This window comes from Vulpes lagopus, chromosome 5, assembly GCF_018345385.1.
Source record: "Vulpes lagopus strain Blue_001 chromosome 5, ASM1834538v1, whole genome shotgun sequence".
Lineage (NCBI taxonomy): Eukaryota > Metazoa > Chordata > Mammalia > Carnivora > Canidae > Vulpes > Vulpes lagopus.
In genome coordinates, this window is record NC_054828.1 from 10,865,885 (window position 1) to 10,966,840 (window position 100,956).

General features: G+C 54.0%; 2 protein-coding genes and 1 long non-coding RNA gene across 4 annotated transcripts; all 3 read left to right on the forward strand.

Annotated features, from left to right (window-relative positions):
- The first annotated feature begins 24,768 nt into the window (after positions 1–24,768).
- On the forward strand, positions 24,769–50,010 carry CARD10 (caspase recruitment domain family member 10). 2 transcript variants are annotated; one of them, XM_041755911.1, is made up of 21 exons: positions 24,769–24,934; positions 25,110–25,361; positions 26,193–26,330; positions 28,408–28,733; positions 32,458–32,655; positions 33,586–33,741; positions 34,298–34,423; positions 35,464–35,655; positions 36,825–36,959; positions 37,274–37,389; positions 38,295–38,323; positions 38,802–38,925; positions 43,810–43,969; positions 44,372–44,483; positions 44,958–45,201; positions 45,388–45,457; positions 46,492–46,594; positions 47,871–48,029; positions 48,123–48,238; positions 48,691–48,803; positions 49,002–50,010. In XM_041755911.1, the coding sequence occupies exons 1-21, from the start codon at positions 24,796–24,798 to the stop codon at positions 49,240–49,242; spliced, it is 3,249 nt and encodes a 1,082-aa protein (XP_041611845.1). In that variant the 5' UTR covers positions 24,769–24,795; the 3' UTR covers positions 49,243–50,010. The 2 variants fall into 2 exon arrangements, with proteins under 2 accessions (XP_041611845.1, XP_041611848.1); XM_041755914.1 differs by having other exon boundaries at positions 49,005–50,010.
- Positions 50,011–52,748: 2,738 nt separating this feature from the next.
- On the forward strand, positions 52,749–69,306 carry MFNG (MFNG O-fucosylpeptide 3-beta-N-acetylglucosaminyltransferase). The gene is made up of 8 exons (XM_041756194.1): positions 52,749–53,321; positions 58,730–58,778; positions 59,176–59,278; positions 59,668–59,821; positions 63,005–63,090; positions 64,869–65,034; positions 66,759–66,844; positions 68,377–69,306. Exons 1-8 carry the CDS (start codon positions 53,073–53,075, stop codon positions 68,429–68,431), a joined length of 948 nt encoding a protein of 315 aa, XP_041612128.1. The 5' UTR covers positions 52,749–53,072; the 3' UTR covers positions 68,432–69,306.
- Positions 69,307–80,045: 10,739 nt separating this feature from the next.
- Positions 80,046–81,274, forward strand: LOC121490659. Its single transcript, XR_005987738.1, has 3 exons — positions 80,046–80,099; positions 80,480–80,555; positions 81,049–81,274. It is a non-coding gene; the product is annotated as an uncharacterized LOC121490659 (long non-coding RNA).
- Positions 81,275–100,956: the final 19,682 nt, after the last annotated feature.

A 100,956-nucleotide genomic window follows, 5' to 3' on the forward strand; every position in this document is an offset into this window, starting at 1 on the left:
AGGCAAAGCATCCTTGAAGGCTGCCTTGAAATGTCACCTCCTCCTGGAAGTCCCCCTTTGGGGCCAGCCTCTCCCTTGCACCCTGTCTTCCATATTGGTATCTGTTGCCTGTGAGGTCTCCCATGAGATGGTGATGTCTGTACTTCTGGCACATTTGGGGGATGCGTGGTCACAGCCAGCGTAAGCAGGGGGTCCTTGCCTCCCAAGCTGGACAGCCACCACCATAAGGGGCAGCTACCCTCCTCCGGGACCACTCTGGGGAGAGTCTCTATGGGCCAGACTCCTGGCAGGGGCTCAGACATACAAACGCATTGCAGGGGAAGGGGACAACGTTGGGTCCCTGGGGAAGTTTGTGAGGCAGATTACATTGTCAGCTAGGGGACACTGGCAATGGGGCCCAGGGGGGCACCCCCATGCTCTCATCCGTACAACCCAGCGTGTGTTTGCAAGTTAGACAAACCCAAGTCCAAATCTCGGCTTTGCCTCTCACTAGCAGAGTGACCCTGGACAAGCCACTTCCTTGCCTGGGCCTCATTTGCTTTGTCTGCGATGAACCAAAACGTTCACTGACTGACCTGTAGTTACTGGTCGAGGAAGGATAGCTACTATTATTCCTATTGTTATCATTTTTCTTTACCCCCTGGAGATGATTTCATTTAACACATTTTAAGTAAGCTCCTGCTGTGAGTCAGGCCCCAGGGCTGGGGTACCTTGTGAGGGAGCAGTGAGTAAGGAGTGTAGTTCCTACTCTACAGAGACTTCTCGGCTGGTAGGGAAGACACAGGCCAGGATATTGATGGGGATGAAAGGCTAAAACAGTGGTAGAAGGGACCAAGGAACCAGAGGACTGACTGAGGAGGTCCAGGAGGCTTCCTGGAGGAGGTGGTATTTGAGCTGGGCCTTGTATCTTGGGGAAAGAGTGCCCACAGGTGAACCGGGGAGAGAACAGGGCTCAGGAGGGTAGAGGATGAGCTGGGAAGGGTCTACGATGGAGAATGGGAGTGAGGCCTTGAATGCCGGGCCCTCTGTGGCCTGGGCTAGCCTGGCCCACTGCTCTGCCCCCGGTGACGGCTGCCCTTGGGAGTGGGATGCCTTGGGATCCTGGTTGGGGTTTCCTTGTTAACAGACCAGAAGACAGCAGCCTAGCCCTAAGTTTTTCTCCCCTGGCTGATCTTGAGGACAGGAATGTGCTCTGAGGGAGCCAGAGGATAGAGACCCTTCTGGAAGGAGACTTTGGCCCTCTCATTCCTTCCTCTTTACAGCAGAGCCCCAAGGGTGGACACTGGTGGTGGAGGAGCAGGGCCTCAGAGGGCTGTGGAGACACTGGGCCCAGAGAGGGGAGGACCTCTGGTCCGCAGCAGAGCTGGGTGTCCCCAGCAGCCACACTTCCCACGGCTGCCTTCGGTGTGGGTGAGCATCTGTTGAGTGCCTACTGTGTGCCAGCTCCCAGCTCAATATGGTGAAACAGACAGGCTCACAGACAGTTAAAGCTGACAGAGCACAGACTTGGCAGGGCTCCCAGGAAGGCTCCCCGGAGGAGGTGGGATGGGGTTCTATACAGACGTGTGAAGCTGTACAAACCAGAAGGCGTGCTAGCCAGGCTGAGTGCACTAAGTGTGTGTGTCTGGCACGAGTGTGTGCCCCATGGGGAATCGGCTGGGGTGATGATTGAGTGCTGAGGAACATCAGGGCCCTGCTGGGGGCTGGTGGGTGGCCGGAGGCCCAGGTGATGGCAGATTAGTCCCTGGCTGTCCTGTCCAGCTGTTTCTGGAGGTGATGCCTAGGTGTGAGTGGGTTTTTTGGAGCAGCGGGGTCAGGATGGGAGTTAATCCCAAGGGTATTTTGAAAGGCGTGGCCATGAGGCCCGGAGGGAGAGCCTGGATCCCCGAGGCAGGCAGCTGTCAGGGCCGGAAACGCCTCTGGAATTCTAGGCTCTGGGAAAAGTGCTGGCCATGTGGAAGAGTTTTCTCAGCTGGACCCTTCCAGGCCAGCTCAGCTCTGATTCCTTGTTCGCTGCTCGGCAGGGAAATGGGGGCGGGGAATGCCCCCCCATCCCCCACCCCGCCCGGCTCCCTTTCTCTTGGAGAACAGGACAAGAAGTTGGACGGGGGCTAGGAAGGATGTAGGGTCAGTTCCTCCAGCCCCACCCCTGATGAGGACAGTCAGATGGATGGAGGGAGGCGGGAGAGGGAGTCTGAGGCGCCTGGAGCTGCAGGAGGTGGGGAGGTGCAGCAGAAAGGTCAGGGCCAGGTGACCCTGTTGTCCCAGGGGTGATGGAGCTGGGTTCTCCAGAGGTAGGCCAGGCGTCCAGGAGCCTGGATGGAAGGGCAGTGAGGAGGGGTCCTCCAGGAGATCTTTGTTCTCAACGTGGGGGAGCCGGTGAAGAGAGGAGGGGCGAGGGGGACAGGAAAAGTATTTGAGGAGCAGAAACAATGGCCCATTCTCTGCCGTTCAGCCTGGTCTGAGAGATAGGCCCATAGGCCGGAGGCCAGCGCTGCAGTGGCCTGACCATCTCCACCTCCCCCCACCTCTCCCAGCCCTTGGGGCTTCACGTGCCCCCATCTAGATGGGGTTGGGGGTTCCTTTCTCACCCTACAGGTTCATTCCTAGACACGTGGGTCCATCTGTTTTCATCCACCCAAAGCTTGGGTTGTCCAAGGGCTTTCACGTACATGGTCTCTTACAGAGGAGGGAAAGGCACGTACCCATGGCACCTACCCACTCCTGGGGGAGCGGAGGGTTGCACCCAGCGCCCTGGCTCCAAGCCTTGGGTTTACCCAATGATCCTCCCGCCATTACTTCTTAGCCCCTGGTTTCTTCCTCCCTCTCCGGACTATGTCAAGAGGAATATTATCAGCAGCCAGGGGAGCATTAATTAAGCACCTTCTAAGTGTCAGACTTGAGCATGAGCTCTGGGCTTGGTGCTCTACTCAGGTTTGCTCTAATCCTCACAACACCATTATACAGATGGGAAACTGAGACCAAGGAGGTAACTTTACTTCTTCAACCTCTCACAGCTCGAAAGTGGTCCCATGGGATTCAAGATTCAAACCTGTGCCTGTGGTGTCCCCAGTGCCCTGCTGCCTTGAGGGCAAAGGCTCCGAGGCCACCAGGGGACCCCGGTTCATCAGTCTCACTTGCCATGCACGCATCCCCCTGGGGCCGGACTTGCTCAGGAGCATGCCTCACTGCTGGGGGTTGCCTCTACCTTTTTGGTGACGGGGAGCTCACCCCCAAGAGGTCAGGCTCTGCCAGTCGAGGATTTCTCTCTGAAATGGAGCCAAAATCAACTCCCTAAAACCCCTGCTCACTGTTCCTCCTTCTGTGTCCTGGTGCTGCACACAGATGCCCCCAGGAGTCCCCCGTCTCCAGATATCTGCTCAGGAGTCAGAAGACCTGTCTTCCATTAGTCCCCCGTGTGGATCTTGCGCCAGTTCCTTCGTGTCCCGGTACCTCCTTTTTCTCACCCGTAGAATGGGAGTAATAATGCCTGTGATCAAAAAAGGTGGCTGGTGGGATCCCTGGGTGGCGCAGCGGTTTGGCGCCGGCCTTTGGCCCAGGGCGCGATCCTGGAGACCCCGGATCGAATCCCACATCAGGCTCCCGGTGCATGGAGCCTGCCTTCTCCCTCTGCCTGTGTCTCTGCCCCTCTCTCTCTCTCTCTCTCTGTGACTATCATAAATAAATAAAAAAATTAAAAAAAAAAAAAAAAAAAGGTGGCTGGAAAAGGGGCTTTGCAAGCACAGGCTGGGGGCGTGGGTCATGATGATTGCAGGTGTTTGGCTTCTTATACTTTTCTGGGTCGTTCCATAAGCTCAGTTGTCACCTTACAGCAAGCACTCATGAAGCACCTACTTGGCACTGGTGACAGGGCACAGCTCTTGTCTTGGGCTTAGGAACGCTCCCTCCAGCCCGCAATGGGGAGAGACACAGTGCCTTGCACGGTCTTAGGGGCAGAATAACCTTTATCAATTCATAATGAGCCCACAATGTCCTCAAGGGATCTCACAGGTGAGAAAACTGACCCAGAGAGGTGGAGCAACCTGCCTGAAGTCTCACAGCACCTGTCTGCAGGGTGATTGACCCATTGATTCAACCCAGGCCACTCCCCAGTCAGGCCTGCAGAGGTGAGCTGGGCTGGCTGGTGCCCAGACCAGGAGGAGGCCGGGTGGCTCAGAGCGTGAGGGGTGGGGTACGGGCAGCCCCCTCTAGGTCTCTGACCCCACCCCGGTGGGCAGCTTGAGCCTCTGCCAGCCTCTTGTTGACTCAGCCAGCCTCCCTTCTGCCAAGGCCTGCTGGCCAGAGCTCCCACGGGGAGGGTCAGGCCACATTCTTCTCTGGCTAGAGCCTGGGGGGAGGCTGGTACCTCCTGGTGGAGTCTGTGTGCTGGTTTGCGGGTGCCAGAGTAAATGCTTGGGGAAGATAGGGAAATGATGTTGGGGGGAGGGTGCCCAGGGGGGCGTTCCAAGGGACCACTGAGGGGTGAATGGACGAGCCTGGGAACCAGGCCACTTGGGCACATGGCTCAGGTTTGCCATTCACAAGCTGGGTGATGTCAGCGAGCCCCCACCACCATCGTGTGCCCATCCCAGCTCTCAGTCTCCCTATCCATCAAATGGACACAGTAATACTAGGCCTCGCCCACTCTACCTCATAGTTGGGAGGATCAAAGGAGAGAACGAGTTGGGCCAGAGTGAATGCCCTTTGTAGTCCAAGGACCCACGCACGTCGGCTGGCGGGCCAGCCTGGCATCTCTAGGTGGAGTAAATGAAGGGGAAAGGGTGTAGGGACAGCCCTCAGTCATGGCCAGAGTCTGCTCAACATTCCTGTCTCCTCCCCAGACTTGACATAATGACAATAACAATACCGCTTGGAAGGCCAAGCACAGAGCCCCCTGAGAGTTCACAAAGTCCTTCCCTACCCATTATGGGAGGCTCTCCCCTCTACCGCTGCCTCAGGACCTTTTCACTACTTCTCCTCCCCGGAACACTCTTCCCCACAGTGAGTGAAAATTTGCCTTCTTCTCAGCCCAAACTCACCTCCCCCAAAGCCTGCTAGACCACCCATCTAAATTAACTTCTGCTCCATCCCTGGTCTCTCTGGTACCTTCCCTTCCCTGCTTCTGCTCTATGTCTTTTTTTTTTTTTTTTTTTTTAAGATTTTATTTATTCATGAGAGACACATAGAGAGAGGCAGAGACAGAGGCAGAGGGAGAAGCAGGCTCCCTACGGGGAGCCCGATGCAGGACTTGATCCCAGGACACTGGGATCATGACCTGAGCCGAAGGCAGATGCTCAACCACTGAGCCACCCAGGCGTCCCTCTGCTCTGTGTCTTAAGAGACTGCCATGACCCGGCTCATACGGGGGGCATCTCCCCCGTTAGGACATCAAGCTCCATGAGGGCAGGAGCCATGACTGCCCTGTGCACCGCTGCGTGTGGAGATGGACCACAGCCTTCTGCGGTAGTTCTTTGTCCCATCTCACTGGAGGAACTTGAGTCTCCAAGAGGCTAGATGACTTGCCCAAGGCCACACAGCCTGAGAAGAGCTGCTCCGCAACCGTACCACCTGCATCCTTGCCCGGCCCCACCTGTCACCCCTGTGGGGTCGAGCCTGTTCCTCTTTCTTTACACACTGTGGGTGCTGTGCTCATGTTTGGTGGAACATGGGGAAGACAAAGATATGCTGTAGGAAGAATGTGCCACTGGATTTAACATGCCAGTTTGGTTGCTGCCCCAGGGGCCTCTGGGCTTACACCTTGGGCCTAGGGTGAGGGCATCCCAGGGGCCTCCTTCCCCTGCCCAGCGGGCTGGCTGGCCTAGCCACTCCGTCCTCCCCCGGAATTGTCTCGGCAGCTGCGGGGTGGCCGGATGCCCCACCCCCAGTGCCTCTGGGCCCAGAGCCCAGCCACAGGCAGATCTGTGGCTGGCACTGCTCCTTCGGTTTGGGGTGGGAACACCGCAGGGATTTTAAAAATAAAGGGCCTTGAGACAGTGGCCTGGCCCAGCCAGCCGTGGGATGGGGTGGGGGCCAGACAGGGACAATGGGATGCTGAGTCTTGGGGGCCATCCACCCGCGGGGAGCAGCCAGGCCGGAGGAGCCCCTTTCTCCCACCTCCCCACTCCCACCCAGTAGTGCTGCTCCCCCAGGAACACTCCCTCCTCACCTATCCTGAACTTAGACCTCACATACTTGCTGAGCACCTACTATGTGCTCGGCTTCACTGAGCACAGGGTGGGGAGGCCCAGCCTCTGTCTCCCCTAACTGTCCTGCTCTCCCCAGGGTGGCCCTCTCCCCCCTGCCCGATTGCAGGCCAGGCCACGTTATTTCTCCAGTGCCTACTATGTGCCAGGCTTGCTCTGGCCGCCCCACTTCCCAACCCTCTAGCTTCCTGTGCTTTTCTCCTCTGCTCTCACACTCCCGCAGGCCTCTCCCCATCTCAGGCCATGTCTGTCTCCCTCTCTCCTCTGGCCCAGCTAACAGGAAGCAGCCGGAGAGGTCAAGGGCCGCCCGGCCTCCAGAGTCCAGCGTCTGCACACACAGGGGCCCGTCTGCCATGGTGGGGGGGACTTCCTGTTTATGAGAATCACAAGGACCCCTAGGGCGGTGCCTGGGACAGGCCTGGGGCCGCCCCTCCAGTCCAGACCTCGGTCCTTCCCCTGAGCTCTGCCCCAGGCCTCCCTCCCCCCTACACTGGGGGAGGAGGAGCGAGGAGTCTGTGGAATGGCCAGGAATGTGGGAGTCCAAATGTCCAGAATGTCCGCAGGAAGCATCCCTGGCTCCAGGGCCCAGCCCCCACTCCTCCCCTTGGGGGCCCCGCCCCATTCTCTCCCCCCACACCCCCCACCCTAGGGCCCTCCCGGCTTGGATAGGGGAGAGCTGTGCAAGTCGAGAGGGAGGAGGCCGGACCCTGTGCTGCCCCGCTGGGGCCACAAGACTCAGCTCTTGCTTGGCCGGGCTCTGGCAGCCACAGCCTCCCATCTGTGGGCAAGGGCCCTGCGCCAGCAGCTCTGTCAGCCTCATTCCTGCCCTGGCTCAGGGCTGCCTGCAGGCCTGGGACCACTGGAGAGACCACGGAACAAGACTTCACACCTCGAGGAATCAGTCCCTCCATGTGGGCCCAAGCCCAGGTGGGGGGGGGGGGGTGTGTGCAGGGGGAGGGGCGGGGTGGGCTGGCCAAAGTCGCCCCTCAGGAAGCAAAGAGTTCTGCCCTCCTCCCCCTCCAGCCTGTCCCTGCCAATCTGTCCTGTGGTTGCCCAACAGGTATTGACCGAGGGCCAGGAGGTCACGGCCAGTGGAAGAGGCAGGGCAGGGAGACCGGCCCTGCCCCTCTTCCTCTTCCTAGCCCAGGAGGAGGTGAGTGACAGGGTCTCTGTCCCCCCCACCCCCCACCCCAGCTTAGAGTGCCTGGAAATAGATCCTTAGGTCGCAGCATCATCCATGCCTGAGGCAGTCGTCCCCTAGAGGGTAGTGGGGGCACTGTGGAGCCAGCTCACCCAGAGCAGCAGTCAGGAAGGGCTTCTCAGAGGAGGCTGCCCTCCCAACATGGAAGCCTATAATCAGGAAAGGGTGGGCCTGGCCCGGGAAAACAGCCTGGTCACAGGCACTGCACTTCTAGAGAAGTGCTAGTGACATGATGGGGCTGGAGAAAGGAGCAGGTGAGGGAGTGATGGGAGAGAGGATAGTGTGGGGGATGCCCGCGCTTGCCTTAGCTCTAGGGCACCCTCTTTTGTCCTGGGCCAGGAGGCAGAGTGGCGTCCAGTAAAGGAACCAGTGGGATTTGGTGTGGTTTGGTGGCCACCGTGAAGGGAAGGTCCTCGGGACAGGGACTGGGACCTTGGCCTGTAGCTCTGTGAAGCTGCCTGGAGAAGACTGTGGGCTCCTGAGAGACCTTCCCTGGAGCATCTAGGCACATCCTGCAGGAGCTGGGGCTGCTGGCACAGGCCATAGTGGGGTGGCAAATAGAAACCTGGCTCTGCCAAGTTCCAGCTGTGTGACCATGAGCAAGTTACTAACTTCCCTGGCTTCAGTTTCTGCCTCTATAAAATGGGGTTAAAGACAGAAACTGCCTTAGAGGGCTGTTGATGGATGGAATTAATTTAGCAAAGCACCTGGCACTAGTGAGGGCTTATCCCCGTTTACAAGTAGTAATGTTACTAATTGGGAAGAAGAGAAAGTTGGTTTTCCCCCAGGACCTGTTGACAGGTGGGTGGAATGTGTGTTACCAGAAGAATCTTTAAAAGAAGACTTGAATTCCCAAGTCTTTTGGGATTCCCGAACTTGCCTGATTCAAGGAACCCCTGGGGCCCTTATGAAAAGCATTAGCTTCCCACCCCCAGACTCTGACCTGGCAGGTCTGGGGTGGAACAGGTCTCCGGATTTATAAGGAGGCCCCAGGCCTGAGCCTTATACCAGACAGGTGTGGGGAACATTCCTCTCTGATGACAAGGATTCACTCCAAATGCTTTGTCTTTGGGAAAAGTTTCTTTTAAAATACACTTTAAAAAACAGCCACTGTATAGAGTATGCACTGTCTGTCCTCAGCCCTTTCTACGTCAATTCAGGGTCCTTACAACAATCCTGGGATGTGTACGTACTTAGAGCTGCTCTCATCTTATTGATGGGGAAACTGAGGAGCTAAGAAACTTGCCCAAGGTTGCAAAAACCCCGTGACTTGCCAGAGTCGACTTAGAATTTGAGCCTGGACTTGGGCTCTTAACCACTGGGTTGTGGTTCCCTCATCTCTGCCTCGAGCTCCTGGAACACTTGGTAAGATGCTTCTAGACTCTTGGGGTAGGAGCTGGGAATCCATACTTTTCCCTCCTTTGTCTTTTAAGACTATGACCGAATCAAGAAATGGCTGGTCTTGCTTGTAAACCCCTCTAGGGACGCCTGGGTGGCTCAGTGGTTGAGCATCTGCCTTCGGCTCAGGGCGTGATCCCACCGTCCCGGGGTCGAGTCCCACATCGGGCTCCCTGCATGGAGCCTGCTTCTCCCTCTGCCTATGTCTTGCCTGCCTCTCTCTCTGTGTCTCTCATGAATAAATAAATAAAATATTTAAAAGAAAAAATCTGTATGCTTCAAAAAATTAAGAAAAAAAAACAACCCTCTAGGAGGCAGAAAGCTGCATGCAGGTTCCTGTGTGTGCTACTTTACTTCCAACGGGGGGGGGGGGGGGGGGGTGTCTCCGTTGTCAGAACTCCAGGAGCTGGCTTCCCTGCCTCTAAAATGGGGGTGCTGCACCTCCCTGGGTGTCATCAATGAGTCGCCAGACCAGGGATGGGAGAGGGTTTGCACACTGTTCAGGCTGTGGATTCTTTGGGACCTGGGTGTGGTCGGGTAGGGGGTGTGGGGAGCAGGGATGGTTCTGGAACTGCTCAAAGTTGCCTGCGTCCAGGGCCAGGCCCTTTCTACCTACTGTGGCCAAGACCACGGAGGTCCCCACCCCCCCCAGGAGGTCATATGGTGATGGTGGGGCTGGGGGTGGCAGGGTTCGGGGAGGCAGATGGGGGAGCCTGGTTTCTCCCTTCCTGCCTGACACCTCAACAGGCCCTGGCTGGTGGCTGCTAGTGATTCACCCTGCTTTAAGCTCTAGTTTCGTCTGTAATCAGGAAACGGGCCACTAGAGAGCCTGAGGCATTTTCTGGAGAGCCCAGTGCCCTCCCAGAAACCTGGTGTGTGTGTGTGTGGGGGGGGTGGTGGTGGGGAGGATTGGAGGAGGGACGGTGGGAGAGAGAAGGCAAAAAGTCTGGCTCCCGAGACTTGCATAATTTATTCTTGTTTTTGAGGAGGGTGAGACATTCCCAGGACCTGACATCCCTGGAAACCATCCGGTCATTCAGAATGGTTCACTCATTCATTCTGGTTTACCAAGCCCCTTACGCTGTGCCAGTTACCATGGATAGAGGGAAGTAAAGAGAAGATTTTCAGGTGCTTCCCAGAGGGGAGTCCACCATGTAATCCGGTTGCTCCCGCTCAGCGCAGGGAGGGGGGTGTTTACAAAGTGCCGAATCCACAGAGGAGATAGCAATGAATTTGGGGTTGGAGGCTGCGGTACAGATAAGGGGAGGCTTCAGTGGTTTGTTAGACAGTTCTGAGGCTCCCACAGGAGGAATGACAGTGCAGGCTGGGCTGAGATCCTTCTGTCACTTCTCAAGGGTTCCTCTTCCATCTGGGCCTGTTTCCCCACCTGTGACCTGGACACAGTAATGGGGCCTCTCTCCTAGGGTTGTTATGAGGACTCACAGGGTGAACCCGTGTGAAGCACTCAGAGCAGCACCCTGTGTGTCTAAATATGGCTGGTGTCACTGCAGAAGGGTGGGTCCTGCGGGAGACAGCTCCTGAGACATGGGTCAGAGTGTGCCTGGCACACGGGGAGGGGACACTCCAGGGAAAGGACACTGCCTATGCCAAGACCCAGAGGCATGCAGCATATGGGTACCTTAGATATCACTGGGGTGCAGTGAGAGGTTGGGAGGCACATTTGAGGTACTTCATTCCCTATGGACATCATCCTTAGGGCAGCAGGAGCTATGGAAGGCTTTTGAGCCAAGGAGTGAAAAGATAGATCTCAGCACCAAGAGTATTGATAAACTGGAGGACCCACCTGGGGCAGGGGGACCTGAGGAGGTGGCACAAGGGTCCTGGGAAGAGATGGGGAGGCCTGAGCTAGGGCAGAGGGTGCAGGCTAGGGGGTTGGAGAAGCCAGGAGATGAAGACTAGTTAGGGGACACACAGCTGACCTGACAGTGATAATTCGTGAGTGAGTAGACGCAGTGGCTGAGGGGAACGGAGGAGTCCAGCTGTGCTGGGAGCCAGAATATGTGCATATACTTATGAGAGGATATTTAGGGAGGGCTTTGTAGGGTGTACAGGAGTTGTACAAGGGGACCCATGGTGGGGGCAGGCCACCAAAAGTAAAAGCGTAGAGGTGTGAAAGAGCCCATGTTTGGAAAGCAGTGGGTATGGTGGAGTTTGGATTTGGGGAGCAAACAGTGGGGTCAGGAGTTGGGGGGTCTCAGGTGCCATCCTGGAGGCTCGGGGGCAAGGGGCAGCGGGTTGAGTGGCAGGAAGAGAATTTAAACACCTGTCTGAGTCTCCTGGGGCCGTTATAATGAATGAACACAAACTAGGTGGTTTAGAACAGAAATTTATTCTCTGATGGTTCTGGAGGCCAGGAATCTAAAATCGAGGTGCTGGCTGGCAGGGCTCCCTCAGAAGGCTCTAGGGGAGAATCTGTTCCTGCTTCTTCCACTTTGTCTTCCTTGGTGGCTTCCTTGGCTTGCGGCTGCATCACTTCAACCTCTGCTGCTTCCCCGTGACCTTCTCCAGGTCAGCGTCTTCCCTCATAAGGACACCTGTCATTGGTTTCGGGCCCCTCTGGATCATCCAAGATGATATCATCTCTAGATCCGTATCTTAATTACATCTGCAAAGACTCTTTTTCTAAATAAGGTCCCATTCACAGGTCCAGGCGGACCTGTCTTGGGGGGGGGGGGCACCACTCAACACACAACCTGATCCTAAACAAAATCCAGATGGAACCTGTTTCCCCATTTCCCTCCTTCCTGGGCTGCCAGCCCCTCCAGTCCTGCTTTCTTGGGCAGGGACGCCCCCAGCCCTGCGTCTTCCACCCTCCCGTCCCCAGGGCCCAGAAGTGTGTGTTCTGGGTGCCCAGGCAGCTGCCCCCACCTCTCCCTCCCTCCGGGAGCCGGAGCCGACGCCCTCCGAGGCTGGGACCAGGCGGGACCTGCGGGGGGAGGGCGCCACCGTGTGTCCCTTCTGGGGCAGCGCGCACGGAGGCTCCCGCCGGTCCCCTCCCAGCTGACTGTGGTGGCCCCTCGCGGAGCCCCTGCTGCCCGCCGGACAGCCACCAGCCACGACATCGGTTCTGCAAGCGTCAGTTAGAAGGGGTTGGTTACTGTCCCCACTTTTCAGAGTAGCAGATCGCGGCTCGGCGGTCGCACAACCTTCCACCTCCGTCCTCTCCAAAGCCCCACCCACCATCCGCAGCCCAAGTCCTGCCCCAGGCGGGGCGGGCAGGCCGCAGGCTCGGGCTGCTGTCCGCAGGGATCTCCCATCTACTTTCCTCGTCCGTAAAGGGGACGGGGTGCATGGGAGCCCCCCTCACCCCTCACCCCCCACCCCCAACCCTGTGGCCCCCTGCAGTTCTCTGATCCCGACAGAAACCCAAGCGCGGTATCCTGTGGACCTTGCTGCTTCCCAGTACTTACCAAATACTGATCTTTTATTTTATTTTATTTTTTTTAAAAAGATTTTATTTATTTATTCATAGAGATGCAGAGAGAGAGAGAGAGAGGCAGAGACACAGGCAGAGGGAGAAACAGGCTCCACGCAGGGAGCCCGACGTGGGACTCGATCCCAGGGCTCCAGGATCACGCCTGGGCCAAAGGCAGGCGCTAAACCACTGAGCCACCCAGGGATTCCCTCTCTCTCAAATAAATTAGTAAAACTTTAAAAAATAATAAAAATAAAAAATAATTTAAAAAGACATCGAACACCACCAGCCCTTCATGAACCCTTTTTGTGCTCCCTTCCGACTCTGGGAAACAAAGGGAACCGCTGTCCTGACCTCTTAAATTTTGACCTATTTCTGTTCTCTGTGTAAATAGAATCATATCCTCTTTTGTCTGCAGCTTCCCTTGCCCAATATCGTGTTTGTGGGACCCCTCCATGTTGTCGCCTATAATTGTACATTATTTGCTGACATTGCTGTGTGGTCCTCCAGTGTGTGGAAATACCACACTTTATATGATCTATTCTAATATTTCTCTCTCTCTCTCACTCTCTTTCTCTCTCTCTCTCCAAGTAGGCTCCATGACTAGCATGGAGCCCAACGTGGGGCTTGAACTCACAACCCTGAGATCAAGACCTGAGCTGAGGATCAAGAGTTGGACATTTAACTGACTGAGCCACCCAGTCACTTCTATTTTATCTGTTCTACTATTGATGGAAATTTGGAGAGTTTATAGGTTTTGCCTGTTACAAATAGTGTTGCTTTTAATATTCTAGTGTGGTATGTGTCTTTCAGTGAGCATGTTGGATGTATACCTAGGGATAGACTTGCTGGGTCGAAGGTCTGCCAATGTTCTGTTTTAGCAAAAGCTGCCCAAAGGATTTGGAAGGTGATGGTAGTAATTTACGTTCCCACCAGTTCTGATTACTCAACATCCTCCCTGACTTGCATTTTCAATGAAAAATTGTGGCCATTCTGGTAGATAAACAGTGCTATTGCATTGTGGTTTCAGTTTGCATTTCCCTCATTACTAATGAGGTTGAACCCCCTTTCATGTGCTTACTGGCCATCTAGGTATTCTATTTTATCAGTTTTAGTTTTTTGCCCATATTTCTATTGGAGTGTCTGCCTTTTTCATATTGATTTGTAGGCACTCTTTATATATGTATATAAAGTACAAACTTTAAATATCCTTTTATACTTTGTAGATTGTCTTTTAATTCTTCTAAAGTATACTTTTTGATGAACATATTTCTTTCCTTTTTTAAGATTTTATTTATTTATTCATGAGAGAAACAGAGAGAGGTAGAGACACAGGCAGAGGGAGAAGCAGGCTCCTCGCAGGAAGCCCAGTGTAGGACTTGATCCCTGGACCAGGATCAAGCCCTGAGCTGAAGGCAGATGCTCAACTGCTGAGCCACCCAGGTGTCCTGTCAACATATTTCTTTTTTTAAAAAGTATTTTATTTATTTATTTGTGAGAGAGAGCACATGAGTGGCAGGGAGAGGCAGAAGGAGAGGGAGAAGCAGACTCTCTGGTGGGCATGGAGCCTAATGTAGGGCTGGATGCCAGGACCCCGGGATCATGACCTGAGCTGAAGATAGATGCTTAACTGACTGAGCCACCCAGGCACCTCTATTGAATATATTTCTTGATTTTATTATCACCCATTTACATATATATATATATATATTTTTTTTTAATGGTTAGTGCTTTTATTTTTGGTTTAAGAAAACTTTGCCTGTGCCAAGGTCATGAAGATGTTCTCCTGTATTTTCTTCTAGGACTTTATTGTTTTATTTTTATTTTATTTTTATTTTTTTAAATTTTTATTTATTTATGATAGTCACAGAGAGAGAGAGAGAGAGAGAGAGAGAGAGAAAGAGAGAGAGAGAGAGAGAGAGAGGCAGAGACATAAGCAGGCTCCATGCACCGGGAGCCCGACGTGGGATTCGATCCTGGGTCTCCAGGATCGCACCCTGGGCCAAAGGCAGGCGCCAAACCACTGCACCACCCAGGGATCCCCGGACTTTATTGTTTTAATCTTTCACATCTAGGTATGGAATTTATTTCTGTTCATGGTGTGAGGTAGGGGTTGTGGTAGGCTGAAAAATGGGCTTCCAAAGATGGGTTCATCCTAACCTTTGCAGTGTGTTTGCAGATGTGATTACGTTAAGGATTTTGAGATAGGGAGATTATCCTGGATTATCTAGTTGGGTCCTAAATACAACCACATATATCCTTATAAGAGGAGGTCAGAGGGAGATTTCATACACACACACACATACACACATGTCTTCCCCAATTCTGCACAGTGGACCCAGCACTATTTACTGAAAGGATCATCCTTCTGCACTGCACTGCATTGTCATTTTTTGTCATAGATCAGATGTGTGTGTTTTTGGACTCTATTCTGTTCCATTAGTCTGTTTGTCTGTTCTTTTTTTTTTTTTTTTTTTTTTTTTAAATAGGTGAAGGGATTAGGAGCACACCTTTTGTTTTTTTTTTTTTAAATTATTTATTTATTTATGATAGTCACAGAGAGAGAGAGAGGCAGAGATACAGGCAGAGGGAGAAGCAGGCTCCATGCACCGGGAGCCCGACGTGGGATTCGATCCCGGGTCTCCAGGATCGCGCCCTGGGCCAAAGGCAGGCGCCAAACCGCTGCGCCACCCAGGGATCCCTGTTTGTCTGTTCTTGTATCAACACCACACTGTCTAAATTTCAATACTAACAATAGTTCTTGATATCTGGTACATTATGTTCTCTAGTTTTGTTCTTTATTTTTGCATTTTATATAAATGGCTTTTCTTTTGCATCTCCATGTAAGTTTGGGAATCAGCTTGTTAATTTCAGGGAAAAAAACTTCTGGGATTTTGATTAGGATTCCACTGAATCTGTAATCGGAGAAGAATCGATGTTTTTACAGTGAGTCTTCTAGTCCATAAACATATGTCCTTTGATTTATTTAGGTCTTATTTCGTTTCAGATTGTTTAGATCTTATTGTATCTTGACACAAAAATATTATCTAAAAAGTTGAGATATAATTCACATTCCATAAAATTTGCCAGTTTAAAGCATTCTATTTAGTGGCTTTTTAGTATATTTATAGAGTTGTAAAATCACTACCACTATCTAATTCCTGATTATTACCATCACTCTCCAAAGAAACTCCATACCCGGTAGTAGTCTTTTCTTATTGTCCCCACCCTAAACATTTGAAAACCACTAGTTACCTTCTGTCTTTCTCTATGGATTTGCCTCTTCTGGACATTTCATATCAATGGAATTGAACAGGGGTACTTGGGGTGGCACAGTCAGTTAAGTGTCCATCTCTTGGTTTCAGCTCAGGTCGTGACCTCAGGGTCATAAGATCGAGCCCTGTTTTGGGCTCTGTGCTGAGAGAGGAGTCTGCTTGAGATTTTTTTCCCCCTCTCCTTCTACTCCTCCGCCCCCAACTCTCTAAATAAATAAATAAACTCTTAAAAAAATAAATGGAACCAAACAATGTATGGCTTCCTTTTGTGTCTGGCTTCTTTCACTGCACATGATGTCTCCAAGGTTCATTTGTGTGTAGCAGGTGTCAGGACTTCATTCCTTTTTTGTGGATAGCTAATATTTAATCACAGGGAGACACACATTTTGGCTCTTCATGCATCATTTGATTGACATTTAGGTTGTTTCCATGTTGGGCTATTATGAATAATGCTGCGATGAACACCATGTATAAGTCTTTGTGTGGGGAGATATTTTCAATTCTCTTGGGTACTTTGTACCTAGGAGTGAAAATTTTTGGGTCATCTGGGAACTCCATATTTAACTTTTTGAATACTTGCTAAACACTTTTCTGAAGTGGCTGTACCTTTTTTGCATTCTTATCAGCAATATGAGAGAGTTCTAATTTCTTCACATCTTAGCCAACACTTGTTACCGTTTGTCATTTTGATCAAGTTATCCCAGTGGGTGTGATATGGAATCTTATTGTGGTTTCTATTTGTACTTCCCTGATGCCCAATCATATTTTGCATTTTCAGTGTAGGGGTCTTGTGCACCTTTTTATGATTTTTGGGTATCCCCCAATTTTCCAAAGTTTGTATTTCACCCCTTCATTTTTACAAAAGACCTTCATTAGTACATGTTTTCACTAGGCCAAAGAAATCTGAAGATTTTTGGTTTTACAAAGAAAGGCCAAGCAAAACACCATTCAGCATTGGTTTTGCAAGGAACCATTAGAAGCAGTGCACACTCTGGGCGGTGAGAGTCGCCCTACCAAGCTCATACCTGGGACGACCCTCGGCATCTAGCTGCCAGAGCTTTGAACTTGGTACATCTAGATTTATTTTGTGCATCTGTTAGCAAGATGTGTCCTCGGGTATCAGAAAAGCCTAAGAGAGGTTATTTTTGGGGGTCTGGGGACACTAAAAATGTTTTCATAGAAACGAATGGTAATTGTTCTTCACTTTATAGGATTTCAGCTCAAAAGTTTTCATAGAAATACTCCCCTTTTGCATAGTGGGGGAAACCTATATTCCTAGGAAGTTGATGTTTTTGATGGTCCTATAGGTGGAGCATAGATTTTATTTTTTAGAGCAGTTTTAGTTTCATAACAAAACAGTAGCAAGTTCAGAGGGTTTCCATATATCCCTTGAATACCTGGTCCTGCCCCCACACACTATCAACAGCCTGTTTGATCAATCAACAAAACTACATTGACACATTATTACCTAAAGTCCATAGTTTACATTAGGGCTTACTCTTGGTGTTGTATGTTTCACAGACTTGGATGAATTTGAAATGACATGTATTTACCATTATAGTACCATACAGAATAGTCTCACCATCCTAAAAATCCTGTGTGCTCCCTCTGTTCATCCCTCCAATGCCTGCCCAACCTCTGGAAACCACTGATCTTCTTGTCATCCCCAGAGTTTTGCTTTTTTCCAGAATGTCACAGAGTTAGAATCATACAATATATGTAGTCTCTCCACCTTGGCTTCTTTCACTTACTAATACACATTTGAGGTTCTTCCATGTTTTTCATGGCTTACTAGCCCATTTCTTTCGGTGCTGCATAATATTCCATTGTCCAGATATGCCATAGTTTATCTGTTCACCTGATGAAGGACATTTTGGTTGCTTCCAGGTTTTGGCAATTGTGAATAAAGCTGTCACAAATATCCATGTGTAGGGTTTTCATGTGACTTTCGGTTTTTCAACTCCTCTGGATAAAGACTAAGGAATGTGATTGCTGGATCATATGGTAAAAGTATGTATAATTTTGTTAGAAACTGCCAAACTGTCTTCCAAGGCGGCTGTGTCATCTTCTATCCCCACCAGCCACGAAGGAACATTCAGGTTGCTCCACATCCTCATCAGCGTTTGGTGTTGTCAGTGTTTTGGATTTTGGCCATTCTGATAGGGGTGTAATCTCATGGTTGTTTTAATGTGCAATTCCCTAGTGACCTATGATGAGCATATTTTTTAAAAATAATTTTACTTCTTAAATTTATTTATTTATTTTTAGTAATTGCTACACCCAGTGTGGGGCTCGCAACTCCCAACCCCGAGATCAAGAGTTGCATGTTTTACCAACTGAGCCAGCTGGGAGTCCCAGTTCCATTAAGTTTTGCTTGTATTTTGAAGCTCTGCCACTGGGTGCATACAAATTTGGGGTGATTGACATCTTCCTGACTGAAATGCCCCTTTGGTTTCTAGCAATGCTTCTTATCTTCAAGTCTACTCTAGGATAGCTGTAGTGGACTTTGTTGATTATCGTTTGTATGGTATGTCTTTTTTTTTTTAAGATTTTATTTATTTATTCATGAGAGACACACAGAGAGAGAGAGAGAGGCAGAGACACAGGCAGAGGGAGAAGCAGGCTCCATTCAGGGAGCGCAACGTGGGACTCGATCCTGGGTCTCCAGGATCAGGCCCTGGGCTGAAGGCAGGCGCTAAACCGCTGAGCCACCAGTCCGGGCTGCCTGGTATGTCTTTTTTAAAAAAGCGTTATTTATTAGAGAGAGAGAGAGAGAGAGAGAGAGAGAGAGATGGGAGAGAGAGAAACTCAAGCAGACTCTGTGCTGAGTGTGAAGCCTGATGCAGGGCTCGATCTGAAAAATTTGAGATCATGACCTGAGCCAAAACCAAGAGTCAGGCTGGTGTGCACCTGACTGTGCCACCCAGGTGCCCCATGGGGGATGTCTTTCTATCCTCTTGTTTTCAACCTTTCTGTATTTTAAAAAATATTTTATTATTTATTCATGAGAGACACACAGAGAGAAGCAGAGACACAGGCAGAGGGAGAAGCAGGCTCCCTATGGGGAGCCCAATGCGGGACTCAATCCCATGAGCTGAGCTTGGGATCACGCCCTGAGCCAAAGGCAGACACTCAACTGCTGAGCCACCCAGGCATCCCAACCTTTCTGTATTTTTATATTTAAATCATGTCTCTTGTAAGTAGCACCTAGTTGGGTTGGTCATTTGTATCTAGTTGCACGATTTTATCTTTCACTTGGAATATTTGGAGGAATTAAAAAAAAAAAAACCCTGTATATTTCCATTGAATCAGGATGAACGGACTCTTTGAAGTAGAAAATGGATTAGCTCCTCCACTTTCTCCCACCTCCCCTCCTTCCCACTTCTCTGTTATTATTGCTTATATTGTTTCTGCTTTGTTGGAGTTTATAACATTACATCCTGAGTTTTTTTTTCCCTACCCTAACTTCTTCCCTTGTTTAGTTTTAATTCTAGAGTGAAGTGGATTTCATGCTTGCTGCCGTCCCCATGGCTTCCTCATTTCTGAGATCACTGTTTAGGTGGCTGCATGTCATTACCAAGAGGTTTTTGAAGAAGGGCTCAGATATGCCTTATGCTTATTATTATTAATCTAACCATACGGAACCACCCTGATAAAGGTATCAACACATAACACAGAGCAAAACCAAGTCAAGCAGCGATACCACGTTCCCTAGTGTTCGCTTTTACATCATGTCTCCTTTCACTTGTGTTAGAAACGGTGGCTCGGAGTGAGACTTCACTTGAAAAGTGGTTTCCACTTCACCTCCAAGAGGCTGGCTAAAATTAAACTTAACTCAGCCTGTGTGGGTGAGGATGTGGAACTGACACACCACTGGTGAGCGTGTAAAATGGTGCTGGCGTGGGGCAAGACTACTTGGTGGCTCATCAAGGCCGAACATAGCCTTATCCTGTGACAGAGCAAGCCTGGCTCTTGAGTATGAATCCAGCAGAAATGCCTGGATACGCTGATCTTCTAGAAGTGGCTCTGGATGTTCAGAGCAGGTGTTGTGACAGCTTCCCAACAGGAGCCACACAGATGCCCACTCCACAGCATATTCATATAACAGAGCACTACTCAGGAATGAGAGTGGACAGTTGACCAACCCAACGTGCCCTAGTGGAAGATTCTAACACATGGTGAAGGAGAGACCTCAGAGACAAAAGAGCACACACTGTGCGACTCCATTCATGTGAAGAACCAAATTGGTGAAACTAAATCCCCGGGAATAGAGGACAGAAGAGTAGTTGCCTCTGGGGGGTCTTGACTGGGCATTGGGAGCACTCAGTACCTTGGTTGGGGTGGTGGTTGCCCGGGGGTGCACATAAGTAGAAATTGACTGAACTCTCGCTTAAGATCTGTGCACCTCACTGTGTTTTATACCTGAGTAAAAATGTTTGAAAAGCTTTAAATAGGGGGATCCCTGGGTGGCTCAGCGGTTTAGCTCCTGCCTTTGGCCCAGGGCGTGATCCTGGAGACCGGGGATCGAGTCCCACATCGGGCTCCTTGCATGGAGCCTGCTTCTGTCTCTGCTTCTGTTTCTGCCTCTCTCTCTCTCTGTGTCTCTCATGAATAAATACATAAAATCTTAAAAAAAGAAAAGCTTTAAATAATGGTTGGGGCATAAGGTCCCCTCCACCCAGGACCTGGAGACTGAAGCTGTTGTTCCCGGGCTCCCTGGCTGACGCCTCGATCCGGCCCTGGTCATCTGCTGTGACAAAATGCATTTTCCAAAAATGTTCAGCTGAACGTTGCCACTCCTCCATCCATCCAGAGTGGCCGTCTATGGCCTGTGTCCACCTCCTACCCTCCCAAACCTGGGCGATCTGATGACTGCTTTGACCAGTGGAGTGTGACAAAAGTGACACTGGCTGACTTCCAGGGCTAGATCATAAAGTGGGACTTCTCCTCACTCTCTTTGACATGTGTCCTTGAAACCGCCACATAGGAGGCTGGCTGTTCCGATACCACCATGCCCTGGGGACAGACCACGCAGTGAGCCCACAGAAAGATAGAGGTGCCCGAGGGGCCCAGGCTGTCCAGTCTGCACCACCCTCTTACGTGTCCCAGCTGGTGCCATGTGAACAGAGACTAGCCACCCCACTGCAGAGTCACCAAGTGAAATAAACTGGTGGTGGTTGTTTCCTGCTACTATATTTGGGGTGGGTTGATAGGCACCAACAGGCAACCAGAACACATAGTAACTTTATTCCCCAGGGCTCCCTCCGGGCCCTCTCTGTTCCACTCATGCCAGCTGCACCCAGGTACACTCAGTTCCCTACTGCAGGCTCAGCAGTACTCTCCCAGGCTCAGCCTCTGCCTGGCCTCCTCCGGGAAGCCTTCCTGTTTGCAGTGTTGGGCAGTGTCGATAAGCAAGCTGATGGTGATAATGGCGGGGAGGCAGGGGGTATAAGGGAAATCTCTGGATCTTCCCGTCAGTTTTTTTTTTTTTAAGATTTTATTTATTTATTCATGAGAGACACAAAGGGAGAGAGAGGCAGAGACACAGGCAGAGGAAGAAGCAGGCCCCATGCAGGCAGCCTGATGTGGGATTCGATCCCGGGACTCCAGGATCAACCCTGGACTGAAGGCAGGTGCCAAACCGCTGAGCCACCCAGGGATCCCCTTCCCGTCAGTTTTACTGTAACCTAAAACAACTCTAAAAAATAAAGTCTTAAAAAAAAAATAAAAAAATAAAAAAATAAATAAAAAAATAAAAATAAAGTCTAATGGGCAGCCCTGGTGGCTCACAAGTTTAGGGCCACCTTCAGCCCAGAGCCTGATCCTGGGGACCTAGGATCGAGTCCCACGTCAGGCTCCCTGCATGGACCCTGCTTCTCCCTCTGCCTGTGTCTCTGCTTCTCTCTCTCTCTCTCTGTGTCTCTCATGAATAAATAAATAAAATATTTTTTTAAGATTTATTTATTTATTTATTTATTTATTTATTTATTTATGATAGAGAGAGAGAGAGAGAGAGAGAAAGAGAGAAAGAGAGAGAGAGAGAGGCAGAGACACACGAGGAGGGAGAAGCAGGCTCCATGCTGGGAGCCCGACGTGGGACTGCATCCCGGGTCTCCAGGATCGCGCCCTGGGCTAAAGGCAGGCGCTAAACCGCTGAGCCACCCAGGGATCCCCTAAATAAATAAAATCTTAAAAAAAAAAGTCTATTAAACAACAAAAAAAAGCATGTTGACTCCAAAAGTAGACTGTGTCTATGTTAAATTCCCAGATCTTCCACTTCCCAGCCGCGTGCCCTCGGGCAAGTTACTTAGCTCGCCTCAGTTTCCTCATCCATAACACGGGGTGGTAATAGTGGCTACTTCCCAGGTCCACTGTGAGGATTAATCTATGGAAAGCTCTCCAAGTGTCCCCGGCATACAAGAAGCACTCCATGATGCTGGTGAGTGTTATTATTGCCCTAGGCCCTGGGTGCTATCATTTCTGAGCTCTGGGAGCTTACTCAGTGTGGGGGATACACTGGATCCTAACGTTCATTCGCTCATTCATTTATTCTACCCATATTGCTGCAGTACCAACAGTGTGCCAGGCACTGAGCTAGGCTCTACGGATGCAGGGAAGTGGAGGTGGATGCCACATTTGTCCCTAGGGGGTTATATTCTATTAGGGATGGAAGTGGACAGGTACACTGAGGAATTGACAGATTTCCATGGGAGCCCCAAAGGGCAAAAGTAGGAGGTGGAGACAGAAATAATGGGAGGATCTCCTTTCCACAGGGCAGACAGGGAAACCTCTCTGGGGAGGGAACATGTGAGCTGAGAATTGAAGGGTATGGAGGAGCCAGTTATGAGAAAAAGGGAGGGAGGAACATTCCAGACAGAGGAGGAACATTCCAGATGGACGTGTGCAAAGGTTTCTTCGGGGTCCAAGTGTGCTGGCACAGAAGTCAGGACAAGCATGGAGGTGGGGTGGCCGGGTTGGGCGCAGAATCTGCTAGTCGTGGCCCCTCCCAGCAGACAGCCCTTGTGGTTTGCAATAGCCAGGACTCTACTGAACACCTGTTACGTGCAGGGCGCTGTGTGTGTGAACTCATTTCATCCTCAGAATAGCCCTATCTGATAGCGATTATTGTCCTCCCCATTTTACAGATAAGGAGACTGAGGCACCAGGAAAGGGTTCTGAATGCAGGCAGTCTGGTTCCAGAGCCTGTGCCATACTGCAGTTTCATTTTGTTCAGTCCCAACCCACTGCATGGGTGGGGAAATTAAGTCAAGAAAGGAGATTCCCATTCCCCAAAGTCCAATCACAAATGAAAGGCAGACTGGTTGAAGAACCATTTCAACCTAGTTTCCTTGTCCACACCGAGCAAGGCTGCTCATTCTCCCAAGAACGTGTTGAAGTCAACAGTTTCCTGGTTGGGACTGGGAGGTCTGCCCCTAGGCTTACCTGAGCTTCGGCTTCCTCACCTGTCCTAGGAGAGTGCCAGGCCTCCCCTCTGGGCTTGCGTGACATGTAATGAGTTCACAATCTAGCATAGGGTCAGAACTCTCTCTGTAAAGCCAGTGGGATGATTATTCACCAGTCTTCTGGGCAGGACCGCCCACTCACCTCATCCCTACCCCTGGGGGTTCTGAGTCATGGGGACTTTGGTGAGCGGGACTGATAGCTTGGAATTGGAGCAAGTTTGAGCAGGAGAGAGGAATGAAGGGCCCCTTGGGAACGTAAAGTGAGATTTCCTACCTCCAGGCCTTTGCACTGGCTGTTCCTTCTGCTGGACCGCCCTTCCCTGTCTTGCCTCTTCCTGAGTTTTAGCTTTTGATGCTCCTGGGCAGAGTTGAGGAATCCGTATTCTCACCACTGCGAGCAATTTACTCCAGGGTGGTTAGTCCAGGGCACCAAACAGCAATGCTCTAAGAGACTGGGAAGTGGTGGCGGGTGGTGGTGGTGGTGGGAGGTGTTGTCATACAGGGCAGGGCGGACCCCCACCTCTCCAGGCTTAGCACCCACAATATCGCCCATGCAGCTCCAAGTGTTTTAGCCGTTTCCTCATCTGCAAAATGGGGTTAACGGGAGAAGCTGCCTCACGGGTTTGTTGATTGAAGGAGCTATGTGTTCTGGAAAACGATTGTATATAATAACATTCCATACATAATAAGGGCTCAAGACTGTTATTGTTGTCATGGAGTGCCCACTTTGTGCCAAGCACTTTAACTACATAAAGTCACTTATTTAATCGTTTATTGTCTCCACTTCCCTGTCCCGCCCAGCACGATGACTCTACTGAAGGGGCAGGGCTGGGATTTGGCCCCTCCTGACCCTCCCTCCCAGCAGGCACCAGCGGCAATTTCTAATGGGCAGAGAGAGATAGTATCACATGTACCAGTAGAGACGGGTATAGACTTTATCATGGTAAGTGACCATGAGTTTCCCTGGGGGGAGGGGGGAGTATGGACGCAGCTCTTCTCAATCTTACTTGACCTTGACCACAGAACTACTCCCAACCATTTCTGGGTTCAGCCTCTCCTCCGGAGGAACGCCCTCCGGGCAATGCGGGGCCTCTGGCCCCCATGTTCTTCAATGAGACTTTATGTAGGACGGGAGTTAAGTGTGGTGCCCTTACAGTTCAGACTCCCATCTCTGAGAAGGTAGCCCCGACACCGACGCCGCGGTTCTCTGTTGCCCACCCAGGGGCTGCCCTGAAGCTGGAGGGAAGGTGCCAGGGCTGGCGGCCTATCTGGGGACACCGAGGCCCAAGAGGGCTAGCATCTGCTCACCTGCCCAGAGCAGGAGGTCAGAGGCCGGCCGGGCTCAGGACGGGTGCACCGTGCTGCTCCCAGCAGGGCCGGGGAAGTGCTTCAGACCTGGGAAGCCTCTGGGGGGCCCCTGGGTCCCGTGAGCGGGGGAGCCCTCGCCCCGCACTTCACGGTCACGCGGCCCGCGGGGCCGAGCGGGTGCGCGTGGCGGGGCGGGGCGCCCGCGCGTGGGGGCTCCGCGAGGCGCCGGGGCGCGGGGCGTGCTGCTGGGACGGCCCCGCGCGGCCGGCCTGCGGGCGGGAAGGTGCGCGGCGGCGCGGCCGGGGCAGCGTGCGTGGCCCGCCCCCGCCCCGCCCTCCCGGAGGCCGGGCAGGTGTGGGCGGGCCGCCGGGACCCCGCGGGGCCGGGGCCGGGAGCGCCGGCGGGAAACAGGAAGCGGGGGGAGGCGCGCGGCCGGAGGGCCGGGAGGAGGGCGTGCGGGCGGACGTGCGGGCGGCTGGCGGGGCCGGACGCTGGGCCCGGGCGGCGCGCGATGTGGGGGGGCCCGGGCAGCCCGGGCGGCCGCGGGCACGGGGGCGGAGCCCGGGGCGCCGCGGACACCGCCCCCCTGCGCCGGCGGAGCCGCCGCCCGAGCGCGGACCCGGGAGTCCGAGGCGGCTGCGGCGTGCGGGGTGAGTCCCGGGGAGCCCGGGTGAGCGGGGGCGCGTCCCGGGGCGCGTCCCGGGGCGGCGGCGCGGCGCGGGGGCTCCGGCCACGACGGGCGGCGGGTCCCGCGGCGACGCCCCGGGGGATCGGCGGCGCACCCCGCCCGGGCCCCCGCTGACCCCGCGCGCCCCTGGCCCGCAGACCCCGAGGACGCGGCCATGCCGGGCGGGGCCGAGGCCGCAGAGGCGGAGGAGGAGGCCGGCGCCGGCTCGGGGTCCGAGGCGGAGGAGGACGCGCTGTGGGAGCGGATCGAGGGCGTCCGGCACCGGCTGACCCGCGCGCTCAACCCGGCCAAGCTGACGCCGTATCTGCGCCAGTGCCGGGTCATCGACGAGCAGGACGAGGAGGAGGTGCTGAGCACCTACCGCTTCCCGTGCCGAGTCAACCGCACCGGTGAGCCCGGGGGCGCGGGGTCGGGCGGGCCGGGCTGAGCGCCCCCTCCCCGGATCGGCGCGCGCAGCCCTGGCGCTGGAGGCGGGGTCAGGCGCCACCGCCCTGCCTCCTGCGGGACCCCCGCCGCGACCCAGCGGCCGGCCGCGCGGTGCCCCCTCGGGCATCTGCGCTTTATCGGGCTTGGAGCTTCCTCCCACTTCCTGGGCCCGCTTGAGAGTGGGAGCTGGATGTGGTTGCCAGCGCAGCCTGATCTGGGACCTCCGGGCACCTTTCCTGTGCCTTTGATGTCTTGGGTTCTCTCTGCCCTCTCCCTCTGTGCGCCACACATTGCCCGGAGAGCCGTTTTTCCTTAAGGTCTCAAGATCCGTCAAACTTTGTGAGGGTGCCCTCTCCCACAGGGTGTGTCTTTGAACTAGAGTTAGCAAAGGGATGAAGCTCTAATGGTGGAATTTCAGGCATTGACCCGTTGGAGAAATAAGAGTAGTTTGCTTTTGGGGTAGCGGGGGCTCCTGTGTGCCACTGGAAAGGCCGGGAGTATTTGCTGGCCCTGTATCTGTGTGTTGAGGGGAGGGGGCAGGCTGGGGGTTGCGGATGGGTCAAAGCACAGGTGCCACGGCCGGAGGGTCCTGGCCTTCCTGGCTGTGGCAGACAGGCTCTCCCCACTGATGTGTTGAGACAGGCCCCTGTGTGTGTCACTGGTTCAAAAATCTGGGGAAACAAAAAGTCTGGGGAATGTGGGCCCTGAAGCACAGGGAGAGAAAGGGGGAGGAAGTGGCTAGGCACTGGGGGAAGCCCTGACCTTGACCCTGGGGCATCCCCTGCCACTCCTAGGGCGCCTGATGGATATCTTGCGCTGCCGTGGCAAGAGGGGATACGAGGCCTTCCTGGAAGCCCTGGAGTTCTACTACCCGGAGCACTTCACACTGCTCACAGGCCAGGAACCTGCCCAGCGCTGCTCCATGATCCTTGGTGAGTGAGTCCGCAGCAGCTGCTGGCGCCTCGGACGCCAGTGCAGAGGTTCCTTACCCCATCCCTGTCGGGAAGGCGCTTCCATTATCCCTGTTGAACAGATAGGGAAACTGAGGCACGGAGAGACCTGAAGCAGTTTGCCCAGGTTGATATTCTGATCCATTTAGTCTGAGTTCAGAGCCTGCACGTTTATCATGGCTCTTTCCTCCTAAAATTATTTTCAGACATGTATGTGTCAGGCGTACAGAGTTTGCAGTTTCCTGTGTAAATCAGACACTCTGGGCGACTTTAGAATAAAAAGAAAAGATCTTTACTTTTTCGTTTAGCTCAGTTTGGCTGCTGACAGCCGGGTGAGTCCTCTTTTTTCTTTGCATTTGCACACACACGCACACTCACACACTCATGGGGCCATCCTACATGAGTTGCTCCGGTTTTCACTTTTCCTGAGAACTGATTTTAGTGATTCTTGCACATTTGGTACACTTATTTGAAATGACCGCAAATGTTTATTAGCGATGCTGCGCCATAAGTCATTTAAGAGATCCCCTGTTCATGGACAGCCAGCTTGTTTCTAGTTTTGTAACATTTACCGATGATGCTGGGAACATCTTTGTATGTATGTGTATGTTTGTGCAAATGGAGGAGCTGATCTGGGAAGTAAAATTTTAAGTGTTAAATGAATACTTATCCCACCAACAGTGTATAAGGGCCCATTTTGCTGTACCCTCATGAATCCTGGAGATCACTTAAAAACATTTTTGCCAGTCTGATACATCAAAAATAATATTTTCAGTTTGTACTTCATTGAGAGATGTAGTTCACAGCTTACTAGTTAGTAAACCTTGGGCAAATGACTTCCTGTGCCTTAGGGTTTTTTTGTCTTTCAAGTGGTTATAATAATAATAATACCTACTTTATACTGTTGTCATGAAATTAAATAAGTTATTATACTTACTTGGCAGAAAGAATGAAACCAAATGTTCATGGCTACTATTATCATTATTGTTATATCAGTGATTGATGGTGAGTTGGGGTATATTTTCCTTTGTTTATTTTTTTATTTTTTTATTTTTTTAAATATATTTTTTTTTAAATATATATATATTTTTTTATTATTATTATTTTTTTATTTATTTATGATAGTCACAGATTGAGAGAGAGAGAGGCAGAGACACAGGCGGAGGGAGAAGCAGACTCCATGCACCGGGAGCCTGATGTGGGATTCGATCCCGGGTCTCCAGGATCGCGCCCTGGGCCAAAGGCAGGCGCTAAACCGCTGCGCCACCCAGGGATCCCTTTTCCTTTGTTTATTAACCAATTTTGTTTTGGAACTTACCTATTAGTAGTTTTTGCCCATATTTATTTGGTTTGTTTTTTCTTATTGATTCATAGGAGTTCTTTGTATACTGGAGCTGTGAATCCTTTGTTAATATTTATTATATTTTCTTCTGCTCTGCTCCTTACGTTTTATTTTTTTTTTAATATTTCATTTATTTATTCATGAGAGACACACAGAGAGAGGCAGACACAGGAAGAGGGAGAAGCAGGCTCCCCATAAGGAACTTGATGTGGGACTCAATCTCGGACCCCGGGATCACGCCCTGAGCCAAAGACAGATGTTCAACCACTGAGCCACCCAGGCATCCCTGCTTCTTACGTTTTAACTTTTTTGTTATAGCTTTGATTATTTAGAAGTCTTAAACAGTTTTATATGGATTTGTCCATTTTTTTCTCTTATAGCTCTTATTGACTTGTGGGAACTCTTTATATATTGTGGCTTGGAGTCTTGTTATATTTGTTATATTTTCTCCCGTTTATCTTTTAACTTCTTTTGTTACATTTTTTCCCCTACGTTGTTCATAAGTTAAAAAACTTTTGTATGGATTTGTCCATCTTTCTTCTTACAGGTTCTAAATTTTGTATCTTGATTAGGAAGGTTTCTCTACTCCGGAATTAGAAAACTACATTCCAGAATTGCCATGTAGTGTGTTTAAAGTCTGGGTTTTCCCGTGCAGGCTGCTCTCCCCCAGGATTTTATCTGCTTGGCTTGACCGCTTCTCTCCCCTGTCCCTGGCAGATGAGGAGGGGCCAGAGGGCCTGACCCAGTTCCTGATGACGGAGGTGCGACGGCTGCGGGAGGCTCGCAAGAGCCAGCTGCAGAGGGAGCAGCAGCTGCAGGCTCGGGGTCGGGTGCTAGAGGAGGAGCGGGCAGGCCTGGAGCAGCGGCTGCGGGAACAGCAGCAGGCACAGGAGCGCTGCCAGCGGCTGCGGGAGGACTGGGAGGCGGGCAGCCTGGAGCTGCTGCGGCTCAAGGATGAAAACTACATGATCGCCATGCGTCTGGCACAGCTCAGCGAGGAGAAGAACTCGGCTGTGCTGCGCAGCCGGGACTTGCAGCTGGCGGTAGGTGCTGGGGGCCGAGGGCCGGGTGGGAGGGGATGCGGGCGAGGGGCAACCTCTACCACAACTGCCTGCTGTGTGGTAGCTGGCCTGTGTCCCAGAGCCACCATCTGCTGGCTGCTGTACCCTGGGGCAAGTTCCTTCTCCGGCCTGTGCCTCAGTTTCTCATCTGTAACACAAGGATGTTGGTAGCATTGACTTCATTGAGTTATGATGGTGGTTCTCAACTGGGGGTGACATGGCCCACCGCTGGAAACACTTGGCTGTGTCTGGAAACATGTTTGGTGGTCACAATGAGGAGTGTGCTCTGGGCACCCAGCAGCCCGCAGCGTGCAGGAGAGCCGCCTCAGTCAAGAGTTTTCCAGCCCAAGGTAGCCCATTGCTGAGGTGAAGAAGCAGCCCTGGTTAGTGAGGATTCCAGAAGTTTAAAACCAAGAGTTTGAGATGCATGGAGGCCTGCGCCGCTGGGCTCAGACCTGTATTGTCATGAGCCGCTGTCGTTAAGTGTGACCGTGCGACACCCAGGTTATCCCACCGAGGCACCAGGCACCAGATTTCGTTTTGAAGCACAGACACCGAGGCTTGCGTCACGGAGGCCCTCGCTCAAGGTCACAGAGCCCTTGAGCCGGGGAGCAGCCCAACCTGGCTGCGCACCACATCGGCTAGCCCCGGCGCTGGCCCCTGCCCCACGACGACACTCTTTTGCCTCCTCCCATCCAGGTGCCATCTCCCCTCTTCTGGGTGGCGAGTGTGGCTGCGCCATGTACAGGCCGAGAAACCGAGCCTTGCCTTCTCGGCTCCTTACTGGGACCTTGTTGGGGGGCCGAGCTGGTGTCTCGGTGCTGCAGGGAGTTGTCCAGAGGGCTTAGTGAGCCAGTGCTTGTTGAGGATTTAACGGTGCCAGCAGCACACAGGACGCTCTCTCCACCGATACCGTGCGAGGCCCCCTGGGGGGGTGGTTCTGGCTGTGATTTGCAGCCCCCTCACCCATGAGCCTCCTGTCGCTGTGGTGCAGCAGGTATGCTGGGTACCGCGGACGACGGGGGGCACATGAGAGGCCGTAGGTACCGGTGTTGGGGTGTTTGGGGAAGAGAGTCCTGGTCGGGGGCATTGAGGCCGCTAGTTGAAGGGCTACCAGGCCTGTTTGGGAGTGTAGGTGGCCAATGCAAGGGTACGAGGTGACCGTGAGGCTGTCATCTGAGCATCGGCCTGGTGTTAGGTGTGAGATGGGGCTGTCGGAGGCTTGCAGACTGGCGGCAGCTTGAGCAGAGGGTGGCACTGGCACGGATTCCTCCCTGTGCCTCTGTTGCCTTATCGTCCTCATGGGAGGTGGCGGCTGCGGCTGCTGGAACCACGGTACCTGGTGTCCAGGCTCGGTCCTCAGTGCTTGCCCCGCACCAGCTACTTGACTTCTTTAGCGGCTCCTTTGGGGCGGGTGGGGGCGGGGCACACTGTTAGTGCCCCGTTTCTGGATGAGGAAACAGGCCCTGAGAGGTTGGCTAGAGCATTCTCCCAGTATCCCAAGAGTGAAGGATTTCTGACTCTGCTGTCAGCACTGCTGGGGGTGGCCTAGGGTCCCCCCACTCTTCACCACATCTGCTTTTCCTGAAACATATGTGGGGTTTGCAGTGAGGTTTTCCTGGAAGAAAAGGGTCTGCTACTCAGGATAGTAGGACGGTCACCAGCCCAGGGGAGTCAGGAGGGGCATGGCTTGTTTCACCTTTCGGTTGGGTCCCCTGCAGTGGCAGAAGTGTGTATGTGCCTGGGCGGGGGGTGCGGTGGGGTGTCGTGTGTGTGTGTGTGTGTGTATGTGTGTGTGTTTGTGTACAGTTGTCTGGGGTTTCCTGGGTGTGGTAGGGGCGTGAAGAACAGGAGGGGGAGGTGCCTCTGTGTGTCTGCAGGTCAGCTGCAGGTGCATGTTCTTATGACCATCCTGGGTGAGGTCACCTGCCCCCGGGCAGATAGTAACTGCTTTTCCCTGGTTTAGGGAACACAAGGTAAGGGATGAACTTCAACCAATAGATAAGATTTTCTTTAAACATAGTTAGCAGAAACTTGCCTTACTTTTTTGGAGCTTTTCTGCCAAAAAAGTAACAGAGGTGTTGCAGATGGAAATGAACAGAACGGCTGCTGATTCCTGTCTTGGCCGCTTGGGTCCCCTCTCCCCCACGGGCAGGTGTGCGGTGGCTGTGATTTAATACTGTGTTTTATAAGGTGCAAATTTAATGAGCTGTTATTTCTGAGCAACATAAACTTAAGGACCGAATGCTATAATTTTGTGCTCAGTGAGTTTGTACACCAGGATTAAATGCATCCGTGTTTCCTGGTGTTCGGGGAAGATTCCCAAGTGCCCTGTCTCTGAGCTCGTCGGGGCGCCTGCTGGCCGCGGGTCAGGCCAGAGGCCGTGGTGTGTGGCTGCAGTTCGCCGGAGAGGGTGTGACTACAGCCCTTGTAACTAGCTGTCTTTCTCTGGTGGTTCACAAAGCATGTTTTGTGAGGGGAAAGGAATGTGAGAGTCATGAATTTCTTTTTGAGTCCTTTGTGGAGGAGGAGTGGAGCTGCCTGACCCAGCATCCAGACCCACGGGTGTGTGTGTGCGTATGTGTGTGGTGTGTGTATGTGTGTGGTGTGTGTGTCTGTGTGTATGTGTGTGTATGTGTGTGACCCTGCCTGACTGAGGGGTGTGGGGCTACAGGCCATTTTCAAGAGAGGCCAGGGCACTTGTAGGGCACCAGACGTTGGCACGCCTGTGCAGAGCACCAGAGGTCATTGTGTCCTTATCCCAACAGTGACTTCATTTTGTGGCCTGCCACCTGCAGCTGCTCTTGTCACTGCCCAGCGCCCTTGGACCCCACATGGAAAATAACTCTGGCTGAGAGTGCTTATCATCCAGCAGACTGTGTGTGCGTGTCACTCTGGGCCAGGCCGTCACGCAGCTGCCCACCTACCACCCTGGGCCAGCTTCTGGCTGCATGCACTAAACTGGTGACAGGTTGGGGTTCTGGGATTTTATTTTATTTTTATTTTTTTGTTTTATTATTATTTTTTAAAGATTTTATTTATTTATTCATGAGAGACAGAGAGAGGCAAAGATGTAACCAGAGGGAGAAGCAGGCTCCATGCAGGGAGCCCGATGTGGGACTCGATCCTGGGATCCTGGGATCATGCCCTGGGCCCAAGACAGATGCTCAACTGCTGAGCCAGCCACCCAGGCATCCCAGTTCAGGGATTTTATAGAAAGCTGTGAAAACAGCCACCGTCACACCCACTGGCAGTTCTAAAGTCAGCCTGTGAGAATTTGAAGGCCTCTACCCATCTGTTGTCTTAAAGGGGGGCCCATTTCACTGGTGAGGAGATCGAGGCACAGAGAGGGGCCGGGACTCACTCATGGTCACACTGAGTTGGAGGCAGAGCTGGGCCCAGGCCCCGGCTCTCTCTGTTGCTGGTACGGTCCTCCTCCTGTGTCTCCTTGGCACTGGGCTGCATCACCTGCGCTCAGTGTTGGAGCTATGGGACAGATGAGTCTGTGGGGGTGAAGTACCCCTGCCCACAAGTCCTTGAAGCAGATTCCCCTGGGACTCCCCAGCCTGTCCCTTCTTCATAGACCAGTCCGGGGAGGACTCCTGCTCGGGGAACCCTGGAGGCCACGGGAGACAGCCATGGCCTTGCTGGTGGCCCCTCCCCGGACTGTATCCCTCCTGGGGCTGATCCCTGTGTTGGGCCCCAGGTGGATCAGCTCAAGCTCAAGGTGAGCCGGCTGGAGGAGGAGTGCAGCCTGCTGCGGAGGGCCAGGGGCCCGCTCCCCGGGGCCGAGGACAAGGAGAAAGACAAGGAACCAGACAACGTGGACCTAGTGTCCGAGCTTCGGGCCGAGAACCAGCGGCTGACTGCGTCCCTGCAGGAGCTGCAGGAGGGCCTACAGCAGGTGCGCGGGGCCGTGAGGGGGTGTGTGCAGTGGGGGGTGTCAGACAGCCTGCTGCTCGCTCATCCTCCTGAGGCCTGGAGAGTGAGGTTCTGGAGCTGGAGGCAGAATCCTGGCTGGCTCTTGTCTTAAGCTCAGAGTGGAGGGTCCTTTGTGCTGGGCTCTCCCTGGGTGTTTGGTCTGGGGCCTGTGGGTGGCCCCAAGAAGTCTCTGAACTTCCTGAAACTGCATCTGATTTTTGCATGTGAGCATTTTTTGTGGGGAGAGGCCTGCTGCTTCCCTCAGATTTGTAGGGGAGTCTGCAACCCTGGAAAGGTTCAGACTCCTGAAGTCTGGGTGGCCCTGGGGCTTGCCTGGTGTCCTGTGGCAGGTCAGTGGTGGGTCAGTGGCAGGGTGGGCCTGCTGCCTGGCCAATGCTCTACACAGGGAGTGGGGGATGGGAGTCAGGACTCTGCTGTATTTCATAGGGTTAGGGTGCCTGGCTAGAGTGTGGGTCTCTGGGCTGCATCTCGGGCCTGTGGTCTATCCACTTGGGCCAGGCTCAGCTCCTGTGAAGCCCTTGTTGATGTGGTTGAGGGGAGATAGGCTTTGGAAATAGCACTCATTAGCTGCCCTGGGCGGTGGGTGGGAGCCAGAGCAAGAGCTAGCGGGCCTGGTTTTTGTTTAGGAATAAAATTTGGGCCAATTTGTACAAGCACGCCCTCATCCACTTACTTCATTTCCACCCGAGATGCTCCCTGGAGGGTGCTCAGGGCTGTGGGCCGCACCCACTCTACAGATCGGGAAATGGAGGTCCAGAGAGGTCAAGGCCCTTGGCCAAGGTGGCAGAGCCAGTGGGGCAGGGCTGAGGGCTGTGAGTCCCCCTCCCTCCTGCCACAGTCACTGTGGGCCCCGGGCCTGAGGCTGAGGCAGCCTCTGAACTGTGATCCTTAGGAAGCCAGCAGGCTGGGGTCCCCAGGCTCAGAGCGCATCCTCCTGGACATCTTGGAGCATGACTGGCGGGAGGCCCAAGACAGCAGGCAGGAGCTGTGCCAGAAGCTGCATGCCGTGCAGGGGGAGCTGCAGTGGGCTGAGGAGCTGCGGGACAAGGTAGCAGCCCTCCTGACCCCTACCCTGCCCCCTGCTTTGTCTCTGCTTTGTCCCCACCTTCCTCCTGGCTAACAGCCTGGATCCTGGAGAGGGGAGGGTGCTGGGCATCGCCATGGTGCTTTAACCCACCTGCTCGGGGCATCTGTTGTGTGCCAGGCACCATGCTAAGACATGTGCATCCATTTGTTCTCGAAAACTGAGATACACCAGCAAATAAAACAGAGCTTTCTGCCCCTGTGAAGGGTAAACTCTGGCAGGGGAGACCACAGTACTCTGTGCACATCTTCCTAAGTCAGTTACTTGACGGAGCAGAGGGTCAGCACTGTGCCGGAAGCGGAACAGCATGGTCAGGGAGGCTGAGGTTGGTCGGCAGGGTGTCGTTATTAGTGTTATCCCCATTTTACAGGGTAGGCACCCAGGGAGGTGAAGTCAGTCTGTGGCCCAGGCTACCCAGCTGGGGAGGTTGAAGCTCAGGCTAAGCTGACTGGGTCCCCAGCCCTGTGGTCTGACCTGGGCGCGTCCCGCCCCGCTTCACCCTACCCCGCCCGGCCCACAGTACTTGCAGGAGATGGAGGACCTGCGGCTGAAGCATCGCACACTGCAGAAGGATTGTGACCTGTACAAGCACCGCATGGCCACGGTCCTGGCCCAGCTGGAGGAGATCGAGAAGGAGCGGGACCAGGTGAGTCTGGACGCTGGTTCTCATATGAGGAGAAGTGGACGGGACTAGGATTGTAGCTGGAGGCTTTCATGGTGCAGGACTGATTTGGGAGGGGCAAGTAGGCCTGCAGAAGCACAGACTCAGGCCCTTGAGCACTCAAGATCCATCAGCCTCACCCCCCCTGAGCACACCTGCCTCACTTGAGCCCCCGTTCAGGAAGGCTGGTCCTGGCACCTATTGTTTCTGAATCCCCTGTGCCCTCCACATCAAGGACAAGGCTGACACAGGTTGGTGCTTGCAAATATTTGCCTTTGAAGAAATTCGCCAGAGTTCTGGCTCCCTGGGTACCATGGCCTTCATCTCCTGAGGCCACAGGGCAAGCCATCTCCTGTAGGTCCCCCCCTTCCTTGTGGAGGGCTCTCCACGCAGGGGGATGGGCAGGAGGTTTTGTCCTGGCACCAAGTTCGAATCCCACTGGAGGAGTTGACGTCTACACATTAGAATGAGCCTCAGGGGCCCCTGGTGGGTGTGGGGAAAGTGCAGGTGACCTGGTGGTCTCTGGTGGGCCCAGGAACCTGTGCTGTCTCTGTCCCTACACTCTCACTGAGGCATTGGGTGACAGGTCCTGGCCATGGTCCAGCTCCCAGGGACTCTGGTGTTCATGGTGGGGACAAGCACTTTGGGTGCGGTGTGCTGGGTTTGAATCTCAGCTCCTCCACTAGCTGGGATGCTGTGAGTCAAGCCCGGGGCACATGGTGGGTTGCTCTTGGGAAATAGTATGACCCTGGACTGTGCACCTCCACCGCCCCAGGTTTGAATCCCAGCTCTGTCCCTGCTGGTCAGGCTGTCTATAAAATGAGAATAAAGAGAACTTGGAAAGTTCCACCTTGGAAAGTTCGCGTGAAGATTAAACGAGCTGATGTTTAGCACCGGGCCCGGCACCCAGGAAGTGCTTTGTACCCATTTGCCCATGGTTTTGTTGCCTGCCCCTGTCTGAGAGGGTAGAGGGCAGGACGACTGGGCCAGTGTGGCCCCTTCACCCCACTGCCCGCTCTCCCCAGGCCATCCAGAGCCGTGACCGCATCCAGCTGCAGTATTCACAGAGCCTCATCGAGAAGGACCAGTACCGCAAGCAGGTGCGGGGCCTCGAGGCTGAGCGGGACGAGTTGCTGACCATGCTCACCAGCCTGGAGGGTGCGAAGGCCCTGCTGGAGGCACAGCTACAACGGGTGCAGGGCGGGCCCTGCCTCAAGGTGTGCAGGGTTAGGGGAACAAGGGTGGCAGTGGGAATGCTGGGCTTCTGGCGGGAGCTCCTGGCCAGGCTGGGAATGTGCAGGACCTGGTGGGAGATGTCAGCCCGGCGGTGGGGCTCCACGGGCCCCATGGGGAACCCTTAGCTGGGCATGGGACAATACTGGCCCTGGGAGGAAATCTGGGGGTTCTGATGGGACCCTCACCGTGGGTCAAGAATGTGCTGGTCTGGGGGAGCTCTCAGCTGGGGTGGGCTTGTTGTATCAGGAGGCAGGAAAGAGGTGCATGGGTTTCTGAGTCTGGGGTTTGCTCCTGGGGCACTAGGGGAATAGTTTGATTTTGATTTTGGTTTTTGTGGACACTTGGAGACATCCAGCTGCACAAGGGCCTGAAAGCCCCTCAGAGACCAGCTAGTTCAATCTGCTCATTGTATGATGATAGGCCCCAGAGAGGGTCAGGGGCTGGCACAAGGTCACACAGCCAGCCGGCACCCCTTTCAACCAGATACTAGTCCTTGGACCTCTGTCAGGATCTCTGCCTTTTCCTATCTTGGGTTTGCTTAAAGATGATCCCTTGGCCCCGTGTCTGGTGCATGGAGCCTGGAGGAATAGAACAAAGGAAGCGTGCATCCTTCACTTCTCACTTCTTGAAATTCTCAGTGGCTTTTCTGCTTTTAGGTAAAGACAAAGCCCCTTATTGCCTGCGAGGCCTGAAGGGTGGGCCCCTTCCTCCCTCTAACCTTGTTCTCTGGGTCACAATCTTTTAATTCCTGGACTGTGTCTCAGTCCTGCCCGAGGGCCTTTGTGCATACCATTCCAGCTGCCCAGACCATCCTTCTCAACTTTATCTGCTCAACACCTACTTATCCTCATGTCCTCTGTCCAAACCACACTTTCTCTGGAAAGCACTGTGTTGCCCCCAGTAGGGTGGGCCGTTTGAGTGCCTTCCCCACCCTGGACACCTTCCTTCCCTCCTCCCTTGGTAGTTCGGGGTTGTTTCCTTTATCTGTCTGCTTGTTTACAGTCTGTCTCCTCTGGGCTGTGAGCTCCATGAGGGCAGGGATCCAGCTGTCTGGTTCTCTGCTGTGTCCTTGTTCCTGATATTCAGTAAATGACTGTGGTTGGCGCTTGTCCTGCCCTGCTCACCTCCACCCTCCTCCTTCCTGTTGCAGGCTTGTACCTCCTCCCATTCCCTGTGCTCTAACCTCAGCAGCACCTGGAGCCTCAGCGAGTTCCCCCTGCCACTGGGAGGCCCGGAAGCAGCTGGGGAGGCGGCTGTCATGGGGGGATCTGAGCCCCACACCTCGGTAAGATACCTGCCTTCCCTGAATGTGGCGGGCGCAGGGTGCGGATGCTGCTGGTGCTCACTAACGCGCAGTCCTGTTTCACATGCGAGCACCTGAGGTGCCCAAAGGCTGACTGCCTCATATAAGCTCGCCCAGAGCCAGCTTGGTGCTGGGCCTGGGTACCAGGAGACTTGGGACCCTCACTGCACACCCGCAGAGCCCTCCACCTCCACCCGGGGCCCTAATTGGTACCTATGGAAGGGGCACAAAGTAGGCACATTAAGGTGCAGGGGTCATGGTGGAGGTGACCCAGACCCTACTGTGGCCATTGGCAGGAGGAGGCCACAGACAGTGAGAAGGAGATCAACCGGCTCTCCATCCTGCCCTTTCCCCCAAGCGCTGGCTCCATCCTCCGCCGGCAGCGTGAGGAGGACCCTGCACCCCCTAAGAGGTAAACGGGGTGGGGAGAGAACAGTCAAGGCTCCAGGAGATGCTGCTGCCACGCCTCGAAATGGCCACCTCCCAGAATCCCCAGTGCCAGTGTCAGGGCCAGGCCAGCGCCTCCTTTGACTGCCTTAAATGGCTGGAGCTCTTGGGACCCAGCTTCCCAGGATTCATAATCGTGTCCTGGGTCAGGGGCTAAGCCAAGGCCAATGGGCGGAGTGGGCTGAGCCCCTGCTGAGCACTAGCCAGAGAGCCACTGGGGGGCAAGCCTCAACCATCCTAAACCTGGGGGGAGGCCTAGGTGTTGGGACTGGGGAACGTGGAGGATGTTCCAAGGGGTCCGGGACCTCAGGCTAGAAAGCAGTCCCCGTGTTCAGTTACAAGCGGCAAATACAGTCCAGAAACACCAGGCTGTGTTTACTGGTGGTAAGACCAAGGGCAGGGGGACGGCCTGCGTCCTGGCATATGGTTCCCGTCCCAGCGGTGGCCCAGTACGTTGCCCTTAATGTATTCCCTTACGGGTGCCTATCCCGAGGCTGTGATCAACATGGGCGTGATTGATTGGACCAAAGAGTCCACCAGGACTGGGGTGTATGAGCATGGGAGCAGACATGGGAGTGGTGAATGACAAAGGCAGAAAGTAGGGGTGAGGTGAGGGGGTGAGAGGTCAGGGGAGGCCTCCAGGAGGCGGTGGCATTCCAGGCCAGGCCAGGGGGCATCTGAGGGGGAAGGACGTTAGCTTCTTACCTTGTGAGTTTAGGGGAGCTGGTTGGCACAGCTGCCCTGGGATTGGGCCCCCCCACATGGGCTTGGGGGCTGCAGGACCTCTTGGTGGCCAGGGTGCAGGGGGAGCGGGTAGGGGAGGGCAGAGTATGCTCTGTGCCTCAGCTTCTGTCTCCCCCGCCCCCTCAGGTCCTTCAGCAGCATGTCCGACATCACAGGTAATGGCCCTCAGGGACTCCGTGGGTGGCCTTATCTGGGGTGGGGGATGGCTTTCCAGCCCACCTGAGGCCTACATGGCCAGCTCTGCCCTCGGCCCTCTTTCCTGAGGCCCCACTGTGCCCTGGGCCAGGCAGGGTGACTGTGCTTGGGAGGATCCTGGGGAGTTGGGCCTCACCACTCACCTTGAGCCCAGGCCTGCTCCTTGTTCTCACACCTGGCTGCGCCATATGGGCTCCCCGGTCCCAGCCTGCCCTCCATCCTCTCCTGGGGAACTGAAGGGTCATTCTGGGGCTGGCCCTGGCCCAGCCCTGAGCCCAGTGGGTCTGGTGTGCTTGGGGCCTCAAACCTGCCAAGGTCCTGGGCAGTCCCTGGGCTTGAGGGGCTCACCCCTTCCCACGGGCCCTGGCTTGCCCCGATTTCTTGGTCTGGCACCCCAGAGCCTCAGTCCCCCCTCACCGCACCCCCCCCCCCCCCCAGGGAGTGTGACGCTTAAGCCCTGGTCTCCTGGCCTCTCCTCATCCTCATCCTCCGATAGCGTGTGGCCTTTGGGGAAGCCTGATGGCCTCCTGGCCAGAGGCTGTGGCCTGGATCTCCTCAACAGGTACTGTGGCTGCCTGGGGGGGTGGGGGTGGGGGTGGGGGAGGCAGATGGGGGACTTTGGGGGACAAGTGCGGGGTGGGGGGATCAGCGGCTAAGCCAAAGCCTCATGCAACTGTAAAATATTCAGGTTTTCAGACAGACACCTGGGATTCAAATCCCATCACTGTTTCTCATCTACTTGGTGCCCCGGGCTGGTCACTTCTCTCTCTGGGCCTCAGTTTCCTCTGCTGAAGGTGGCCCGTGATCTCTTCTGCATGGGGGTGTTTGGGGATCTAGGACTTGAGTCAGTAAAGCACCCTGCTCTGCCAGACGTGTCGGTAGGTGCTCAGTGAATGGTCATCGTTACCCGTACCTGAATGGTCATCGTTACCCCTACTGATCCTCTGCTGGCTGTTCCCCGGACTCTGAGCTCCCAGCAGGTCGGGGCCTCCCAGCAAAGTTTTGTGCTGTGGGTGGGGTGGGGCCACTGTGGGAGCCCTGCAGCTGTGCTGGCCACAAGCCCGTGACAGGAGTCATGAAACAGATCAGCTCAGCCGCGCTGCAGGCGAAGTGCTCTGTCATTGTTGATTGATGAGTGACCTCCCTGGTCACTGGAGGGTCTGGGGAGGGCGGGCAATGGAGGAGGCCGTGTTGAGAACGTGGCCTTCGGACTCAGGGAGGGAGGGCAGCTGGGGAAGAGCAGAGGGCAGAGGGTGGCTGTGCCAGGAGGGGGAAGGGGCCGGGGCCGGGGCGGCGCTGAGTCAGGCTGGCTGTGAGTCAGGCGGGAAAGTGTGGACTTTGGCTTGTACACTCCGGGAAACATGGCAAGGTTTGGCTGTGACTGCTGGCTGCCTCACAGCATTCTCCCTGTTTGGGGGAGGTGGGTGTTGTTATGATTACTCCTGTTTTATAGAGGAGATTGAGGCTCAGAGGGGTCAAGCCACTTGCCTGAGGTGGCACAGCTGGAAAGTGCCAGGGTGCCCAGGTCCATGGTGACCCGATCAGATTGGGATTTTGGGAAGGGCAGAGGAAGCACTGAAGGTCAGAGCCAGAATGTGGGGATGCGGGATAGAAATGACAGGTCACACAAGAAATCGGGGCAGAGCAGGATGGGCCCGAAGCAGCCTGGCTGGGCCCCTGCCCCCACCCCTGCCCTCCGGCAGCAGGCCCAGTAGGACATTGTTTCTCCCAGTGCAGGACGTGCTTCTGGGGGAAGGGGCGGAGGCGCCTCCCTTCCTGCCTGCCTCCCTTCCTCCAGCACAGGGGTCCTGGCGGCTGTCCAGGGGGCACCGGAGCTGGAGGTTCTGGCCCAGTCCCTGCTGAGGCCCCGGGATCACAAGAGCCACCTCTGTAGTTCCTGGGGAGGAGGGAGACACGGGGTAGAACGCAGATTGGGGTGGGGGCAGGGATGGTGGACTGAGAGGGAAAGATGCAGATAGATGGGTGGGGAGGTGGGGAGACCTGGACTGGCGGGTGGGGTGCAGCCTGTGTGCGTCCAGGCCGCTGTTCTTGCGCAGAGCACAGTGGGAAGAAAGATATTGGGGCTCTGTCACCTGCTACAGGGAGATATTGGGCAAGTCACTACATTTCCCAGGGCCTCAGTCTCCCGCTCTGTGACATGGAGTTGTCGTGGGTTCCAGTGTCTCCATTGGAGCGCTTGGGACAGTGCCTGGCTCAGAGTGAGTGGTGACGGTAGCTCCTTGTATTGTGATTGCTGCTGCTGCTCAGTTCCCAGGGCTGGTGTTTTTAGCCCCCTCATACAGATGATGAGAAGGAGGCCTGAGGACAGTCAGGAATTTGTCACCAAGGCCGCTCGGTGGAGTCGGAGATTCCAAAGTACCTTCCTTCTCGTGAGCTACTTTCAACTCATGTTCGTGGTTCGTGTTCACTGCGTGCTGGGCCTTTGCAGCCTCCCAGTCTCCTCTGCCCTTCCAGAGTCCTCAGGCCCTGGGGCAGGGCAGGGGTGCGGGACAGTGGGTGTGCTGGGGCAGGCTGGAGGCTGGACAGACAGCCAGGCCGGGCAGGTGGGGAGATAGTGAGGAAGAGCCAGAGAGTGTGCATGGGGGCGCTGAGCAGGGTGAGCACTGGGAGAGGGTTGCTGGGCGAGTGTCAGGGTGGGTCTCCCTGGTAGGTCACATGGACACTGAATCTCTGGCACTGACCACCTTGCCTGGAGAGGTCATTGCTCTACACCACCCACTGGCTGGGCAACCTTCGTCAAGTAATAACTTTGCTGTGCCTCAGTTTCCCTCTTCTCCAACATGGAGGCTTACAGATGGTTCCCAGGGGGCTGTTGGGAGGATTAAATGAGATAATTTATGCGACAGACTTGAACCTGAGCTTCATGGGTCCCTGGCCTGGAGCAGAGCAGTCATGTGCACTGCCTGGGGGTCTTCCCACAGTGCACTGGGGCGGGGGAGAACATATTGAGGCTACACACACTGCTCAGAGTGGGCGGAATGAAGGACTGGCCCCGTCTCCCTCTGTGACCTGCCTCCTGACTAGACACTGAGGGGAGGGGCTGGTAGGTGGGTACCCCTACCGGTCACAGGTTGTGTTGCTAGAGACCCAGGAGTCCAGAGGTTGGGGCAGGCAGCCCCCGCCCCCCACTCTGTTCCTCTTTCCCCCACCCCTGTGCACTTGTCTGAAGCCTGTAGCTGAGAGGGACCCAATTGGACCTGGCCCCAGGGAGCCCCCAGGTGGACTCTTCTCCCTCCCCCGGGGGGGCAGTAGAGGCCCAGAGAAGTCACCCCGTCCCTCAGGGAGTTGGGCCAGGATGTCCTGAAGGAGGTGCTACCGGAGTCGCATGGGTGGGAAGAGCAGGAAAACCTGGGGTTTCAGGGATTGAGAGGCTGGGGGTGGGGATGGTATGCCAGGGGCAAGGGGTGAGGGGCAAGCAGGTGGGACCCCGAAGGGCTGAGTGCAGGCTGCTGTCTGGGCTCTCACCTGGGGTGGCCCTGATGCTCGGTTGTCTGTGGGTTTGAAACAGGTGGGGAAAGTGTGAGCCACAGACAGGTGACTTGTTCTGAATCACACTTGCTAACAGTAGATGTCTGAGTTTTACTGGGCCTCAGTCTTACTCCACGTTCTAAGAGCGCTCCACGTGTCATTCACCCAGCCCTCCGATGCGGGGGGTGGATGCCCCTGGGGCTGCCGAGGAGCAGAGGCTAAGCAACCAGGCCATCTGGCCCCCGAGTCCCAGCCGGTCCCACTTTGTTCAGACGCCCCTGACCGCACCCCACAGACACCCAGGGCACATGCCCGAAGCAAAAGGATCACGAGACAATAGCTGGATTTACTTGAAGGCAGGCTGGCTTACATTTTTTTATTCCATTTTAATCAGAAATCACGCTGACCGTGACCTTGTGTATTTCACAACCAGGGCTCAGGCCTGCAGTTGGACGTTCCCTGGAGCCCCCTGGTTCCCACCTCTACCTGCATTATCTTTACATTTGTCTGACCCTCACACCCACAGTGGGAGACTGACGTCATTGTCCTGGCTTTATGGATGTGGGGACAGAATCAAGCAGTCAGCTCACTTGTCCAGTTAAGCTGGGGTGTGCAGCGGGACTGTTTCTCCAGCCCTGGGGCAGCATAGCCAGGCCCAGCCTCCACCCTCCCATCTCTGGTGGGGCCACATCAATGCACCGGAGCTGGGTGGGGCTGAGGTTGCCTATGAAGGCAGTGCAGATGCCTCTGGCACCCATGTCCAGTCGCAGCCCTTCAGGTTTGGCTCTGTTTTGACTGAGGGAATAGGAGCCTGGAAAGGTTCCAGGAAGGTCAGAGACCCCCCACCCCCCCACCCACCCCCCACCCCACATGGGGGCTGATTGGGTTAGAGCCCTTGTATCCTTGCCCACGCCATGCTGGCAGCAGGGGGCAGTGTGGCTGTGTGGGCTGCAGTTGCCAGGGGGAGTGGGGAGGTGAGAGGACACTCGGGCTCTCCTCTTCGCTGATGCTCTGGCCAGGGGGGTCACAGAAGGGAATTCCAGGCAGTTGTCTCTGAGCTGGCCACAGGGACTCACCAGTTCTGTCCAGGGGCAGGAAGAGCCCTGCTATGATGGGGATCTGGGTGCCACTTTGTTTCCTCTGCCCACAAGAGGAAGGCCAGACGCCTTCATTCTGTGCCCTCCTCAGGCTGGCTCCAGCTAGCCTTTTCTGGGAGCTGTTTCCCATGATGGTAAATTAGTTAATTAGGACAAGGAGCTTAGCATGGCGTCTGGCACATGGGGAGCACTCAGTAAGTGTCCGCTGCTGCTATTATTACTGTTGTCACTCAGTCCTTCCACACATCCTGCGTTCTGCGCTCCACACCTCTGCCTCTGCCAGCCCTTCAGCTTGGAACACCACCTCCTCTGTCTAGTCCCGAGGCGCCTCCGAGGTTCGCCACCACGGCGTCGCCCTGCAGCCCCGTCCTCTGGGAAGCTGCTCCCATGGCCCGCTGTGACCGTCTCTGGTCTGTGTTGTGTTCTAATGGTGACCTTCCTCCCTAAACTGTGAGCAGAATGAGCTTTTATTAGTCAGCTGCCCTGTGCCATGCACGCACTGTGTTTGGTGCTAGGATCCCGGAGCTGACCATGATAGCACGCTGGTTCTGAGGGGGTTTCTCCCGGCGAGGTGCAGATGGTGTGGTCCCGCAGGAGGCCCGACCCCACCACCTGCAGGGGTCTGGGAGGGAGAGGTGGCTTTGGAACTGAGCTTTGAAGGATGAGCAGAATTTGCCAGGCAGAGATGAGGGGGAAGGGCATTTCCAGTGGCACCACAGGTGCGGTGCCCCCCCCTCCCTGGGGTGGGAGTCATGGCACATTCGAGGAGGGGCGGTTTGCTGTGCTGCTTCTCCCAAGAAGGTTGAACTGAGTCAAATCCTGATTGAACTCTGATTCCCATCTCCCTTCTCCCTTCCCAGGTCTCTGGCCATCCGAGTGTCTTGCCGGAGCCCGCCGGGGGGGCCTGAGCCCCATGACAAGGGCCTAGATGGCCTGTCCTTCCTTGGGGACAGCTGGTCTGGGGCCGTGGTGCGGAGGGTGCTCTCCGGGCCGGGGTCTGCCAGGGCGGAGCCGAGAGAGGTGAGGTCCCACTCCTCGGGTTGGGGGTGGAGCCATGCAGTAGCTGGGGCGGGACGCCCTCTGATTGGTGGGTGTAGGTTCCTGGGCGGAGCTTCTAGGGGTTGACCGATGCCGAGGCAGGCTCGGAAATGACTTGTGGGTTGCCCTACCTCAACCAGCAGCGCATTAGATCTGATTGGGCCGGGGTGGGAGGTGGGGCAAGCCCACGTGGCAAAAGCCAGGTGTGCCACCCTGGGCGGGGAGTCCTGTTGATGGGAGAAGGGTCTGATTGGATAGATGCCCTGTGAGACAGGGGCATCGGAATTACGGGACAGATCATCCCCACCCAGTTTTCTGCTAGCCCCAGGGCTGTGTTGCCTGGGAAGCTCACTTCTTTCCATGCCTGCCTGGGTCTTCTCTCAGCCACCGGCAGAGGCTGCTGGCCTGGAGGGGGCAGGCCTGGAAGGTGAGGTCCAGCAGAGAACCTTGCCCTGGAGCCAGGTGTCCACGCTCCCCTTCCTGATGGACTTCAAGGGTAAGTCTGGCCCAGGGCAGGGAGGAACTGGGGACTTCCAGTCCTAGAAGGGTGGAGCTGACAGCCCAAGAGACAGCTCACCCAGCCCATTGTGTAGGCCGGACAGCCGAGGCAGGAGAGAGAGGAAGACAGACAGACAGACAGACACACACACACACACACACACACACACACACACACAGAGCTACCTGACTCTCAGCAGTGCTCTGCCCTCCCGCAATGCTGCCCCCTTGCTGCTTGTCCGTCTTCTAGACAAGGAACACTAGACAGGAGTCCAGAGACCTGGGTTCAAGGTCTGGTTCTGTTCCTAGTAGGCTTGGTGGCCTTGGGCAGGTCCCTGTCCTCTCCGGGCCTCAGACTCTTGCTTTAAGAAGGGGAACATAGCATTTTGGCAGCATAGGCCTTGAAAGGGGCCTGTTCCCTGACTCTGTCCTCCTCTTGCCCTCCCTGCTGCCCTTGCCCTGCCATGTCCAGCCTGTCAGTCCTTCCATGAGGCCCTAGATGCCTGGACAAAGGGGCTGAGCACTGAGCCCTTCTATATTCGAGCCAATCTCACCCTGCCTGAGCGCGCAGACCCTCATGCCCTGTGTGTGAAAGCCCAAGAGATCCTGCGTCTGATGGACCCGGCGTACAAGCGGCGGCAGGAGTGGTTGTGCACGCGGGTTGACCCCCTCACACTGCGAGACCTGGACCGGGGCACTGTGCCCAATTATCAAAGGTGACGCAGAACCAGGAGTCTGGGGACAGGTCACACAGGGAGCCAGGACCAGGATGGGAGATTTTTCCTCTCTTCCTGCATGGTCCCTCACGATTCTCTGCTAAAGCATAAGGGGACTGAGGGTAAGGGCTCCCTTTCTCCCTACAAATGTGTGATATGATCCCTACTCCCCACCCTACCCTGCAGAGCTCAGCAGCTCCTAGAAGTTCAGGAGAAAGGCCTACCCTCCAGCCGCCACCGAGGGTCCCGAAGTAATGTAAGTGGTGCTGGGCGGGCTGGCAACGGCTTGGGATGAGGGGCTGCTGGGAGTGGGGTCCCAAAGGTAGAGGCCAGGTTCCATTCTCTGGCGGCCCCAGGGGGAGGAGAAGAGGGAGGCCCCCACCTCACTCCTTCCTCTGGACATGGTTGATCGTCCTCCACATGCCCGGCACACAGAGCAGTAGCTGGGCTCTCTGGCCAGGGTAGTTCAGAGGACTGAAGGAGGTAGTGGGGGCCCCATGTGCAGGAGCAGGCCTGGCCATAATAAGCACTTGACTGAGTGGCAATCACACCCCCTTTGTCCAGTCCCCTGGATAAGGGCCTGGCTGGGTGAGCCTCCTCATGTCCACATGGGCAAAGTGAAGCCACGGTGCTAGAGGGGATGAGGACTTGGGCTCTGGAGCCAGGTTGCCTGGGCCTGAATCCCAGCTCCACCACATGCCAGCTGGGCAACCTTGGACCAGCACCTGGCCCTCCCTTGCGGCTGTGTTTCCTCCTCTGTAAAACGGGGGGAGGTTATGTGGCCTGCCTTGCGGGCTGCAGTGACTTCATGACATCTGGGGCTTAGTGCCTGTCACATTGTGGCCAGTTGACACCTGGTGGCTGTTGGTGTAATTAGGGCTGTCATTGGGGTTCTGCTTACATGAGGTCACGTTGTTCATTCATTGGAAGAGGTCCCACAGCTTGTCTCTTATGTGACATTAGCTTCCTTGGATTCCTGGGCCTCAGTTTCCCCACCTGTAAAGCGTGGGGTAGACCTCAGGCACCTCTAGCTCTAACTGGCTCTGACAGGGTTGTTTCCCTGGGTTCCCTGGGCCCATAGGGATGTTGCCCTCACCTGCCTCCTGCTGGGGGTGGGGTGGAATGGGGAAGCTGCACTGGGCCATGTAGGGAGGTGGCTCTCCTGCTGACCCAGGCCTTTCCATGGAGCCTGGACAGCAAGGGCAGCCGGGCCCCCTCTGCTGGGGGTCTCCTTCATCCTCTCCTCCCTGAGGTGCTCCTCCTTCAGGTGCTCCTCTTTTCCCCTCCCAGCTGAAGAAGCGAGCCCTGGACCAGCTCAGGCTGGTGAAGCCCAAGCATGTGGGAGGCTCTGCAGGGGATCCTCCAGAGCAGCTGCTGCTGGAGCCCTGCTCAGGTGAGCGTACCAGTGCAGAGGCACGTCCTGTGCTGGTCACGGTGTCCACGAGTGTGCACATTGGGGGTCCTTGGGCCGTGGTAGTTCCTTTGGCCTGAAAGAGCCTGCTATGGGGCTTCCATGGGGAGCAGGGCATCTAGGGGCCTGAGAGACAGGCTCCCCCTAGGGGGAGATGGGCCACCAGGGTTGAGGGAGCCACATGGAGGAGGCAGATGTGTGCACATGTGGGATTGTGGGTCTGTATGACTTTGGGGCGCGCAGTGAGCATGGGTCTGTTCTTGTCTGGAGGAGCAGGTGTAGCTGTGCTTCTCTCGTGTGTGCTGGCGGCTGCCGTGGAGACCCCTGAGTGGGTCTCTGGAGGCAGCAGGGGGAGCCCTTGGGTCAGATCAGGGAGGAGGACCTGGGGGAGCCCAGGTGAAGGAGCAGCAATTCTGAGAGGCAAGAAGATGGCAGTTAGGGAAGACTCCCTGAAAGGGAAATTGTTAGAGGTAGGGTTTTCAGGGATGAAGAGAGGTTGGTTCTGGGCAAAGGCCTGGCTGTGCAAAGGCACAGAGGTACAGCCATGTGTGATGTGTGTGCAGGGCACCAGGACAGCAAGTGTCTTTCACACACCACCTCTGTCATGAATTGTGCTTGGTCCAGGAGACACCGTGGTTCCTCCCCTCAGAGCAAACTGCCTCGTGGGGCTGCTGCCTGCCAGTCAGATAATCCTATCTGTGAACATAAATACAAAGTATGACTCATGTGCTGGAGGAGAACCTGATGCTTTGGGGGTACATGCACGGTGTGGGGCCGGGGAAGGTAGAGCCTGGGCTCTGAAAGGAGAGTTGGGATTATCTGGGCCAGGAGATGCTGGGGTGGGGCTGGGCCTCCCCAAGTCAAGCTGAGGCCCTGTGATTGGAGGCAAGTGTTGGGGCAAAGGCTCACTGCCTCTCTAGGCTCTGGCAGGGCTGGGTCACCATTGTGGAGGGTGTGGGCTTCCTGAGGGTCACAGGAGGTCACTGGCACATTGAAAGCAGAGGAGTTACAGGATCTGACTCTGGCTGCTAAGAGGAGAATGGTCTGGAGTGGGCAAGGGCGAGGTGGGGGATGGGGCCTGAGACTTCTGTAGTGGTGCCAGCCAGGAGGGGGCAGCTCTGCCTCGTGTGTGTGGGTGTGCGTGCGCGTGTGTGCGTGGACTTAGGAAGGGAGAAGAGATGGGGCGCCTGAGAAGATGGAAGAGGAGCTGGGGACCCTGTCTGCACCCTCATCTCTTCTGTACCCCACCCTGCTGTAGAGCCAGAGCGGAGCCTCAAACCTTATAGCCTGGTGCGGCCACTGCTGGTGTCCGCCCTGCGGCCTGTGGTGCTCTTGCCTGAGTGCCTGGCGCCCCGGCTCATCCGCAACCTGCTAGACCTGCCCAACTCCCGGCTGGACTTCCAAGTGTGCCCAGCAGGTGAGTCTGTGCCCATGGAGGGGAGGGCTGGGTGACACCTCGTGGACAGCCAGGCCCACTGGCCCTTCCTCCCTGCCTCTCACTGCTCTGCAGAAAGCCTGTCTGGGGAGGAACAGTGCTCATCATCAGCACCTGGAGCCCCCAAGGCCCAGCCTGCCACCCCTGGGCTGGGCAGCAGGCTCCGTGCCATCCAGGAGTCTGTTGGGAAGGTAGGTGCTGGGGTGGGGGGCTGCCTCTGGGCCGAGAGCCAGAGTCTGAGTGCAGGCCTGTGCTGCTCACTTGCAGAGGTGCTGGGCTAGTCCCTACATGTCCGTGGGCCTGTTTCCTCACCTGTGAATGGGAGGCTGGGCCAGTCATACATGGGTCACCTTTGCGGTGATTGGCTGGTCCATCCCATCTCAGATCCACTGCTACTTTGGGGGCTGGCTAGGGGCTGCCAGAGATGGGGGTGGTGGTGGGGTTAGCTCCATCCTATTGATGGCAAGCCTGAGGTTCAGAGTGGGATGTGACTGACTTCCCCATGCCTCCTGCCCCTCCCTGTCGCCAAGGCTCTTGTGGAGGGGGACACAGGCCCCGTAGAGGGCTGTGCCTGGGGCCCTGGGGGGCAGGGAGGTTCGTGTCTCTGGGCCCGAGTAAAATATAGCCTCAATCTCCTGAGAAGAAGCACTGCCTGCTGGAGCTGGGCGCACGGGGTGTGCGGGAGCTAGTCCAGAACGAGATCTACCCCATTGTCATCCACGTGGAGGTGACAGAGAAGAATGTCCGGGAAGTCAGGTAAGGAAGAGGTGGGGGGTGGGACCAGCCTTTCCTCTTCTTTGGATATCTCTGTCTCTCTGTCTCTGTCTCTGCCATCTCCTCTTGTCTCTCTGCATCTGTCCTGTTCTCTCTCTGGCTCTCCAGATCCTGGCCTGTCTCTGTGTCCCTGTCTGTCCTTGCCCAATGCTCTGACCACTGCCCATCCGCTCTCTCCAGCAGGGGTCTGCTGGGCCGGCCGGGCTGCCGGGACTCAGAGCTGCTGCGGCAGTGCCACCGCTCGGAGCAGGTGCTCTGGGGGCTGCCCTGTTCCTGGGTACAGGTGCCAGCGCATGCATGGGGCCACTCTGAGGAGCTGGCCAAGGTGGTGCGTGGCCGCATCCTGCAGGAGCAGGCCCGCCTCGTGTGGGTGGAGCGTGGCAGCTGCATCGGAGGTGGTGGCAGCAGCAGCGAGGCCTGAGGAAACCCTTCTGATGCCTTTGGCCACTTTGTGCACCTCAGAAGCCATCGGCGGCAGTGGGGGGACCCTGGTGTCTGCAGCAGAGCTGGGTCCTCCCCGTCCTGAGCCTTCCTAGACCCTTGGACTCCCATGGCTTTGGGCTGCCCCCACCCGAGCAAATTTCCGGGAGCCCTCGGGGTGGAGTCCCCACCACCCCTCTACTTGCTGCTCTGGGCCTTTTGTGGGTCCCTGTGTCTCCGTGATTCTACTCGCGGGCCCCACGTATGTGTCTGCGTCCTCGGCCTTACTGCTCACTGGGAGCATCTGAACTCTCATTCCTGTGCACAGGTTTACACACCTGGATTTTCACGGCAGGCACATGAGGTCTCCTGGGTTCTCAGGCCCTTCTGTTCAAGGAACCCCGAGCCCGTCGCCCCCGGCCCACTCACGTTTCTTGTGTATACCTCCACACGTGTGCTCCATGGCTTCCCTGGCCCACTGTGGCCCTCATGTCTTCTCGTCATGTGTGTGTCTGTGGTTCTCTCCTGTGTAGCTGTCTTACCCGGCCCCGGGATGACACCGGGGCATTCACTCTTGTGTGTTCCTGGGGAGCACACCGAGGACGATGTTCTCACAGCGCCATCTCCCTGCAGTGACTTGCTTCTCAGCGGGACTGGAGGGGGAAAGGCCGGCTGCTCTGTCACCAGAATGTACGGCTCGTTGATTTTTAATGGGCCTTCTTCACTCAGAATCTGCACATTATGGAACATTAAACATTTTGTCATAGAAGCGGGTGGCCTTTTGCTTGCTTGCCTTCCCTGGCCCAGGGCCCCCTCCCCACTCCCCCCACTTGTCCCCACCCCAGATCGACTGATACTACCTCTCAGGCCCCGCTTGCTCCACGGGGAGGGTCAGATTTCGTTCCTGACTCATCCCAGAGCCGCCCGCCATCTGTGCTGGCATCACCTTACCTGCCCCCGAATGACCGAAGAAAGGCCCCACAGATGGGCCACCTCCATGCTCTGCCCTGCCTGTGTCTGACCATCAAAAGAGGGTCCCCTGCAGAGGAGACACTGAGGTTAGCGAGGTACTGTTTTGGCTTAAGTGGCTCGGCTGCTGAGTCCAGGAGACCAAGAACAGACCCTCTGTGTTCAGTCAGGTCCTGAGACAGGTCCACCGGAGAGACGACAGCCCAGGCGGGATGGCTACAGGGGGTGCTGCTTTAGCTTAGGGTCTGGGATTCCTTGGAGAAGTATTTATGGGACCTTTGTGCTTGAGTGCTGTCCTTGGTCATCCTATGACAGTCCTGTCACAGTGATGAACTTGGGTCAGCCCCTTGAGGTTTGGGGGGGATGGGTTACTAGGTAGAGGGAATCTCCAGAGCAAAGTTTCAGAAGCAGAAAATGGGTTGAGTTTGGCCACCTGGGGAGTGGTGGGAAATGAGACTGGGGAGTCCAAGTTCAGGGTTGGGGGCTGCCTAAATCTTAGTGTCTTATGAGGTCTGGCTCAGACACCATCTCCAGGAAGCCTGCTTGATTCATCCGGGCCTTGGGACTTCTCAGCCATGCCACGTGTTGCCTTGAGGCAGGATGGTGGGTCTCTCAGGGTGGCTGTGGGCTCCCTGGGTGTGGAGACTGGCTAATGCTCATTTGGGTAAACGAACCTCCCCACTTTCTTGTGTGTGCCTGGCCCAGTGCTTGGTGTATGGACATATGAGTCTGGGTGACATTGCGGGATCTCAGTGAAGAAGCTGCCTTTGTCTAGTCCCATTTTAGGTATCCTTTCACTGGGGTGGAGGAGCCCACTAACCCCTTAATCCTCATCAGGTCTTAATTTTGTCCCCATTTGTCAAATTAGGAAATTAAAATTCAGAGAGATGAAGGAACTTGCCCAGAGCCACACAGCTAGTAAGTAGCTCAGTCAGGATTTGAACCCTGGTCTGTGTGGCACGACGCCTGGGATTATCCTTCAGGGATGCCTTTCTGAGAGGATGGGCCATGCAGGGGCTTGGCATGGGGCTGGCCCACAGGAGGGTGATCCAAAAGGGTTGATTCTCCATTCCTCTCCCTCCACAGGCCTAGCAGGCATGGGCCACAGCAGGCCCGGTCCAATTCAGACATCTGGTGCTTTCTTGTGTTTAATGGATGTTTCTTGAGCTCCTACTATGTGCCAGGCATTGTTCTAGGCAGTGGGGATTCGGGGACTAAAACAAGAATCCCCTGCCCTCATATACTCATGAGATAGAGAATAGATAAGTAAAATATACAGGATGTCAGAAGATGAGAAGTTCTTTGGGGAGAACACAGCAGAGAAAGGGGCCTGGAAAGGATGGGCCTGGGGGACTAGGAAGGAGAGGGGAGATATATTACACATTTTAAAAAGTGGCCTGGGATGTCCTTGTGGCGACCATGATGTTTGTGTAGGCCCGAAGGAGGCGAGGGAGTGAGATATGCAGACCTCTAGGGAAAGGCCCAGGCAGGAACAGCATGTACAAAGGTCCTGAGGTGGGTGTGTGCCTGGACTGGCCAGAAGCCCAGTGGGTCTGTAACGGAGGGAGCAAGGGGAGAGTAGTAGGAGGTGGGGCTGGAGGGAACAGGGAGCCCTCCTGTAGGCTGCTGTATGATCTTGGGCTTTGTTCTAAGGGAGATGGGGGGACAGAGCAGGATTCTAGCAGAGGAAGGATGAGATGTGTGTCCAGCCAAATGGACCTTGTGTCCAACCAGATGGTGGCTGGGGAATGCCCTCTGTCCACGGCCTGCCTGGGAGAGAGGTAACAATAAAAACTGCTGAGTGAGATGGGGTGCCCTGGGCTGCAGCAGGGCAGGCACCCTTCAGGGCCCCCTGTGGGCCAGATGAGGCCCTGAGACCTGGGTTCCAGGTCAGCTCTGTGACGGAGCTGCTGGGTCATCTTCAATCCTTCTGTGCCTTATGTGCTCAGCTATCAACCGGCAGTAGTGATCCTCCTCGAGCTGTTATAAAGAGCCAAGGCTCTGAGCAACCTACTCTGGGCGCCCTGCGGGTGTGCGGAGGGGGGCATCAGGGAAGGCTTTCTGGAGGAGGAGATTAAAAATGAAGCTTGGGGATCCCTGGGTGGTGCAGCAGTTTGGCGCCTGCCTTTGGCCCAGGGTGCGATCCTGGAGACCCAGGATCGAGTCCCACATCGGGCTCCCGGTGCATGGAGCCTGCTTCTTCCTCCGCCTGTGTCTCTGCCTCTCTCTCTCTCTCTGTGACTATCATAAATAAATAAAAATTAAAAAAAAAAAAATGAAGCTTGGTGAAAGGGAAGGGGCGACGATAGGGACGATGGGGGGAGCTCCAGGAGGGGGCAGAGTGTGAGCAGGAGCGGAGATTGGATAGCAGGACACCGTAAAACAATGGGTGTTGAATGAGCTAAGCCACGGTCTCTGGGGAGCCCGCAGGCTGGAAGGCCCCTCCCTTCCATGGGGCACGGTTTTGTGTCGGTTTTGTGTCGTCCCCACCCCCACGGCAGCAGCTGGCCTGGCGGGCGCCGCCGGGGCTGTCCCCTCTGCGGAGCCCGCAGCAGCCACCGCTGGGGCTCCCGGGGCCGGCCCGCCCCTCGGGCTGCGCTGGAGGCGGGGCGGGGCCGGGCGCCCCGGAGTCGGGGTGGGAGGAGCGGGCGGGAGCAGGTGGAGGGCTGGCGGCGGCGGCGGCGGCGGGGCTGCCGAGGCTCGGCCTCCCGGCCCGGAGCACCAGCTCCCACGTCTCCCCTCCTCGCTGCTCCTGATGCCCCCCCCTGCCTTTCGCCTTGGCCGGGGGGCCCCCACCTAACCAGCCTCGCCTCCCCATCCTGCTGGGATTCGGGGGCTGAGCTGTCTGGGGTCCCAGGGCCGATGCAGTGCCGCCTCCTCCGCGGCCTGGCCCTCCTCACCCTTCTGTGCATGGGGCTCGTCTCCCTACGGTACCACTCGAGCCTGTCCCCACAGGGCGTGCAGGAGCCCCCCGGGCTGAGCCTGCCAAGCCCTCTGTCCCCCGAGCTGCGGCTGCACGATGTCTTCATTGCGGTCAAGACGACCCGAGCCTTCCACCGCTCCCGCCTGGAGCTGCTGCTCGACACGTGGGTCTCCAGAACCAGGGAACAGGTGACAAGTGGGCGACCGTGGGCCCCAGGAGTGGCCCCTGGCCTGAGGGACTTACAGAGACCTTTCTATTGGGCTGGGGTCCCTAGAGGCTTCCAGGGAGAAGACGCTGGCCCACTTGCGCAGTCTGGGCTTGTCTTCCCACTCCTTCCTCCCAGGATTAGGGGCTCCTGTGGCCCTGCCTGTGCCCCTCACTGACCCTCTAGCCAGGGGCTCCTCAGGCCCACTGCTCCATGTCTTTCAGGGGCCAGGCTGAGCCCCTGCTCTAAGCTACTCATTCCCTCCTGGGGGCCCCTCTATTCCCTGGCTGTGCTAGCACAGGCTTTGCTCCTGCCCATGTTGGCCCGGCCTGGCCATGGGGACAGTGGAGGGTGCTGGGCAGCTGGGGTAGAGGCCTCTGAGAGGTCCTGGGTCCTGCCAGGCTGCCCCCAGCCCGGGCCCTGGGTGCTGTCCTACTGCCCTGGCTGCGAGGGTGGAGAAGAGGAGCTGAGCCGCTGAGGAGGGGAAGGTCCAGGTGGGGCCTGTTCTCAGGGAGGGGTGGCTCGCATCCCTTCAGAACTCCTGGCCGCCCCTGCCCCTGTGCCTCTGCTGCCCAGGATGTGCCCAGGGCGTGCCCAGGGCAGTGGGGCCTCAGGGCCTCATCTCCTGTGTTCCTTTGGGGGGGGGGCAATTTGGGAGGGAGGGAGGGAGGGAGGTGTGCTATGAGGTTGGTGGCCTAGGTGATGGCTGGGAGAGGTTAGAGTAGAGGTCTGCCCAACATGTGGGATTGTGTGTGTGTGTGTGTGTGTGTGTGTGCACGTGCGCGCACCTGCATGGAGCCAAAGTGTCAGCGTTAGATGTGCTATGACAAGAGGTGTGTGGATGATGGAGGTGTGTGGCTTCTGTCTTTCCGAGGACAAACTGAGTCCCTCCAGCTCTTGCCCTCTCCAGACCCAGTGCCCTCCATAAGCAAAGTCAATGATTTAGGGAGGATGTTGGGAACTGTCTCTGGGGGAGGTGGAGGGACAGCTCTACACACACACACACACACACACACACACACACACACACACAGTCCCTACTGTGGTGGCTGGCTCAGCGGGAGGAAGTGACGGAGCCTTTGGAGGGGGTGGGGGCTCCTGGGAGGCTGAGGAGTTGGTGGAGGGGAGGTGATGCCTGCAGAGCCCAGGGCTTTCTGGGGAGAGGGCACCGCTCTGATTTCCTGGCCATGATGTCCTAGCATCTTATTTAACCTTTTCTCCAGTGGGACCCCAGCATCCAGGTCCTTCCCTGGGGCACCACTCAGCTTCTCATCTTGGGGAGATTCTGGTTCCTCCTGCGGAAGCCGCTGAGCCTGGCCCTCCCCGCAGACCTTCCTGTTTATGGCGCTGCGTCTGTGTACCCGGGAGCAGGCCTCACGTGGTCTGAGGCCCCTTCCTGCCTTGTCTTCATCACCATGGTGGTGCCCTTGCCCCGGATGAGGAAACTGAGGTCAGAGTCCCCCTGAAGGCCTGGGGGCTCAGAGCCCCGTGGGACCCAGGCCTCTCTGGTCGGGGCCCTTCATTCTCTCCTGAGACCCAGGATCCCAGAGCCACCTGGTCCCTGTGCTGCAGGAGAGGGTCCTTGGGCCTGCAACCTGGGTGGCTGGGCCTGGCGGGCCCAGATCAGCAAAGGAGAGGAAGCAGTTGCCCCCTGTGTGCCTCAAGCTCAGTCCCACATGCCAGCTAGGCAGGCAGTCAGAGGGAATAGCCCTATGTGCTCAGCACCCAAGGGGCTGCACATCAGTTGCCTCATTGTTTAACCACTTGCCAGCCCTGGGTCGTAGGTATTGTAGCCCTGTTTTTTGTTTTTTAATTTTATCTATTCATTCATGAGAGACACACAGAGAGAGGCAGAGACACAGGTGGAGGGAGAAGTAGGCTCCTTGAGGGGAGCCCGATGCGGGACTTGATCCCAGGACCCCGGGCTCATGACCTGAGCCGAAGGCAGACGCTCAACTGCTGAGCCACCCACCCCATAGTCCTGTTTTATAGGCGAGGAAACCGAGCACATTTAAGCCAAGATAGAAGATGAAGTCACTCATTTGCACAGCACCCCTCGGCCCCAGCACTCCGGACAGAGTCTAGAAACCTTGTCCTTATGCAGAGCTGCAAAAAGGAAGGATGCTCACATTGAGCAAGAGGAGGGAAGACAGGGAGACACATTCTCACCGCACTGTGTCTGCGGCCCCTTTGTCTCTACCCTTTGGCTCATCTTTCTCTGTGACCTTGGCCAAGGCCCGCCCCCTTTCAGCCCTCAGTTTCCCTATCTGCACAGGACAGGAAGGTCTGGGAGCCTGTCTCAGCTCTGCCATCAGGAGCGGGCCTGAGCTGGTTAACTCCAGGGCTGGGTGCCCGCCCCAGCTGGTTAAGGGCGGCTGGGTGGCAGGTGGGCCTTTGTGGTGGCAGGCTGGGGCTCTTGCGGCCTTTGTCCCAGGCAGAGGGGGCGGGCCCGGAGGAGGACTCGTTTTGTGATCCATGGGGAGCCTTTCCCTTCCCCACAGTCCCCTTGAGGGCAGTGGGTAGGGGGTGGAGGCAGCAGTGCCAGCCCCACATCCCCCTCCCCTGCAGCAGATGGCCCCCACCCTCCCCTCCCCTGACCCCAGCTGGCTGCCTGTCCTTTTGTTTTCCTGTGAGGTTTTAACCATTGTCAGAGTCTCCTCCTTAGACAAATTAAATGCAACCCCTGGCTCAGAGGAAACTCTGCCCACCGCTCTGTGCCAATCTCAGGGTTCCCAGGGACTGAAACACCAGCCTCCTGCGCCCGACCCAGCCCCCAGGCCTGCTGCAGGACCCCCCCTTCCTCCACTGATTCGGGCGTATTCATCCATCAACAAACACACCCTGGCCCATTTGGCTCGTGCTCCAAACTCAAGAGAGTTCCGCTATCTGGTGGCTGTTTGGTGGCAAAAGTTTGCCAGGGAGCAGGGCAAGAAAGGCCTGATTTATTTTACTGGCTCCCTGGGGGCTGTGTTGAAAACGACTTGGGGTGAGGACAGGACAGGCCAGGGAGACCAGGGCAAAGGTCGCTGCAGCAAAGTAGGCAGGAGATGACCAGGGAGGGCTGGGTCTCCGCAGGCCATGGAGGCTGATGAGGACGGGGCGCATCCCGGGTAATGTGATGCCACCCCATCCGGGTGCGCGGAATTTGCTGGCAGATTGGATGTGGGGTGTGAAACAAAGAGAGGAGGCAAGGCGACCCCGGCGTGCTGGGTCCCAGCAAGATGGGGAGCACTCAGAGGAGCACAGGTCTGGTGGGGAGGCGGAGCTGGGGCACTGAGTCTGAGGCACCTGCTAGGCCCCCTGAGGAGAAGTTGTGGCTGCTGTGGGATTTGATGGCTTCTTGCTGGTGTTGAAAGCCGAGAGGCTGGATAGCACTGCTGAGGCAGTGGACGGGATAGAAGAGGGCCAGTGTCGGGCCGCCTACACTTTCTGCAGGGATATCTGGGACCTCGAGTGTTAGCTGGATCTGAAGGTGGAGACACACCCCAGGGAGAGGGGCTCAGAAGGCAGATGCTGCCCAGGTGTCCTGGAGGTGAGCTGGGTGCCAGGACAGGGGGATAAATCAAACCTGTGCCCTTCAGGATGCCACTGTCTGGTGGGAGGGACCAAAGGATAGATTTCCATAACCGAGGCTGCTGTTACTTACCATCAGGAGCAACAGGTGGCTGAGGGGCACATGGGAGGGGTATCAGGGAAGGCTTCCTGGAGGAGGTGATGACTAAACCAGGAGGTAGGGAGCAAGAAAAGGGCACAGCATGTGCAAAGGCCCAGAGGGATGTGCATGTGTGTGGCACATTTGGGGAACTGAAAGACGTTTGGAGAAGGGGTGGGGCAGGAAGTGGTGAGATAGGCTGCATCAGGTCCAGGGGCTGGGTGGCCCCTCACGGCCACACTTAAGAGGCTGGCCTTTATCCCAAGGGCAGTAGGGAGCCGCAGAAGGTGCTAGGTGGGGTGGTGGGCATGGGTATGATCTGATTCTGGTCCTGACAGGAAAAGAGATCTGAAGGTCTTGCACTATTCCACTGAAAGATAACTGGCTCAGAACACCCATGGTTATGGGCCCAGAGAAGACAGGACTCATTTCCTCCTGCCCCTTCCTGTGCCCAACCGTGGCTTCTGGCCTCCGGTGCCTCAGTTTCCCCCAAGATAAAAAGCTAAGCCTGGCTTTGCCGCATCCTCTTTTTTGTTCTTTCTCACATTATCTCCTTTTACGGTCATAGTTCCTCATTTTCCAGCTGGGGAAACCGAGTCTCAAAGCAGGGGCTGATCTAATCGGAAAGGCTGGTTCCCGGAAACCAGGGAGAAGTTTGTGACTGAGCAGGGAGGAGCTTGCAGCTGGAGGCAGGACAGGGCTAGCCCCAGTGGGGCCAGAGTGAGGGATGGGGATGTTCAGGGCCTTTAAACAGGTGCGATGCTTTCTCCTTGCTCCTCACTTGGAAAGAGTTCAAAATGGTCCAGGTCCTGGGCAGGGCCACCTAAGGGAGGGTCAGAGGAGACCCTCGCTGTGCTTGGCGGACGGGAGGACCTGCTCGGGCGGGGAGAGGCACGTGTGCCAGGTAGGGCATGGAATGGGGGTTAGATGGGTCCCGGCTGTGGGTCTGTCTTGCCACAAGCTGCCTGTGGAGGGTTTGTCTCTGATTCTGTTTGCATGGCCTCTACCTGCCCAGGGCCGGTGAGGAGAGGTCCGAGGCCTGTGGGTCCGAATCCCAGCTCAGCGGTTGTCACCTGTACAACCGTGGTCTGTCACTCAGCCTCTGCTTTGCCATCTGTGAGGGGGACCGAACATGACACCTGTCTTGAGGTTCAGTGAGGTCAGCAGGAAGCAGGGGTGTACAAGCTGCTGTTGGGGTGCTTCTCCGATCTGGGAGGGGTGGGATTGGATCCTGATGGAAAATTTCTGAAATGCGTAAGGGCCCTGTGCCTGCGCCTGCGCCTGCGCCCGGCGTCTGCGTGGCTGTGAAAGCCATGACTGTCTCTCCAAGTACGTGTGGTGTCCCAGGGTGCGGGTCTTCCCACAGAGAGTCCGTCCTGACAAAGTGTCCAGGGTTGTGTATGTGTGGTGACAGAGGGGCCGTGTGGGACTGCAGTGTGTGTTTGTGCGTGACATCGGAGAGGGTGTGACTCTGGTAGGGTCCCCACGGTGCTGGCCTGCAAGGCTGCTCGTGCAAGTGACACTGTGGCCTGGTGCACGCTGTGAAGCTGTGCTGTGTGTATTGTAAGGCGGGGTCGCTGAGAAAGTCATGTTGTCTTCAAGGGGTGTGTGATGATGTTGGGAGGGCTGTGTGTCTGTCACTGATGGAGGACAGAGGTCTGGACAGGTACTTCGGCAGAGGCTTGGCTGTGGGCTGCCCTTGGCCAACTCTGGTCCTGACTCCTCTTTTTCCTTCTTAGACATTCGTCTTCACCGACAGCCCAGATGAAGGCCTCCAGGAGAGACTGGGTAACTCTGGGTGGGGTGAGGGCCCCTCAGCTGTTTCCAGGGAAAGCTAGGGTGGCTGTCCCCTGGCGTGGGGTCCCCAGGAAACAGGGCTGCTCTCCCTTGGCATGTAGGGATCCCCTTTGCCTGGGAGGGGAGCAGGCTTCTTCCCTGGAATCGGGTGTAGGTGTGAGGAGGGGCTCTCCTGGACGGTACCCTGGACTCCTGGGTCCCAGCCCAGCCTCCCGTTCATTAGCTCTGTGGTCCTGGGAGGGTCAGCCCTCCCTGGCCTCAGTCTCCCCAAGTGTAAAATGGGAGTGATGGACCGCTCCAGGCTGGGGTCTTGCTCCACATTCTCACAGTGTGCAGGGCTGTGGGAAGGACCTGGACAGGGTCCCCTGACTTGTCCCCACTTCTCCAGGGTCCCACCTTATGGTCACCAACTGCTCTGCTGAGCACAGCCACCCCGCGCTGTCCTGCAAGATGGCTGCTGAGTTTGACACCTTCTTGGCCAGTGGGCTGCGGTGAGTGCATCTGGGTTTCTGGGGGCAGGTGCTACCTTTGCCTCAGGCTAGTTCCCCAAATAGGGTGTTGTGTCAAAAAAGTGAAGTTGGCTGGGTCTGGTGAATTTACTCATGTAAGGGTCTCCCGGGGTCTGTCTCTGGGCAGACAGTCTGGGTTCAAGTCTTGCCCTTCACTGACTGTGTGACCTTGGGCAAGTGCCTTAACCTTTCTGAGCTTTGGTCCCCACCTGGGAAGTGGGCACACTTTCCTCAGGAGCTCACGCAGATGCTGTGTGGCTCAGAGCATGGGCCTTTAGGTTTGCTACCCTCAGTGCCTAAGTCTGCTGATTATGGGGGGCGCGGGAGGCCCCTTGGGAACCCTCCTCCAAGCTCCTCTTCCGTCCCCACAGGTGGTTCTGCCACGTGGATGACGACAACTATGTGAACCCAAGGGCGCTGCTGAGGCTGCTAAAAACCTTCCCCCAGACTCGCGACGTCTACCTGGGCCGGCCCAGCCTGAACCGGCCTATCCGCGCTTCGGAGCCCAGGCCGCACAACCGCACGGTGGGTCGCTCCCTTCCTCCCTCTGCTTTGGTCCCCGGTGTCCGCGGGGGCCCGGCGGGGGGCGGGGCCGCGGGGCGGGGCCAGGGCGGAGTCGCGATCCTGTCTGCTCGGTGAAACCCGGAGGCTGAGTTAATGCAGGTGAGGCGCAGAGCCCGGCACACAGTAGGGCCTGAGTCACTGAGGAGCGGTGGCTCGTTCTGGTCACACAGTGAAAGGGGTGTGGGGTATGGGGGGGATGAGCGGAGGCTTCCTGACTATGGCTGGATCCTGGCCCCCGGTATCTTCATGTCGTTGTTCAGGATGTTCAAATGCCGAATACCGCTGGGCTGGGTGGTGAACTGCGCTGCCCCCAGCCCCTGAGCACTCCCCTCCCCTCGGCACTCCTCCTCTCTCTAGACTCCACTGACTGGCAACTAAAGAGGTGCCACTTGGCACAATGGAGTCCCCAGCACTGACCTCAGCTCCAGATCTAGAGGGACGCTAATGAGGGCTGTGAGATTTAGGAAACAAATACACCAAAAAATCAGGGTAATAGTTAAATTGGACTTTCAGATAAACAGGGAAGAATTTTTTATTTTATTTTTAAAGATTTTATTTATTTATTCGTGAGAGACAGAGAGAGAGTGCAGAGACACAGGCAGAGGGAGAAGCAGGCTCCCTGCAGGAAGCCCGATGTGGGACTCGATCCCAGGACCCCAGGATCACGCCCTGGGCCGAAGGCAGGTGCTAAACCATGAAGCCACTCAGGCTGCCTGGGAAGAATTTTTTAGCATAAGTATGTAGCATGGTTCTCTCCTGGTCCCCAGGACCCACCAGGCTTCTGGTGTCGGTGTGGCCCAGGCCTCCAGGGCCCCAAGGAAAAGGCTAGTCAGGGGGTCCCCCTCCCTAGAGGCAGCATGTGGAGCAGGAGCTGGGCCTTCAGTAGGGCTCTCTGCCTCCCCAGCTCACCATCTGCTTCACTAGAGGAGGAAACACAAAAGTTTAATTATCAGCAGCTACATGGCCTCTGAGCCCTAATTAAATCCTCTTGGGCCCTGGGGGTGTGTAGGTGAGTCAACTCCAGGTGAGGGTGGGGTGCCCCAGGCTCCCGCACCGCCACATGCTTGGCGGTAGGGGTTGAGAACGTTGCTCTGGAGCCCGACTCCGTGGCTTCACACACCAGCTCTGCTACCTCCTGGCTTCATGACCTTTGCTGAAGTCACCCCACCTTTCTGTGCCTCAGTTTCCTCATCTGCAAAGTGGGTAATAACCATCCCCACCTAACAGGGTGGTTGTGGGCAAAAAAAAGGAACAATCAAATGAGGTCACTACCCAAGTGCTTAGAATGGGACCTGGCATGGATGACACTGGTGAGTGTCCAGTGGTCAGTACCCAACCCAGCTCAGCCTTCCTCTTGGGGCTCCTGCCTCCTGTGTGGGTTCAGCACCTGCTGGGCACACCCAGGCCCCGACCCCACATCGTGCACTAATTCCCTCCTTGCACACACTCCACCGGTGGGATCCCTAGACTCTGCCCCAAAGTGTCCAGGCTGCTTGGATTCTGGGGTGCCCCCTGGGCTGTGTGTGTTGGGGGCAGGGACAGCAAAAGGGAGTGAGAGTTCTGGCACAGGCTCAGTCCCAACTCTGGGACCTCCTTTCTCTGCACCTTGTCACCTCATCTGTGGCCACAGGACACTGTACATCTGTGCTCAGCATTAGGCACTTCTACTGTTACTGCTGTTGGTACTTTAATTATCTGGGACCAGAAGCCCTGGACCCATAAGTCATTCAACAAGCCTTGATTGGCACCTCCTCGGTTCATTCTGCTTTGTTGAGGCCTGGCTTCTAATCTAAGAGGGTGGCATTTCCAGAAGTAGCTCATAGAGGTCTTCAGGAGGAGGACACAGGGCCAGCAGAACTGGAGCAGATGTGCTCACAGGTGACAAGTCTGAGGCTCAGAGAGGAGCAGTGACTTTCTCAAGGTTGCTGGAGGCTGAGGCCCCAGTGTCACGCTTCCCGGCCTCCTGCCCGGGGTTCTCACTGCTGCGTCATGGGATAACCCAGCCCCATGCAACATGCATGAGTGAAGCACCAACCATGTACTTGGGCGAAGGTAACCGTGGGGAACTTGTTGGTTAAGAGATGGCACAGCTGAGGGGTGCAGTGTTTGCCAAAAGCCTTCAAGAAGGTCAGGAGTTCTGACGTCACGAGTCCTCGTGACGGAAGGAGGAGGCGGGGGCAGAAAGTGGTTTAAACCCCAAGGGAGAAAAAAAAAAAAAAAAAACCCCAAGGGAGGTGTTTGGTTCCTGAGACTGAGAAGTCAAGGGTTTTGCTGGCCTCGGGGGGCTCACAGGCCTCTCTGTCCTTCTCTCTTTACCCCGTGAGAGGCCTCGTTCCCTCCTTGTGCAGAAAAGCTTTCTCAGCCCCAGGAGCAAGGAGTGGCGAGGCCGGTGCAAGTGGCGTGGCATAGGTGGCATCACGACTACCGCTCCCAGGCCTGGTGACCCCGTGGAAAGCGTCTCTTCCTCCCAGTTAGCATATGGAGCTCAGGGAAGAGCTCTGATTGGCTGGCCCAAGTCACGTGCCTGTCACTGAGCCAATCGCTGGGTTGAGTGTGGCCGTGTGATCCACCATTTCTGGGGCGCCTGCCCACCTCCTGCCCAGGGAGCGGTGCTATTTGGCAGCCCCTCCTGAACCACCTGGGGAGGGGTAGAGGGACTTCTCTGGGGAAAGGGGTGAGGTGTGCTGGGCGGACAGATATGATACACATTCTCTTTAAGTGAAATCCAGCCAGACTGGGATCTAATTAGAAACTCCATCACTCTTAATTAGCCATGTGACTTTGGGCCTCGGTTTTCTTGTCTATAAAATGGGCATGGGGCACCTGGGTGGCTCAGTGGTTGAGCATCTACCTTTGGCTCAGGGCGTGATCCCAGGGTCCTGGGATTGAGTCCCGCATCGGGCTCCCCGCAGGGAGCCTGCTTCTCCCTCTGCCTGTCTCTGCCTCTCTCTGTGTCTCTCATAAATAAGTAAATAAAATATTTTTTAAAAATGTGCATAATAATGCCAGGCTGTAGCAAGGCTTTAGTGAAATATGAAATAAAAAGGGTTTGAGCCGTGCTGGTTGGGAGTGAGGGGTGGCCCAGCTGTTGCCCTGACCCCCAGGCTCACCTTGCACCTTGGCCCTCCCCACCTCTCCCCCCAGAGGCAGGTACAGTTCTGGTTTGCCACTGGGGGTGCTGGCTTCTGCATCAACCGCAAACTGGCATTGAAGATGGCCCCATGGGCCAGGTAAGCAAAGCTGCACAGGAGGGTGGGGGAGAGTGGGGCCTAATGTGGGGGGTGCCGTTGCAGCAGGGAGGGCTTGAGAGTGAGCTGAGGAGAAACTGCCTCTCATGCATGCTGTGTCACAGAGCTACACAGTGGTGAGAAAGCCACCTGCTATCCTGTGCACTCTGCCACACACAGGCAAGTTGTGTAATCTCTGGGAGCCTCAGTGTCCCCATCTGTAAGATGGACCTGATTATATGATAGCTAATGGTTGGTGTGAAGGGTGGAATGTGACAATATTTATGCTGGCACCTGGTCCCCAATGTCACAGGGGAGGTGAAGGCCAAGTGTAGAGGCATTCAGAGGAAGGAAGAAGTAGGGCCTTCTGCTAGTAGGAAGGCTTCCTGGAAGAGGTGGCCTTTGGACTAGGATGGCTCTAGAGGCCCCTCACCCATGTGAAGGTGGGAAGTGGAAGCTTCCAGTATGGGGTAAGGGCACTGGTATTCTAGAGAGGAAGTGGCAAAGGCTTGGCCTCTCCAGGTCCTCAGGGCTAGGATGTTGTTATAACAGCAACATTAGTGTCACTACCTTGTATCGAGGGCTGACTGGAGCCAGGCCTGCACTTCACCAAGAGTATCCTGAACCGGGGAGGAAGGCATGTCCACTTTGTTTCCACCTCTAAGGAGATGGAAGTGTGAGAGGTTGAGCCAGTGACTGGTCCAAGGTCACCCAGGTCCAAGGTCACTCAGCAGCTGGGTTTGGCCCCAAGACCTGCCTGCTTTGCCACTATACCACCCTAGCCTGCTCTGACCTGGATGGGAGGGGTCATCGCGGGGGGGTGGGGGGGACTCAGGCCCTGGTTGGGAGGGGTAATGCTGTCCTAGGGCCTGTCGACAGCAGGTCTATACACATACACCAGGGGTATTCCCTGTACCTGGTGCCCCCATCTGGGCTTCTGTCCACCTTTATGGTGTATTTGTGTGAATTGGTAAAGGTACCCCCTTTGGCCAGGTGCAACCTCTGGGCACAGCCTGGATGGGAAGGGAAGGCTGGGTTTCTGCACCCGCTGGGCCCCTTGGTCAGGCATTCTGTGCAGTGGGGCAGCCTGCCTGACCTGGCCCCCAGAGATGTCTACGTGGAATGCAGCCAGGTGATGCCCCTCCCTGGGACACTGCCCCTTCCTCCTCGACATCTGGCTGATTCCAGTGCATCTTGTAAGACTCCATTTAAAGCCTGCCATTGTCATGGTTAAATAAAAAGCAAAACAAAAGACTGCCACCTCCTCTGGGAAGCCCACCTTACCGTCCTGTGTCACCCAGGCCTCATGCTTCCCTTTGACTTAGTGCCAGTCCTGCTCCTAAGTGACTTGTCCATCTGCCTCCACTCAGAACGGGGGCTGCTATTGAGGGCAGGAAGCTTTTCTTTCTTATCTCTGTATCTGCAACCCTAGCACGGTACCTGGCACCAGGTAGATCCTCAAGCCCAGCCACGAATGAGTGAGTGAATGAATGTACAGAAAGGAAAAGGTACATTTATAAAGGGCTTCTTCTTGCCATTCTTCCACTTAATCTTCACAATAGCCCAGTGAGGGTTATCACGCCCATTTCACAGAAGAGGATGCCAAGGCTCCCCAGGTTTGTGGCTTGCCCAAAGTCACACAGCACACAGGAGGCAGATGCTAGAGTTGAAGCTCTGCTCTGCCCAGTGGCCACGGTGGACAGAGGGCCTTCGGGGAGGCAGGGGGAGCTCTGGGTGCTGAGGGCCTGGGCCAGTGGCCTCAGCACGGCTCTGTGTCTCAGTGGCTCCCGCTTCGTGGAAACGTCTGCCCTCATCCGGTTGCCTGATGACTGCACTGTGGGCTACATCGTCGAGTGCAAGCTACGGGGCCACCTGCAGCCCAGCCCACTCTTCCACTCCCACCTGGAGACCTTGCAGCTGCTGGGGGCTGCTCAGCTCCCAGAGCAGGTGAGCTTTCCTGAGAGCAATGGGAGAGGGGTACCTGTGGGGACTGTCCCCTACTGATGATGACACCGAGGCCCAAGGTGGGAGAGCACCCTCTGACTCAACCAAGGGTTAGCATTTGTGATGCTCAAATTCTTTGGTCTGGTCCCGGAATGAATGACAGCTGGAAGGGCTTGCATGGATCAGAGGAAGCTTGCCTTTGGGTTCAGACCGCTCGGCTCCCTGCCTGCTCCCTCTGGTCCCTCTGTTCCTTCTTCAACCTTCCAGCTTCCCACATTCTTCCAAAGAGGCCAGGCCTGCCCTTTCCAGCTCTGTCTGTTGGTTTTCCCATCTTCATCGAAGCTTACCTGCCTGCTGCCTTCTTTCTAACCCAGATGTTGCTGGCAAAGAGCAGGTGTTTAGGGGGAAAGCTCAGGTGTAATGTCTGGCTGGGGGAGGGGGACCCCATTCACCACCTGGCAAGCCACAACTCCGCAGAGGCCCGGCTGGCTCTACCTTGCACACGTGGCCCTCCTACTCATGGGTGGCTTGTCCCAGAGGTGATCCTGGCTGGGAAGGCCTCTGGGGTCCTCCACCCAATGGTGCAAGTCAGGAGCCTTTGGTAGCAAGGGACAGAAATGCAATGCAGTCTGGTTCCAACAAACAAGGACATTGTATGGGCTCTTGAACCTGAGAGGCTAGAGGCCGGCTTGCTACTTCTGGCTGAGTCTGCGTGCTCAGGCTGTCCTCACTCTCATCTGTTCCCCGACATTGGGCTCACCCTCTGGCAGGCTTGCCCCCTTCAGGTGGGCAAGATTTCCAGGCTTCTGCCCCACCCACAGGAGGAGAGCTCCTCCCTCTGCCACGGTCCAGGGCTGGTGCTTGTTGGTGCTTGTTGGTTGGAAGGCCTGCTTATGTCCTCGACCAGGGCCAAGAGTTAGTATTGGTTCGCCAAGCTCTGGAACTGGGGTGTGGGTGTGGTCCCAATAAGACCTTCAGGGCCTGAAGCCAGGAAACGGCAGGGGGCAGATTTGGGGCAGCCAAAACCAGGCACCGTAATGGCTGAGATTTTCAGAGTACCATGCTGGTAGCCTTATCTGCTTTAACTCTCTGGTTCCTTACAACCTTTGCAAGAAGTCAGCGCTAACATTCCCATTCTGTAGGTGGGGACAGTGAGGCCCAGGGAGCTGAACTAACCATGGCACAGCTAACATAAGGCAGAGGGGGATTTGAACCCTGCCTGGGTGGCTCCTAAGCCCACAGTCTTTAACTGCTCTGGTCAACTGCCTCTCGACAAGGGGCATTATCCCAAGTTCTCATTGTGTGTGGAGTACCTGAAGCTCTGGATGGAGAGGAGCTTCATCCCCACAGAGAGTCCCTACAGAGAGTCTCCAGAAACCTCTGTCCAGGCATGGAATTTCCTGGAAGTCAGCCTTCCCCTCTTGAGACTCAGTGTCCTAGTCTATAGGCAAGGGACTCGTTCCAGCTTCTCAGGTAGGGTAGACTGCTGGGGAATGTAAATAGGGTCTGGGCCAGACAGTGCCCTACAATCTCGAAGTGCCTTGAGGAGTGGGGTGGGCTCTTCAGTGGAGCCCAGAGGGCTAGGATGGAATTTCAGGGATAGAAGCAGGGTCTCTGTGCCCCAACTCAGAATGCCCTATGTGCCTTCCCTGCTTCTGCCCAAACACCTCCCCCTTCTGGGGTCCCCAGTGAGACATCCCACCAACCTTCCCTTTTTCTCTGCCTAGGTCACTCTCAGCTATGGTGTCTTTGAGGGGAAGCTCAATGTCATTAAGCTACAAGGCCCCTTCTCCCCTGAGGAGGACCCTTCCAGGTGAGTCTGTAGGGTTGGAGGAGTCAAGGCCGAGTCCAGGCATCTAGAGAGAAGGGAGCCTGGAAGTAGGGAAGGCCTTGGTTGCTGATGGCACAGAGCCGGGGGTGCAGGGAGTGGATTTCAGTCTCTGTTTTGCCCTGGGATTGCTGTGTGACCTTGGGTGAATCCCATCCTTTCTCTGAGCCTCAGTCTCCCCATGCCTAACACAAGGAGGCTGGGTGTTGTGGATCTGAGGGCTCTCACAGCCCTGACCCTCAGGGATTCCTCAGGACCCTCTGAAACACTGAAGAATGTCTTCACAGAGCAAAGGAGATCCTCTGTTGGAAGAACTGCAGGCCCTGATGGGAAATTAATTTTTAGTTGAGCTTTTGTCAGCTCTCTGTTTCTTTGATGATACTCTTCCATGGTTCTTTTCAATAGGTAGATGGTTGGAAAGGGGGCTAAAGGGCCACTCATGTACCTTCCAGTTCTGCCTCACAAAAAGGCCACAGGGAGGTTAGGGCGTTTGGCTCAGACCCGGCTGCTGTAGAGCATCTAGGAGCATAGCCTGCGACACGCTGCGGTGGGAGGACTGGCTGCTGGAGGAAGTAGGAGAAGCCACTGTGGCTGAGATGCAGGAGAGAGAGAGCGGTGGCAAGTGTAGTTGGAGGGGGTGGCTGGGGCCTCCCCAGAGCCTTGTAGGCTCTGTCTGGAACTCCTGGGGGAACCAGGACTCCTGGCTCTGAAGTTCTGCAGAGCTGTCTGTCTGGGGCAGAGGCTCACAACTGTTGGAGGTGCCCTGGGGCCAGGGCTGTGTTGGACAAGTTAGACATTACGAGGAGACAGAGTTTAGCTCAATATAGGAAAAAAATTCAAATTTCGGAGGTGACTGCTACTGCCTTCAAATGGGTGAGCTCCTCATCTGTGGAAATGTACAAGCTATGGCTCTACTGCCAGGAGGGTTATGAGCAGATGTGAAATTCTCTCAAAGCCTGAAGATTCTAGAATCCAAAGGTTCCCACCTCATAGGGCTGGAGCCAACTGGGCCCTCAGATACATGTGATCAGATAGTCTGGTCTCAGCTGGGGTCTCTTCATAGCATCTCTGTCCTTTGAAGTCTCTCTAAACCAGTGGTTTTCAAGAGGGGCCATCCCCCCTGGGGGGACATTTGGCAACATCTGGAGATATTTTGGGTTGTGATGACTCAAGGGGATTCTTTTTTTTTTTTTTTTTGCATTTGATGCTGATTATATATTTTTATTTTTATTTATTTATTTATTTATTTATTTATTTTTTAATTAATTTTTATTGGTGTTCAATTAACTCAAGGGGATTCTACAGGCATCAAGCGGGTAGAGGCTGGGGTGCTGCTGAACATCCTACAATGCACAGGCTACCCCATAACAAAGAATTACCTGGCCCTAAATTTTAATAGTGCTGGGGTGGAGAAATCCTGCTCTAAACCATCTCTGTGGCATGTACTCCCCTAGGAGCCCATGGAGTGAGTGTAGGAGTTGGGGTGACCATCTTGTCCATTTCTGATCTCTTTACAGGTTCCGTTCCCTCCATTGTCTCCTATACCCAGACACTCCTTGGTGTCCAAGCTGATGGCCAGATGAACCCTGAACCACTGGGCAAAGTTTGGGATGAGGCTTCTGGTTGTCCTCGGCCTCGCCAGGCAACCCTGGGGATCTGTGGCAAGTGCCCTTTGGTGGGCAGGCCCCAACAGGGCCTCTGACTGGTGGGCCAGCCTAGGCTCAGATGGTGGCAGTGAAGGCATCATGGCCCCTGGGAAATGGGTTGGACAGCCCAGAAAACAGGTGCACCAGGTGAGGGCCAGAGAGGCCCCCGGCATTGGGCTTCTGTGGGCCTTGGGTGGCTGAATTGAACAAGCATGGGGGTGTCCTTGAGCTGGGCTGGGGCTCAGGGGTCTTAACCCTCCAGAAAATTACATGGGCCCCTGGGTGGGATCTGGCCTCCGTCCCCAGCTCTGGTCTCTGCATGCCCCTGGAGTCAAGCACTGGGCCACCCACTCCTGGCTCCCTTGCCTGGATCCCCAAGCACTGAGGGGACCCAGGTGGACTAATGGCAGACCCAGTGTCTGTGGAAAATAAGGTCATTGCTGACCAGTGTCCAGCTCCTTGTACCAACCCCTTGCTAACAGATCCCATTTTGTTTGGAGTATCGGCATGCCCAAACCTCGATGGATCATGATGGATCCCGGCCAATTGTGACGATCCTTTTGCTCACTTTCCCAGCTTCTCTTGCTCAGTCTGTTGGTGCAAATTAAACAAAGCCAACAGAGAGGCTCCTGGGGAAGATTTTGCAGCCCCATACACCATCTTCATGCTGTGAATGTGGGTGTGATGTTTGGATCTGAGGCCGTTACCTTGTTATCGTGAAGGAAGGGCCATGACAATCATGTACACCTGTCCCTTTTGGCCTCTGGTTCTGTAAGAAAATTAAACCCTTACTTGTATAAACCTCTCTTGGTCCAGTTTTCTGTTATGGGCAGCCAGTGTGTTCCTGACTGGGGCAGGCTCTTAGGTCTGCCTGTCACAGTGGTGATGGTGGTGTTGACTTGGATCCTGAGCTAGATGTCCCTGCATCCTTTGCCTTTGCTTGCTGTAGATATAACCTTGAAGAATCCATTTGGTCTCTCTGGCCATTTTGCCCATTTTATAGATGAGAGAAGGAACACCTTCTCCTTGGATTGATATCTGGGTGAAATGACAGTGTTGGTAAAGGGCTCAGCACAGACTCTGGCACAGAAAAGGAAGGGTTCAGTGAGCAGGGACTGTTACTAGTGTGTATGTGAGCCAGGGTGTGTGAGGGTATGCATGGGTGTGTGTGTGTACACACACGTGTGACATGCGTATAGACAGGCATACACCACACGTGTCCTTAGGCACAGACCTGTGTAGAAAGGGGACACCACACAACCCCATGCATGAGGTGCTGGTATGCCAGGAGCTACTTCTCCTTTACTCTGCCCTCAAAACCTAGGTTGGGGGTCACCAGAGAATTGGGAGGGGCAGAGTGGAGACATAGATGAGGGAGTCAGCCTCTAGTGTCAGATAAAGGAGCAGTTTGACAGCCATGGTGGGAGGTGAATCAATGGAAGCCTGCCAGCATGAACGAATGAAGGTGGTCAATGGTAGAAGTTCAGGAATGCTGGTGCATAGGTTGGGGAGGCTTAGGGATGAGAGGCGTCTTCTCCTCGTGAGTCATTCTCAGTGATGTGGTAATTTGGGGCCACCATGGGGCTCTGGGCTGGGGGTAGGAAGGAGGACAGAGGAGAGATCCTGAGGGATAGAGGGGCCCTAAGCCAGGCATCCAAGGCTGAGGGCTCTTTGGAACATACTCTCCAGGTCTTAGAGGACCTTGTCTCTAATGCAGTCTTGTCTGGGACAGCTGGAACCACAGAGCACCAGAGCCTCAGCCCTGGTTTCCCAAGGAGGAACTTGAGGCCCAGAGAGGGACCGCCATGTGCTTGTGATCACACAGCAGGTCAAGTGCAGAGTTGGGCCGCTTGGCCTCCTGCAAGGCCTCTTTTCTTTCAGGGCTAACCCAATGCTCGGTTTGTGGGACATGAACTGAGTAGGGGTGGCCCTGGCCCTGCAGCCCTGGGAGGGGGGATGGAGTGGTGTGCTCCACAGCTGTTGTTCTCTCCACCCTGTATGTGGAAGGCTGCCGGCCGGCCCGCTTTTAGAAGCAGCAGCAGCAGATTTGCGGGTTGTTCCCAGATCCTGGGGGTCGGGTGGAGGGAACAGGACTCGGGCCATCTGCTGCCTCCATTGTCCCAGAATAGCTGTGGTAGGGAGGGGGAGCAGAGTCAGCAAGGATCAGAATTGGGATGGAAGAAGGGGGGTGTCTGGATTTAACCCGTTGTGTGTCTGCAAGGGAGAGTATGAAGCTGCCTGCACTCTGGATGAAGGTGACCCACGTGGGTCCCCACAGGCAGGGCTGGCAATGGGGGAGAGGGACAAAATTGGACCACCCTGTATTGGTCTTGGGGTCAAGCCCCTTCAGTAAGTGTTATTCCCATTTTATAGATTAGGAAATTGAGGCCCAGAGAGAGAGAAGGCCGTTGGTCCAGGTCATAGGACTTAGAGGTGCCAGAACCAAGGCTTGAGGCAACCTAGCTCTGCAATGGTCACCTCAGCGTGGTATGACAATGCAGGGTCGGAAGAGTTCTACTCTCCTTTCACCTCTGGCTCTATGCCCCTGGGCAGGTTACTTCACCATTCACTGGCCCCGCCAGTAAATAGACACAATGACTTCTATGTTGCAGGCTGTGCGGGTTTGAGATGCTACACAGAAAGCTCCTGGTACAGATAACTACCTGCTCAATAAACAACAGCTCCCTGCCCTTTCTCGGCTGTGAAAGTGGGGGACAGGCTGCTGGGCTGGCCATCACTTCCACCCCACTATCTGGGTCTGGGTTGATGTCGTTCTACCCGTGTTACCACAGAAGCCTCGTTGCTCACTGGTGGTGGGTAACTGGCTTCCAAACTTCCCCTGGTAGATGCCAAGGTGTCTTTACCCAGATGGGTGATCAGTCTGGTGACACTGATCACTTTTAGTATCACCCCAGAAGGAAGAAATCTGACCTCCAGTGCTTCTGATGGACTATAATAGGAAGAACACAGCACCCCCCAGAGAGTCTGCTTGCCCAAATAATTGACCCTACATGGGCCAACTTTCTGGATTTAAATACCAGTTTCCAGGAAATGGGGGAGGACAGTGGAACATGTTAAATGACACTGTGAGGGGTTGGCCCACATTAAAGGGGGGATCATTCTACAGGACAAAGGACTTGGTTCTTTAACAACTAAGATGGCAAACACAAGGCAGGCAGGAAGGACCGTTAGAGATTATAAGAGATTTGAGAGGCATAGCAACTAAATGCAATGCATGGACCTTGTTTAGACTCTGGTTCAAACAATGAACAAGGAAATACATTTTTGAGAAGAGTGAGGGAATTTGAACATGGACTTTGTATTAGATGGTATTAAGGAACTGTTAATTTTGTTAGGTGTGATAACGATATCGAGGGTTTTTTTTTGTTGTTGTTTATTTATTTATTTAAGTAGTGCCTACACCTAAGGTAGGGATTAAAACCATGACTCTGGGATCAAGAATTGCATGCTCTTCTGACTGAGCCAGCCAGGGACCCTCAGGTTCTTTTTTTTTTTTTTTAATGTTTAAATAAGAAACGTTCTAAAAAAAAAAAGTTCTAATATGTAAGAGATACCTTCTGAAATATTTATGGGTAAAATGATATAATGTCTGAAATTTTCTTTAAAAGGAGCTTGAGAGGAGGAATGAAATAAGAATAGCAAAATAGGGGTGGTTGTGGAAGCTGGGTGGAGGGCACATGGGGGTTCATTATGACATTCTCTTTACTTTGGGGTGTGTTTGAACATTTCTATAATAAAAAGTAAAATTAAATAAAGAGGGTCTGTGAATATTCCATTTGTTGGCTCTGGCCCTCCGCCTTTTCTTTCTCCCTCCCCTGTCCCCTCCCCCATGCCCCACATTCAGGCCCAGATAACATCTGTTCTCATTAGACACAGCAGTCTGGTTCCACTTCCTGTTCTCACCGAAAGGCCAGAGAAAGGAGAGGCAGACCTTGACCGGAAGCTGGCCCTGCCTGAATGACATTTGGCCTCTTGCCTGGTTTCCCCAAGGCCTACCCTGATTCTTTTGGTTCTGAGCACTTGTATCAGTCACTTTGTAACCTAGTGGCACTTGCCCTGTGCGCAGTCATGGGACACATTCCTCTGCCCACTTACCACTCCCCCTAGTCGTCCATCCAATAAGAATTTACTGTTCATCTACTCTGGGTGGGTAGGTGGATGGGGGGAGGCATTCCTGTGTGAGAAGTTACACAGATGCAAAACCTAGCCTCAAGAGGGAGCTCAAATCCCAATCTGGACATATTGAGAACATGCCACATCTTGTACTGATGATGAAACATGACCATGGGGCAAAAGAAGGAAAGACTAAAATCTGGGGAGCCTCCAGGACAGCAGGGATTGGGAAGACTTGATGTGTGAGGTGATGAATCTGGGTCTTGGGCCATGAGGAGACCAGAAGGGGCGGAATGTATCACACACTGCCTTGCAGATAGGACTAGGGAGACCCTAAGGAAAGATACAAGTGCTGGCTATGGTTATGGGTACTACTGTTTTCAGGCGCCTACTTATCTCATCTTGCAGGATAAAGGTGAAGTTCGTACCTAACTCATAATACAGACGGAGTACTTTTCCTCCTTGCCTCCTGGTATCGCCTCCTGAATGACTTTGTAAGCTTCTCCCAGAGCAGAGGCTCTGCTAGGTGTGCTTCTGGGCCTTACAGTATCTAGCACAGTGCTGGGCTCATAGCAGGCACTTCATGAAGACCAATGACCATTTAGGTGAATGAGCCAATTTTAGGCCAGTACCAGGATGGCTGTATTAAAATCTCGGGTGCTCGGAACAAAGGGATTCCAGGGCCCCATCTTAGATCCTCAGAATCCAATCTACAAAGAACGAGCTAAGGAGTCTCTGTTCACCTGGTTCCCCAGGAGGATTGCCGCCAGGTTAGAGAACCACGTGGGGCGTTGAGGTGAGTTCAGCACCACGGACAGAACCCGTGTTGTGCCTCCATCTACTCTCCTTCCGGGGACTAGCTGGGGCAGGGCATTCCATGTGTGCATGTGGTGGGGCTCATGGTCTAACCCCGAGGTGGAAGAGGTGACACCCGTGGCCTTGGCCCCCTAGTCACACAGCCCTCATCTATGCTTCAGGAGTGGGTTTCAGGGCAGGCACTGGTCTGCTGTGGGAGACAGCTCTGACTGCACAGGGAGGGGCCGTATAATAAATATCCCCTCCATTTCTTTTATAAGTTGTAAATGACTCCCATACTGTGTAAGCAACAAAGCATGGAGCCTGAGCCAATGTGAACAAATTAATCCCCCAAACATGGTTTGAGCACCTACTGTGTTCAAGGGCTGTGCTGGTAGCCAAGGGGCACATAGGGATGAGCAAGATATAGCTGTCGCCCCGAGGAACCCACAGCTTGTCAAACATGGTTCATTGATTGTTACGAAGGCGAGCGGCCTTGAAGATAACCAGACACCAATCAGTGAATGTGTGTACTGGAGAGGCAGCCAGGAGAGTGGAAAGAACAGACAACTAGTGGCAGAGGCTTCCTGGCTCTGAGACCTGATCGTGCCACAGGTTAGCTGCATGGCTTTGTGCATGCTACATAGCTACCAGAGCCTCAGTTTCCTAATCTGAAAAATGGTAGTGATGGCATCCCACCCCCCCCACATTCCAGGGCATTTGGGCACAAGGCACAGCTCGAGCACCACTAATTTGCTCACAGACTCCAAATTTATACCAGACCTGATGCCAGATACCATGAACTAGGTGGATGAGAGCTGGCACCCAAGGATCTTATACTGGGGGTTTAGGGCAGAGGTGGAACTTCCTCTCTTCTTCCTGGCCCCCAGCTGGACTCCATTTTTAGCCCCCCTTGCAGTGAGGGCAGCCATGCGATTGGATTTTGATTGACGGCTGTGCTCTATTTGTAAAACCCTCCTACACGAGAAGATCTCTCTCTGTCCTCATCGCTGGCTGACTGTTAAGGACTGGGGGTCAGGCGGACAGAGCATGGAGATGTGAGAAACCCAGGTCACAGAATCTCCCCAAGGAAGTCTGCCCACCAAGTGGCTGCACTGAATTGTCAGAAGAACCCGAAACAAACTTGTGTTGAGTTGAGCTCCTGGGTTTGGGATGCTCGTTACAGTGCTTATTGGATCCTGACTAATACAAGGAGATACAACAAGCAAATAAATAAATAAGCAAGAGTTCGAGAATATGATGGTATGAAGAGGGATATACATAGGGAGGAAACAGTGGAGGATATTTGGAGAACAAATTGTCCCTTTGTTTTTAACTTCTTCTAAGTTTAGCTAATAAATCTTTTGCCCCACAGTGGTCCTGGTCTGCAAGTCTCTTGCTTTGAACATATAACTTCCATCTCAAGCTTCTTGACACCCCATCTTGTTTGATATATACATCACTCATATAACTCCCCCACCCTCTGGATTTTATTTCAAGGACCTGCTGGCCAGGTTTGTCTTTCATTGGCCCTGCTGGTTTGGAACACTGTCCCTTCATGCTATGCACCTCCAGTGAACTTTGTTTTTCCCACCATTTCCTCATCTTCTGGGGTAAAGATCCTAGCCTGGGTTCCCAGCCAGTTATACCTCTCCAGCCCACTGACCTCCCCTTCCTCAGCTTTGTTTAGTATTCAGGTGACAGTATCTTTGCACCTTTAATGACTTTATAGAGGCAAGATACAGACCATGAGAGAGAAAATACCCAATTTACCAGATGGTTTGCAAGAGATTTATGTAGTCTAAATCTGTTTTATTTGTATCTGATTATTTTAAAATTAAATCAAAATAAACTCTAATACATAAGTAATATGTTTACTGTTCCATTTACTCATTGCTGCATAACAAACTACTCCCAAAGTTAGTGGCTTAAAACAGAGACACGACTTATTTTACTCATGAATCTGCAGTTTGGGCACTATTCATGGGACTGCTTGTCTTTGCTCCATTTGGTATCAATTGGGGCAGCTCCGAGCTGGGGCTAGGTTCATCTGAAGGCTCTTTCATGTGTCTGATACCTGGATGAGGAAGACTCAAGTTGCTGGCATTGTCCTCTATCTCTATGAGGTCTATGAGGTCAGTATGACTTTTCTGGGTAGCTGGACTTCTTATCTGTTGGCTCAGGGCTCCCAGCCAATGGAGCTAGGTAGAAGCTGGATTGCCTCTTATGACCTGGCCTAGGAGGGAATGAGCATCACTTCATTAGAAGCCAGCAACCAAGGCTGACCCCTAATCAAAGAGGAGGGCTTAGACTCCCTGCATTCCTTTAAAAATCACATTATTAATTTAAAAAATTGTGTTAAAATGTGTATAACAAAAATTTTGGCATACTACCAATTTAAATATAATGGTATAAATTAGCGACATTAATCATATTTGTGTTGTTGTGCAACTATCACCAAAACTTTTTTAAAAATTTACAAAATATTTTGTTAATTTATTTGAGAGAGAGACAGAGAGAGAGTGAGAGAGCATGCACAAATGGGGAAGGGGCAGAGGAAGAGGCAAATTCCTTGCTGAGAAGGGAGCCCAATGTGAGGCTCCATCCCAGGACTCTGGGATCAGGACCTGAGCTGAAGGCAGATGCTTAGCCAACTGAGCCACCCAGGCACCCACCAAACTTTTTAAAAAAGAAAGATTTATTTATTTTTTGGGCTGGAGGGAAAGAGCACAAGTGTGTGGGGGGAAGCGCAGAGGGAGAGAATCTCAAGCAGACTCCCTGCTGAGGGCAGAGCCTGATTTGGGGCTCCACCAGGGACCCATGAAGTCATGACCTGAGCTGAAAGCAAAATTGGATGCTTAACCTGCTGAGCCACCCAGGCGCCCCACCAAAACTTTTTCATAGTGTTTAAGTACAATGCTCCCAAGGTTTCTCCATGCTGCAGGATGCATCAGGATTCCCTTCCTTTTCACAGCTTCAGACTATTCCATCATCTGTGTGTGTTATTTTGTCCATTCATCCACCCATGGGCACTTGGGTCACTTCCATCCTTTGGATATTGTGAATAATGCTGCTGTGAACATAGCAGGTGTACAAATATCTGTTTTCATCCCTGCTTTCAGTTCTCTGGGGAATATACTCAGGGTGGAATTGCTGGATCACACGGTAATTCTATGTTTAATCTTTTGGAGGAACGGCCGTTTTCACAGCAGCTGCACCGTTTTACATTCCCACTAGCAATTCACAAGTGTTTCATTTTCTCCACACCCTCCCCCCACTTGTTATTTTTCTGTCTTTCTTTAAAAAAATAATAGTCCTCCAAATGGGTGTGAGGTGCTAGCTCATTGCGGTTTTGATCTACATTTCCCTAATGGTTAGTGATGCTGAGCATCTTCTCGTGTGCTTATTGGCCATTTGTACATCCTCTTTGGAGAACTGTCTTCTCAAGTTCTTTGCCCCATTTTTAATCAGGTTATTTTCTGTTGTTGATGAGTCCTCATTCTTTTTTACAGCCATGTGGTGTTTCAAAGAATAGCTATCCAGTTTTTTATTAACCGGTCCTCTATTGATGGATATTCGGGCTGTTTCTAGTCACATGCTCTTCAAAAAAAAAAAAAATGCTACAGTGAATTTTCTTGTACATATGTTATTAGGCTCACGTGCTAAGTATTTTGGAGGATAATTTCCTAGCAGTAGGACTGGTGAATTAGAGAGAAGGTGCATTTATCATTTAGGTGGATACTCTCCAATTGCCCTTGAGAGAGGATGTACTGATTTATATTCCCTGTAGCCATGTAAGAGAGGAAGGCACAGCTTTAAAACTAACACATATGTTTTCGGCATTGTGCCAAAGATTTCTTCTTCCTTGGGGATGCTAATCTGACATTTCCTGATACCGATTAAAACACTGGCCCAACACTGCACTCTGTTGAGGGATTTGTAACTTAATTGCATTTGTTCATGAAATGGAATTAATATCAAATAACTTGCCATCAACAGGACTAATTTTTGACTCTGCGCTGTGACAAATCTATTCATATTTTGTGTTTTACGGATCTGTTCAAAGTCTTAAAAAAAAGCCGCTATCTGAATACCATTAAACTGCTATAAAAAATCAGACTCAAATTTCAATGTGTATGCCAATCTTTGCAAATAATACAGAATTTATTCCTATCAATTCCTTCCCAGGGGTATTGCCATGAAAATTCACAACTGGAAGTTCTTTTCTCTTATTAATAGTATCTAACACGACTACAACTCACATTAGGTATTAATTCAACCTACACTCTCTAGACTACATGTAGATTTAGAAGCAAACAGCATCTCTTTACAAAGCCCACACCAAACCACTCGCTCCTTCAACTTCTACTCAAAAAAGTAACTGAAAATCGTGATAAGCAAACTAGGATCCAATTTAAACAGAGAGATTATACCTACATTAACCATCTTATGTTAATACATGTTCATAAGGGACGCCTGGGTGGCTCAGCAGTTGAGTGTCTGCCTTTGGTTCAGGGCATGATCCTAGGGTCCAGGATTGAGTCCCACATCCGACTCCCTGCAGGGAGCCTGCTTCTTCCTCTGCCTGTGTCTCTGCCTCTCTCTCTCTGTCTGTCATGAATAAATAAATAATCTTAAAAAAAGACATACGGTAAATAAAATAGGATGTCCAGGGTGGATAAATGGGAAATGTTTATCTAATATGTTAAAATCATAGTAAATGCACATCAATTTTATACTTTGTGTTACCTTGAAGTAGTTTACATAAATATGAGCTCACTTTTTCTTCCTTGCAATGATATCTTCGAGTTCATTCAGTTCAGTCAGTCACCCAGAATGGGGATCCCAGGGCACCAAGCATGGCTTCCTTTCTCCAGTGATGGCAGTGTCATGATCTCAAATGGCAGTGAAGCCAGACTGCTCCTTATTCGGTGCCCAGCTTGAGCGTCCAGGACACAGGGGCTTCCTCCTCAGCCACCTGATGGTCAGTGATGCATACCTGCCCAGAGATATTTTTTAAAGCTCCCCAAGTGATTCCAACATACAGCCACGTTTGGAACCTACCACCCCAAGACATTTATTTTAGAGACACATTTTGTATAAATGATTGGGCGGGCCAGATATATTTTAAGTAACATACATAAAAATAAGTATATCAGTGGCACCTTGGTGGAGCAGGGGGTTAAGCATCTAACTCTGGGTTTTGGCTCAGGTCATGATCTCAGGGATGGTGAGATCAAGCCCCGGACTGGGCTCAGCACTCAGAGCAGAGTCTGCTTGAGAATCTCTTTCCCTCTCCCTCTGTCCCTCCCACTCATACTTTATCTCTCAAATAAATACACAAGTTAAAAAAATAAGTATATCATTTTTAAACAAGTTAATCAATATTATCTAAAAAGTACCTTATAATGTATGGCTAGTGATATTCACACCACCCTTTAGGAAATAATGAATTCATTTATTCGCTCATTCACTCGTTCTTTGATTCATCCATCCCACATTTCCCAAGCCCCTCTCATGAGCCCTGAGGATACTGAGCATCCTCCCTGCCCTCTTGCTTGACTATGCCTGGTGTCCACCTGCCACCCATGAGCCTCCACGCTCCCTGCTTCTGGAACAGGAATGGAGCCATTCTCAACTTCTTCAGGCCTCAGGGCTTTGTGCTTCTTGCACGGTCGCCCACTCTTCCCTTGGCCTAGATGGGCGGTCTTGTGGTGTGTGTGTGGAGTGGGGGCTAGCTACATCCCAGGTGGGAGTTCCGGCAGGAGTGCCGGCTCTCACCACCAGGGGACACTCCTGCATCACCGCTGGCTTCTTGCCCGGCACCAGGCTCAGGGCAAGGTGGGCCAGGCAGGAAGGTTAGGAGGCCTGGGGGGCGGCTTCCGGGTCTTGGCCAAGTTTAGGAAGAACCTCAGCAGATAAGGGGACATGAAAATGGACCCCCTGCACTCAGATTCCCAGAAAACCTCCCCTCCTCCTTGCCAGGGAGGAAAAGTGCCCAGCACATCCCCCAGGCTCAGCAAAACCCAACTAGCTGGGAACAGCAGTCATCAGTTAAATAATCCTACCCATTTGGTGAGGGGCAAGGTTGTTCCACGTGCAGATCTGACTGCACCATGAGCACCAGACAGCATTGCTGTCTGTGTACCTCAACCCTTTGCTGATTATTTTCAGGGAGAGAAGAGCAGGAAACAGAATGGAAGGCCAACCAACGAGGGGACCTCTCCTGGGGGCGGGGGCCACCCGGACCCCCACCTTCCACCGGGGAGACTGGACCTGTGGGATGACCCTCTGAAACTGTCCTGCGCCAGCCCCCTTCTATAGAATGAGACTGAAATCATTTCCGACCCGTCTGCCTCTCTTGGGCGCATTTGATGTGAAAGCTGCTGCAAACAGCAGAGAGCAGGTTGAAACAAAAACAAGAGAATCTAAAATGGAACTTGGCTCCCCTTTCCTGCCCCTCCCTGCCTTGGAATTTGTGCAAATTTGTCATCTGTGTGAGTCTGTGCTTCACCATGCCTTGCTGGAGCTGGTAATTAGGTGCGGTGGTGGCTCCTGTCTTGCCCTCTGATGACTTTTCTCTAATTGCTCTAATCTCTGTTTTCACTCGCTCGTTGGAAAATGAGAAGAGCCTCCAGCAGCTCCCCAAGGAGGGGAGATGAGGGGTGAGCCCCTGGCAAGGGGAGGGGAAGGCTGCGGTCCTGCACCTCCGAGTGGGGCCATGGCAGACGCGCTCCTTGCTCCCGGGTTCTTGCAGTTCCAGGGCTGGGGGGGCATTGATGGGGGAAGCACAGGAGGGTGAGAAGTTTCCTGGGGGGTGGGGGGCGGCAGAGGTCCCAAAGGACCCCGATGGGGCTTGGTCCTGGAGAGAAGATGTGGGGCTCTTGTGTGGGAGGTTAGCTAAGAGCCTGGGGGCGGGGGCAGAATGCCTGGCTAGGGGCAGGAATGGGGGACTAGGGGGGCAGTGGGAGACCTAGCAGTGGTGGGGAAAGATCTGGGCTTGAAGGAGCCTCTCTGTGTAGCTCCCTTGTTTCTGCGATTGCAGGGCTATAGCTTTCTCCTGGGCAGGACGATTCCATGTGGCCTCTCTGGATGTGTCATACCTTTGGGAGGACAGTTCGGTGTGTACCTGTGTCTATTATGTGTGTGTTCAGTGCTGTGTGTGCCTGTGCATGAGTGTGTGTATGTGAGAGAGAGAGAGAGAGGGAGGGAGAGGTGGGGAGGGGGGTTGTGTGTCACCAGTAGCTGCTGGCTCCCAGCCCTAAAGAGAGTCCTTGCTAAAGCTCTCGGACACCTGCCTTGGGACAGTGGTGGCCGGTGCAGCTGGGGAGGTGGGCTCCAGAGCTGCTTAAGGCCCCACCGCTGGGGTAAAGCGATTACTGCTGTGTGTGTGTGTGTGTGTGTGTGTGTGCACGCGTGCTCGCGTGTGTAGGCGGGTGAGACTGAGCTCACAGCCCTTAGCTGCTGCAGGTTTCTTAACTGCCCCGGAGAAGATCCAAAAATTTGCCTGTGGTGCTTCCTCCCTTTCCTTGCTGAGACTCACTCCCCGTTGCTGACCTGGATCCGTGCATTCACTCCAAGATGCTGTTTCTCCTAAATTGCTTCTCCTCCTAGGGGTTCTGTGGCTCTAATGGTGGAATTTCAGTCGGTGTCAGAGGGGAGACAGCTCAGGATGGAGGGAGCTTCCTGGAGCCTCCTTCACGACGCGGACAAATCAAGATTTCTGACCTTGTGTTTGACAAATGAATCACCTGCAATCACACTTATTTTTACCTGCATAAACTGAAGCAGGAGGCAGAGTGTTGGGTTGCACCTCCTGTGCTGGGAGGCTCTTCGTAGGGTTAATTCTAATAAGAGCAGTTAGTGTGAAGTCGGGATGAAATGTTCCAAAACCGGTGAGTAAATTCAGGTTCCTATCACACACATCCATAAAGAAAGAAAGTTCTCAGCATGAACATGATGACCGTGGCCGACGATAAACAGCCCCTCCTGGGTAGCAGCCACCACCGCAGGCTCTTCCCGGGTCGGCGTCTGTAATCCTCACTCCGTGGTGCCCATTTTACAGATGGAGAGACTAAGGCACAAGGAGGGCCACTGTCTGTGGAGCAGGGCCCTGAACTCTGGCTGTCTGGTGCCGGTGGGGCGTCCCCAGCCACTGTGCCGTGCATTGCAGGACAGTCGTGTAGGGTGCTCACGGCATGGCTTAACAGCACCCCTTCTTGCAGGAGAACCACAAGCCATGGTGTCACAGGTTGCTTCTTGCCAGCGACCCAGTTTCACGTGGCAGAGATGGAGGAGGGCAGGCACAGAGGAGGGCTCTACACCCCACCCTGGCTAGTGTCTGGATGGTTGGTTGGTTTGCTCTTTGTGATTTGTAAATATTCTGGCCCGTTATCTCTGCAACAGGCACGCTGTTGGGCCCAGCGCTTTGCAGCCTCAACAGCCCTTGTGTGAAGAGCTGTTACTGTGGTGATGCGCATGGAGCGTCATGGGCGCTGGGCTGTGGGGTCCGCAGGGGTCTGGGAGCTGGGATTTGAACACTAGTCTCTCTCTCGGGAGTCATGGCTGTCTGGGGGGCGCATCGGTAACGTGGGGGTGTCAGAGGTGGGGGTTGCCCAGTAATTGCAACCTCACGGGGCTTTCGTGGATCAGGTCAGGATTGTTTCCCTTTGCAGATAACAGAGACAGGAAATGAAGGCTTGAACCAGATTGAGGCTTATTTCTCTTCCACACAAAGGATGTCGGGAAGTAGGGGAGTCCAGGGCTAGTGGGAGCCTCAACAGTGTCGTCAGGGACCCAGGCTCCTCCTTTTTCTTAGTCCCACCAACTTCAGCACGTGGCTTCCAGCCTCAGAGGCACCTCATGCTACAACGTAGCTGCTGGATCTCCATTATCACATCTGCTTTCTGGAGCGGCGGGTATTGACTGGCTAAATGTTTCCCTCTGTCCCACCTAACAATTTATGCTTGCTCTCATGTGCCTTGCCTCGCTGCAAGGGAAGCTGGGAAAAGGAATATTTTGGCTGGGCACATGGCCACATGAGGTTGTTACTAAAGTAAATGGGAGACAGGACACAATTAGGGTACTCTGCAGTTTCTGCCACAGAGTACAGTAGCGTCCTATGCACCCCAAAGTGAAGCTTTTTCCAGGTGCAGTGACTATTTCAGACCAAACAGCTGGAGGGGGTTAGGGGAAAGAGCCCTGGCAGGGAATGCCAGCACCCAGGCCTTGCAGGGGCTTGCTAGTTTGGGGTCTTATCTCCTCCTTAGTGTCCCGTAGTACTTCCAGCCTTGAGGAAGGGGTTCTGCTGGACAACCATGGCAGGGCTGGGGAGAGGGAGGGAAGGCTGCCCAGGAGGGAGGGAAGGCTGCCCAGGAGCCAGGTGGCTCTGTGCCTTGCAGATATGTTCTGGAAGGAACCGTGATGACCGTGGTGATGGTATAGCTTGGCACTGGGTTGGTGGTCTGGGTGGTCCACCTGGGAGGGCAGGATATGGGTAACCCAGAGTCTTGAGGATGTAGGTGGCCAGCAGAAGGTAGCTGATCTGGGAAGACCTCTTGACACTCCTGCAGGTCCAGCCCCAGGTGGCTCTGGTCCAGTGACCAAGTTCATGGACGTCCCCCTGCTTCTGCTGGGCCCTGAGAGGGCGTCACAAGGGTTATGACCACCCGAGGGAACATTTCACTGTCAAAGGCATCTTCACCTCCATATCACACAGATCTGCCCCCATAGACTGGTGAGGTTGGCAGAGATTCTTTCCTTTTTTTTTTTTTTTTTTTTAAAGATTGATTGATTGATTGATGAGAGAGAGAGAGGCAGAGACATAGGAGGAGGGAGAAGCAGGCTCCATAAAAAAAAAAAAAAAAAAAAAAAGAAGCAGGCTCCATGCCAGGAGCCTGACGTAGGACTCAATCCCAGGTCTCCAGGATTGCGCCCTGGGCCAAAGGCAGGCACTAAACCACTGAGCCACCCAGGGATCCCGATTCTTTCCTTTTTACGGAGAGGGAAACTAAGACTGAGAGTTGGTACAAGCTGTGCTCAAAGTCACACCATGGTGGAGCTGGGCTGGGCCCCAGGGGTCCCTTGAGTCCCAAAGGGGCGGGCAGGGGATGGTCTGAGAACATGTTCCAAATGTAGTGTCTTTTCATTTCTCTTCTTACTTAAAAAAAAATTGAGGTATAATTTACATATAGGAAAGTGTATAGATCCTAAGTGTGCAGTTTGGTGAATTTTGCCTGTTTGTCAAAGCTTCCCAGTGCCCCAGACAGCTCCTCATGTCCCTTCCTAGTCACTAACGTGTCCTCTCCCAAAGGGCAACCACGATCCTGACCTCTGTCACTAGAGATTGGTTTTGCCTGTTCTTAATATAAACAGTCATGCAGTGTGTTCTTTTGCTTTTGGCTTCTCAGACTTAGCGTAATGCCTGTGAGACTCATCCTTGGTGTGGCATGTGTGTCTATTGCTGATTCTTTTTTATTGCTAAGTACTGTTCCCCTGTGGGCTATGCCACCATTTGTCTATTCATTTACCCATTGGTGGACTTTTGGGTTGTTTCCTGTTTGGAGCTGTAGTGAGTAAAGTTGCAGTGAACATTCATGTTCCCATCTTTGTGTAGACATATACTTTCACTTCTTTCGGACAAATACCTAGTTGTGGGATGACTGGGCCAGAGAATAGATAATATGTTAGATAATATGTAAACTGTCAAGCGGGTTGGACCACTGCCACTTCCACTAGCTGTGTACAAGCTGTGTATCCTTCCTGTATTTGATATTTTTCAGTCTTCTTAATTGTGGCCATTTCTGTAGGTGTGAGTGATAACTTAATGTGATTTTAAATTGTAAATCTCTGATGATTGATAATATTGAGGGTCTTTTCATGTGCATATTGGTTATTTTGCTATTTTCTTTCATGAAATTCCAGTTTGTACCTTTTGCCTATTTTTTAAAAAGTGTTTTTTTTCTTATTAATGTGCAGAGGTTCTTTATATATGTTGGATACTAGTCCTTTGTCACATGTATGTATTGAAATATCTTTTTTGCATCTGTGAATTGGTTTTTCTTGCTCTAAATCAGGTCTTTTGATGAATATAACTCTTAATTGTAATGAAGCACAATGTGTCATTTTTCTGTTATGTTGTTTTGTGTTCTGTTTAAGAAAGCTTTGCTTCCCCAAGTGGAGTCTTTTTGACACGTGACTCCATCTGGCCTCACGCCATCTGTTTGCTCTCTCTGCCTCCTAGTCTCCTATTAGACACGCCTCTCAGTAGCAGGGGGTGAGGAAGGCAGAGATGGGATAGAGATCTGGGATAAAATACAGGGTTAAAAGCCTGGATTACTCACCTCCGCAGGGCATGAGATTTGTGTCCCTCGCCCCCTTCCTTCCCCTGCGGGGATTTGGGTTTATGCTGCGCTGCAAGATTAAAACCAAAGAGATTAAAAGATTAGCTCTGGCAGGGAAGGCAAATTCTCTGTCCCTTTGCTCCTGGAGTCAGTAGGGAAGGTCGGGGATGAGGTGGAGTGAGAGGTAGTGATGGAACCACCTCTGCCTCCAGGGCCTTCCCCTCCCTCCTCCTCTGGGGAGGCTTGGCCAGGGCCACCTTAAGCGTGTGTGGCCTTGGGGCACACACTTACCTCTCTGGGTCTCTGTTCTCTGTTGAAGAGCAGGTGGGGGAGCTGAGCTGGAGAGTGAGCACCAGCATGGGCTTCAGTGGGTTCTCAGAGGGTGAGCCCCAAGCCAGCAGTCCCAGCAACAGCTGGGGATGTGCTAGAAATGCAAACATCAGGCCCTTGCCAGACCTACCAAGGAAGAAATTCTGGGGAGTGGGAGGAGGGGCAGCAATCTGGGTTTTAAAAGCCCCCCAGGGCATTCTGATGCGCTAGGGTCTGTGTACCAGCATCTTTCATTATGGTGACAATTGCTAATTTTTAGAGCATTTGACTGTGCTCATCAGTGACTCTTCTACAGAGTATGTACCCGCTCACCAATGATGGAAGTACTATTACTCCACTTTGCCCAAAAAGAAACCCAGACACAGAGAGGTGAAGCAGCTTGCCCAGGGTCACATAGTTACTAAGTGGCTCAGCCTGGATTTAGATTTGGGGAGACTGGCTCCAGGCACTGAGCTGCTAACCCCTGTTCGAATGTGCTGAATTCCCAGGGCTGTGCACCCTGGACCTTCAATGAAGCCCACAGTCCTCCTCGGCTGCTCCGAGGAGTGGTGGCTCCAAAGGGCTGACTGCCCTGGGCGCTCCTGGCTCTCATGCTTCTTTCCTGGCCTCCCCCTGGGTCTGATGATCTACTTCGACACCACGCAAGGCACCTTCCCACTTCCTCTTCCTGCTTCCTGGGGAGGAGGTGGTTGGGAAACCCCTGGGCTGAGGTTGAGAGAAGCGGATGCGTGTCTCAGCCAGACCCAGAGATAGAGACCTATGGTGCGCTCGGTGAAACTCATTCATGTATCGGGTCATTTCCACCTTCAGTGTTTAGTGATCCCAACCAGAGAGAAGTAGAGGCCAGCAGAAGGCCAGAGGCAGAGAGAAGGGGAAGAGAGGAAGAGGAAACCTTTCTGTTAATTTTACATTCTTCCTACAAGTCCCCTCCTGCACTAGGGCCGGTTGAAAACACCAACCCCAATGCTGGAAAGTGATCAAGGAACAGCCAAGGCCCAGATGAGGAGGCTGATTTATGGCAGCAGTGCTGGGGAGCCGGGGTGAGCATGCCAGGTGGGAGAGAGCAATCCATCACTGCTCCCTAGGGGAGAGGAAAGGCTCCCCACCGGCCTGGCCTGGACTGGGATGCAGGCCTGCCCTGCTGTCTGCCAGGTCAGCGAGGCCCCTGCTCTGGGGGGGTGAGGTGGGGGGAGTGGGGGGTGGGCGGGGGGGGTGGCATTTCCTGGGTAGCTGGGGAGCCCTAGCACTCCCTCCCACTTTTCTTCCCCTTCATGGGTCTAGAGTCCCTTCGAACCTTTGGGTGGGGGCAAGGGTGGTTGGGGGCAGGAGGAAGGACCCCCCAGATACAACTCTGGACAAGTCCATTCTCTGAGACCCAGCTTCCTCGTTGGTAAAATGAGGGTCTCAGCCCAGCTGTGCCAGCCTCACAGGGTGGTGGTGGAGGTGAAGTGGTCTAGGGGGGGCTCTGCAAAGCTCTGTCCCACCTGAGACAAGCGTGGGGTTGGAACAAGGAACTGGCCTCCTATGGCTGTGTTCCCGGGCGTGTGCTGGGCTCTGCGTGGGGAGGTGTGTGTCAGGCACGCAGGGGCTGCAGCCCAGGGTCTTTGCAAGCAGGGTTGTCCATTTGTGCATCTACATGACGAATTCAAATCAACAGCTACGCACGTGGTGCCTGTGTGTGCATGCACCCATGTGTGTGCAGGCATGTGTGAGTGTGTGTGTGCAATGGCACTGACGGCCTGAGCTGCCTATAATCCCTTTACTCCTGCCAGCTGGGGAGGACCCCTCTGGGTGGTGGTGGAGGTGTGGCTGGGTGCTTATGCCCAGGCCCCATCCAGCTGGTTATTTATTGATTAATTTTGCTGCCAGTGGATGGATGCCAAGCCTTTGCCAGGCGCAGGCCCTGGGCTGATTTACATAATTAAAAACCATCAGTAACAGAGCCAGGCCTCACCCACCAACTGCTTCCTCTGGCATGACAACAGGCTGAGCCTCCCTCCTCCACCCCTACCCCTGCTTCTGTACCCCAAGACTTCCTCGCCTCCCCAGCCCCCTCGCTCTCCGGGCCTGCCCCGAGGCAGCCCACCAGCCAGGGCTGCTCTGTGACATTGGCCACCACCCGGTCGGTGATGGAGAGATTGTAGCATCCTGGGATTCTCGAGTCACTGACTCTGAGATTCTATTAGTCCATGGTTGTGAGGTTCTTTGATGGAGAGTCTCAGATTATAAGATTCAGCTGTGATCCTCCAAGTATGTGATTTTTCAAGAGTCTATTACTCTATGTGACAAAGGGGAGAAATGTTTGCTCTCAGCAGTCCTGCCCGCTCTCAGGAGAGCCTGCTCCCCGTGGAGGCCACTGCGGAGGGTGGAGGGTGTCAGTCACTGCTTTACAGAAGGAGGAGCGATTGCTCAGGGCCCAAGCCTCGGGGCAGGGGTGGGTGCTGATGAGTCTGGGCAGAAGCAAGGAGGACAGAAGGACACCTTGGGGAGAGGAGGGAAGATACCCCCGTGGAGGCCTCCCCTCTAAGAGGGGCTTCGGAAAATTCTGGATTCTGTGGAGTGTGTGACATCAGCCCCCTTGCTGGTGTTGCTTCCAGTGTCTTCAGAAAAGGCTCTCGCATTCACAGAGGCAGTTTGGGGGTGACCAGTGTAGGCTCTCCGTCTTCCAGCTATATGACCTTGGGAAGCTGCTCTGCCTCTCTGAGCTGCAGTTACCTTCTCACCTATAAAATGGGGCTTGTCTAAGTGGGGAGTGCTAATCCGTGTGACGTGCTTAGTAGGCAGCCGGCATGTGGTGAACCTCCATGAACGGTGGCTATGATTGTGTGGGAGGTGGTGTCCTGGGGAGACTTTCAGTGGGCTGGTTAGACTTGGTGATGCAGGGGCTCAGGAGGGTGGGGGCCCTACACAGGTGGGCTGGGTCTGCTTGTCTCTGTAGGCAGATGCATGAGGATGTTTGTTGAATGAATGAATGATTTTCTCTTCTCTCAGCCCTTCTGGAACACGGTACTGGCCTCAGCCAGCCCATGGCCAGCTCAGGCAAGGTACCTGGCACGCATGACTTCTCACAGGTGGGTCCCAGGCCTTGCTCGCTCCTGCTCCATCTGTCCCCGTGTCTCCTCCTCTCCTGAATGCCCACAGCCCAGCCCCAGCCACTTCCCCTCCTGCTGCCCTTCCTCCAAAGCAGTTTGGGAAGATACAGCCCAGTGACCCCACGCCCAGCACCGTGGCCTGGAGGTGCACCCACAAGCCCCAACACAGAGCCACATGTCTTAGTCTGAGCACGCCAAGACCTCAACTTCTCAGTTTTCTGATCCAGAACCACAGAACTGAAAGCCCACAGGGTCGTCTAGCCCCTGTCCATGACATCTTGGACTACGTAATGGCACAGGGGAACCACCAATCTTAGGTAATTAAGAAAAGATTTGTCATAATTAAAAAATGTAAATAAAATACGTTTAAAATTAATGGTAGAATGTAAGATGGTGTGGAGAACAGTTTGGCAGTTTCTCCAGAAGAGAAATATCGAGGGGCACCTGCGGGGTTAAGTCGGTTAAGCGTCTGCCTTTGGCTCAGGTCATGATCCCAGGGTCCTGGGATCGAGCCCCATGTCAGGTTCCTTCTCCCTCTGCCCGCTCATGCTCTCTCTCTCTCTCAAATAAATAAAATCCTTAAAAAAATAAAATAAAATGAATGAATAAGTTAAAAAAAAAAAAAGATTCTCTCTCTCCCTGCTCCTCCCCCTCATGCTCACAAGGTCTCTCTCTTAAAAAAAAAAAAAAAAAAAAAAAGAGGTACATAGAGTTATCATCGAATGTAGCAATTCTACTCCTGGCTAAGGAGTCTGAAAGAACTATGGAAGCAGAGATTCAAACACACCCCCAAATTCACAGCAGCATTATTCAGAAGCGCCCAAAGGTGGAAGTAACCCAAATATCCATCAACTGATGAATGGTTACACAAAATACAAGACATTGTATAAACATATTGAAGGCATAAAAGAAACATGTATCCAATGGAACATTTTTCAGGCTTAAAAAAAAGGGAGTAAAGTTCTGATCCTTGTTACCACATGGATGAACCTTGAAGACCTAATGCTAAGTGAAAGAAGCCAGACACAAACTGGCAAATTCTGGAGGATTCCACTTAAGTGAGGCATCTGGAGTAGGCACATCCATAGAGAAAGAAAGTAGAATGCTGGTTCTGGGGGTGCTGGGGACAGACGATGCGGAGTTTGTGTTGAGTGAGCACATTGGGGAGGATGAGAAAGTCCTCGAGATGGACCGTGGTGCTGGTGGCACAATGATGCCAGTGTGCTTAATGCCGCTGAACTGTACATTGAAAAATGGTAAATTTCGTTATATATATTTTACCACAATTAAAAAAGTGTCTTCATTTCACCAGACGAGATCATTATGTTTGTAACCCCTGTTTTTAAATTTTTAAGATTTTGATTTTCCAGGCCATCTGTGTTCTGGGCACGTAGTAGGCCCTCCATCATGACTTGCCAAGTGTATGAATGAGCCAGGCCTCCCCATCTGGCCTGATGACAAGCTAGCTTGTCCCGCAGTTCATGGTTCCCATCCAGGCAGCTGCTTCTCTTGACTTCACCAGAGCAGACAACCCATCGCTCAGCCACAGGTTGGTGGGGCTGGGACAAGCGTCTGGTGGTGGTGGTCGGTGGCCCTGGGCTTTGAGGATTGGACACAGCCTCTGAGCTGATGAAGAAGCAATTTTGCACGGAAGCTTCTTTCTGGGGCCATCAGAAGGGAAGATGTCACGCTCGGCACACTCCAGAGCTGGAACACCGTAGGGACCAACAGCCCAGACCCTGCTTTGGTTGCATTTCAGGCTAGAAGACATTCCTTCTTGTTTGGCAGCAGCCCTTGGATGTGGCTTTTAATATGCTCATTGCCGTGTCATGGATTTGTCCCCCTGAGCAGTGGAGAGAATCGTCAAGTGCTGGGACAGTCAGGCTGTTGGGAGAATCAAGAAATTTGCCCCACAGTTGGTCTTTCAAAACCCTGGTATCTTTCAATCAAATGTGAACATTTGATGGAGTCTGATTATTCCAGGTGCTGACTGTAGAGACAAGTCATGTCATGTTTCCGAAAACCCAAGGAATGGTTTTCATGGGCACTTTTGTGTCATAGAGAAAGACTTTGAATCTTGGCCCTCATTTAAAAAAAAAAAAAAAAAAAAAAGCTCGATGTGCACCTTCATTCAACAGCGAGAGCGGCTCAGGTTGGAAAAGCAGACTTTTGTTCAGCCCATCTCTTTTGACAGCTGGCTAAAAAGACGTCCACTCAGTGGCCTTGGCTTGATTGCACTTGTAATATTCTCAATTTCTCTCAGCACTGAATGAAGATCAGGAAACACATTGTTGCCTGCCAGCTGCTCACTGTGAATAAGCTCTGAGCACTGGTGTTCCAGAGCAAGTGCCTCCATCCACGTAGCTGTGCCCTTTCTCGCAGCTGTCATGTCAGAGGAGAGTCAGGCCTGGTCTCATGGCCCCTTCTAGTCTACATTGTGGCTCACAAGTAATCATCAACTTAACCAAAAAACATCCTTTTTTGGCAGCACCAATGTTTGAGAGATGGACAGGACCAAATAAATTGTGGAGAACATTTCTCTCATACATGGACAGATCAGGCTGCAGGTGTCGGGGGAAATATCCAACCACAATGTTTTAATAAATAAAGGTGCATTCCTGAGAATATAGGTCTGCTATAGCAAAAGCCTGAATAATGGTGATTTAAATAAGATAGAAGTTTACTTCTCTTGAATATAATAGTCTGAGCATGACATGACCAGCACTGATCGGTTATAGTTTTTCATATTCAGTATTACCGGTCTTCCTAACCTGGAGATGGCCCCACTGTCTGGCTTAATATGGCTGCTCCAGCTCCTGCCATTGCAGCCACATTCCAGCCTGTGGGAAGGGCTGAAAAATGAAGAAGAGGTATGCACTTCTCCTTTAGAGGGCATGAATAGGAAAGTTCACACCTTGGCTCTGCTCTCGTTTCATTGGCTGGAATCCAGTCATGTGGCTACACCTATCTGCACAGCAAGCTGGGAAATGTAGTCTTCATCTTTATCAGCAAAATTTCTATTATTATTTTTTTTAGAGAGAGGGCATATGGGTGTGTGTGTGTGCAAGCAGCTGGGGGGTGGGGCTAGAGGATCAGAGGCAGGGGGAGAAAGAGAATCTTAAGCAGGCTCCATGCTCAGCCTGGAGCCCAACATGGGGCTCTGTCTCACCATCTGAAGATCATGACCTGAACCAAAATCAAGAGTCAGACACTCAACTGACTAAGCCACCCAGGTGCTCCCAAATTTCTATTTCTGCAGAAGAAAAAGAGAGTAGATATTAGGGGACAACTAGAAGTCTCTTCTTTTTTGTTTTCCCCCATGGTCACTTATTTATTTTTGGTACAAATGTACATGACACTTCTTGACAGCCCACCCACCGCCACACAGGGAGAGCCTGGCCCCTGGCACAGGGGCGGGACAAGGAGGAGAGCTGGGAGGCAGGCCATCTCCCCCTCCAGCCTTCCCAGGCTGCAGCCCAGATTCCAGATACCCAGATACCGCAGGGCAGGTGCCGGCCTCTCCGAGGTTATGGGGAGGGGGCTCTCCGCTGACTCAGGGACCCCGCTCAGTTCTCTGCCCCAGCCAGCACATCCTCTTCCACGAGGGAGAGGGAGGAGAGAGGTAGGGAAGTGGTTTTTGTTGAATTCATAGAGAAAGGGGTATGAGTGGGGGCCCAGATGAGGGGAGGCAATGGGTTGGGCCCCAGCTGGTTACCAGCAGTCCCTGGGCCCCAGGATGGGGAAGAGGGGCTGACCCCCAACACTGGTCCTGCTGCTCTGGTCCCCTCACCCTTCACAGAACTCCAGACGGGCCAGGCCTCCGGAGTGGCACTGCTACCCTGCACACTCACACACGAGCACGTGGGGACAATCCCTTACTGCCGTGTTAGAACTAAGGAGCGGAAAAGAAGAGTGACGGTAGAGCAAGGAATGAGATAGGGAGCATCCTGTTTCCCACGGACTTGACACTCCAATGCAGGAGAGCAAGAGGACAGGGTTTCAAGGACGGGGGAGCGGTCAGCTGTGCCCGCTGTGGCCGTTTCCCTCGCCCAGCAAGAAGCCTCGAGGTGGGACCAGATGACCAGCGCAGCTGGGTTCCAGGTGGGTGGAAGGTGGGAGGGATGTGGGGCTCACCAGCTGTGTCAGACTTCTTTTAAAAGAAAAGAAGAGCTTTCTTAGAAATGTCCCCTCCCCCCCAGCTGCTCCCTGCTTAGATCTCATTGGTCAGAACCGGGTTGTGTGGCTACCCCTGAGCTGCAAGGGAGGCTGGGAAATCGGGATCCTAATTCTCAAGATGGGCTGAGAGCAGGGCACATGGCCCATCAAATGTAGGGTTCAGCCTCAGAGAGGGAAGGAGGCCGGCCTGCCCTGTCCTTCCACGTGTGTGCCAGAGTCTGAGCTGCCCTGCCCACCAGGGATTTGGGGCAGCTCTACAGGGAGGTTATGTGCCAGCCTGTGTGTGATAATCACCCATTTTCTACATCGTTGGCCGCTGATTTTTATTTTAAAGATTTTATTTATTTATTCATGAGACACACAGAGAGAGGCAGAGACATAGGCAGAGGGAGAAGCAGGCTCCACACACAGGGAGCCCGATGGGGGACTCGATCCCAGGACCTCAGGATCATGCCCTGAGCCGAAGGCGGATGCTCAACCACTGAGCCACCCAAGCGTCCTTTTTCTTTTTTTTTTTGCCTTTATTTGTTACCCGCTAACTTTACGGACCACCCCCACTCCCAATAGTGTTATCGGATCAGAGAGAAAATAATTTTGCCAGTAGCTTAAGCTGTTCGCTCAGACTTGTCACTCACCGTGTGGCTGGCTCTGTACCTGTCCTGACAATAGAATAGCTTCCACCTGGCTTTTCTATGAGGCAAGTGCCTTTGAATAATGCCTCTGTTGCTTTTGGTCCCTTCTCTGCCTTTCGTGACGGAAGTCATCAATTTTGCACTGGAAAGCTTTACTTCCTGCTTGTTCTAGAAACACTCCAATGGTTTCCCAGAAGGCTGGCTTGATTGTTTGGTGGGGGAAAAGATGTGCAAACTTCAAAGGCTCCTAGCCACCGCCGGACACCCCGACATGAGAGACCCCACACTGGTCGTGGGTATGACGTGATTTCACTTTCAGTTATTTAGGTTGTACTATTTTTACTTTTCTTCTTCCTTTGCGCAAAATCCTACTGCTCCAAACCAGCACATTTCACAGGCACATCAAGATCCTATTCACAATGGAACTTATGCCTTATTCTGAAATGTGGAATTTTCGTTAATATTTCCATCCCTACTTTAGTGTTTCGACAAGCCATTTTGTATTACCAACCTATTTGCATTGTTTGGGGGCTATAACCCAACAGCAGGTGCGTTTAAGGGCTCACTATGTGCCCAGCGCTATTCTAAGTGCTTTATATATATTGTGACAATTTTAAGACATGCTCCCCAATTTTTGGGACACTTTTATTGTTTTATTTTTTTTAAGATTTTATTTATTTATTCATGATAGTCACACACAGAGAGAGAGAGAGAGAGAGAGAGGCAGAGACACAGGCAGAGGGAGAAGCAGGCTCTATGCAGGGAGCCCGACGTGGGACTCGATCCCGGGTCCCCAGGATCGCGCCCCGGGCCAAAGGCAGGCGCCAAACCACTGCGCCACCCAGGGATCCCATTTGGGACACTTTTATTAAGAAGTGGCACTTACATTCCTTCCTCTTTAATCTGTGCCAGAGTTAGTGACTCACTTATCACCAACGGAAAGCAGTACAGGTGATGATTTGTGATTTCCAAGGCCAGGTACCAAAAGGCTGTGTAGCTTCATCCTGGTTCTCCTGGGGCACTCGTTCTGGAAAAAGCCCAGCTCCCCGATTCTGCCGTGATGGAGGTAAGCACTTCAGTCACCAGCTCCAGCAGAGCTGCCAAACGACAGCAGGCAGCAGGTGCCAGCTGTGCGAGCGAGCCATCTTGGACGTGCCGCACAGCCCAGCTGGGCCATCAGATGATGGTGCCCCCAGAATGCATCTGACCTCACCCACACGAGGTGCTCGGCTGAGCCCTTTTAGGAGTCCTGACCCATAAAATGGTGAGCAGAATAAAATGGTTGTGGGGTTTTTTCCCCCGACCTCTAGAATTTTTAAAAAAGATTTTATTTATTTATTCATGAGCAACACAGAGAGAGAGAGGCAGAGACACAGGCAGAAGGAGAAGCAGGCTCCCTGTAGGCAGCCTGATGCGGGACTCGATCCCAGGACCCCGGGATCATCCCCTGAGCCAAAGGCAGAGGCTCAACCACTGAGCCACTCAGGTGTCCCCATCCCTAGAATTTTTAAGCCAGAATAGTAACCAAAGACAGAGAACTGATTTGGTCTGGAATTTTTAGTTAAAGGAATTGAACCCCAGAGAGATTTGGCCATTTGCATACGTTTTCATGGCAGAGGTAAGAGCGTGTGCAGGCAGGCTGCTTCTAACATTCTGCCTCTTGACAATAAGGGGGTGGGTTAAGAAAAGGAAACAAATGAGTAGTAATGCACAAAATGTAAAAATTGAAAAAAAAAAAGTAATAATTGTGCCAGCCAGGCTAACAGCGTCCCGTCGAGGGAAGGTTGTTACCTTTGGAACCCCCATCACTGACTGATGGACTTCGGAAAACATATCATCACTTTTAAGAACCCAGTGATTTCTACAAAAATCTTGATTAATTTTACACTTCAAATTTACAAAGTGCGAGTGAGCGAAAGTCTTCTGACAGTTATTTTCTCCTCTAAAACCTCCACCCTGCCCGGGGATGTCAGGATTTTGAGACCACATGAGGTCCTTCTCCCTGACCCCTCAACCCGTAGTATCTCAGGCATAGGAGCTCAGAAGCTTCCTCACACAAAATATTAAAGCCATAAAATTAAACGACATCAAATTTAACTGTTGGAAGCACATTGGAGTTCATCTCATGCAACCTCCCACCCAGGGCAAGACAGAGGATAAACCACGTGAGAGCAAAGCAAGTGCTCGATAGGATGATTCCAGCGGAGCCAGTAGGCAGCTTGTGATTAAGGGCCCAGGAACTGCAGAGAAAATATGGTCGTCAGATCCCAAGGTCAGCGTGGTCATTGAGGGCCGGGAACTGGGTCGGCTTCATGGGCATGTGACCTGTGCTGTCACCCTCGCCCTGAAGGACCCCACACTTTCATGTCCTGTATCACTATCTCGAAGGTGGCTTCCAGGCTCCCGGGTCGATCCTAGGACAGGGCCTCACACCCGCAAGGGGAATTTTTGGGCTCTGTCCTCTTGCTGCAAACCTCAGAGCAGATTCCACGGTACAGTCTTTCTCACTTTCCCGTCCCCTAGACCTGGGCTCCTGCCTCAGTTTCCCTGTCTAAAACTCCAAGGAACTGTGGGATAATGGGAGTCGGACAGGCCTGGTTCACATTCTACCTCGCCACTTGCTCTAAAGCAAGCAGCTCAGCCTCTGCGAGCCTCAGTCTCCATGTCTTTTAAATGGGAGTAAATCCCCAAATCACTCAAGTGATCAAGGTTGGCACCACCAGTCATGTGGATCCCGTGTACCCCTGGATATACAGTGATGACAAGGCCATCCCAGCTCTATACTCTCCCCCTCATCCCATGATCCCTGATGGGAGAAAACATGAAATAAACCCCAAGGGGTCAGGAATGTCGCAGAATCCCTGACTGGTACCCTTCGAATCTGCCAAGGCCATGCAAAGGAAGGGAAGAATGAGAACCTGTCATAGAGCAGCAGAGACTCAGGGGATGGGGTGACTGAATGCTAAGTGGTGTTAGGGATAGGGTGCTAGAATGGAAATAGGACATTAGTGGACAAATGGGCAGATCTAAGTGAAATCTGGAGTTTATTGTTATTTATTTATTATTATTTCTTAATTTTGACAAACGTCCTGTGGTTATTACGTAAGATGTTAACCTTACCAGAAGCTGGGTGAAGGGTACATAGGCAAACTCTCCTGGGCTCCCTTTGCCTTTTTTCTCAAAACCTAAAATTATTCCAAAATAAGTTGTTCATGAAAAACGACTGCTGGTGGCTCAGCGGTTGGACATCTGCCTTCAACTCAGGGTGTCATCCTGGAGTCCTGGGATCGAGTCCCACATCGGGCTTCCTGCATGGGGCCTGCTTCTCCCTCTGCCTGTGTCTCTGCCTCTCTTTCTCTGTGTCTCTCATGGATAAATGAATAAAATCTTAAAAAAAAAAGAAAAAAAAGAAAAACAATCGCTGTTTATTGCTTTTGTGTGCTCAGTGTTCCTGCTCCATTCTTCTGCTGACTGAGCCCCCCTCCACCCTGGTGACAAGGGTGGGGATACCTGACCCAGGCTGGACCATTAATTTGCCCTCAACATCCTGGCCGCAGTGATTGGTCCAGGGGGGTAAGCAGGTGACCCAGGCTGGGCCTATCAGAGCCCTTCCCTAGAATTGTTCAGCTTGGAACAGGAGGCAAAGCTCTCTCAGTCTCCCTGTGAATCTGGGAGGCTGTCAGCTGGGGCTGTGGGTGCTCCTGGCTTCACTGCAGTGGAGACTATGGCCCAGAAGAGCTAAGCCACCTAGAGAGGGAGGGGTAGTGAGAGCGAGAGAGTGAGAGTGAGAGAGAGAGAGACAGAGAGAGACAGCTGATGGCATCAAGGTGGCCTCCTCCTCCCTCCCAGTCTTCCTGAGGCAGAGCCTCCCCACCTTGTCCTGTAATGGGACCCCGTATATCTTCTCTGGAGTTTAAACCTGTTCAAGCTGGCCCGAGTTGGGTTTCTGTCACTTACAACCCATGAGTCCTGATTAATACCTTCCTCTCAAGTTGTTGTGAGGATATGACGGGTTGTCTCCAACAGGGTATGGGACCCCCTCCCCCCATAATGGTGAAGGGTATTGGGATCCTCTTCAGGGAGTCTGGGCCCTGCCCTGAACTCCAACCTATTCTGCTGTGGCCCTGACACGGGCCTCACTGCCCGCCTGGCTCCCACACAGCCCCCTGACTTCACATACCCTCCCACTTCCAGGCCCTGGGGTGTGCGGGGTGGCATGGGGGCTCCTCCACTCGGTGCTGGGAGCTGAGTGTGCTGCTGACTGGACTCTGGGCACCAGGGAAGAGGAAATTTCCTCTGTGGAAATAGAGGGACAAGCCCACACCGGCCCGGCCAGACCAGACCCAGGTGAAACCAAATGTCGCTGGCCTTGGGATGCTGAGGCTTGTCTAGTGCTTATTCTGAGGATAAAATGATGTGGCTCCAGGGACCTGGTTCCAGGGGACCCAAGCAGGAGGGGGCCGGGGAGCAGGAGATTTGGGAGAAGCCTGAGGGAAACCACGGGTAGAGCAATCAGAAGGGTTTGCGTGCTTGCGCAAGGGCAGCAGTCGCTCTTTTATCTGAGGTCGGGGCTGTGGGCCAGGAAGGGAGGGAGACACCACCAGGAGAGTCCAGGGGATGTACAGAGGGCACACCACCACCTTGCCCAGGCACCTGGCCTTGGGCTGGGGAGGACCTTTGTAGGGCCCGCGGAGGGATGGGATGGGGTCCTGGGTTGCCTTTCAGGGGCTCAGCTGCCCCCTGTCGTCCTGGCCATGTCACGCTTCTGGGCCCCATTCCTTCCAGGTGTGCTGCCCACACGCCCCTGTGCACCTGCCAGGCTGGCAGGGAGCTGGGGCGTCTATTCTTGCGCACACTTCCCATTCGCCCAGAGCCCCCACCCCCGGTGCCCAGGGCAGGACTGAATTTGCTCACCTTCCTGCTCTCCCACACGTCTGCTTCCTGCTCCACTTCCTCTTCTTGCTTTCATTTGTTCCCTCAGGCGTGAACCTGATCGTTTTATTCCACAAACGTTTTTGGAGTGCCTACTGCCTGAGAGCTTCTTTTTTCTTTCTTTCTTTCTTTTTGAAAAGATTTTATTTATTTATTTGACAGAGAGAGAGAGAGAGAGAGAGAGAGAGCACAAGCAGGGGGAGTGGCAGGCAGAGGGAGAGGGAGAAGCAGGCTCCCCATGGAGCAGGGAGCCTAAGAGCCTAAGTGAAGTTCTCGAGGCTTGATTCCAGGAGCCCAGGGTCATGACCTGAGCTGAAGGCAGACACTTAACCGACGGAGCCACCCAGGAGCCCCTGGATGAGAGCTTCTGAATGAAGAGAGAGAAGAGGATGAATCTTGCCTTTGCTTGCGTGGGGGAGACGGGGAGGCCAGGGGCTGGGTTTAGGGTACACTTCGGAGGCAGCGTTAACAGGAGTTGTTGATAGATCAGGTTTGTGGGGAGCCCAGGCGGCATCAAGGTGGCATCTGGTTTTGGTCTCAGTAAGCCAATAGCAGCCACACACCCTTCATTCCCCACAGAGCCTTGGGAACACACAGCTACTTTCCCGCCCACAGGGACCTTCTGACACCCAGATTTTAGACTGAGAGAACAGTAAGTATAAAGGCTAGGAATGGGGTTACCAGCCTAAAATACCCCAAGACTCCTGAGGCTACAGCATGGCTTCATCAACAGGACAACCTGGGTGGGTCGTGGCATTGCTCCTTCCTCTCTGTGCTGCCTTGGTCAAATTGCTTAGCACCTCTGAGCCTCACCAGTAAAATGGGATTAATAACACTGAGTACCTCGTGAGGTTGTTGTCATCGTTCACTGAGACTTTAATTCATGGGAAACACTTGGCATTGAGCCTGAAAGAAATAGTAAACGCCCCCATGTCGCGCTATGATTATGATTCTAGGTAGAAGGTGGCCAGGTTGCAGAAAAGCCCAGATGCTAGCGTAAGGAATTGGCGCGTCACCCCATGGAGTCAGAGCCTGGAAGTTTTCGAGCAGAGAAAGAACACAAGGAAACCAGCCAGTCAGCACCTCTCCAGTCCCTGCAGCAATCTGAGCCTCAGAGCCGGCAGCAGGTCAGCGGGGGCGAGCCAGGCCACGAGGCTGGTGACCTCCAGCCTCCCGGGGCCTACGGCTGCCCCAGTTCCAGACCCAGGCAGTAGAAGTGACTCTGCCCTCACCCCCAGCATCCCTCCGGGCAGAGCCAGATAGATGGTTTAATAACGCAGGCTGCCTGGCTGACCCTGTGGCCGCTGAGCCAGCTGAGACACATGCCACCCCCTTGCGACAGCTGTGGGGCCCAGGCTTGAGGCACCAGTGGGGTCCCTGGACAGGAGAATTCTGAGGCCCCATGTAAGGGTGCTTAGATCCCAACGGCAGACACCTTGACAGCACGGGGCTCCGCAGCCTCTTGCTAGTGGGCAGCAAAGACCAGGTAAATGCAGTGCCTGAGCTCCTCATCCCCGTCCAGCTCTCCCTGGGGGGTGTCTCAGAAATGACCCCTGGCTCCAAAGGCTGGGGAGCCCGTCTGTCCCATGCATGCAGACCCTACCTGTGTTGGAGAAGGCTTCAGTCTCACCCCTGTGCTACCGGCTTGGGCAGCTCATGAGGGCCCTCCAGGGGCACCCCCTCTGTGCCTGGTGAGTCACTGGGCACCTAGGATACAGATCGGGTCAGACGTGGCTGGATCTGGGAGCTGGGAGCTGCTCATCTTCCAGTGGAGACACCAGGTAGACCCACAGAGGGGCTCTCATTCCCTTCCTGTCTGAGGGTGCCCTCCAGGTCTGCTTTACCAAGACTGGTGGGGAGGCAGGCTGGCCAACCTCGCCACCTAGGGATCTCGGCTCCAAGCTGGGCAGGTAGGGTGCAGTTAGCACCCTTAAGGAGCTTCCCTGGGGGCCCTCCCATAACTAGATCTGTGAGTCAAAGGGTATCCCCATGGACACTTCAAAATATCCCCCAGAGGGTAGCCTTGCTCTCTGGCCCTCATAGGCACCCTCTCCTGGGGGCCGACACTCAGCCAGCCTCCCGTCTGGCCTCATCAGGAACTTTATGTACATTCTTCCTGCCCCACTAGCCTTGAGCTGCCCTTGATTCATGGATATAAGGACTCTAGACTCTCAGCATCATCAATTCCCATGGAATTAGGTTCTCCAGCTCCAGTATCCATACTCTTAATTCTGTTTTCGCCTTTGCTAGTCTGGATGCAGACACAGAACTTTCTGAATTTCCCCCAATATAATTGACCTCAAGCCCATGGGCTCCCAGGATGGCCCCTGGTGATACCTTCCTCCCGGAATTCATATCCTGTGCAGTTCTCTCCCACAGGGAACAGGGCACACCTATGTAACCAGTAGGAAATTGCAAACACTGAGAATGTGTAACTTTGGAGGATGGGGCACATAAGACACTGTGGCCTCCTCTTTGTTGGCTCTGGGGGAAGCAGCTGCCATACTGGGAGGATGTGCAAGCAGTCCTGTTGGGAGGTCCACGCGGCACAAACTGAGGCCTCCCCCCACCAGCAGCGCCAACCTGCCAGCCACGTGGATGAACCACTGTGGAAGCAGCTTCTCCAGCCCCAGCCCAGCCTTCAGATGAATGCAGCCCCAACCAACAGCCCGACTCACTCTTTGGAGATTTCTCAAGCAAGAATCACCTGCTCCAGGGGGTGTCTGGGTGGCTCAGTAGGTTAAGTATCTGCCTTCGGCTCAGGTCATGATCTCAAGGTCTTGGGATCCAGCCCTGTGTGGGGCTCCCTGCTTAGCAGGAAGTCTACTTCTCCCTCTCCCTCTGCTGCTCCCCCTCTCTTGCTCTGTCAAATAAAGAAATAACATCTTAAAAAAAAAAAGAATCACCCACTCCTAAATTCCTGACCACAGCAACATTGCAATAATAACTGGGTTTTTGTTCTGTTTTGTTTTGGCTGATATAAACCACTGGGTTTTGAGGTACTGTGTTACACAGCCA

Bases quoted from the DNA above. Each gene is read 5' to 3' on its own strand.
- MFNG (XM_041756194.1), top strand. From the start codon at position 53,073: ATGCAGTGCCGCCTCCTCCGCGGCCTGGCCCTCCTCACCCTTCTGTGC. The intron at 59,822-63,004 runs GTGGGTCGCTCC...CTCTCCCCCCAG, and splicing joins CCAGGCCGCACAACCGCACG to AGGCAGGTACAGTTCTGGTT. The intron at 63,091-64,868 runs GTAAGCAAAGCT...TCTGTGTCTCAG, and splicing joins AAGATGGCCCCATGGGCCAG to TGGCTCCCGCTTCGTGGAAA.
- CARD10 (XM_041755911.1), top strand. From the start codon at position 24,796: ATGTGGGGGGGCCCGGGCAGCCCGGGCGGCCGCGGGCACGGGGGCGGA. The intron at 25,362-26,192 runs GTGAGCCCGGGG...TGCCACTCCTAG, and splicing joins GTGCCGAGTCAACCGCACCG to GGCGCCTGATGGATATCTTG. The intron at 45,202-45,387 runs GTGACGCAGAAC...CCTACCCTGCAG, and splicing joins ACTGTGCCCAATTATCAAAG to AGCTCAGCAGCTCCTAGAAG.